The following is a 142,070-nucleotide window of genomic DNA, read 5'->3' as shown; positions in this document are numbered from 1 at the left end:
ATAAAGATCTTACTTGAGGAAGAGGATATACTTGACTGATATCCTACTTTTGTGGAAACGACAATAAAAAGATTTGCAAATGCTATCATAATTAGTTAGAAATTATTGGCATTACAGTAAGGTATAAAAACAAATAGGAACGTGTTTGAACCCAGAAAATGTGGATTCATTATTATTTTGCATAATTATAAATATCAATAAATAATAATTTCATATCATAAATATTTTATTCAAATAAATTACTTATCCATAATTTAAATTGAATATTTTTTTTATGTTTACTAAATTATAAAACTTTTTATAAGGGTGTAGCGCTGAAACTGAATCATTTTTTTTATTAGATGCTTAGAAAATTTAAAGAATGGGCATATTTAAGTTTTATATGGGGGGGAGCGTGGTTTAATTATTTTTTATAAATAATGGGCTGAGGCCAGACGAATAGCCTATAAAAATTATTTATAATTTCATTTTACATTCTTTCCCCATAATTGAATTCCCTTATGACATAACTATTTTATGTATAAATAAATTTCTCGATTTAAAATATACTTATAAAAAAAATCAAAGGAAAACACATTTAAATTAATCAATTTATTAGTCAATAAACGTACACATATTATTCGCGTTTGGCAAAAAATATAGAAAGAAAAAAAAATATATAGATTTAAAAATGGGTAACTCACGAAACGGGGGAAATTTTTAATATTATTATTTTTTAAAAAAAAAATTTTATTAAAAAAATAATAAGTGGGAGATCTTCTGTGGAAATTTTTTGATGTAATAATAATTCAAGTTTCATTACTCAAAAGTTTTAATAGTTAATGGAAGAGGTAAATTAAATATTGTTAATAAAATTAAATATTTTTCCATGTTATAACAATCTTAATGAAAATGGATATAATCATTACTCGGTCAATCATAGCAGAAACTTATAGACCCATGTGATATATCGACCCATACTCAACGTATTGAGCGTTTATGGAAGGATCGTAAGGCAAGCATGCCCAGAAATGGAAGAAAATCTTCCCTAATTTATATATGTGATTATTCCTATTTTCGTAATATTAAAAATGTGTCAAATTTAAATAAGTAAATAAAATTTTTAAATGATATAAATTTATATTGAACTATTTTTGTTTTTCCTTAAAATTATATGTATCTATATTATCATTGTTTATATATTATGTTTATTCAATGATTAATTATCTAGTATTTGATTTAATAGCCCTAAGGATCATCATAGCACATGCCTTTTTAAAGCAAAATATAAATTACCCATTTTTACCCTATTCTAATTTGAATTTGATATCATTCTTTTTTATTTTTTTACAAAATTTAAATCTATCACAACCCCTGATGTTATGCCGAGAATAAGAAAACCCACAATTCAAGAAAATTTAAAATTAAATATGCTGATATTAAAATATCTCATCCTAACAAATATTTCATTTAGAACTATAGAACATAACAGTTTTAAAGAGATGATTCATTATTGTAACAAAGGCTTTAAAATTTGGACGAGACAAACACTAAAGAAAAAACTTTGTACAATATATGGTCTAAAAAAATAATAATTAAAAAATTAACTGATATAAATAGACTAGCAATCACTACAGATTGCTGGTCTAGCTCAGATTCCATAACCTACTGCGCTGTAACTATTCATTACATCAGTAGTGAATGGACACTAACAAATTTATTACTAACCATAGTTTCTTTCCCACATCCCCATACAGGACAGCAAATTTCCGATTTGCTGTTCAATTGTTTTAATGACTTTGAAATAACGGCTAAAATAATATCAATCACATGACAATGCCAAAAATATTGTTAGTGGTGTTAATATGATGAAAGAGGAGTTCAAACTTCTTCACAAAAAAGACTTGTACAACCATCGTTGTCTAGTCCATGTTATAAATTTAATTGTACAAGAAGGACTAGGGTTTTTATCAAATAAATTGGAGATAATTCATACCCTAGTCAACAAGCTTCATACCTCCCCTAAATTAATGAAGGAGTATGTCAAAATAAGTGGAGGTACCAAAATTCCTTTGGACGTTGCTACACGCTGGAACAGCACATATCTAATGATAGCTGTTGTAAATAAGGTATTATTTTTACAAAGTATTAAATTTTATACATTAATATATTTATTTAATACAGAATATCGAAGCAATTGTTGAACTAGGACAAACATCTTTGGGGAAAAATAAGTATTTCATTAATAAGGAATTACACCAATTATTAACCGATCTGGAAATATTTTTGTCTCCTTTTTACAAAATAACTTGTGAAATTAGTTCACAATCCCCAACTATTGGGATGGCGATCTTATTTTTAATATTCACGAAAATTTAATAAACGCTACAAAAAATAATAATGGAATAATATATAATGCAGCATCTAAAATGTTGATTAAATGTGATGACTATTTGGCGAAAATGTATCATTTCGCCAATTATGCCGGGTCTTTTTTAGACCCAAGAATAAAAAAATCCTTAATTCCAAATAATATTGATTTCCAAAAGGATTATTTTGAAGATTTTAAAAATGTATTTAAAACTTATTCAACCTCTGGGACAAGTTATCAATATGTCGATGATGAGAGTAATCCTAATAATCATACATCTGTATCCATTTTGCAGGAATTAATATGACATCTAGAAAGAAAAATGTACTTGGGAGTGCTTTTGTGAGCGAAATAGATGAATATTTAGGGGAACCACTTTGTCCAGAAAATGCTAATATTTTAGATTGGTGGAGAGGAAACCAGACACGATTTCCATGCCTTTCTCAAATGGCGAAGGATTTTCTGGCTCAACAAACTACCTCTGTCCCTATCGAGCGGGTTTTCTCACGAGCTGGAGATACCGTTACGAAAAAAAGAAATCGGATGTCGTCAAAGACGCTAAAACAATGCCTAGCTCTATCGTCTTGGGATAGCGAGATATTTAATTTACAAGACGAATTATTTAAATAATTAATATATATATATCAGAGTTGTTAAAAGATACTTTTTAAATGGATCTAGATACAGATACATCGTCTAAAATAATATTTAGATACAGATATTCTAATCAAAAATCTATCTAGATACAGATACAGATACCACATTTTTATATCTAGATACAGGATCTAGATACTCTAGATACTTGTATCTAGATCCTTTAACAACTCTGATATACATATATATTTGTTATATTATCATATTTAAAATATATTGTCATAATATTTAATAAATAAATTGTATATTCAAGTTTATGGTGTGCATAAGATCTATTTTTATGGGGATTAGGTGTGGAATAACTAAGTAGTTTTTTTCTTTACAATAGTTAAAATTGAAGGAAAATGAAATGTGATAACACTATCCCCTGGTCTATTTTGAACCTTGGCATATTAATATAAAAATACAGAATTTTATTAGATAAGATATCTCGATTATATAAGACTATACTATATTTGTTATGGTGAAAAATTGAATATATATAATTTATATTGCTAAATAATTATAAATTAAGAAGAATTAAATAAAATTTCAGAAAATCTTACTAAAATATTTTTATTGATAAATGGTTTATTTATATAAAAATTAATCTTAATAAACAAATATAGGTTAGGGTACCTTTTCAGGGGCAATTATTTTTGTTTTTTTTTATGTTATTTTTTGTTATTTTTTTATGCGATTTTTTGTTATTTTTTTATGCGATTTTTTTTTTATGTAATTTTTTTATGAAAGCTATTGTTTTTATGTTATTTTTTTATGATTGGTTCATTTTCTTATTGGTTAATTTTTTATTTAAGATATTTTAAAATTAATATATCTTTTTTTATTTAAGATATTTTAAAATAATTTTTTCTAAAATTTAAAATTCGTACAATTATTTAAAGGAAGTGATGGGGGCAAATAAGGGGGAAGGCTAGGGGTAAGGGGTAAAATTATTAGATTATGTACAATGTGGGTAGGTTTGGGGTAAGATTTTTGGCAGACGAAACTTTCCATTTTTAATTTTTTTTTTTGTATAAATCTTTTTTTGGTTCCCTTTTTTTTAGTTCCAATATATATTATATAATTCCTTCCATTTTTTTTAAAATGAATATTTTTGAAGTTGGTGTTTATACTCAAAATGATGAGAAAGCTTATGATTTTTGTCTAAATAATCAATTTATACCGCCTGGAATACAACATACCTGTTGCAATTCCCTAATGCGGGTTGAAAAAAACAATAAGAGTTTACGATATCGATGCAGTAGGTGTCGTAGATCGTATTCAATATGGAAAGGTAATATTAATATATATATATATCATAAATGACGAATTTTTAGATTCCATTTTTGAAGGAATTCATGATGTTGGGAAATTTTTAAGACTAGTGTACTTGTACATAAGTACCAATTCTTTAAAAAATATTAAACAAAATTATTTTTAGGCCGTTATAAAATTTTAACTGCTTCGAAAGAGTTAGATTATGATAAGAAGGCAATTTCAAGATGGTAATCTAAAGTATAATATGGTTTTTTACTTCACTTATATAGGTTTAAAAAATTTCGAAAGGTATGTGGATTCCATATAGCCTCGAATCATTCAAAGATCGGGGGGCCTGGCCACGTTATTGAAATTGATGAAACTCATGTATGGAAGTGTAAATATAACCGTGGTCGGCATTTGACTTCCGAGGCTATATGGATTATTGGTGGTATATGTCGGGAAACAAATGAGATATTTTTAAGTGCCACCACAACAAGAGATCAAGATACCACCTATCGTGTGGTTAAAGATAATGTTATACAAGATTCCACGATAATGACTGACTCGTGGTTAGGGTATGTGAATTTATTTTTTCAATAAAGCAAAAGTGGTGATAAATGTAAATATATTTATCTTAGATATAATCGGCTAGAAAGTTCAAACTATTTCCACTATCGGATCAACCATTCGCAAAATTTTGTTGATCCAAATGACAGATCGATCCACACTCAAAAAGTCGAGAGGCTGTGGCGGGATCTAAAGGCAAATTATAAAAGACATGGGGATGGGATAATATTCATGAATATCTTCTTGAATATAGATATTTTCGAAAATATATATTATTAAATCGTTTTGATGTTTTTATTCATTTTATTAATGATTGTATAAATTTTAATAGTATATTTCAATTTAATGAATAAATTATTTTGATTGTTATGCTTAAATTTTATTTATTTTTGCTTCCTTTAATTATAGTGTTATCACTAAAAAAAAATAAATTCTTTATACAAATTTTAGAAAAAATTATTCATATTAAGTTTGTATAGAAGTAATCATATTAAGTTTGTATAGAAGGAATCATATTAAGTTTATATAGAAGGAATCATATTAAGTTTGTATAGAAGGAATCATATTAAGTTTGTATAGAGGGAATCATATTAAGTTTGTATAGAAGGAATCGTATTAAGTTTGTTTAGAAGAAATCATATTAAGTTTGTATAGAAAGAATCAACCAAAAAAAAATTAAAAATGGAAAGTTTCGTCTACCAAAAATCTTACCCAAACCTACCCGCATTATACATAATCTAATAATTTTACCCCTTATCCCTAGCCTTCCCCCTTATTTGCCCCCATCACTTCCTTTAAATAATTGTACGAATTTTAAATTTTAGAAAAAATTATTTTAAAATATCTTAAAAAAAAAAGATATATTAATTTTAAAATATCTTAAATAAAAAATTAACCAATAAGAAAATGAACCAATCATAAAAAAATAACATAAAAACAATAGTTTTCAAAAAAAAATTACATAAAAAAAATCGCATAAAAAAATAACATTAAAAAATAACAAAAATAATTGCCCCTGAAAAGGTACCCTAACCCAAATATATTATGCAATTTGAAATAAATATTTATTAAATTATTATTTAAAAGATTTCTTTTTAGAGTTAACAACTCTACGTATTACTGATTATTTTCGCTTTAAAATGTTAACTCTAAAGTGTGACTAAAAAAAGGCCGTTTTAATCTGTACTTTCTCACTCTTAAACATTTTAAAAAGATTAATTGATGAGTACTTAATATTTATAAATTTATCATTTGTTAATCACTAACCAAAAACAATTATAAAAATAAAAACTATAACATTACTCATTAAACTGTCTTTATCGGATTTTGAATGGCGATTCAAAATCAATTACATCTAAATTAAAAGGGATTTCCCCAATTCCAGAATATTTTTGAATCATATGATTTTGCGATCCTTATAGATATTTTTTTTTTATCTTTTCTGTCTATATTTAGATATAAAATATTAGTTATATTTTGAAAAATTTTGATATGAATCTGAATCTAATATTAAAAAGTAGCCTTAAGCACGAAGTTAGCCACAAGGACAAGCATTAATTATGAAGCGTAAGTCAATATATATTGCTTAGTTATTGTAATACATACAGGTTAGTGCTTAAAAATATATTAATTTTTTCCCCTTAATTACTCAGAATTACTACTTAAAGTAATTTTTACTGAATTCTCAAAAGTTGCCAAGTAAAAATTTTAATTTTCTCAAAATTGAATTTCTTAGAAAATATAATATATAGCTCAGCATTTTTTACTATATATTTTTATTTTTAAGTGAAGCATGATTATTTGAGTTTTCAAATTAATCATTAATCTATGTCTTCTGGTGGTTTAAATCATGAGAGGGTGGGGGTAAACATTTTTCCAAAAAATATCTAGATAAAGTTATCAAATCCTCTCCATCTTTCCTGATGTCGAAATCTTCAATCGATTTCTGTTTTCGTATAAATATCCCAAGTCGACATATTTCTTTAAAGTATAACTAGGAATTATTAGTCCCTTAATGGGCATGGTGGGCATAGTTTATTCCACTAACTTTAGGTGGGAATTGATTGTTTCTTATAGAAATTACTGCCTTAATTAACTATTAAACATGACGTTTATACTTTTAAAATTAATTTTATCACTTAAAATATTTTGGAGTATTTGACCGTATTTAACCAGGTCAAATACTTCTCCCGTCAATTGACTTAAATTGAACGGTCAATTGACCGATTTGCCAACTGATAAAAAGTATTCAAAAATCATCTTCAAAACCTAGTTTATGGTGTGTACATCCTATCTGTTTTTAATTAATTTTAGACGATTTAAAAAGTTTGGAAATTTGTTTTTATAAGGGCTATGTGTGGAATAAAAGCAGAAGCTAATCTGATCATATAAAACTTAGATTGTTTCAATCTAATACGGGAGACCGGACCGGGGTTATTTTTATCCATAAAAAATAAGTGTTATAAAAATAGACTAAGCAAATTTATCAAAATATAGAATTTTAAAAAATATCATGGTTTGTCAAGTGATTAAATCTATATTTTATTTACTTTTAATTTAATGACCCATAAAAATTCCCTGAAAACTATCAAAAGTCGTAACAATTTCATTAAAATTATTTTATTTATTCCATGACAAATATAAAATTATTCACAAATATTAATAAAATGAATATCAAAAAAGATAACGTTGTTTAACAAATTTATATTAAGTTTTATGATTAAAATATCGTCTAAAGTATATTTGTCATATTTATTTCGTAATGTGGTTACTTCGTAGTGCACTGAAGGATCTTTCCATCGATATATGTGAGCAAAGATCAGCTAGAACTACTCGCTAGAGGGATATTTTGGATAAATGTAAAAATATTTTGATGGGAAGGCAATTTTAGGCTATACATTAATTTGTAATATCCATTATCGAATTAGAGTTAAACAACAAATAAATGCATTTCAGCTTAAAATTAAAGTCGGGCCTACTAGAGTCAACTCCTGAGGTGACTAATGTCAACTCCTGAGCCAGCATATCTAATCTGTTTGAGCCTTAGCCAATTTTTACAACTTTAGGGCAAGAATTAAATCAACATAAATTATCCTCATTTTTCTATGATATATGAATTATAAATATCTAAAAATCGATAAATTCCTATAATAAATTTTTTCCGGTCTTAGAAGGTAATTATTTCGAATTCCATATCAATTATTTAATTAATATGAAATTGAATTACTCGTCCTCTAATTTTTAATTTTGAATATAAGTATACAATTTTAAAAAAAAGACTATTAGGGGAGACCGGGGATAGTGTGTTCCCGGGGTAGGTATTTCCTTCTCAAATAATTTAAAAATTAATAAAGTTTAAGATTTGTAATTTAAGCCAAATATGTATTATAATAAGGTGCTTAAGTAGATCCAAAATTGTTTCGGACAAAATTGCTCATGAAAAATTTTAAATGCAAATTTAAGTTTCAACATACCCAAAGTAACTTTTTTAAATTTTACATTTTCACGAATAACTTTTTTTATAAAAGTTGTTCAGACTTAATATAAATTCTAAATGATAAAAAAATCTCCATTTTATCATATATAAAAATATTGACAATCATTATGTTATTTTAATATTCTAAATTTAATTTTTAAATGATCCTGTGGACCTGGGGAAGGTATTAGCGGGGTGCGTCTTTTCCTTTTACATACATTCATTAAAATATTGGTTCTGATTTTGTAAAATGGTTCGAACATATATTAGAAAAACTAACAAAGAAAATAATGATAATCAAAAGGCAAATATTCTTCAAATGCTGAAATATTAGATACCTTTGACAGTTATAACCATGAATACGAATTTAAGTTATGGGAGGTATATTTATATATTTAAATTAGTATATATTTAAGAAACTAAGCATTAAGAGGTATAATAAATTGTTCAAAAGAAATGAAGATTTTCAAGAGCGATATCTTTACAGATCAGTATTTTCTCCTATTCAAGAAGCTAAATTAACAGATTATTTAATTAAAGGATCAAGATTATTTTCAGGATTATGCCCTAATCAAGTATTTTAATCCTTTGTTATATCATATATCTCGGTAAAATGATTTTTTTTATAATCTTTAATTTATGCCATGGTATTTCTTTAGTTAAATAATAATAAACTTGAGAAAATTTTTTTAAATTATTTACATTATATGTAAATGAAACATCTTTATTAATTTTAAAATACTTTAAAGTAAGAATTTAACTTATACATTAGAATGATATTTATTTAAGTGTGTATGATATATATGTAAATAAAATGATGCTGCCATGTATATATATTAATTTTAAAATGATGCTGCCATGTATTAATATTAATTTTAAAATGATTTATTCAATGTAGCATTATATATATTATATCATGCATTAAATCATATCTTACCTATATATTAAAGATTTAATTATGTGTGTATGATATATATTTAAAATAAAATGATGCTGCCATGTATATTAATTTTAAAATGATTTATTCATTGATTTAGCATTAAATTATATCATGCATTAAAACATATTTTGGTTCTTACCTATACATTAGAGGTTTAATTATGTATGATATATTTTATTATATTAATTATTAAATAAATTCAGAATAAAATTTAAGAATTAGGATTTTAATTAGATTGCCTTAATATATAAATAATTTAATGTCTTATGTTTAAATTTAGGTTAGAGTTTTAGCTTATCAAATGGCCAAGAGGTATAGTTTACAAGTACCAAAATCTTGTGAAATAACTCAATCAGCTGGTGAAGACTGGGTTGGAGCATTTATTAAAAGAAATCCAACCATTTCTTTAAGAACACCAGAGGCTACAAGTATAGCCAGGGCTACCAATTTTAATATGAAAATGGTTGATTTATTTTTTAATTATTTGACTGTCACAAGGGAAAATAACTTTCTACCATGTGATATATATAATATGGATGAAACTGGTTAATTAAAATATAAATGATAGCAAATCTTTAATATTTTCATAGGATTAACAACAGTTCAACGGCCTAATAAAGTTTTTGCAAGGAAAGGCGAAAAACAGGTTGTGGCAATTACTACATCAGAATGTGGTACACTTATGACCTTGGCAATTGCTGTCAATGCTCTAGGAAATTCTATTCCACCTATGTTTATATATCCCAGGAAAAAATTTTATGATCATTATTTAAGAGATGGCCCTGTAGGATGCATTGGCGTGTCTAATGGTTCTGGGTGGATGCTGGCTGAAGATTTTATATATTTTTAAAATCATTTTATAAAATACACTAAGCCCAGTCAAGATAAAAAAGTTTTGCTTATATTAGATAATCATAAATCTCATCAATCTATTGAAGTCATTGAGCTGTGCTCTGACAGTGGTATAGTTCTATTGACTCTCCCTCCCCTCTTCACCTTACAAAAAAATAGCCAGATCTAGGGCTAATAATCTGAAAAAAAAATCAAACCAACAATAAAAAAAGTTTAAATATGAATGCTGGCAAAAAAGAATTTTGTTTAGTGTGCCACAAAAACTATCAAACTCACCACCATAATGAAGATTGGATTGTCATTTATGGGCACATGGATCATGTTGTGATTTTAATCCATTTTTTATATGTAATAAATGTGTTGTATGTTAATATTATATGTTTGTTATGATTTTTATATGAAAAAAATGAATAAAATGCTTAGAAAATGATAGTCTAAAACATGCCCCACAAAAGGATAATACATCCCCCGTCTCTTTTTCATGACTCAAAAATTTTCATTTTTTTTAAATTTAAATTTAAAAAAATATATAATATTTTTTTATTAGATATTAATTTCTACCGTAGATAATTATATAAAGAATAAAATAACATCAAAATTATTTTGATAAATTATTTCTCCTCCTTTTCACAGCCTCTCAATTTTTTATGGACAATATAACCCCGGTCTCCCCTATTGAAATATTCGTCCTCTATGCATAAAATTGAGCAAAACATTAACAATAAATTATTATAAGTTGATTTGGGTTGGTGCTCGGGTCAGTGCTTGAGTCGATGCTCGGGTCGGTGCTCGGGTCTATGGATTTGGTCGACCAATTTGGTTGCTTTGGTTTTGGTTCATTTTTTCGACCAAAAACCCAACTAAAAATCATGCTAATTCGACCCAACCAAGCAATTTAACAACACTAGTTATGATAAATAGAATTTTCTCCGAAATTAAATCATAAATTTTGTTCGGTTGTTTCGCCAATATACCTTGGTAAAAAGGGAAGGTTTTTAATCCACAAATGAAAATTTAAACAAGGAAAGAATATTTATTTTCGAAGTTTGGACTTATTTGAGAATCCTAAATTACATAGGAAGATAAGCATGATAAAGTGATGGGATGATCCCACACATTTTCTAGGATATATTGGACCCTGATTTTAACATTTTAATTATGATATTACTCAGAGCTCGACAAAATATTAAATTATTTTGTTTCCCTTGATATTTATTATTTATATAAAAAATTTTAATACCAAAATATCTTTATATTTTACTTCATCACTTTTGTTATTCCATATCTTTGAAAAGCCATACTTTTTCGATCCAATTCAATAAAATAGGATCTGACTTTTATTCCTAATCAAAACATTTCTGGTCGGTTGATATCAGCAAAAAAACTATTTTTTTTTCTAGTATTGGGTTGGACCTAAAACCATTGGTCGTATGTATGTCCCTAAAATAGAATTTAGCGTATTCTATAAATATATTTCTATGGTACATCCACATTTAATCTATAATTTAATTTAACATGCTTACAATATAATTTATATTTCTACCCCGACTCCGACTATATAGTGATGCAAGTTCGGCTCAAAAATTTTATTTAGTCGTCTATACAGCTAACTCAATATTTTATCCAAAAAAATATTATGCAAGCCTGAAGAATTTTGATAGATGTGGCACAAAGGTTTAGACATATATTAGCGCGAAATCTTGAGGCTTAGGCAATATTTTTCTGAAAATATTGTTTCTAAAAATCGGCTCAAACGAATCATTTAAAAACATTATTCTCAGATATGTTTTTATTCTTGATAAAGAAATAAAATGTTCTTTCATTGGTAGAAGTACTAATGGGTAAGTTCCCAAAATATATAATAATTTTGATAGATTAGGAAAATAGTCTAAAATGTGTTTGAAATTATGGAAAGTATCTATAGCATTTTTTGGAACATTATCAATCATAGTTAATCTTTTATACCATAGTTTTCATTTAGCTAGTAATGTATCCTAGGATATTTTAACATACTCTGCCAAATATTTCATTTTTTCTCTATTAAGATTTGAGATAAATTTAAGAATTCGGGCCTGATTATCAAGAAACTTTCATTTATTTGAGTTATAAAATTATCCAAGAGGGGGATAAAGAAATTTGTTTTATAGTATTCTTCTATTGACCGACCCTATATTAATATTGGAACGATGGGCTTGTCTTTTTCCGAGTCGAGGTAGACAAATAGTAAATTTATATTGCTTTATTTTTAACTCAAAAATGACATAATTTATAAAACACATATCTACATTTGCCCTACCTTAAGTTCCAATATATTGCTCAGTTCTCAATCAAATCTATGTCATTTATTGAAATATTTTATTTTAGATGTAGTAAAAAAAAAGTTTCAAATGATTTGGTAGGAAATTAATAAATAAATGTAAGTTGGAATATATATGCGATAAGAGGTAGGAATGATTATTATAAAATATAAATTAATAATGTAGGAATGATTATTATAAAATATAAATTAATAATCATAAAACTAATAGTTTTGAAAAATATTTTAGCCGGTATCTGAATTTTTCTCTGCCTACGAGCCTAATATTATCTAATTTGGCTTGAGACAGGAACAATCAGCTTACCTAAAGTTGAAAAATATGAATCACAAAAGCAGATTCCCCTCGAGATTCTGGCTTTAACGATTTGGATCTTTACATTCGAGAAAATGATTCATTTTATAAAATAATGAACGCGTTCCCGTTCGCTCAAAACTTTATGAATAAATCTTTTTTTAAAATTTCTCTAATATATAATTTAATATAAATAAATATATATTTTTTAACAAAATATATTAGCCATGTTTAAAAATGAATAGTTTTAAGTGAATATAAATATATTCTAAAATATTAAAGAAAAATTTCTTACTAATTATAACTTTATATAAAATTTAATTATTTATAAAATATATAAATTTATAATACTTTAAATTACGTTAATAGCAATTTCAAATTAGATGTCTGCATTGGGCGGGGTTTCGGCCCACCCGCCCATCTAAGTGGGCGGGCGGATGGGCGGGTAAAAAATTTTTCGGTAATGGGCAGGCGGGCGGGTTAAAAAAAATTTGAAACTATAGGCCGGTGGGTTAAGAAATTTAAACAATGGGCGGGCGGGTTAAGGAAATTTAAAATTTTTGTTCAAAAACAAACTAAAAAAAATAATTGTTCAAATGATCTATAACAATATTTCTTTTTTTATTGAACCAATCGTTTTTTTTAAGTGAAGAACATTTACCTAATATTATGCAATAAACACAACAATAGAACTTTTTTCTTAGAATAAATAAACATTTTTGTCTATTAAAAATTTCCTTTTATGGGAATGTAAAACTTTTCTATGCTTCTTCCGAAAGCGGAATTAGCATTGCTGGAAGATTTTTAGAACAAAGAAGAACGTGTTTGAATCCAGAAAATGTCGATTCATTATTATTTTTGCATTATAATTACATTAATATTAATTTTACTTTTATATTTTTTTCATAAATATTCAATTTGATCAAATAAATTGTCCAAATTTACATTGATTATTTTTATACTTATATTAATTTCCTAAATTATAAACTTTTCGTAGAGGTGTAATACTGAAATATTTTTATTAGATGCTTAAAAAATGACAAAATGACCATAATTAAATTTTATAAGCGGGCTTGGGTTAAAAATTTTTTATAAATAATGAGCGGGCGGGTAAGGAATTTTAGACAAATGGGCGGGGCGGGCGGTTATATATTTTTTTAAAAACTAGGGGCGGGTGGGTTAATTTTTTTTTAAAACATTGGATGGCAAAAACCCGCCCCAGACCTCTATTTTAAATACTCACATTAAAAATAAATACATTTGAAAAGATATTAACTATTTTATATCTATGCCTATAATATATAATATTTAATGATTTTTATATCTATTATAATAATCATACTAATTTAATAAGCCTATGAAATACAACAATCTAAAATAAATTATTAACAGGATACTTATAGTTATATTATATAAAACAATAAATATTACAATCAAGTATCTCTTTAAATTAGAACTTGAAGATTTTGAAACTAATATTATAGTTTTTTGACAGATTTTACATTTGGTAAAGATAGATTTAACTATAGAATATATACTTCTGTAAAGTGTATATTATATTTTAGCCATGGGATTCTGAAAATTCAGATTCAGGTGATGAAATAACAACATCCATTGCTTACACTAATCTATGAAATATAATTAATAATTCAAATTAATAAACTAAGGACAGAAATAGCTGGTTAAAAAAAATTCAAATGAGATAAAGGAAATAGCTAATTTAAAAATAACGTTTTTTTCTTAAAAAATTTGAATTACGTGATACGTGATAAAAGCGTTTTCGCCCTCTGGTTGTGGATACAACAGAGCTACGCTAGGTTTTCATCAAAAATCCATCAAACTGGATAGTTAATTAAGGGGAACAAAATGAGGAGCCCTTCACACCTTTGCGGGCAAGCCGCACGTATTTGTACGCGCAACAGTCTGAGAACTGTTACTTAAACGTATAGGCTAATAAACAAAAAGAATTTGGCAAAACAAAAGCCTATACCCAAGAACTGCAAAAATAATTTAATTACTTTAAGGGTGGGTGGTGGCTAATTTTAAGTTTAACATCTTTAATGTAAGCAGAGTTGTTAAAAGATACTTTTTAAATGGATCTAGATGCAGATACATAGTCTCAAAAGTTATCTAGATACAGATACAGATACAGCGTCTAAAAAGTTATCAAGATACAGATACATTTTTTATTATGCTCTTATAGGTTTGCATAAACCTAAATTAATATTATATTGTGAAAATTCATGAAATGAGCTAAAAAATTTATTGACGCGATATTACATTTATCAGAATATAACTAAAATAATGATTTTAATATAATATATGATTAAATAATTATAAATAATTATTAGATTTCAGTAATAAAACATTTTCAAAATTTTGATCATTTAGGCATCCTCGTTTATCTGTAAAGACATTTTTAGCAACACTAAATAGTCTTTCCACAGGGGCGCTTGAAGGAATTGTAGTGTTATATTTAATAAATAACAATTTTATATCAGGGTATTCTTTAAAAATGCTAAAATCTCTACATTCATTTTTGAAAAAATTATTTAAAATTTGTTGATTATCAAAATTTAAATCATTATTAGAAATTATATCTGCTGTAGGGTACTGAAAAAAATCTGAAATTAAATTATTTGTTTTTTTTGGCAGGTTATTTGCTTGCAGTCAGTTGATGACTTTGATAATTCACCAGCTAATCTTTGTATTAATTGTTTTCTTTTATTAAGATTTTCTTCCATTTGCAACCATGTCCAATCAAGTTTAAAAAAAGGGTGGAGCATGGTTGCTATAATATTATCATCTTCAAATAAGGTCACAATAAACCTAGAATTATTAAATATTTTTAATTTATTATATTAATTTACCTATCCTCAATCCCTTTAAGTAAGGCATCTAAGAGTGGTAAACAGAATCTCAGGTTCATTTCTTTAAAATTCTTTAATTTGATAATAAGTTGTGAAATAGTTGCACAGTAATAAGCTGTGTACATATACTTATCTCCCTGCAAAATATCAAGGGAATTAGCTATTGGCTTCATTAGCTAATTTAAAATAATGCTATATATATAAATATTATTTATAACTTACTAAACAATATTCATGAATAAAATCACATTCATTAGGTAAAAACCTAGGTAGTTTTATTCCATCACATATCTTGTCTACTTTGTCAGATTTATCTTTTATAATTTCTGACATTAATTGTAAGGCATTATAGGTGGAGTTCCATCTAGTTATATTAGGACATATAAAATAACGACCAATATATTCCTTAATAATCTCAGATGAAATAGGAGACTTATTTTGCCTATTCCATAAATTTTGGCATTTAAGTAGTGTTGTGCTATATATCTAATGAAGAAAATATTACTTATTTAATTAAAATTAGTTTTACCCTCTGATATTGTTTACACTGCATGGCTCTATTGGCATCCACAGTGGCTATAAGATTCAATGTGTGACTGGCACAACATTGGTGATGAGGTAAACTAAATGATTCTGATAAATTAGAATCCTGTGCAGTATTATAAAGATTTGATATAGAAATTGGCACAACTGCTTCATCTTCCAGATCATCAATTGATTCACTTGTATTATTTTCAATTGGCTTGAAAACTCTTTAATAAATTAAGTAATCAATCATATATTATGTTTATATTTATTTATAATAAAATAAACCTAAAACATTTTTTAAAATTTTTGGCATTATCTGTAATGGTCTTTGAAATTTTATTTTGAATGCTTTGTATGGTTTATTGATAAACTCGGACATAATATTTAAATTAATGAATATTTATATATATTTTTTATATATAAGTTTTAATATTTTATGTATATATAATTCTTTATTATAATATTAATAAATATTAATATATAATATATATATATATATATTTATTTATTTCATAAGCTCATATGAAATAAAATAAATTTTACAGTCAAATATTTTTATTTATAATAAAAAAGGGGTATATAAAATGTATCTGAAAAAGTATCTAAAAACAGATACAGATAACTTTAAAATAATATCTAGATACAGATACAGATATCTTTCTAAAAAATCTATCTAGATACAGATACAGATACTACATTTTTATATCTAGATACTTGTATCTAGATACTTTAACAACTCTGAATGTAAGCCTTAATAATTACTATCAATAATTGAGAATGTGTTCATAGCAATTGAAATTCGAATTTACTTATGAAAATAAGAAAAAGCTAATGGGTTTACCGCAAATTGTTTAAATAGGTGAAAATTTCAGTGAATAGGGAAAAACTAGTCAGTAATAGGTTTACGACTATCCAGCTACGAACACCACACAACGAAGGTTTTTTTCCCCAGAAAAACAAAATACTCTACTAAGTGATAGATAGATTATATAGCGAAAAAGGTCTTTGATATAGATAAAGATATGAGAGTAAGGAACTATGACGCAGAAATAGGAACCAGCTCCGTAAGTTTTAGGAAATAGAAAAATAATTGTTGACCAGGATTAACAAAAGGCATTATTGCTTGATTGTTATATGATAGTCTATCACTCACGGAAAAATCTACCAACAAACATAATTACAAACCTCGCCCCCCCCCCTGTCGACTGGTTTCTCCATAAATGAAATAACAAGTGGTCAAAAACTATAATATCACAGCAGAAAATCCAAAAATTGCACCTACAACAATATCTCGCTACCTATTTGCCCTCTTTCAATAAGATATGGGAGAGCGGAACTACTGCAGTGGGATGGAACAAATCCTACCTAAGTAACTAACCAAAAAAACTAAGACCACAGAAATTAAAAGGTTACTGAGCTATAACCATCACATCCTGTAGTATGGAAAAAAAAATTTTTGGTTCACTCAAAAAACCACAAGCATATCACCTACACCGAATCTTTTCCCCCAAAAAATACATAAGTCTATACAGGCCAAAAAAAATATACTGGAGCCAAAATTAGTTCAGAAAAATAATCATGCAGAAAAGTAAGTACAAACACTTCACATTTGTAAATTATAGCAGAGCTATTGATAAAGTTAACCATGCAGCTTCGTTGTCAGAAAAAGGGAAGACCCCAACATCTTCCAGATCCAGAAAACCACTAATACATGTTTGGATACTTCGAAATCAATGACGAAGAATATCCCCTACCTCCAAGGTAAAAAAGGAGTAAAACAAGGCTAAACTCTTGCCACTCCTAAATAAAAACATAAAAATAAAAACAAAAGAGAAACAATGGGAACGACCGATGTATTATATGTAAACTCAAATAAGATGTAATATTTTGAAAAAGAAAAAAGTTAAAGACTTTAAATCTAGTTAACTAGCAATAATAAAGAAAAATAATAAAATGAATAAAAAAACAGTTTTCCTCCTTATTTTTCCCAAGAAAACATGTAACCACTTCTAAAACTTATAGTAAGAACGAGGTAAATGTAGTCGCAATGTACTTAGGGAACAACTTAATAATAAAAGTAGATGCAAAGAAGAAGAAAAATAAGAATACAAAGGCGAGTGGAAACTTTTAAACGTATATAAAAAGTATGGAAGATAAGAGAGAAATCGGTATTTTCTAGACTGAGGGCACACCCACAATTCCTATATTATTCTATGGAGGGGACGGACATGTTAGAGAGACCAAAAAAAAATTGGGGAAGAAAAAAAATAAAATAAATAGAAATAGATGACTATAAACAAATAAATGTCTCATAAACAAAAGATATCTTTTACCCCATAAACATTTCGAACTCAAAAACTATGGAAAAATACAAAACATACCCAAAACTAACTATTAAAAAGAGCCGAAGATTAATTCTAGCCCACACAAGAAACACAAATCACAAACTATTTCTCAAATGCCATTAATATATCTTAACTCATATAATGGGAAAGTATAGTAAGTACAACAACACCTAAGACATTGTATATGTAATGTATGTAATTAAAAGTATGGGACAGACCGATTTAAATTAGTACATTAAGTCAATAAGATAAATAAAAGCTAATGTCAGTGAAGCAAGTAATTCACAGAAAAGGTGAAAGACAAAGTCAGGAGGTAAATTGAGAAATGGAGAGATTAAATAACCTGAAATCCAGAAATAATAAAAAAAATTATGGGAGATTTAGGTAGTTTGATTTAATTTTTAGTAATTTCTTTATAGATTTTTTGTTTTTATTTAGCCTTAGGAACTGTTTCAAATTTAAGTTTATATCCATTATGTCCTTCAAGGCTCTGTAGAACCATAATGTCTTATATTTGCAATATGTTTTCCCATTAAAGGAATATAACCAATTAATGGTATCAATAACGAGGCTATTGTTACTATGGTTTCTCAAAATATGGGCAAAGAAAGTAAGACGCTTCTTTTTTAAAGACACGTGAAGTTGGGTATGGTTAGACATCGTCCAAAGGTTTTCATTCGAGATAATATTAGGGTAGAAAATTCCATTTATTATTCTTAGACATTTATTTACAAACGTTTGTAATTTCCTAGTTTCGGTCTTGGTAATCTCCCATGTATCACCGCCATAAAAGAGAATTGGGATGATGGTTGAGTTGAAAATACGGAGTTTTGTGAAAACGGATATCTCTCTAGCTTTTCACAGTTTAAAAAATTAATAAAAAGCCGCCCTAGCATTTTGTATACGGATTTTTAGTTCCTTTTTACAACGACCTTTATTGTCAATGGTTGCACCTAGATATTTAAAGGATTTCACCACCTTAACCAACTTTCCCCCAACCACCAAATTATTCAGAAGAGGCCCCTGAGACGAGGGCATTATCACTGTTTTATCAAAGTTTATATCCAAGCCAACCTTAATACTAAAGGAGTTCAATATAAAGATCAAATTTTGGGTATCTTCCAAACTTTTTGTTATCAATACTATGTCATCAGCATAACATATTACCCTATTTTCCAAGAAGCACGACTGACTGGACCTTAATTCTAAGAGATTCGCAGTAGCCAGCGTATCTACTATGATTTTATTCATGAGTATATTAAACAATAGCGGGGAAAGAACACACCCTTGTTTTACCTTTCTTTGTCCTAAAAGATGGAGAAACCTTATTATTGATTTTTAAGGAGGCAAAAAGACTATTGTAATGTATTTTAAGGATCCTTATAATATTATAGTCAATGCGACATTCGGTTAAAATCTTCCATAGCGCATCATGGTTAACATTATCAAAAGCACGTTTAAAGTAGATTAAAATAAAGTAAAAAGGTAATTTATACTTCTCACATTTCTGCATTATAATCTTTAAAGCTAATATTGGTTCGTTTATATTTCTACTTGGACGGTAAGCACAAATATATTTAGACAAAAGGTTTGGTGTAGAGGAAAGAATGCGGTTTTTTAAAAGAACCATAAAACTTTTTATGCAATAGACGTGAGAGCGATGGCTCTATAATCCTTGAATTTAGATGGATTTGGAATTTTCGGGAAGATAGTCATATTCCAATCCGCCGGCATCATCCCACTAAACCATATCTTGTTAAATAAAGGCAGTAAGAACCAGGGTTTTACAAAAATCTTCAAATAAAAATTTGAAGATTTTTTTCGCCCAAAATTTTGAGGAAAAAATCTTTGAAGATCAATTTTTTGCGAAGATTTTTTCGCTAAAAAAAATTTTGAGCTTGCTCAAAGAAGATTTTTGAGCAAAATAAAAAATATTTTTTGTAAAAAAATCTTCTATAATTTTGAGAAAATATTTTGAGAATTTTATAATAAAATAAAATCTTTTGCAAGGAAATCTTTATTAAAATATTTTTGAAATTTTGATCTTAAAATTTTTTGGTAAATTCTTTAAAAATAAAATTTTTGATATATATTTTTTTTTATTTTATTATGTTAATGAAAATATTTTTTTTGAATAGGTTGTAAATGTGAGAATTGGTCATAATACCGACTGCATTTTTTTTAATATTTGGAATAAGTAATAATGATTATTTTAAAAATGTAATGTCATAATTTTAATGTTTTATATTTAATGTAAACTATAAAAGTGACAATTGTCATAATACTCATCTCAGAACCTTTAAAAATAATTATAATTAAAAAAGGCTAGTTGAGCATGTTTTGAGATGGTTTCAGTGATTGTAAAGCATATAAAGGTGACAATTGTCATAATACTTATTTCACATATGTTTTAATTGGAAATAGAGAAAAATGATTATTTCAAACATGAATTAATATAATGTGTAAACTATAAAAGTGACAATTGTCATAATATTCATAACAGAACCTATAAAAATAATTTTATTTTTAGGTATTAAATAGGCGAGAAAAAATTTTTTGAGCATGTTTCGAGATGGTTTTAATGATTGTAAAAATTGTCACAATCGTTATTTTTGAACTTTTTTAAAGCAAGTAGATAAAAATTTATTAAATATAAAATTAAATGTGGATGTACCATAGAGCAGTGACAATTGTCATAATCGTTATTTTTGAACTTTTTTGAATTTTTTTGAAGCAACAGAGTAAAATAATAAATTGTAAACATGTTAAATTGAAATTTAAATGTGGATGTACCATAGAAAAGTGACAATTGTCATAATCGTTATTTATAATCTTTTTTGAATTTTTTTGAAGCAAAAGGGTAAAATTATATATTGTAAACATGTTAAATAAAAATTTCAGTGAAGATGTACCATAGAAATGTGACAATTATCATAATTGTTATCTTTGAACTTTTTTGAATTTTTTTAAAGCAAATAGGTAAAAATATATATTGTAAACCTGTTAAATTAAAATTTCAGTGAATATGTACCATAGAAAAGTGACAATTGTCATAATCGTTATTTTTAATCTTTTTTGATTTTTTTTGAAGAAATTATATATTGTAAACTTATTAAATTAAAATTTCACTGAAGATCTACCATAGAAAAGTAAAATTGTCTTAATCGTCATTTTTAAATTTTTTTGAACTTACAGGGTAAAATAATAAATTGTAAACTTGTTAAATTTAAATGTGGATGTACCATAGATAAGTGACAATTGTCATAATGGCCATTTTTAATCTTTTTGGAATTTTTTTGAAGCAAAAGGGTAAAATAATAAATTATAAACATGATAAATTAAAATTTAAATGAGGATGTACCATAGAAATGTGACAATTGTCATAAACGTTTATTTTAATCTTTTTTGAATTTTTTTTAAGCAAAAGGGTAAAATTATATATTGTAAACATGTTAAATTAAAATTTCAGTGGATATCTACCATAGAAAAGTGACAATTATCATTTTTAATTTTTTATTTAATTTTTTTGAACTTAAAGGGTAAAATAATAAATTGTACACATGTTAAATTAAAATTTCAGTGAATATGTACCATAGATAAGTGACATATCTAATTCTCAACTCCCTTTTGAAATTATTTTAATATATATATTTTGAAATTATCACATTACTCATAGTCATATCCATTATTTTTAAATTAGGTTAATATGATCTTGTTGGGAAACACTTAAACCTCTGGGCAGATGATAATAGTATCATATATGTTAAATTTTTAGAGCCAACCGGAACGGAGTTGAACTAGAAAGATGCATCAATATAAACATGATATTTTTGGGAACAACAAATTTAAAAATATTTTTTCTTTAATCTTTTAAATCAATTTTAGATCTTAGAAACTACTATTTGGATATATCTAGTAAAATACGCCCCCCTCTGATTATACTATTCATACAAAAAATCTAAATCAGTCAAATATATGAATTTTTATTTATTAAAATTTCAATGTAAACAATAACTTTATAATGAAATAGGTTATATAAATAATTATTTAAAATATCACATTATTTAACAATGTACGATTAAGCTTTATAATTAAAATATCATCAAGTATATCTTTGTCTAATCTTGTCCTTAGAGAGGTTACAGTTAGTGCCAATGCACTAAATGCTCTCTCAACTGAGACCTGGGTGCAAGGAGCAGCAAGAATTATTTGAGATAATTTAAATAATTCTGCATCTTGGTGTTTTCTTGAAACCCAATATTGCAAAATATCTTGTGAGGATGGCAATCTTTTGTTGTATAATAACGATTTTATTTTTAGCTTGATATCGCTATTACATAATTCATAAAATATAGGTCCCTACTTGCAATCACGCTCAATGTAAAGGTCAAGTTTTGTTTTTTTATAATCACTAGTGGAAGGCATAACTAGAGTTGTATTTTCTTCATGAGGGTCAATAGCTTGCAATTGTTTCCAAGTTGCAAATATATGTTCCTAAAATAAAAAGATGTGTATTATAAATTTATTAATTTACCCTGGCCAATATTTTATCTTCTTCCAAAGGATATTTTCCATTTTCATAATGGAATCTAGGATCCATATATATCGCACTACGAAATGCGTCATTTTGAAAAAGATAGCTTTCTCTAATGTTTAAACATTCCAACATACTTTTAGATAAATTATTATCCATTTCCTCCAGCTCCATTTTGCATTCTAGCCGTGAAGCAAAAAAATCACCTATTACAATATTACTTTTTTGTAATTTCATTGTGAATTTGTATAATGGGAAAAGGACTGATGTACCTAATAGGATAATATCCCATAAATCGAAACTAATAAAAGTTTCTGGGTATAATTCACCCATTTTAGTATAAAAGGTTTTATTATCCATTAGATTTTTCATCATTAGATAAGTACTATTCCACCTAGTAACAGTATCTAGCGTGGGTTTCGAAACTTTGTCCATTATAAATAATCTTTTATATTTGTGAGATTTTATCAATTTAATTATAATACGAATTTTCTCTAAGTCTAGTTTTAAATATTTTTTGATAAACATGTTTACAGCAAGTTGTATAGTATGTGCAGAACATCTAATGCAACTTAAGCCAAAGCTTTTGCTTATATCATCTGATATATTTTCCTCGTCAATACCCTCTGGTGTTTCTTCATCAGAATAAACGGAGACATTTTCATCATCAATAAATACATTTTCCTGATAACTTACACTTGTATTAAATAATATCTGGCTTAAATTGTTTTCATTAGAATTAGATAGATCATTATCATTATTTAATTGATCTCTAGCCATAGTGTCAACCATTTTAAGCATATTGGCGCCGTTATCCACAGTAATGCTATATATTTGTTTTAAATCTATCTGGTATTTTTTTAAAATTGTTTGGATTTCTTCTTTTAGGTTTATACCTGTATGAATTTTTATTAGTTCTATCATTCCTAGTGTTCGTACTTGTATCTGGCCATCTTTTATATACTGAACATTAATACCTAATATTGATTTATTATATCTAGTAGCAGTATCAATTTTTAAAGAAATGAGCTTGTTTTTTAATTCATGTATAATTTGAAGTCTAATTTCGGATGCGGTATATTTTATTTTGTCGACCACTGACCGAGTATTTATTTTCATTTGAAGAGAATGACATATAGGGTCTAGTAAAATACGGAAACCCTCATAATTTACTAAATTTATGGGTAAATTATGGACTGTAATCAACCATACTATACATTCAAAAACCTAAAAAATAATTATTTATTCTTTATTTAAATATTAATTACTTTAGATTTATCGATCTTAATTTTTGGGAATTTTTCTTTTGCTGTATTTCTAGCATTGAAGGACGAATCACTATTAGATTCATCTGCTTTCATTATGTTTGGGTGTTGAGAGGTTATGTGTCTTTTAAGATTTGCTAGAAAAATATATTGAAAAATACATTAAATAATTTATTTTACATGGTATTGACTTCATCTTTTTGTCACACATGCTGCACGTCGCTAAATTTTCAGAAGAATCGATTAAAAAATGCTCCTTTAGAATATCTTTAAGATTTTTTTTATTTTGCATTATATATAAAAAAAAAATTTTGTAATTTTTAATTTTAATTTTCTTGTTTTTTCCTTTTATTTTTATTTTCACTTGTTTATTATATTTTGAAATAAAAAATCAGGAATTAATGTTATATAAAATAAAAAAAATGAATAAAATAATTGTTTTATTGAGGCCAAATAAAACCCCCATTTATAAATTTGGATGGGATACATTTATTTAATGTTTTTTTTATTTATATTTATAAAAAATCGAATGTTAAATGAAAATATAAAAAATGCATTTTCTTTTCGTTTTTCCCATTGTCTCTCTCTCCCTCCTTTATTTATTTTTATTTAATGTTTTGCCTTATGAATTAAAGAAAATAAAAATCTCAAAAAAATGAAATTTGCTGGTGCCAGCGAGGCGGCACCAGATTGAAGTATTATATAATTTTTTTTTTATAAAATTGTATTCAAATTTTTTTTTAATTTTCATTGCTGTAATGTAATGGTACCCAAAACCGATACGTTTTCCCCCTTGAAGGAGCGAGTTTGACGGATGGCCTCTTATTCTGTTTATGGCTATTGCAATTTTTTCCTGACTCCAATTGCTATATTTCTTTTGTGGTTTATGATAGGTATCAGAGTTTATTGTAGAAAAATTTATTTGATTGGGTTAAGAATTATTTGTTATACCAAATAAAACTGAATTTGAAATATTTTGAGAATAAGATGGTTCTTCCTGTGAGGAAAAATCTAAAAGATTATATATAATAAACAATATAATGTTAATTGGTACCAACATGTAGATGTAGAAAGATTTAAGAGACCTGGAGATAGTGACTATTTTACTAATTTTGTAATTTTTAATATCTTAAAAAATGGGAATTTTATTTCCTGGGAATTATATTCATAGATTCTTTTTAATGTTTACCTAATAGATTTTAAATAATAAACCAAAGTTAAAATTTTTTAGCCCGCTAATTGTTAAAATTTTGTAACCGATTCGCTCGCACTTTTTAAAATTATTAAGCTAGGCCGCCCATGGACGGGCTTCAGCTAAAAATCTGCTCGTTTCAGCAAATAAATTCTAAAATGATCATAATGATTATGACAATTGTCATTTTTCTATGGTACATCCTCATTTAAATTTTAATTTAACATGTTTACAATATATAATTTTATATTTTTGCTTCAAAATAATTTAAAAAAGATTAAAAATAACGATTATGACAATTGTCACTTTTCTATGGTAGATCTCCACTGAAATTTTAATTTAACATGTTTACAATATATAATTTTACCCTTTTGCTTAAAAAAAATTCAAAAAAGATTAAAATAAACGTTTATGACAATTGTCACATTTCTATGGTACATCCTCATTTAAATTTTAATTTATCATGTTTATAATTTATTATTTTACCCTTTTGCTTCAAAAAAATTCCAAAAAGATTAAAAATGGCCATTATGACAATTGTCACTTATCTATGGTACATCCACATTTAAATTTAACAAGTTTACAATTTATTATTTTACCCTGTAAGTTCAAAAAAATTTAAAAAAGATTAAAAATGACGATTAAGACAATTTTACTTTTCTATGGTAGATCTTCAGTGAAATTTTAATTTAATAAGTTTACAATATATAATTTCTTCAAAAAAAATCAAAAAAGATTAAAAATAACGATTATGACAATTGTCACTTTTCTATGGTACATATTCACTGAAATTTTAATTTAACAGGTTTACAATATATATTTTTACCTATTTGCTTTAAAAAAATTCAAAAAAGTTCAAAGATAACAATTATGATAATTGTCACATTTCTATGGTACATCTTCACTGAAATTTTTATTTAACATGTTTACAATATATAATTTTACCCTTTTGCTTCAAAAAAATTCAAAAAAGATTATAAATAACGATTATGACAATTGTCACTTTTCTATGGTACATCCACATTTAAATTTCAATTTAACATGTTTACAATTTATTATTTTACTCTGTTGCTTCAAAAAAATTCAAAAAAGTTCAAAAATAACGATTATGACAATTGTCACTGCTCTATGGTACATCCACATTTAATTTTATATTTAATAAATTTTTATCTACTTGCTTTAAAAAAGTTTAAAAATAACGATTGTGACAATTTTTACAATCATTAAAACCATCTCGAAACATGCTCAAAAAATTTTTTCTCGCCTATTTAATACCTAAAAATAAAATTATTTTTATAGGTTCTGTTATGAATATTATGACAATTGTCACTTTTATAGTTTACACATTATATTAATTCATGTTTGAAATAATCATTTTTCTCTATTTCCAATTAAAACATATGTGAAATAAGTATTATGACAATTGTCACCTTTATATGCTTTACAATCACTGAAACCATCTCAAAACATGCTCAACTAGCCTTTTTTAATTATAATTATTTTTAAAGGTTCTGAGATGAGTATTATGACAATTGTCACTTTTATAGTTTACATTAAATATAAAACATTAAAATTATGACATTACATTTTTAAAATAATCATTATTACTTATTCCAAATATTAAAAAAAATGCAGTCGGTATTATGACCAATTCTCACATTTACAACCTATTCAAAAAAAATATTTTCATTAACATAATAAAATAAAAAAAAATATATATAAAAAATTTTATTTTTAAAGAATTTACCAAAAAATTTTAAGATCAAAATTTCAAAAATATTTTAATAAAGATTTCCTTACAAAAGATTTTATTTTATTATAAAATTCTCAAAATATTTTCTCAAAATTATAGAAGATTTTTTTACAAAAAATATTTTTTATTTTGCTCAAAAATCTTCTTTGAGCAAGCTCAAAATTTTTTTTAGCGAAAAAATCTTCGCATTTTTTGATCTTCAAAAGAGCAACGATCTGTGAAGATTTTTGAATTTTGAGCAAATGTTAAACCCTGGTAAGAACCAAGAGATCGCTAAGGGAGCTGCTTTCAGATGTTCTCCTGTAATGTTTTCAGTACCCGGAGATTTATTATTCCTAAGCTTCTTAATAGCGGCCACAATTTCAGCCAATGAAAAGTTTGCGTCCAATTGTCCAACACTTTGACTAGTGGATGGGATTAAGGTAGGCTTCCTAGAATCAAAGACTCCCATATAGTGATCCAGCCATAACGCCATTTGTTCATCGGGGTCAGTAATTAACTTATTATTATCTAGCCTTATAGTTGGAAGTGTCTTGAACACTTTGGCTTTACAAAAGTAATTTAGCTTCTTGTAGGCGTCGAAAGTTCTATTCTCCCTCATATCCCTGTCTATCTCAAAGGCTTTTTTAGCAATAAAAATCCTTCTATCTCTCCTTAGGAGTCTATGAATTGAGGTCCATAAGTGACCATCACGCTCTCCTTGTAGCTTGAGTTGAGCTATCATACGAATGGTGTCATCGGATAGCCATTCCTGTTTTGGTGGAGAATTTTTTGATGTTAGGGAGATGGTTGCAGGCATCAAACAGGTTGTTTTTGAAAAACGCCCAACATTCTTCAACAGACTGAGACTCCGATGAGGATAAGAAAGTTGCCTCCCTATCATTTAAGATTAGATCCAGCTGTAGCTTGACTGCAGGACGTTGCAGGTGTGTTGCATTCCTTTTCCAGGAAAGGTATCTAGGCTGGTGGGGTTGGAGAGAAGGACGCCGAGAGTTTCCCCATAAATTTCTTACAGTAATACTAGCTCTGATTAAGTTATGATCAGAAATATTAATATTAGGCATTGCTTTTACATCAATGAACCAGCTATGAATGTTCGAGATGATAAAATCGATCTGAGATTTGGTATTATTTTTTCTGAAGGTTAGGGTGTTAGATTCGTTGTGGGAAAAGAAAGTATTTTCAACCTTGAGGTTTATACTCCTGCACATCTCCAATATCTTCCTACTGTCATCACTGTTTAATTGAGAGAGAGCTGTATTCCCAATTACCCCATCTCTAATAAAGGAGTCATCTTTTCCGATCCTAATATTCAAATCCCCTAGGATTATCAAATTACGACTCCTAGGAAGAGAGTTAACAAATGTTTTCGAGGTCATCAAGGAATGGGAGCCGTTCGTTTCTTCTAGGCGGGACATAAACATTTATTAAGATTGTTTGTCTGAAGCAGGTATTCAGGTATAGCAAACCGCATCTCTCCGAAATGGGCACAAATTTATCCACGCATTTGCATAATCTTTTGCTGATAAAGAAAGCAACCCCCGACCAATTATTGGAAGTGGTGCCAGTACTATACATTACAAAGTTATTAAAGGTAGCCATATTATCTTTTGAGTGGGTCTCCTGTATCGCGATCACATCCATTTTTTCGTCGGCCATGAGTCTTAGAAAAATCGTTAATTTACTCATTAAACCATTAATATTGAGCGAGGACATGAGAAAATTTCCTTTCAAACCACTCGGGTGCACCATATCACTGTGCACACTTGGAAACCGAGTTGACATAAACATTATAATAGAAAAAGATATAAAATTTGAAAGGAAATAAAATACAGCTTGCGCAAAAAAATAAAAGTAAAACTACAAAATTATTAAATTATTATTTTTTATTTCAAGTGAATAAAAATAAATTGAGCGACAAAATTTATGTGAAGGAACTTGTTTATATATACATAATATATAAATCACATATCACTATCCATGATACAATGTTTCTTCCTACCTCAAGAATCAGGCCAACTTTTTATTTTATTTCATTTTATCATATCTTTATTTATAGTTCCTTATCAATCTTACTTATTATCTTCACCATTACTACAATAATAAATATTTTACAAGACACTCAATCAAATACTAATTTGGATCACTATATATCACTATTTTTTTTATCACCTCTACAATCCTTATCAAATTCACAATTTTCTAGTCAGAATTTATAGTCATAATCTATATTTAATTTCTTCATAAATTACAACTAAGAAAATAACATATATATATATGTTCCTTAAACATCTTCAAATCATCAATCACTAAACTCACCTTTATTTTTTCCTTCCTTAACAAGTTTACTTATCACTTTTTTCCTATCTAAATTACCTATTGACAACTATTTCTCAAAACTTAACTAAATAACTATATATAATTTTCTTTTTTTTTATCTTTATAATATAATAATCTATATTATTTTTCCCTAACCTTACTTAATTAATCTTTTCTATTTTTCATTATTATTAAAAAAACAATCTTAACATTAACAATATAACACTCTACATGATATTTCCTAACCTTAAACTAAATCGTCTGCTTCTTTTTCCTTTTTTTCTAACAAATATCAAATCATCTGCTTGACTTGAATTTTTCTCAAAATTTATGTTAAAGATACCTTAAATATAAAAAAAGCATCCAAAACGGACTCTTAAATTAATTAAATAATACTGCTGTTCTCGGGCATAGGCTCTTGTTTTTGACCCACTCTCTTTTTTTTACAAAGCCTATGGACGTCTGCAACATCTTTCGGAATGTTGCGCGTACAATTAGTGCGGCTTGCCCATAAACGTGTAGAGGGCTCCTCATATTTTACTTTGTACCCAAATTAAATTTTGTTTCAATTAGATGGAAATGAGGAAAATCTAGCGCAGCTCTGTTGTATTTTCAACGCTAGAGGGCATAAGCGCTATAGATCACGTATCACGTAAAAATAAATTTTCTAAAATTGAACGAACGTAAAAACGAACATATTCGACATAAAAAAGAACGCGTTCACGTTCAGAATTCGTCAAAAATAAAAGGAACGCCGTTCATCATTTTTTCCAAATAAACGAATTTCATAACATTAGTTTCAAATTGTATTAACACAGTTCCGCATAGTACTAGTGAATGTGAGTGCGGTATTATGAGGAATTCGCCTGAGCGCCCTCTATTTTTTCAATACCGTGTCCCTGCCTAAAGTTTTAGGTCTCAAAGATATCAAATGCCATGCAAATGAAACATTGTACCATAAACAAATACAACATTTTATTTTCTAGCAATAATTTTGTACATTCTTATTTTGTATAAGTTTATGTATATATGTAGCGTCAATGTGTTTTTTCCGGTAATGTATTATTTTTACAATTTTAAATCATTTTTGAGCCCGTTTTTTTAAATTTAAAAATCTGATTTTACCAGAAATATATTCTATCATGTTTGGGATACCTATCTTATGAATTGTAGACAATTTTGCTATTAACCTATGAGTCATTTATAATTTATATAAAAAATATATGGAAAATTTAATATAAATTATATTAAGTTTAAAAGTTCATGGAAAAATTGTCTGAAATTTATAGTGTAGGTATTCCAAACATGACTGCATACATTTCCGGTAAAACCAGATTTTTAAATTTTTAAAAACGCGCTCAAAAAATGATTTAAAGTTGAAAAAATAACATATTGCCGGAAAAAACACATTGACGCTAACACATACATAATTTTACGGTTCCATGTCAATTCAGTGAAACTTTTATCACGAAATTTTTATCGCGAAAATTTTATAGTGAAGTCAATATCGCAAAACATAAATCGCAAAGACAATATAGCGAAAACTATTTCGCGAAATATAACGCGGCATATTATAGTTTTTTTATTTTTATTAAAATAATTTATTTTATTTATATTTAATGTTAATATTTTATTTATCAACAAATAAACATATTATATGATATATCTTTATTTATATTATTATATTATGAAATGAAAAATGGATTTCTTTTATTTGATATTTTTTTAATAAAAAAAATGATATGCTACTTAGAGATCTGCAAAAGTAGGCCCGGCCCGTACCCGGCCCGAAAAAATTAAGGTTCGGGTTGGGTCGGGCCTAATATTTTTTAAAAAAATTCGGGCCGGGTCGGGCCGGGCCTTAAAAAATTTTTTAATATTGGCACATATTTTTTGTAAAATAAAAATATTTAATTTTAAAGAAGCTAGACGCCATATGATGGCATGTATCTTTTATTCTTGGTATAAATATATAATTAAACTTTTTTTTAAGAAACAAGGCGGCAACATTTTTTATTTGTAAAATATAAATATTTAATTTTATTTATTTAGAAAGTAGACGCCATATGTCATATATATTTTATTATGGGTAAAATAATTTAAATGTTTTTTTATAAAACTTAAATTTTAAATATAATTTAAAAATGAATTTAATTTTTTTAAAAAAAACAATTACAAAATGGAACATATATTTGTATGCCCCATTTAGGTAAAAGCAATATATGGGAAAATTTTGAAGACATATTTGATGATAAAAACAAAAAACTTGATTACGTCCAATGTAAAAAATGTAATAGTATATTACAATATAAAAGCACATCTGGAAATTCTCATTTAAGACGTCACAAGTGCGTTAAGAATGACGATTCCTCTATTCCTAAAATAACTAGCAAAAGAAAATAGATCTAAATTCTTCCTTAACTATTAAAAAGAAACTGTGTGATACCTTGATCTATTATTGCGCCAAGGACATGCTTGCCTTTGATTCGATAACTGGAGATGGCTTTACAAAAATGGCTCAAAATTTTATTCAAATTGGCTCCATTTACGGTAATATTGACTGTAGCGAAATTATTCCCCATCCAACTACTTTATCGAGAAATGCTATAGTTATGACTGATCAAATTAGAACAAATTTGGTTAATAAAATAAATGTTCAATTATTTGATAAAAAATGCTCTGCTACAACAGACATGTGGACAGATTCTTTTAAAAAGTTTTCCTATTTAACTGTTTCAATTCATTATATCGAAGGTGAAACCTTATATAAACATGTTTTATTTACGAATAAGTTTAAAGAAGAGAAAAAAACCGCCGCGAACATACATAAGGAAATGCTACAAAATTTTGCTGCAATTGGAATAATTCCCGATCAAGTGAAAAATATAATATTTATATCTGATCAAGGAGCTAATATAATTAAAGCCCTATAAAAATACACCAGATTAAATTGCAGCGCACATCTATTAAATACTGTTCTTCGAAATACCTTTAAGGAACAATCTTTGAAAATTATCGCTCCTAATATATATCAAACCCTTATTTCTGCTAAAAAATTAACCATGTATTTTAAACAAACCGGCATGAATCAATATTTAGACAAAACATTACAACAAGATATCGAAACTAGATGGAATTCAAAATTAAATATGTTGAAATCTATTTATAACCAATATGATGACATCGTCAATTTTTTATCATCCAAGGGAGATATTAATAAAATGGAAAACTTGGAGAAATCTATTTTGAAAAATTTGATTGATATTTTATATCCCTTTGATAAAGCTACTAAAGAACTAGAAGGAGATATTAATCCTACTTTACATAAAGTACTGCTATGCTTTAATAATATTCTTCACGAGGATTTAAAATTCATTTTATCAAAACAATGAAATAAAAGAAATAAAAACCAATTTAAAAAATTTTTTATTATCTAAATTTAAAATCAATATTTTGCATAAAATAGCGACATTTTTATGCCCCAAATATAGAAAATTAAGAATGTTATCATCAATGGAAATATTAGAAGTAGAGAATTCAGTCAAAAATATAATTAATTCTGAAGAATATTGTCCTTCAATTGATATTATAGATTTGGATATTCAAGGCGTTTCTCGAATTGTGGAATCGCCTAAAAGATCTAAAGGTACATTTAAAATTGTTCTATTTATATTATTTTTATATATCAGGCAATGAATATGAAAGATGGGAGGACAATGAGGAAGAATATGAAAAAAAGAAACAGATTAACTTGAAATTTATAAGAATTTAAATATAAAAGAGAATAATGAAAATATAGATCCAGAAAAAGATATATTAAAATGGTGGAATAAAAATGAAATTAGATTACCAAAGATGACAAAATTGGCTAGAAAAATTCTAGCAATTCCTGCAACGACAACTTCAGAGAGAACTTTTTCAAAGACTGGAAGGTTATTAGACGAAAGAAGAAATAGACTGTCACCAGAAAATGTTGATGCTTTGATATTTTTAAATGATAATTATAAATATGAATCTAATATATAGTTGTGTAATTTAACATTATAATTATTGTTTGGTTTATAGGTATTTTTGATAGTATTTTAAAAAAATAATTAAATACTAAATAAATTTTCTGTTTACTAAGATATTTTTTGCAAAAACAAAATCTTAAATATAAAAAATAAACTAAAAGCTAAAAAAAAATATAATTATTACTTTAGGATGAATTAAAAAAAATTCGGGTTCGGGCCGGGCCGGCAAAAGTTTCTAAAAAAAATTCGTGTTCGAGCCGGGCCGGGAAAAATTTTTTAAAAAAAATTTCGGGCCGGGTCGGGCCTAAAAAATTAGGCCCGTGCAGATCACTAATGCTACTATCTATTGTTTGTAATATTATTTTTGTTACAATTTATTATTGATTTTCACACGCCCAAAATTTTAAGCAAAAAATATTATTTGAAGTTCAAAAAGATTTTTAAACATATTTTGATAAAAATTTTAAATATTTCTTGAGGAATTCTTTTGTGAATTTTATTATAAATAAACAATCTTTTAGGTGAAATCTTTTATAGTTTTTTTTATCATTTTTGTAAAATTATCTATTTTTTAAGTATATTAAAAGAAGTGGGTTTTCTAAATAATATTTTTTAAAAATATTTTTATTTAACTTATTTATGTAAATAATCTTTTTAAGGATAATAATTTAATCTGAAAATTTTTATATTCGTTCGTTATTGAAGATGTTCCTTGGAAAAATGACAATTATCATAATCGGTATTTTTAAACATATTAGATTTTTTTTACGGTAAAATATGTATTTTTATAACATGTTAAATTAAAATTTTAATTAAGATGCACCATATAAAAGTGACAATTATCATAATCGTTATTTTTAGTTTTTTAAATTTTTTTGACGTAAATCGGTTAAAATAAGTATTGTTAACATGTATTAATAAAACTTCAGTGAAGATGTACCCTAGATAAGTGACAATTGTTATAATCCTTATTTTTAAAGTTTTTTGAATTTTTTTGATGCAAATGGGTAAAAATATAGATTGTTAACTTGTTATATTAAAATTTCATGAAGATGTACCACAGAAAAGTTATAATTGTAATAATCGTTATTTTTAAACTTTTTTTGACGTATATGGCCAAAATAAGTATTGATAACATGTTTAATAAAAACTTCAGTGAAGATGTACCCAAGATAAGTGACAATTGTCATAATCATTTTTCAAGTTTTTCGAATTTTTTTGACGCAAATGGGCAAAAAATAAATTGCTAACATGTTTAAATAAAACTTCAGGATGTACCCTAAATAAGTGACAATTGTCATAATCGTTATTTTTAAAGTTTTTTGAATTTTTTTGAAGCAAATGGGCAAAAATAGAAATTGCTAACATGTTAAAATAAAATATCAATGAAGATGTACCATAGATAAGTGACAATTGTCATAATTGTTGTTTTTAAAGTTTTTTGAAATTTTTATATGCAAAAGGGTAAAAATATAGATTGTAAAAATGTCCAATTAAAATTTCATGAAGATGTACCAAATAAAAGTGACAATTGTCATAATCGTTATTTTTAAAAGTTTTTAAATTTTTTTGAAGCAAATGGGCTAAAATATAAATTGCTATCATATTAAAATAATGTTTCAGTGAAGATGTACCCTAGATAAGTGACAATAGTCATAATCGTTATTTTCAAAGTTTTTGAATTGTTTGACGCAATTGGACAAAAATATAAATTGTTAACATGTTAAAATAAAATTTCAGTTCAAACAAAAAAACAAATTGATATTTTCATTCTCATAATCGTTGTTCCTTTTATCCTGTTTAAAATTTGATAAAAATATGCAAAGTGATTATTAAAGATAGTTGTAACCTATGTTAAATTCTAAACTTTTAAGATATGGATTCACAATCTTATTCCTTTAATTAATAAATTTTAATTCTACATGATAAAAATGTATAACCTTGCATTCACAGTTTTTCAAATATTTTTGTATACTCGTGGCAAAATAGTGGTGAGTCTGAATTCAGGGTAGGGTTTTTATAAAAATAACTTTAAAACCATATGAATATTATTTAGTAATAGGATACAATCAACATCCTAAAAATTTAATGTTAAGATTTTATTATGATTAAAATGGATTACAATCTGTATTTTAACCCATTTACATCAAAGAACATTAAAAATAACGATTATAAAAATTGTCACTTTTCAATGGTATATTTTCATGAAATTTTAATTTAGCATGTTTACAATCTATATTTTAACCCATTTGCAGCAAAAATATTCAAAAAAACCTTATTAACAACGATTAAGACAATTTTAACTTATCTATGGTACATCTTCACTGAAATTTTATTTTAACATGTAAGCAATTTATATTTTTGCCCATTTGCGTCTAAAAAAATCAAATAATTTAAAAAATAACGATTATGACAATTGTCACCTTTCTATGGTGCATCCTCATGAAATTTTAATTTAACATGTTTACAATCTATATTTTTACCCATTTGAGTCAAAAAATTCAAAAAAGTTTAAAATAATGATTATGACAATTGTCACTTATCTAGGGTACATCTTAACTGAAATTTTATTTTAACATGTTTGCAATACTTATTTTAGCCCATTTACGTCAAAAAAATTTAAAAAGTTATAAAATAACGATTTATGACAATTGTCACTTTTCTATGGTACATCTTCATGAAATTTTAATTTAACATGTTTACAATCTATGTTTTTACCCATTTGCGTCAAAAAAATTCAAAAAACTTTAAAAATAACAATTATGACAATTGTCACTTATATAAGGTACATTTTCATTGAAATTTTATTTTATCATGTTAGCAATACTTATTTTAGCCCATTTACGTCAAAAAATTTTAAAAAGTTATAAAATAACGATTTTGACAATTGTCACTTTTTTATGGTACATCTTCATGAAATTCTGATTTAACAAATTTACAATCTATATTTATACCCATTTGCGTTAAAAAATACAAAAAACTTTAGAAATACCGATTTTGACAATTGTCACTTATCTAGGGTGCATATTCACTGAAGTTTTATTTAAATATGTTATCAATACTTATTTTGGCTCATTTACGTCAAAAAAAGTTTAAAAAGAATGATTATGATAATTGTCACTTATCTAGGGTGCATCTTCACTGAAGTTTAATTTAAACATGCTAGCAATATTTATTCTAACCCTTTTTGGTCAAAAAAATTTAAAAATAACGATTATGACAATTGTCACTTTTCAATGGTACATCTTCATGAGATTTTAATTTAGCATGTTTACAATCTATACTTTTACCCATTTACAATAAAAGAATTCAAAATAAACAACGATTATGACTATTGTAACTTATCTATGGTATATCTTCATTGAAATTTTATTTAAACATGTTAGCAATACTTAGCCCATTTACGTCAAAAAAATTCAAAAAAGTTATAAAATAACGATTATGACAATTGTCACTTTTCTATAGTACATCTTCATGAAATTTTAATTTAACATGTTTACAATCTATATTTTTACCCATTAACGTTAAAAAAATTTAAAAAAGTTTAAAAATAATGATTATAATAATTGTTATTTAACTAGGGTACATCTTCACTGAAGTTTTATTTAAACATACTGGAAATACTTATTCTATCGCATTTTGGTCAAAAAAATTCAAAAAACTTTAAAAATAACGATTATGACAATTGTCACTTTTCAATGGTAGATCTACATGAAATTTTAATTTAGCATGTTTACAATCTATATTTTTACCCATTTGCAACAAAGAAATTCAAAAAACTTTATAAACAACGATTATGACAATTGTCACTTTTCAATGGTAGATCTTCATGAAATTTTAATTAGGCATGTTTACAATCATATTTTTACCCATTTACAACAAAAAACTTTATTAACAACGATTATGACAATTTTAATATATATCTATCTATGGTACATCTTCACTGAAATTTTATTTTAACATATAACAACTTATATTTTTGCAAATTTACGTCAAAAAATTGTAAAAAAACTTTAAAAATAATGATTATGACTATTGTCGCCATATATGGTACATCCTAATTGAAAATATAATTTAACATATGCGTTAAAAAAATCTAATATGTTTAAAAATACCGATTAAGATAATTGCCATATTTCCAAGGAACATCTTCATTGAATTTATAATTTAACATCTTTACATTATAAATTATATTTTTACCCTTTTGAGTCAAAAAATTTCAAAAATTTTAAAAATAACGAATATGACAATTGTCATAGTAAAATATTATCCTTAAAAAAATCATAAAATAACATAAATAAGTTAAATATAAATATTTAAAAAAAAATTATTTAGAAAACCCACCTCTTTTAATATATTTAAGAAATAGATAATTTTACAAAAATGATAAAAAAAACTATAAAAGATTTTACCTAAAAATTGTATATTTATTTATAATAAATTTCACAAAAGAATTTCTCAAAAAGATATATTACAAAGAAGATTTAAAATTTTTATCATAATATGTTCAAAAATCTTTTTGAACTTCAAGAAATATTTTTTACTTAAAATCTTGGGTGTGAAAATCATTAATATATTGTAACAAAAATAATATTATAATAGTAGCATATCATTTTTTCTTAAAAAACATCAAATAATTTAAATAAATGCATTCGCAATATATTTATTGTTTCGCGGTAATGCGCTCGCGATAATGACTTCGCTTAAACATATTCGCGATAAAAAATTCGCTGTAAAATGTTCGCGTAAAATGTTTCGCTAAAATGTATTCGCTCTAATAAATTCGAGGTTAAGGTTTCGCGGAAATAAATTCGCGACAATGGCTTCGCGAAATTGTCTTCGCTATAAATGTTTCGCGGAGATAAATTCACAGAATTGGTTTCGTGATTTTACCTTCGCTATAAAAACTTTTCACAATAAACGACATTCGCGATAAGTTTTGCTAAATTGACCTGATACGTAATTTTACTCCTGATTTTGATAAATTTATAAAATCAAAAAATTATTTGAAATGGTTGAAGATAATTTCACTTTTTGATAAACTAAGAATATAATCGATGGTAAAATGCTTCTTTTAAAAAAATGTCTTTATAAATTGATTAAAAATTTGACCATAACGATGCCTAAATTAGACAGGTTTAACTATATATAGGTTTGGCTTGTTTTTTTTAGTAAAACAATATATTTAGCCATACAGATCTTAGCTACTTAAAAAAATACATAATTTTTTATGGATTGTGGCTTTATAAATATATTTAAATTTATCAATTGAACAATATGTAATTCAAAAAAGCTTTTTATATTAAAATTTATTACATAAATTTTTCATAAACTATTACTGTTTCCAAACTTATATTTGCCTCATTTTATTGTATAAAAATTTAACAGGATTTGTTCCATCCCACTGCAGTAGTTCATAACCTTTGTTGTGTGGTGTTCGTTGCTGGATAGTCATAAACCTATTACTGACTAGTTTTTGCCTATTCACTGGAATTTTCACCTATTTAAACAATTTGCGGTAAACCCATTAGCTTTTTCTTATTTCATGAATAAATTCTAATCTCAATTGATATGAACACATTCTCAATTATTGATAGTAATTATCAAGGCTTACATTAGATGTTTATTAAAATTAGCCACCACCCACCCTTAAAGTAATTAAATTATTTTTGCAGTTCTTGGGTATAGGCTTTTGTTTTGCCCATTTCTTTTTGTTTATTAGCCTATAGACGTTTAAGCAACAGTTCTCGGACTGTTGCGCGTACAAGTACGTGCGGCTTGCCCACAAACGTGTGAAGGGCTCCTCATTTTTCTCCCCTTAATTAACTATCCAGTTTGATGGATTTTTGAGGAAAACCTAGCGTAGCTCTGTTGTATCCACAACCAGAGGGCGAAAACGCTTTTATCACGTATTAAAGTTTCATAAGGTAAGTTTCTTTAAATATATACTCAAATGCAACAAAATTTAGTTTTATATATATTATACCAATTTCAATTTATCAGATGAAATGAAATATCATTTCCAGCAATAAATTATTCTATAAATTTTTTTAAAATAAATTTAGTAGAAAGCTAATAAATTACTATACATTCAAATTTATTTGCAACAAAATTTAATTTTACATATATTCTACAATTTATTAGATAAAATATCAAATACAACAATAAATTTTTCTATAAGATTTTCTAAATAAAATTATCTAATATATAAATGAGTTTATTTTTCAATCATATGATTTAAAATAATCTGGTATTTTTAACCGAATCCCCCAATTCTTTTCCACCATTACCTCATCCTGTCATTGATATTCAGAAATTATATTAATAGGATAAAGATTCAATAGATGTGTAAGTTGGTCAATTAATTATTTAGAAATAATGGCGTATTGAATTTCTATTGGATGAATTTTTATGAAAAACATTTTATTGGTTGAATAGATTTTTATAAAATGTATTTAATTTGACTCCATTTATTATAAATAGTATAAAAGTAAAAATTTTTTATAAATAAAATACACTGTTTTTAAAATTTTAAGTAGATTAAAATATGCCTCCTAAGCCATCTGGAAAAGCTGTCAAAAAGACCTCTAAACCCAAGATAACTAAAGATAAGAAGAGAAGAAAATCTAGGAAAGAATCTTATGGAATATATATTTATAAAGTGCTTAAGCAGGTACATCCTGATACTGGGATATCTAGCAAAGCTATGTCTATCATGAATTCATTTGTGAACGATTTGTTTGAAAGAATTGCTGCAGAAGCTTCTCGTTTGGCCCACTACAACAAACGCTCAACTATATCAAGTAGGGAAATTCAGACTGCCGTAAGACTTCTTTTGCCTGGTGAGTTGGCCAAACATGCTGTAAGTGAAGGAACAAAAGCGGTGACTAAATATACCAGCTCAAAATAAATGCTAACCCTAAAATATATCTGTTATTACAATGTAATTTTATATTTGTTATGGATTTTGATGTATTTCTTTAATATATTTGCCAATAAATAATTTTTTTAATTTGAAATAAATGTATACTAGTTCCTTGTAACATTTTAGACTATAAGATGCATAAGTGTTTAAACACTAAAAAATATAAGATACTTTGATAGCATTTTTAAAGTGTACACATAGTATTTGATTATTGTATTTATACAATAGAATATACTAGTAATAAATATTTCTATAAAAAATCAAGTTAAAACATTTTAAAATACATTTATATAAAGTTTAAATTTTTTGTTAATTAATTTGGAATATATAATAAATATTTTTACTAAAGAGTTATGAGATCATAAGTAATTGATATTTCTTTGACTGCTATCAAAATTGGCATGTTCTATAATCACCCCAGGTGCTAATTTGCTCTGTTTATATTCCATATACTTTAAATACTTTTTCATTAAAACAATACAGGAGCTTATTAATTTATTCTATTAGCATAGATTTCTGTACATCAGACTGAATCTGGATATGTAAACCACAATTTGATATGCTATCTTTCTATTTTTCTACCTTTATTGTGTACCACTGCCAATAATATTTTATAAATATAATTGCATGAAATAATATAAATTGCAATTTTCCTAAGTTATTTGCAAACAATAATAATTTTTTTGTCAACTAATCAAATTGTAACTTAGTGCAATAATGCATAATGAAATTTATCTTACATTGGTTGAACTTGAAACACAATGCTTAAATGCCCACTAAAAATCTTAATATTATCAATATATTGGAAATTTTTTTGTCCATTTAAACAATTCTATATTTTGTATAACCATATAAATTAAATTAGGTAATATTAATGTTAATTTTTGTAATATATAGTTTTTTAAAACTAGAATTCACTTCATGGTCAAAAACGTTAAATATTAATGGGGGGTTCAAAAATTTTGTGAGACTTGACCCCAAATACCCCCTTGCCCTACCGTAATTATTGCAAGTGGCCCCACTAGTTTTTACAATCTCAGATGGCTCAAAAATTATTTTTTTTAAAATCTCAATTTTTTTATTTGAATTTCATATACTAAGTTATTTATTTTTGAAAATAACCTTTTTTTTATTAGCTAAAATTCCAAAAATATTTTTTCGAAATTCTTCAAATGTTTCATGGGGCTTGAGCCCCTGTGCCCCCCTCCAGTCAGGCTACTGGTTACTGCCTTTATTCTACATCCTAAAGTTTGCAAAAACAGAATTATAATACTATCGTCTGGTTTGGTATAAATATAAAGTAAATAACATTGAAATAAAAGTAATTAAAATTATATCGTATATTCATGATAATTTACACATAAATTGAAATTACATGACTCAATTTGGGCAATGGGAACACAAAATAATATTTATATAAAAAATTATATTTCTTTTAATTATTTTTTCTGACCTTTAGATTTATTGGGTTAAAAATACAGGATTCATACTCAATTACGATACAATTAACTAAACTTGATTAAGACAATTATTATTAGGTTAGATGCATTAATTATGTATAAATGTATATAAAAATTTAAGAATAATAACCTAATAGGTTTGCATTTATTTTGCAGGCTCGCAATACTCAATTCGAATGTCAGGAACTGAGATTTGCCCTTTATGATCTTCAAACTCTAATGACAATTTTTTCGAAGTAGTCAAAAATACACTTTCTATTTTTAGGACTAACTGTTCTTAAAAATGCCATTTGCATTGGCCATATCACATAATTGAACGCGAATCTAGGAAAATAATTTCCCGGAAAAAAATTCCCCGGAAAAAAATCCCTAAAATATTTTTTGAGAAAATCGTCAAAAATTCCTGTAAAATTTTTCCAAATGAAAATTTTCAAAATAAAATAGTACTTGTGATTAATATTAAACCTAACAAAAACTTAAATTATTAATTAATACTAATAAATATAATGTATAATGTTATGGACTTATCCCGAACCCAGGTTTAGTGAAAACAAAGCAATATTTATAAAATAAACGAATTGGATACCTAGTCTCTGTCTAAATATTATTATAAGTTAAGTAATGATAATGGCCAGCTCTGATTTTTTATTTTGGCCCGGCATAAATTCATATCATTTTTTGACGGATCTGCTCTGCACTATTTAATTAAATGGAAATGTTTTTTAAAGTCAAATTCCTTCGAGGATTTGTTCACCTTTACACATTTTCATCAACTTTTAGATATTTATTGAAAATCAAATTTTTACTTTAAAAAAAAAATTATTTTTACACAAATTTTAATAATTTTCTTTAGAAATATATTAAAAATTTAAATATCAGTTGGAGATAAGAGGCTTTTCACAATTTACTAACTCTTAAATAGCGCCCTTTTTTGTTTTTATAAGGATAAGCTATTAAATAATATAATTATAAATTCTCTGGCGAAATAGGAAATTTTCAATTCAATCTGATCCCCTCTATTTGATAAAAATTATTTTACTGAAGTATTCTACTTTAAGAATTTAACTGACTGAATACAAAATCAATATAAAACTTGCAAAATTATATTTTTTACTACCCAATTTTAATTAAATACTGCCAAAAGTAATGAAAAATGCTGACCATTCCAGAGGTGATTATCAGCAGTGAGTATTATATTTTTCGAATCTAACAATTATTATTTTGCTTATGAATTTTTTTTCAAATTTACAGAAAAGAAATAATTATAATTTTATTAAATGATATATGGAATAATAAATTATATTATTCAAATGAAACAATTCTAGAACGTATATGTTCTCTAATTGAAGAGAGAAAATTAGGCAAGTCCCTTCTCTCTGCTAAAAAAATCAATACATAAATTTTTTTAAATATTTTGTTTCGTTGCATAACTACGATTTTTTTGGGAGTGTATCTCCCAATACTCCATTGGCCGATTTTGCCCATGTCGACGGCTATTTCCATCATCATTTTTTCGATTAGTTCCCATATCTTAGGTTTTTTGCGGCCTATAATATGCTGAAATCGATTATTCCATCCTTCACATACATTTTTGTTCGATTTTCCCCAGCAATCGTTACGTTGAACACATTCCATGTTTCAGGTGGGAACAATGGCTCTACTTGCCTTTGAGAGTTTCTCCCATATCTCAATTCTCCATTCACATAATTTTTATCAAAATAAATCAATAATTCTTTGTTTTCATCCGATACAATGGTTTTTAAATACTCTATACCTAGTTTGACATCGTGTATAGGTAAGAATGCTAATCCATCAATCGTAGCTGCAAATAAACATAACGTTGGATCATTTCGATATGATGATTCTAACCCCAATTCTTGAATCTTCCTATGAGTGGATTGAGTTAGATGATAAAAACATCCTTGGATGATGATATCTCTACCTAAAAGTTGAAAAAATATAGATTAAAATTATTGTATAGGTTTTATTTAATATTTATGTCTTTATCAATTTTCATTAATTACTAGAGGTGGGTGCGTTTATCCTACACTCTTGAAAAAACCGTTTAAAATATTCCTAAAAACAACAGAAAAAGGAAAATAGAATTTAAAAAAATTTCAAGGTCCACGGTCCAAAATACATTTTAAAATCAAGGTCCTAACACATCTCGATAGTATATAGATGTAATTAAATCGTAAAAAGAAACCTAGAGTATTTTCGACGGCATTGATTGCGGCCTTTTCAAAATCCATATAAATTGTTATCGGATCTATGACTAAATTCCGTTCTTGGGCTTTTTCAAGTAAAATCTTAAAAATTTCTTCATACGTTGTATACGTTTTTCTTTGTAACAAAAAATATGCCGCTGTAATAAACAGTGTTTTAAAGGGTATTCTAATTACATATAGATGCAAAAATAAATGAAGAGCCAATTTAAAATTCCCGTCTATATACCAAGTTTTCGTTTCGGCTTACATTTTAAGCATATAAGGTAAATATAATTATTCGTTCATTAGAATCTCCGCCATTATCATGCAAAAGAAATCTCTCATTCGTGGGAGATCCGGTTGTAGCCCAATCCTCTAATATTAAAAGATATTTTCAATTAAAAAGTTATTTATATACATAAATATGATCTAACCTGAAATGCTTAATTCTTCCAATGTGGGCGGAATAGGTGGAAACCTTTTTATTTTGTGATTTCTAAGTGTCCTCTTGATACTATCTTCATTCGGAAGTCTTTTTCTGGATTCGGAAGACAATTTAGACATTTCTTCTGCGTATATTTGGCAAGTATTTTGATTTGTTTCGGAGGCTTTTCTTTTCATCGTGCTTATAGCATTTTTAATTTGATATTCATGTGGGTTTTATAGAATGAATATGAGGCGTATTTTCCAATGTATAGTCATTTTCATTGTAATATTTCAAAATAACTGGGCATTTTTCAGCATTATATAATGTACATTTGTATCTTTTAAAATTTTTCGTAGTTTTATGATAATTGTTCATGAAAAATTTTAGCATGCTTATTTAACGGAAGAATAAACATAAAAAATTTATTAAAATTATCAAAAATGTTTAAAATAGTAAAAGAAAATTTTATAAAAAGTAATAAAAAAACTAAATGAAAATCGTTTGTTTCAAAATTACATAGAATATACCACCCAAATATATAAATTTATTTATTCTTGAGCATAACTTTCCTTTCAACGTTATAAATAATAATAATATCAGGGAACTAACTGGGATTATGATAACATTTCCGGAGTTGGAAACTTTCAAATAAAAAAAGTTTCTATTTTAAGATTATAGTCCCTCCTGTGTTTTCTTTAATGAATTAAATATATTAAAAATTATAATATTTATAAAAATAAACAAATATTATTTAGAATAAATAGTTAATTTTTTGGTAGCGTTCAATTACTTGAGATAGTCTTTGAATTAAATAAGCTTTTGTAATCAGTGATTAGGATCAATACTTTTTTTGAAAATTTATAATCAGATACAATTTTTAAAATCAATAGTATTAAACATAAAAAATTTCCATGTTATTTTTGTCCGGGATTCAAACTGATATAAACGAACGAAACAGAATAGTGTCATAATATTCATTTTTATGTTATATATATTTTAACCTTAGTGGCATGTTAGAAATACCCCCCCCCCCCCATCTTCATGGTAAATATAATGTGGTCATTACCTGTTTTCATAAATATCTATTCAAATCAGTGGATTATGGAAATAACCTTTCTTTTTCTAGGGAAAAATTTGCTTTCACATTTTTCTTCTCAATTTTAAATTTTAAAACCTCATTCATAATTTTTATATATTTCTATAAAAAATCTATCGTCACAAATCTATACTTTTTTTTATGCTATCTACTAAATTATAAAATATAAAAGCTACCAACCGATTTATCAATTCTCATTTCATTGCCCTTTTGGAATTAAAAAAGAAATACTCTCAACGTTCAGAAAATACTAATATAATTTTTTAGAAAAATTTTCGTTATTTTAGCGGCGGGATTATTTTTTGATATTCGGGAAATTTTTTCCGGTTTTTTTTCCGGTTTTTTTTCCGGGGATTAATTTTCCCCCATATTTAATTTAAAATCTAAAATGGGGAATTTATTTCCGGGGAAATATTTTCCGGGGAATTATTTTCTATGGGAATTTTTTCCTGGGGAATTATTTTCGGGGATTTTTTTTCCGGTTTTTTTTCCGGTTTTTTTTCCGGGGAATTATTTTCCGCTTACCAGGCTAAGCCGTCCATCTAACCCCAAAAGAAATTTGTAGTTTCATCAGTATTAGCTTTCTATACCTGGTTTCTGAATTGATAATTGTAAAATTCGAAACTGTAATTAGAGAAATTTATTCCCAACTGAAATTCGATTACTAATTATTAAGATCCAGAATTGAAGATGACAAATTAATTTATTAAAATATATAGTTAATCAAAATCATTCTAAAATAACATAAATAAACTAAAATGTAAAAAATAAAAAATGAAAATATAAAGTAAAAATTATAAAACTTTCCCTTTCCTTTTTCTTCTATTATTATCTCACTTTTTATACTACTAAAATTTACATTCCATCAATAATTATTTCATATAATTGTTATTTAATTTGCTTACAATTTAAACCTTTTTACCTTTACAATTTAAACATTTCAATTATCTTTACAATTTTATATTCAAATTAACTGTTTATCTTTAAAATCATAAATAACTTTTCTTTTTCAATACACGTATTTGACACCCATTCCCTTAAATCGACTAAATCCATTCTGAACTGCCAATACAGGATAGCTAGCTATACATGATGACTAATTCTAAGACATTGAGTTATTCCCAATCTTTTGCGAAGGCAACTCCTAAATTCTTCTTTTGTCCTATATTGTCTGTTTCAATCGATCATTCTGTAAAAATGCCTTTTATTTCCAATATTCTCAATAATACAAAAATGACTTCTATTTCCAATATTCTTCTTTATTCCATATATCAATACCAAAAGATAAATCATATAAACTAAAGAATAAATCATTCCAATTATCAGTACAAAAAGAAAATCATAGAAAAAACACGGAATGAATGCTTTATATAAGAAAAATCCACACAAACAAATAAATACAAATTGTTTGACAATTCTTATAATATATTTATATTATTTATTTTCCATTTTCAACAGCTGCAACACGCCCACTATTCATACGCCCAGTTCCATCTCTTCGTGGTTCCTATAAAGTTGAAATTTACGATCCTCGTATTCATTTCATCATCGTATCTGTGGCATTGACCCAATATAGTATTTATCAAATCAAATTGTATCGTTCTTTGGCACGCTTGGAACCGTTCATAATATTTATTGAATAATCCCTTTTTGATACTGATTGTTGTATGCTCTTCCTGAAATGTTTTCCCATATATTTACTTGGTAATATATTGAGAATAAACGACATGAACATATTTATATTTGTAATCTAGGAAATAATCCATTAATGTTATAATCTATGCAATAGTCATAGGGGTTATAATTTATGGGTTAAGATTATAACTTATGGGATAAACTTATTGATGCTATAATCTAGGGGATAATCATATGGAGGTTATAATTTATGGGATAGTATTATGGATGCCAAATATAAAATGATTTAATTATATCCACAAAGATAAAATAAATCTTCGAATGTAATTATTTTTAAAAATGATTTCATTCTGAATATACACTCATAATATAAATTTCAAGAAAAATAAACAAAAATATTCCTAATGAACGTTACCGATTTATCAATATATAAGTAGTTTAGCCTACTCATTTATAAAATGCGTTGTCAATTCACCAAAAATGATGTTTCAATATATGACACAATACTTTTTTATTCAAGGGGTCAATAATTTCAATGTACTACACAGAAAGTTTTTTTTAAATTCAAGTATCGTAATAAAAAAAAATATGAAAATAAGCAATGTGTAATATATAAAAAAATGTAATTCCATGTTCCCACTAGAACACACAATTTTATAAATTTTTAAAACTTCATATCTTATCCCCCATCACCTGTTGCATTTAATCAACCAACTTACCACTTTTCGATATCTCTTTAAATAATAGAATGTAATTTCAAATGTACCACAAGTAATATTGTACTCACTAGTGAAGGTCACAGTCCGGTCTTTGGTCTGGACTGGTACGATACCCTCGGACCGGACCGGACCACGGTCCTTAAAAAAGATCGATCCGACCGTGGTCCTAAATAAAAAGACCGGCACAGGACCGGTCTTTTTATTTGTTTAAAAAACATATTTTTTTTAACCTAATTTAATTTGTTTTATTATTTTATTAAATATAAGAGTATTATATAAACAATATAAAATTAATTATGAATAATATAATAATTAATACAAATATTTATTTAAATAAATGCTAATGTCTTTGTTTGTAGAACTTCCTTGGAAGGAAGTAGAAGAGGGACTTAATGGAGGCGGTAGATCTATTCCATTCTTTAACCAAGAGCCCATACACATCAAAGCTTGTATTGTTTTATTTGAAAGCCTATTCCTTTTTTTAGTGACAAGATCTCCTGCTTTCGAAAATATTTGTTCACAGGGGACAGATGTTGCTTGAATTGCTAAAAAATTTCTAGCTGCTAATGAGAGGACTGGAAATCTATATAATAAACTATATTGACTATTTAAAAAATATAAAAGACCTTTCACTATTGGCTTTCCACCATTCTAATATGTCACCCTTTAATGAAAGAGGTTCATTCAAATAGGTGTGAAGTTCTGATATATTTTCTTCAATGATTTCTGCCGATATATAATCCCCTTCTGAATTTCTTTTTTGGGATAAAATTCTTTCTAAAAAACTAAATTCATTGATTTCCTCCTGGCACAAATGTTTGAAAATTAGGATTTAATAAATAAATATTAAAAATATACCTGAGAATCCGTTATTCCTGTATTTTTTTTATTTTCTATTTTCCTTAAATATTTTGAAAATTTGGTCATATACTCAATTCTATTAAGAGTATTAGGCATGTAAACTTGTTTTAATCTCGGATTCAATAATGTTGAGACATATGATTCATAGCAAAATAATTCTTTGAGATATTTCTGCATTTTAACCAGCATGTTATTAAGAATTTCTTTTCTTGTATTGTAATTATCCTTTTTTATATTATTTAAAATTTCATTATTTATATTCTCCATATATAACATAGAAATCCCAACTGTAGGATATTTGGATCCTGATAAATCAAGTGTGGTTTTATAGAAGGGCCTTAGAAAATCTACAGCCTCTTTAAGGTCTTCTTTTTCACACTCAGTAAAGAAAACCCCTTTAAATTATTTGTAATTCAAAAAAAGTACTTCTTCTATAGTATCCATGTTCTAAAAATTAAATATTTTTTAAAAATAATTGGATAAAAATGTAAATACCTCATAAATTGTATTCATCATTAAATAGGAGCTATTCCATCTAATAGGGATATCAGAAGGGATTTTAAATTTTGTAATACCCTTATTTTCATATATTTGTACATATGCTTGATTTATTTTGGGTGATTTATTTATAGAAAAGACTATGTCTCTACACTTTTCTAGGATAGTTGTAATATATGATAAACCTTCCTGAGATATTAGGTTTAGAATATGGGCACAGCATCTAAAGAATTTAAATTTTTGTTCCTTATAAATATTCTGCAAAATATCCATGCTTTTTAGGATGTTATTGGCATTATCAGTAGTACAGGCTAGTATATTCTCCTCCAATTGATATACATCAATTACTTCTTTTATAGCTAAGGATATTTCTTCAGAAGTATGAGGAAATGGGATATGATTTATATCAAGTAAAATATTTTTTAATGTAAAAGAAGAATCAATATAGTGTGCAGTAATGGCTATAAATGAATATTTATATTGCTCCACATATCTGTGGTAAAGTTTATTAAAGAATTATTTTTATTTAAAATATCTTTTAGAGAATTTCTTAGTTTCTCAAAATTAGCTGTATAAAAATTTTTAACTTTGTTTTTTGACCAAATTGTAGCAGTTGAGTTTAAATATCTGATTAAATTATGAAGACCTGAACTTTAATATCTGATTAAATTATGAAGACCTGAACTTTCAAAAGTCTTCATTGGCAGAGAGTCCATTATTACCCATTTTATTATTAATTGGTTCATATGTTCAGTTTGAAATTTATACAATGGTGTTGAAGAAAGTGATTTTGTGCTTGTGGAGGGCATATTAAAATTAAGAGTAGATTGTGTTTTTGAGATATTTCCATTTTCATCATTAGAAGTATATATTTTATGTTTTATCAGATGTCTGCTTAATGTACCTAATTATTTTATTAAGAATAAGGTTAAATTATTTTGACAATGAATTATTTAGACAGTTTCTTAAGAAAAAATAGATATATAAATAATAACCAAAATATTTTAATAGTAATACTGCTTATTTTGATTAATTTATTGCTTAAAAAAAATTATAAACTATTATTTTGTTACATGTTGCTGACGATATGTTAAATTTGGTATTACAGTGAACACATATTCTGTTTTTTATTAGGACTATAAGTAAAATGTTTCTTGGACAAACTTATGGTTTTCATATTGTAAAAAAAAAATTAACAAAATTTAAAATAACTCCTCTAGAAAAATATCATAAAATAAAATATACAAAAAAATTATATTAATTGAATAGTAAAGTAAACTTAAATATTAATAAAAGACCGGTCCGGACCGCGGTCTGGACCGTAAAAAATAAAATGATCTGTGACCACGGTCCTCAACAAAAAAATCGGTCCGAAAATCGATCCGGTCTGGTCCCGGTCTAAGACCGATAGGACCGAACCGTTGACCTTCACTAGTACTCACTTACCAATTCTCGAAAAATCTATAGCAATTTAAACCCGTCTAAATTAGACAAAATAGAGCGCTGAATTTCAATATAAGTTATATAAATCTAAGAAGCATTTATATATCTATTAAAGTTTTAAATATCTTTTCAAAACAATTCATTGCTCAATTGTGCTATAATTTTTTTATTAAATTTATGATATAATGTTATCAATAGTTTTATAATTATATTCTACTTTTATTAAGATAAATAAATAAAAATTACTCATTTTATAAAAAATTATATTTGATATATTATACTATTTAGTAATTTTATGGATCTATTATTAATAATTATAATACATTTCACTTTTCTCTTAAGACTTATCTTTGGCTTATATTCCATTTCTTAAAAAACATTTTTGGTTCACTTTTTTTATATATAAATGCTTTTTTTCAAAAATGTATAAATTATGATGAATAGTTTTATATAAAAATATCAACTTTTACATTCTTTATTTCAAATTATTGTTTAAGATATATGCATACATTTTTGGGGGTCAGGGAGTGGGGAAAGGACTAAGGGGGATATTTTTTATTTTCTTAAAATGATATTCACAAAAAGTGTAAAACTTTTGAAGGGGGAGGGGGTTCCCTTGCCTCCTTTCTGGCTACGCCTATGGACAAACATTAGGCCTTGTCACGAACCGATTAGCAATACGTTTAGCTAACATCTAAACATTTCCCCAGTACTCCACATATAAGCATGATTTTTATAAAAATTTGAGTAAAATGCACAGCTGCTGAGTATTATTATTAGTTAAATTTTTTACTTAAAAATAAAACATACTTGAAGAAGAAATTATTTTTTTAAAACTTTTCCCTTTTTCTTTGGATTTAAAAAAATTATTAAAATTTGGGCATTTTTGTCCAAGAGTATTCTTGCCCGGGTCTTTTTGCCAGGGTCTTTTTGGCCAGGACACTTCTGACAGATTACAATTAAAATATTCTTAAGACAACAAAATATACCGTAATAAATATTAATATTTTTAACTTCCGAAATTTAATTGAAGAAATTAATAATAATAAAATGAAACAGGTCCAAAATGTTATATAAATATTCCACTCAAGCATTTAAAAATATTTAAGAAAAAATCAGAATACTTTTGCTTATAAATTTGACGATGACTGATGTCAAAAGACCAAATACGTAACCAAGGAGGGGGGGTAGACCCCCCCCTCCTGAATCCTTAAAAATTTTCCTTATTCACATCCCCATACCCCCCCCCCCCCCACAATGTATATTATATATTACTATAAATCATATTTGAATGAAAAATAAGTAAAAATTAATATTTTTTTAAGACTATAAATTTCAAATTTTTTGGGGAAAATTATTTTTGTAAAAAAGAAAAGAAAACCCTAAATTATTTTAAATATAAAATAGCCATAGCCCCTACCCAACAAAATCATGACTACGACTAGACGGATTAAAATTATAAAAATTAAGCATTAAACATTGATATTCAGAATTAATGCTTTTAGTCATTTTTTAATAGTAAGGTAGGCTAAAATTTTGTTACTAATATTGCCACTTATACGGCTATGGTAATGCATTTATAGGTATTAATAAAGCACGAAACACTGGCATAGATCTTTGAATTAATGCTTCCAATTGCCGAGCTAGCTTTAACGGAGATGATATAAAGATATTAATTATATTTAAAAAAATAAAGTAATAATAACTGGGAAATCAATTATATTTAATCATAATTGTTTATAAGGGGCCGAAGGCCTAGAAAATATGGTTTTGAGAATAAAGTCCTTAAAAATTACAATACCCCCCCCCCCCCCCCAGAAAATTTGGCGCCAGCTAAAGACTATTAAGAGTTTAGGAAGCGGTGTATTGCTTAAAATTTGGCTAGATGGGAGTTGGGGGATCGGAATATAATGTATTATCAAAATAAATATGCTATATAAAAAATTCCTTTTTTTATATTACGAATAAATTATTTATATTACATATTAAATTTAATGTCATAAACTTAATAACACAGAAAAATATACAAATATGGATATGAATTAAAAGAAATACCATAAATCTTTCATCTTCGTTTTCTTTGCGCTTTATATTTTTTAAAGATTGCAGACGTCGACTGATGATTGTAATCTATTCCAATATCAAAGGTTCATTAATATTTAGGGACATCAAATTGGAATTAGTGACTTTTAATTTAACTCGATTATCTTCTGTGATAAAATTCATAAGATGAAAGCTCCTTTTAAACTCAACAGTATTGATAGATAAAGTATCGATGTAGTTAATGATTTTTTTAAAATTTTCATTAGGAATATTTTTATCGATAACTTATCGAATCAAAACAATTTCATATTGATTTAATTAAAATTTTTGGCAGCATTCTATTCACTTCCTACCAAACCGCACAACTAGGTTTTTAGGCTAATTTTATTTCTGAATAAAGAATATATTACAAAGAATTTCTAAAATAAAACCCTAATTTTACTAAAATTTATTCAAGTCATTTTACCTACGTTTTCAAAGCTACATTAGAACCTACTGCATGTTCTTTCTAGAGAAATAAGAAATTGATCTAGTTTTAATCTTACTAGTTTAAATTTCTAATAATTTACTCTTAAATAAAAGTTTAATTAATGGATCGAGTGATATCTATAAATATAGGTCGATTAGATATTTAAATATTTTGCAACATGTTCCTAATGGTCAACAAATAATGACTCATTGGCAAAAGGACATCGAAGAGGTTGATAAAAATAATCCTAATTTATTATTTCTTTCAAAGTAGATTGATTAATCTTAACAACTATCAACCTACCTACTTGAAAATATTTAAACATAAAGCTTTTAATAAAATTGGGCTATTTCTTGCCTGCAGTTTTGTTAAATCGGCTTAATACTAACAGTAAAAATATATGCTAAGCCCTGAGACAAGATATTTTTTTTTAAGATTGAGTTATCCTAAGTTTAAAACTCAATAGAGGCTAAGTTGATAAGTTTAGCTTAAAAATTCAGGTTAGGCTATCATGAGTCGACAAAATCTACTACTATATGCTGATGGCGAAGTTCACTCCACACCATAAATAAAGCAGAATAGGCGGAGACTTATAAAATTGGTTATAAACCTTTTCATAGAAAATTTATGTTTGAAATATTTACGGGACAATATAATTTGGAAAAGAGGATAAAAGTAAAAAATAAATTAGCAAGGCAAGTGTATCCCCTAGAGTACCCTACTGGTTTTATGTATTCAGCAAGTTAACCATTTTCAAACAGGTTTAGATTTAGCAATTGCATTATTAAAAAATAAACGTTTATACACTTATTCATTATCACTATGATCAAAAGTTAAAATTATTGCATATGTTTTTAACTTTACTATAATTAAAATAAATCTAATAAGAACTTTCTGTTTATATAATTACCTTAATTGTAATAAGAACTTTTCGTTTATATATTTACCTTAATTGTAATAAGAACTGTATTTTTAAATTAAGAGCAAGTTATAGCAGAGATATTAGAGCAAAGGTTGTGTACATGTTTTTAGAAAAGAATATTTTGCTTTGAATTTATGATATCTACAATATGGCTTAAAATATCAAAAAAATTTCTGGGTCTAATTTTTTTGTATCTTTTTCAAATAAAATGGCTTAGAATGAGAACTTTATAAATTTGCAATTTTTTTTATTATTTGACTTCAAATATTGTTTTTAATTCATATACTTTAATATTTTGGGGAAATTGGGCAATATACTTTATAAAAACTAGAGACCTTAATTGAACCTTTTTTTAGGTCCAACCTGATTTGAAAAAATTAATTAATTTTTTCTAGATCTGAGTCTGACAAGTGCCTGAATTTTTTGCAAGGTCAGCCCACTTCAGTTTAATATCATAATTTTAGTTTAGTTTACCAAGGTCTGTTATTTTTAAATTATGAAATAAATTTTTTTAATATGAAAATGAAAATGTTTTTTATAAAGAATTTAAAGAACTTTATCAAGTCAAAGATGCTTTGAAATATAGAGGCCTTTTATATAATAAAAATAGAATATACACATAATGATATATAAGCAAAATAAACTTCTCAAAAATGGTATATTTCTGTGCTCATCTACAAATTTTTCACCAATCTGATATTACTATAAAACAGGGATATGAATCCTTTAACATAAAAAAGAGTCAGATTCAGGAATAAAATTTAAAAAATGAGTACTTAATCACATATTTTTTGTGAAATTATTTTATAACTTAATTTTATGTATATTTTTGAGACCTTCAAACATTAATCTATTAAAAAATCAGCACTGGGCTTAAATATAAGTAAATTTACAAACCCAAGCTGAACCTATTTTTACAAAACTAATGTTTTTTATTTTTTAAATTTGCCGTTTCGATTTACCACTTTTTTTTTGAATAACTAAAAAATTTGAAAATTAATTTATATTTTAAATGTTTTATTTAATTGTACAACTATTATATGATTTATAATAAAATATTACCTACACTACAAAACATAAGCATATCAGGAATTTTGTTAGGGACATTATTAGGTTGGTTTCCCCCATAAATTGTTTTGGAGATCTTTAGGTTTATGTATTGTAGACCTTTGGTTATATTGGATTTTTATAAAAATAGTTTTCACTTTTTTTAATAAAAATGCTTTTTTCTATTTTGAATTATAATCAATATTCAAAAAAGTTATAAACTTTTACTAATTTATCTTTCAAATTGGTAATATAATGTTTGCATTTTTTGTGGTAAGTGTACAAAATTCCCAATATTTTACTTTATAAAATTGATATAATATAATGTAAGCAATGTATTTTTATTATAAATAAAAATTATCATTTATAATATAATATCATTACCTACACTAGTAAATTTACATATATCTCCTAATATTGATATAAATTAACAAGATATTATTGATAAAATGGAAGTATATAAACCAGAAAATGGAGAGATAATAAAAAAAGATTTAAATTTATTTTTCATGAATTTAAAGGAAAAATTATTTTTTGAAAATATTTTTGATACCTAGAACCCTCCACTTTTAAAAAGGGTCCGGGTTTGGGTACAGCCAAAATTCCAGTTTGGGTCCAGGTTTACATCCCTGAAAATAACATAATATATAAATTAAAGCTATATTATGATAAAATGTTTAAAATATGTAAATAATTAAAAAAATGACAAAAATAAAAATTATATTAAGATTTTAAAAAACATATAAGAATAGGGGATGGGGAAGCAAAAATTGAAATCTTAAGAAATTAAAATAGTTGCCTTGGAACACATATATAAAAAATTATTTAAAATAACAAAGGTTGGAAACCAAGGCCTGCCCTAAAATTACTAAAAAAATAAAACTGGATTACACTTGAAAATAAAAAACTGGTTGGGACTTTAAAAAAAGAAGTTTGGGCTAAGCTTAAAGATATGGAACTGATTTAAATCCAGGCCAGACCTAAAAGTTTGAGGTAGAGACCTACATACACTAATTTTTTTAATCAAATTCTCCACCCAATGCAAACATAAAATTTATATTTTTCTGGTCCAACCCCAACCAAGAATTAAATATGAAATTTTTTACCCGATAATTTTTTTTTCCAGTATGTTATCTAAAATATACGAAATTGTAAACTACTTATACATATTTTTTAAATAAATATAATTTTATTTATATGAAAAGATTTATTTTATAATTATGTACTTGGGGAATCAGAATTTTCTCCTTATGGATAAATAATAAATTTTACCATTATTTGAGAATAGTCAAATGAGAGGAATAGATTATCCATATTCATTCTTCCAAGATTTCTATAAATTTTTAGAGAAAAGGCCAAATATATTATGAAAAAAATGGAATAAAAAAATATGATTAGTGAATTATGATATTTATTGATTCTTTTAACAAATTTTCCACATCCAGACGCTATGGGTTTTGCCCACCCACTTCGTATAAAATCTACATTCATCAGAATCATTTAAATGCTTTAAAACTTTCCTAAATACTCTTTTTAAAAAAACCTGCCATCATAGATTCGAATCAATTATGGGGGCAAACCTGATTATCTCACAAACACTGGTGGTATCCACCCCATTGTAATTGGCTATTTATAAGATTATTAGCAAAAATAATTGCCAAGGGTCAATACCCAGGGTTGTGTCTTAACTTATTGAGTATACGTATCAATTAGGATTTAATGTTAAGGTAAAGCAAAATTGCTTCACATGCCATTTGTATTATATCCAAAATTCTACTCCTGACATGACTATTATAAAGTAGACTTTAAAAATGCTTTCAATAACAAATTTCATAAATTATTTTTATCGCAAATTTCCTGTTTATTCAAAATTCCTGACATACTGTAACATTAAAACTCCTTTATTCAGCCCACATCTCATAGATTTTTTTAAAAGGGTCTAGCAGAGGGCACACGTCCTCGTTTATTTTACCTTGGTATTAATTATCTCATCTATTATCCTAAATCTAAATTTGATTTGGATATAAATTTTTATATCTTGATGATGGAACAGTCTTTGATGCTCTTCCTAAAATAATTGTTTTTTAATTTCTTGAAACCAATTTGACTCATTCTTAATAAGTCCAAATCTAAAATCTGTTTCCTCAATAACAATATACAAAACCCTCATCTAGCAGGATTAAATTTTTTATTGAGTACATAAATAATAAAAATTATAAAAATAAGGAAATTGATATAATTAAAAAAAAGTATATTCAAACATGTTTCAAATATTTGATTGAATGCAATAAATATATACTTCATTAACAAATAATAATAATAAAAAATTTGGAATTAACTCTCATCAAAATAACATAATTTTCTGATTCACACATCATATAGGCTTATTTTAATTTATCCATCATCAAATTAAGGAGAATACTAATTCCTTGTCATTCTTGCGAGACATCAGCTAGTAATCATATAAAATGTAAATATTTATTAGATTGTGGGAAAGGATAATTCCTTAAGGTTTTTTTTTATTTACAATGGAAGCCACAAAGCACTCCTTGGTAAATTGTTATCCACAGAGGTTTGAATAAGTTAGCATCTTCTCATGATATGGATCCATTCTTCATGATGATCCTGATTATAAGAAATATATTTGGATACAGGTACAGGTGTTAGGCAATATTTTAATATACCCGGACTAGGCCTAAAAATTATCCCAAAGGACAGAACCACCAAGTTGGATTAAGAAGAAAAAAATACCAAGTTGTGCTGGGATTCAAACCAAAAGCCATCAGATTTGTAAGCGACGTTCTTGCCGATTAGGTTAGAGATGCTTTTTAAAATTAACGATTTTTTAAATATATATTATAAATTGTCGGTTTTTATATATATTATAGATAGATTATATTATATTATAATATAGATAGATAGAATTATAGATAGATATTATTTTTTTATTTCATAATTGAAAGTTTATGTAAAAACATTAAAATAATACATAAAGAGCCAAATCAACCAATATAATTATTTTTAAACATTGGACAGGCAAGTTAAACAAAATTTTTAAGTAAATGAGCAGGCAGATGCACTAAAACTTGCCCATTGCAGACCTCTAGCTAGGATGGCATCGAAAACAGCAGATCATAATGGATTTTACCTCTGCTAAAGAATCCATTTCTAAATGATATGCATCTGCCACTTCCATGCATATACCACCTGATGTATGCAAATGACACAATATTTAAGCCCAATGGGAATTTAGTTAATGACCATCCCTAGCGCCGAACCACCAAGTTGGATTAGAAAAAAAATACCAAGTTGGATTAAGAAAAAAAATATCAAGATGGATTAAGAAAAAAAAAATGTTTGCTGGGATTCGAACCCAATGCCTTCAGATTTGCAAACGAGTCTCTTGCCGATTAGGCCACAGACGCTTTTCAAAATTAACGATTTTTTAAATATATATTATAAATTGGACAGTGTGAAAAGGCTTTTATATATTATTATAGATAGATATGCATCATGTAGTTTTTAGGTTATTTCTTTTTAAATAAATATAATTAGCCCACGACGATAATAATAGAACTTTACGATTTTAAATTATAATAAAAACAAGATCTTTAACAATATTCTCTTTTTAGCTTCAATCTTCTTTCTTTAATTGTACTCCCTACAATAGAGAAATTTCTTTTTAAACTGGTGCTCGAAACCATATATTTTTTTTATATTATTTTGTTTTTATAAACTTAAAACGATTTATTAATTATCTAGCAGCGCACCGATTTTTTCCGGTTTTAGAAGGGTCTAAGTTATAAATTTGTATATTTCGAAATTGCCAAAAGATTAACAGATACCTTTTTAATGCACAATCTTCTTGGAATGTTAATAACACATATGATTATATTATATAAAAATATTTAAAGGAGGAGTTGTACAAATAAAATCAGCCTATTTTTTGGATCGGTTTTTGCCGAATCAGATTTTAAGCAAAATTTTAAATCGTCCGATTGTAACGCTTCCTTAAAATAATTTAGTTTTATAACAAGTTATGATGTTATATTTATATTACAAGATATTTATGAATAAAAATAGCTGCCAATTCTGAAATATATACAATTATGACCACATTTAAATATTGGCAAAAAAATGTCCAATATCTAACTTATTATCAAGCTAAGATTAGAATGTATAATAAATATTATTTAATTTTTCTACAAATTGGTGTTTGTAATATTATCTTATATTTATATAACTAGGGAAAAACTCTTGTGTTTCTTAAGAGCTATCGTAGTCAAATATTAAATTTGAATATATCGTCGGCTAAGTATTATGGTGTTTTATATCCATTTTTTAAAACTTTTTAGGGGAGTCATTTAAAAATTTTTTTATTGTATTTTAAATAGGAGATCACAATAAAATAATGAAAATAATGGATATTACAATACTCAAGAAATGATTTTTCGAAGAAAATTCATTTTATAAAAATGTGGATATAGAACACTATAATACTCAGCTTACGATATATCATTATTATTAATGAGTATATTAATTTTTTATATAAAAATGATCTTGATCCTTTTACATTACTAAATAAATACAGATTTTTTTATTGAAGCATTTATTTCGTTGAATCGCTTCTGAACATGATTTTGTTTTGATTCTATTTTATAATTGAAATTTAAATTGATAACGAAAAATGCAGGAAATTAAAATTTTAAATATCCGGTGCACCCTAAATTGCGAGTATAGATTTTTAAATAAATTAATCAAATATGATTTTAATGCAATTTGATGTTTAATAATAAAAAAAATCTTGTTTAAATTTAAAGTAAGAAAATTTATTTTAAGGATTGAAAGATCGATCAATAGAAGTGAACACGATCCTCGTTTTTTTAAAGGAACAATCATCCAAATAATTTTTTAATTGGGGCATTCAGGATCGTCGATCATTACATGGCGATCCTGTAATAACTCTGATGTTATATTATATATGAGTTATAATAAATAAAATAGAAATCAAATGATTTATTAATAGATAAATATATAGAATTAATAAAGAACTCACAATCGTATTATTAGGTTAATTAATATTTAATAGTATATTTTAAATTACTTACTAAAAAAATGGATGGATATAATGAAATATAATAGTGTAGAAAAATATTTTGATAATATTCATAACCATGTTTACCCAAGGGAACAAATCAAATTGTTAAAATCGGAGGAACGTTGTATACGGTTTATAAATGTGTTTGTGAAAATCGCATTATATATTTTTATTTGACAATGATATTCTAATATTTTAAAAGTGTTATTTTTAACTATATGATATACAATTTTAATTATAAATATTATTGAAAATTTGAATTTTATTATTCATGAAACCAGAAGAAATTTTTTTAAAACTAGATTAAATTTAAATAAAAACTGTTATTTCAATATTTATAATTTGGCTATAATGACATTTTGTTTATTTAATTTTTTAAAATCGCTAAGCTTAAATTATGTTAATTAATTTTAAAAAATTAAAATTCTTTTGCCAAGTAAAATCTTACAATTTTATATGAATATTTTTTTTAGTATCTTCCATGTTCTAACGCAAAATTTGAGACGATAACAAAACTGGTATACTATTATTTGGGATCCTCATTCCTTCTATATCGTTTTACTTATGCTATTAGTCCTACAGCTTCTAAATTGCCTCCACCCCTATTCAAGTTGCCGTTCCAATTTAAAATGTCGCTCACGCCTCACATTCTCCTTAACTACGATCATATTAATATATTTTGTTACTCCCATATTAACGGATATTAGCGGTGGAGACGTGATAGTTTTAGGTATAACGCGTTTTGAAAGGCTGACATTTTTTTGCGGTTCTAAGGACCAAGAGAGCGAGTGCCATTCTCCGAATATACCCACTGAACCGATACCGGTTTTCTCGGATAAGCTTACTTCCCTACGACTCTTTGGCGTGCTAGTCCTGAATAATGAGGAAGAGGGGAAGGGTATGTTTACTTTAAATTCGAATTTCAATTTCTCCTTGAGGATATCGTTCGCCGCTGGTGTTTCTCTGGCATCAGGTGCATCTTGCGACGAGCACAGGGTTACGCCCCCTTTCATTTCCACTTATATCACATTCTTTTCGTCGTCTTTGGTTGTGAAGGTTGGTAAATTTTGTAAAATAATAAATAAATAAAAACAAGTTCTAAAAAAAATCTCAAATTTACTATTTTATCATATATAATTATAATATTGATTAGTCAAAGTTTTTTTATAAGGGCCAATAAAAATAAGCATTACAGTTATTTTTTAGAGTATGCTTTGTCAGGAAATTCTTTTATTAATAATCTAACTGGTATTAAAATAAATTGTATAATTCTAAATATTTTTTTTACTTAATAGTATAATTTGTTTTAAAAATAAATTGTATTGACTTAAAATCCGTTGTTTGATGTTTTTATTTAATTTTTCCTTGATAGAGCATCCTTGGATTTGAATCGTTAAGAGGATTTGTTAAACTAACATTGAAGTAAGAATTGTTATCATAATATTAAAAATTAGATCTCGAAATTTTTTTTAATTGATAAAATTAATTTTTTAATTATTATTCTGAGGTATATTAAGAATGTAAATTCATTTATAAAATTATGTTTTAATTTATTATGATAAAATTAATTATTTATATATTAAAATTTTTAATAGAGGAATAAATTTTAAAATATTAATATAGTGCCTATTATATAATATTAAAATAAAGTTATCAAATTATAATTTTAATTTCTTGATTTATTTTAAGATTCTAGCAAAGTGTGTTTGAGCATTGTAAAGCTTTTTTAAAATATATAAAATATATCCTGAAGGCAAACCAGACTAAATCGAATGTTAAAAATACGAACGTCTCGATTGGAGTTAAAGTTTTGCCATTTGTAGCAGCCATAGATGTCACGCTCCCTTTAATTAGCCCTCCCTTGGGAGATAAAAAACTTCCGTTTGAAAATTTTTATCAGCTATGCGTCAAAAAAAGATTCGAAGTTGCCACTTCTAGTAACAACCTCCCTTTCAATTCATCAGATAGTCCAGTTATTAGATGGACATTTTCTGAACCCTATCCATGGCTTAGATTAATGGCCTTCAAGTCTCGTTCCCGCTACCTCCTGCCTTACATCAGCCTGCAAATATCCCTCATAGTTGCCATGTTCCTGATATCGGGCTTGTTCAGCGGGCTCACTATAGGTTTGTTAATTTTTATTCAAAAATATAATCAAATAAAGCAAAATGTTACTTGATTTTTCTCCAAGTAGGGAAAAGTTTAAGAAAATATTTAATTAAAAAAATTAAAAGGTGTTAAACAAAAATAAATCAAAAAAGCCAATCATATTAAGAATTCATGCACATTAAGTTAAGTTAGTGAAGAGTTCAAATAAATTATTCAAAATTTAAAAATTATTAATTATTCTATTTTTTATTCTAAATTATTAATAAAAAATAAAATGTTTTTTTTTAAAGTTTGTTTTTGTTTAAAACTCTATCTTTAGGTCTGCTGTCATTGGATCCCACCGAGTTGACTTTAATCCAAAAAAGCGGTACCCCTAAGGAAAGGGCATATTCTCGCATAATAGCCCCCCTACGCAAGCGGGGTAACTTTCTCTTGTGTTCCCTCGTACTTGGAAACGTACTTGTCAACAGTACCTTAACTATTTTGCTAGAAAACCTTTCCTCGGGCAAGATAGCCGTAATAGTCTCCACATTTGGTAATTTAATATATAAAATCTTGTTTTATCATTTGAAACTAACACAGTTTTTAAAAAAAAATTGGAACATAAAGTTTAAGAAAAATAATTATGTTCTTTTTTATTCTACTATATTAGATTTACTTAATTAAATAAAGAAATAATTGCACCAAAAAAATTTTTTTTTTAAAATTCACTTAAATATCCCTTTTTATTTTTTAAAACAAATTATCAATTACTTAAATATGGAACTTATAGATGGCGATAATAATTTTTACATATATATTTACCTAATAATTTATATAATTTAATTATCGTTGTGGATAAAATTCACTTTAGATTTAATAAATTTCAATTATTATTATTACAGAGTATTTATAAATTTGCATTAACTATATTACGCAATATTAACGAATGTAATTAATAAATAGTAAATCAACTCTAAGATAACATAGTCACTCAGTCATTTGTAATATTAAAGTGGATACTCTAAATTTAATTTACATTAAAAAGGGCTTATTTGTGTAGCTTACGCATCGAATCAAATAAATGCATTATTTTTATTCTATTATTGAATAATTGTTTAGACCGATTTTTTTAATGGTATTTTGACCAATATATACAACATTTTATAAGAATTTTTAATAGCTCTGCAACTGGTTTCACGCTGTCAAGGTAATAAAGGGGAGGGAATATTAAAAAATATTAAATTAAGGGACTGACTGGCGACGCTACGGCCTCGTGGGAATTTTTTTTATAGCGGCCTCATTTTATGAGGGTTTCGCTCCCATATCACCCATTTTGCGGGCCTTTGGCCAGGTTCTCTTAAATGGCTCCTTCAAATTACATGATTTATATTACTTCTTATTTCTGAAAATAAGTTCAAACGATTTACATTTTTATTTAAAAAAAAAGTAATAGTATGATACGATAATCGTATATTTTATTTTAAAAAATAGCACATCTAGAATCATATTTCATTGTACATATATATTTATATTTAGATTTACAACGATATTGCACTATACAAATCTTACATCACATGTTAAATATAAAATAATACATACTCAACATATAAAATCAATTAATTATACATATAAAATTATTTCAATTATACAATATTGCACAGAGAATAAAATTGCTGTATAAAATCAGACACCGATCATATTGTAAATAGAATAAATAAGATTTAAATAAAAGAATTAATAATATATAATCTTTGCGTTAATAAATCTTTCATTAACTTTGAACCTTTCCGCAAATAAATAAGAATATCTTCTAGTTCAATCTGTGCTAGTTCTCGTTCAACTGACATCATTAAAAACGCTTCTACTTGATCTTTGGGTCCATACCGGACTTTTGGCTTTTACTAGGTGTGAAAATAAAAAAAAATTTAAATAAAAAATTCCGATAGGCAAATTAAATATTGAATACATATGATAAATTTTAACTAATTTCTTTTTGCTAATTATTTTAATAACGATTATTGCGAAAAAATTGATTCAAATCAGATATTAATTGAAAATAATTGTGTTATTTCATATTCATAAAATAAGGAATCGAATATAAATAATTCGTTTTTGACCTATTGTTTCATATTAGAACTAAATATGCTTCGTGATATAATTAAATTATTTATTGGAATGGATTTTTTTAAAGCTGTACTGTACCGAATCGGCGCCGATATTAGACTTTTAGAAAAATATTGAATCGGCCGATATTTTTTAAAAATTTAATCGTGACCGATTTTATGCATATTTTTATTTTTATGCACAGTTATTATTTATTTTTGAACTAATTTCCCTTTCTCATATCTTCATAACTCCCATTAAAAAAAGTTTGTAATGTTTTTCCAATTTTAACGATATAAGAAATAAAGTATATAAAATAATATAAAAAAATTACCCAAATTTATTTTTATATATTTTTTATTTGTCTATAGTTTATTCCATTGTTTTTATTAATGAAAATTTAAATTTAATTAAATAACTATATCAATATTTAATTTCCGATCGATTCTCCTGATTATTTGAGGGTTAACTATAAAGTTTTTAACTTTGGCAAACTTTGCACCTAAGTATTTGGCGCAACTAAAGAAAGAAAGAAAGAAAGTTGTTAAACAACTCGATTTGAGTTTTAAAAACAGATAACTCAATATTCCAAACATTTGTGCCATTTATAATCAAAATCTTCAGATATGTGTAATTTTTTTCTGAATAAAATATTGAGTTTTTTTTTATTATCACATTAACTTGAAACTCTTATTTTTATAAAGAAAAATATCCAATATTATAATTTTAAATATTTTATATTTTAATATTTATTTCGTTTTACTAGTGCTGTAAAAGTTACTTCAAAAAATAAACGCGTAATTCGTTACGTCCAAAAAAAGGAACGCATTATTGTTACTCGTTATCTTGTGAAAAAAGGAAAGCGCGTTAATGGCTGTTCAACAAGTAACTGGATACTCGTTACTTGAAAAATTAAATATTATATACAAAAATTTCATATATATAATATAAATAAAATTATACAAAAATAATAAATTATAAGATGAAATATTTTTAAAATAATATTTTTTCCTATATATAATATAAATAAAGTTATATAAAAATAATATATTATAAGATATGATTATTTATATAATAATTTAATTTTTATTTTTAACAACAATTAGTTTTCAAAATATTGATCAGATAAATAAGAGAGTGCTTAACACATTTTTCGCTATGCTAAACACACGTTTAACTGGCGCAGCGGATGGGAGGGTTGTATTATATTTAATAAATAAAAATTTTAATTGGAAATATTTATTAAAAATGAAAGAATAATTCTTATTTTGAATTAAGCTTAATAAATCATCTTCAAAAGAATCTTCATTCAGTCAGATCTTCATCAAAAAATTTTTTCATCTATATCAGAAAATAATCTGGTATGTGTGTTGTTTTCTAAAGGAATCAAAATCTGCTTTTTCTTTGTTAAGATATTTTCTCAAACTGGAAGTAAGTTCAAGCTTTCTACCTTCGTTAACGTATTATCTATTTCTAATCTAATTTAAGTACCGGGTGAATTATTGCTGATAGTTTTGTTCGAATCTATTGAAAATAAATGTGATCAAAATATATATTATAAATAATATTTAAACTGTATACCTTTTATCTATGTCTTACAGGATTACATTAATAAGAGGCTTACAAAATTTGAAATTATTTAAAGCAAATTTTTAAAGTTTTAAAATATTATAATAGTTTTCGTGGGAGTGAGATATCCCAAATGTTCTGAAACAAAAAAGTCGTAGCAACAGGTTCCATTATATAAAATCATATATTACATATCCTGTTTTTTAAATAACACTAACCATACAATATCTATATGAACGATTTGTCATTATGTGAAAATCTCTGCAATTCGAATTTATCACAAGATTTGTCAAATTGGTTATTATCCTTAATAAGACTATTAATTTTACGGAATTATAAAAAGAGTTCCATCTTGTTATAACCGGTTTAATCAGATATCTTCCCATTTTTTCCTTAAAATGGCTGCACAGTTTCGAGACTGCCTATGTTTTTTCCACAATTAGGGAAATATTTGACTTGGGACACAAATTAACAAAGTGCAGACTTTGTACCTTTAATTTTTTTATTGGTTTAAAAATGTTTCATATTGAGGCCAAGGCAGGTTAAATCATCTTCACCTGAAGAAATATGTACAATTGACAATATTTTTTATAAAATAAAATATAATATTAGGGAATATAAATTAACATATCTTGATTGATTCAATTTAGATTAACAATCCTGACTGAAAATTTAGCAACAAAAATTTTAAATAAAAATAAAGGAATTTGATGGTTGATCTGACTTAAAAAATCGACTTAAATTATTATAAATTTAAAAAATAAATAAAAATAATTTTATAATTCAATGAAATTTGTTTTTTCCATATTTTTTTAAAAAAAAATTTAAGTAATGTTTTGCGTTACCGTTAAAAAAAGAAATGAGTTGTTGATACTTACTCGACCTCTAGAAGAAGGTAACGAATGCGTTATTTTTTTGACATTACTTTATAGCACTAGTTTTTACTTTTTATCAAATAAAGATACATAAGTTGTTATACAGAAAATTTAATATGAATTATATATAGTGTGCTAGCATATTATATTTATTTGTATTAAGTCAAAAATAGATTGAAAATTCTGATCATCATTAAAAAAATATGTAACTATATGTATTATCTCTAAGGGCTACAACTTAATAAGATAAGACATTATTTACTATATATCTTATAAATAAAAACTTTTTTTTTGATTTTTAACAGCCGGGATAAGTGAATATTCTGTATAAAACGCTTTAGGAAAAATTACACAGATTTTTATTATTCTATCATCTTATATTATAGAAAATAATGACAAAAAATTAATGTAAATATTGGATCGGTGAAAAAATTGCAGTCCTTATTTTTAGAAAAGCCATAAAATTTTATTTAAATTTGATGATTTGAGAAAAAAATGGTATATCATTAAAAAAATATGTTAGGTATAACTATATTCGGTGAAATTCTTCCTCAAGCCATTTGTACTCGTTATGGTTTAGCCATTGGAGCCCGAACTGTATGGCTCACGCGTATTATTATGGGTCTAACGTCACCGGTGTCTTATCCTGTGAGCCGTTGCTTAGATGCAGTTCTGGGCGAAGAAATCGGTTCGGTTTATGATCGTCAACGTTTGTTAGAGCTAGTCAAGATGATGGCTGCCACTCCTTGCAACTCAGTTCAGTCGGATATCAGTAACGGATCCGTCATCAATAAGGCTAACCCACCAATTTTTAATCGTAAAAAAGGAGGAAGCCTTGTCGATGCATCAACAAAGAATTCTTCTCTTTCTCCTCATAAACGAGCCAGCTTAAAGCCTCCCAAAAATAATCGTAGTTCCAATAAAAATAAACCTAATTCGAAAAGCACTAGATTCAAAAGTGAAGGGGATTTGGCCGCCCTGCGAAAAGATGAGGCCGATATTATTGCCGGTGCTCTAGCCATGAATTCTAAAAAAGTGGGAGAAATTATGACCCCCTTAGAACGAGTCTTTGCCATTCCTTACTCTTCAATCTTAGATTTCGAAACCTTAGCTTCGATTGTAGCTTCGGGTTATACTCGAATACCGGTTTATAACGAACCGGACAAATCTAACATATTGGGACTTTTGAATTTCAAGGACCTAGCCTTCGTGGATCCCGACGATCGTATCCCTCTATCAACGGTTCTGAAGTTTTACAAGCATTTTGTTACGTACGTCTATGAGGATACGCTACTCACTTCCATATTGGACGAATTCAAGAAAGGTACTTTTCTGGCTGACACCTCTATCAAATAAAAAAAATAGCTCCATGGGCTGAACCGGAAAAGTCGTATAAAAATATTAACGAACCTAACCAGTCTCTTTTTCCATATACTTTGTAGTTTATTTGAATTTATTATGAGGATCGTTTATTATGAATGTCTTTTATATTAATTAATACTTTATTAGGTAAATCCCACATGGCTTTTGTGAGAAGAGTTATAATAGAGGAAGACAAGGATCCTTGGTACAGAATCGTTGGTCTTGTAACGCTTGAAGATGTTATTGAAGAAATTATCCAATCCGAAATTTGGGATGAAACAGATAATCTTGGTATATATTTAGCTGAATTTAATTTGTACCCCCCCCCTCCCCCCATATCTTTAAGATTATTTAAACCTTAATTCTAAATAATTAGAAATATCATTTATGCTATAGAAGTTTGCGAGTGGAAACTTATTTTTACCCTTGAGAAAAGATTAAACGAATTACTTGTTTTGCACAAATGAACGCGTTACCATGTGCAAAAAGGAACGCGTTACTTGTTAGCGCTTAGTGCTCAACACTCGCTGTGCTAAAAACAAACTGGTGCAGTGAATGGAAGGGTAATATTATATTTAATAAATTAAAGTTTTAATTGGGGGAATTTATTAAAATATTAAAACAACCATGTTTATTTTAAAAAAATATATCAACTTCTAGAATTTTCATTCAAATCCTCATCATATTTTTTTTATATCTTATCAGAAATTTGAATTCATATTTTTATTATCACATGTCTTTTTAGATTTGAGCTGATGGGCATTAAGGTTGAAATATTTGAATTGGGGCACTATATACCATAAAGGTAACGTGGGGGGAATCCCTCTGGGAAATTTGCCTATTTTCGAAAATTTACAAGCCAATAAACACTTCCCTATACTCCTCCCCCCTTCCACAGTCTCCCCCAAAAATATATACAATATATTACTATAAATAAGGATTTGAAATATAAATTAGTAAAAGTTAATAACTTTTACAAATAACGACTACAATTCAAAATTTTTAGAAAAAAAACATTTTTAGAAAAAATGAAAACACAAAATTACTTTTCTAAATTCTAACATAGCCAAAGACCTACATTAAGTGTACATAAAGACCTCCAATAAAATTATGGGAGAAACTCCCATATAATAGTGCTTCCCCGCTCCCCAACAAAATCCTGGTTACGTCTATGCAATCTACACAGTATAGAGTGCCCTTAGTTTTCTTTATTGATGTAAAAATTTTTTGATTCTGATACCAGACCAATGTCGTTCCATTTCCTCAAAAAATATTTCTTCGACGTTACTTTACAGCACCACTAGACAATTTAATCAAATATAAAATTAAAACAGTTTACAATAGTCATTATATAAATATAATGTTTTTAAATGTTAAGATCCAATCAACTAATTAATAGTTTAAGAAATATATAAGATATATATATCAGTAACTCTAACCATTTTTAGCTTGTGTTAAACATAATTTTGTATTGCCAAATTTTCCAGGCCACTATGTTCTTCTCGATTTTAAATTTGTACTGCAAAGTATCCACCATCTAAAGTTTCCTGACTGCGATTGATGGAATTTTTTAACTGCTAGAGTTGTTAAAAGATGCTTTTTAAATATATCTAGATATAAATACATAGCCTAAAAAGTTTCAAGATGCATTTTTTTATAATCTTGGAAGATGTACATGTGCATAATGTCAAAATTGAAAATCTTTTGTTAAAACTCAAATTTTGAAGTGATAAACATTTTTTTATTCGACTTGATATTTTATTTATCAAATAATTATCAAATATTATTTAATTGTAAAACATTTCAAAGTTTAACTGTTTATTCTTCAACACATTTTTAGCCACACTAAAAGTATTTTGTGCTATACTATATGAATAAAATTTTTATATTAGGGTAATCTTCAAATATAGTAAAATCCTGATATCATTTTTTTAAAAATACCTCAAAGTTTGATGGGTGTCAAAATTTGTATCCTTATTCTTTATTTTTCGGTCATTCATTGTAAGATATCCTTTGTCTTGGATTTTTAATTGTGAAGAAATAAACTCGGAGTGAATTTTTATAACTTGGGATTGAATATTTTTAATATAACAAAATAAAATTGTACAAAAATGAGATATTGGAGGGTGTAAGATTCTGTACGTGAAATGTCCATTGATTATAAAATCTTATAATACATCATAGGTTGGAACATGAACCCGGAACCCTTGACATATAAATATAGAAAAAATAACAAGCCTTACATTTTTCAGATTAAATAGCTCGAGCCATCAAAAAATTTATACTTAGGGCTGCACATATCTACAGTTTTTTCACCGATCCAATATTTATTTCAAACAACATAGATAACGATAAGTTACATTGATTTTTTAATTTATATAATATAAGATAATAGAATATTAAAAATATATATATAAATTTTTATCTGGTTCTTAAAAATCTCGAAGCTTTAAAATTCTAAAAATATGTTTTATCTTTAAATTTGTAGAAAGGTTTGTATTTAAAAGATATATAATAAATAATGTCGTGTATACATTTAATTTCATATTATTTTTTTTAATGATAATTAGAATTTTACTTAAATTAAGAGACATAATCGTAATAGGGAACCATGAACCACACGACAGTGGTCCAAATTACAACGAGCTCATCAACCGACTTCCAAATAGTTGAGAGAGTCCATCAAGGTTCGGTTCTCAGCCCACTACTGTCCATAACAGTGATGAATGTCATATCACAGAATAATTCCAAGGAATTTGATATTTGCAGATGATATTGCAATACTTGCTGAAACAAAGGATGAAATGAAGATAATTGACGAGTTGGATAAATATTCTAGAAAAGCATCGGTTAAAAGTTAGCAAAAAAACAGAGTATTTGGTAATAGATGGAGATGAAACAGACAACATTGACATAAATGAATGGCAGATGTTGGCATTTGAAAATTTTAAATATTTGGGCTTCATTTTTTAAAGTATAGCACAATCGAAAGAGAAATTAAAAAATAAAATGAATTAAGGATGGCTAAGATGGAGAAATTTATCAGGGTTCTTTGACAAAAGTATTCCTCACAAATTAAAAGGGAAGATATGTAGTTTCATAATACAATAAACTATCCTATATAGTTCAAAAACATGGCCAAGCAAAGAATTAGACGAGAGAAATTTACCGACAATGGAGATGAGAATTCAGAGAATGATAGCATTAAGAAATACAAAATATATACCCATTAAAATAAAGATTATGGTGAACAAACCAATGTTAAGAGTTTAAAAATAATGGATGAACGAAAGAAAGGCCTAAACTCCAATGGATTCACAAAGTTAAAGCAAATATCACTAAATATAAATTAAAAAAAATGGATTGTAGTAGTATATAAACAATATAAAATGGAAAGAGATATTGAAAGCTAAAAAGGAAAAAAAAAATGCTCACAGTCACACTATATGTTCATTATAAATTTTTTGTATAACAAAATATGTATCTTATTTGAATAAAAAGTAAAAACAAATTAAATATCAATTAATAAAATAAAATAACAACTTGAAGCTAAAATATTTATCTTTATTAATTAGTGGAATTTAAATTCGCATAATTTTTATTTACTGTAATTTATTTTTTAATAAAAACAATGGAATAAACAATAGGCAAATAAAAATACACAAAATTTTGGGTAATTTTCTTTTACATTGGGTTTATTTTATTAATATACTTTACTTCTTCTATCGTTAATAAAATGTAAAAAAAACTTTAAACATTTTTAGGCCGCATTCATAGTGGGATCCGATCCGACACGATTTAACAGCTGATCGATTTTTAAATCGGTTTATGAGAATGAGAATCAATTTTTCTTTATTAAAACGAATATTTAGGTTATTATTATGTATAGAATTAAAGATAAAATTAATATTATTTAAAAAAAATTGATCTCATAAACAGATTTTAAAAATCAATCAGCTGTTAAATCGTGTCGGATAGGATCCCACTATGTATGCGGCCTTGCGCCTTCCTTCACACTTTTTTTTATGGGGGTTATGATTTATTACGAGAAAGGAAATAAAAATCTACATAAAATCGTTATCGGTTAAATTTTTAAAACAACCGATTCAATATTTTGCTAAATCCCAGTAGAGCATGCAATGCATCATCATAACAGAAGTTTTGTTCTTACGTTAGCTTTTTTATATTTTGCTATTATATAACCAGATCTGATGAAAAACATTTCCATATTTTTAATTTATTTGAAAATAAAATTATTTGACTTGCAAAAAATTGTTAAAATAACATATTTATCAATATTTACAAGTTAAATAATTTTATTCACAAACGAATTAAAAAAATATGGAAATGTTTTTCATTAAATCTGCACAACACTGTATATGAATCCAATAAATTTTTGTTTAATAACATGTTACTTCAAACTAATTCATGAGAATTTTTAATTTAGTAACGAAATAACAAAAAAAATGATTTTTTTATATTTATATAATCTTTAATTTTATAAAATTATATTGTTAGTCTTGGGCAGCTCTGACGCGTATCAGGTCAATTTAAAGAATTTTTTTTGTAGCGAAGGTATTATCGCGATACCAATTCCACGAAACATTTATAGCGTAGACAATTTCGCGAAGCCATTATCGCGAATTTATTTCCTCAAAACCTTAACCGCGAATACATTTTATCAACCCTTTACAACGAATATGTTTGCCCGAAGTCATTATCGCAAGCGCATTACCGGGAAACAATAAATATATTGCGAATGCATTTATTTAAGGCTACGTCCAAAATGTTTTGAAAAAATCCTTAAAATTTTAAAATTTTCGCAAATTAATAACAAAACACTTTGGAAACATTTAAGTTTTAAAAAAATTAAAATATTCAAAATGCATGATATGATTCAATTATTAATTATTTATTAAAAGATATGTTAATATTTAATGTATTTATTACTTTATATTACCTTTCAGTTATTAAACTTTGTATGAACCTATTATTTGATAATGGTTATATCCAGGCACGTACACAGCGGGTATATCAAATTTTTTTTTATATAATAAATACATATATGTTTTAAACAATATCAGTATTTAATAAACAGTTGGAAAACCAATAATAACTTTATTTGAAAGATAATTTTTCCATAAAATATATATAAATTATTATATTTGAGTTATATAATAAAATTGTAATAGAAATAATATAATATCTTTTAAAAGTAGGAATGGGAATATTTTTATTAATAACTCTAGGTTTTTCATTTTCTTTGTTGGCATTATCTTGATCTAGTTATTATTCAATAATAAATATCAAATAATAGTAATATAATGTACAAAAATTATAATATCATCAAAAGAATCAATAGACATATTTTGCCCAATATTTATATTATTAAGTGGGTTAGCAATTTCATTAAGGTATGATGCAGCCTAATAAAATATATTTGGTAATATCAATATAACCATATATATTGTTCAACATATACCTTTTAAATTAAGTTATAATATAATTTTTATTTTTATAGGTGAAAGAATATAATTTATTAAATTTGGCCTTTACAGCTAAAAATTTCTTTTTCACTAGATCATCATAATTCAAATTATGTTTTTCCTATTATTTCCTTCCAAATTTTCCTATTTTCTACAGAATCTTTGAATTTTAAGTCATTTTTGCACCAGAGGTTCCTGTGCACTCTTATGCTTTCAAAATTATATTCTGACATTAAAAAATATATTAATATAAGAGGCTATAATCGTTTGGGTTAGTAAATTTATAAAAATTAACAGCATTAAAAATTGCACTTACTAATTTTTTTATAAAAATTTCACAAAAAAATAAATTTTGAATAAATTTTTATTCGAATTTTTTTATTTTTTTAAAAAATAAATATTTATAAATACAGAAAAATGAAATTTGACACCATTTATTTTTAAATTAAAAATTGCTTATGTTATTTTTTTTCTTCAAAATTTATTTTTATGTTGGACGCAGCCTAAAGGAAACAACATATTATTATTTGATGTTTTTTTAATAAAAAAAAATGATATGCTACTATTTTAATTAGTGATCTGCATCGGGCCTAATTTTTCAAGCCCGGCCCGGCCCGAACCCGAATTTTTTTAAAAAAATTAACCGACCCAGCCCGGCCAGAATTTATTTAAATATAGAAATTAATCTTTATAATAGCTCAAAATAAAAGACATGTTATATGTCGTTTAGTTTCAATAAATAAAATCAAATATTTTTATTTTGCAAAAAAAAATCAATATAAAATTGATAAATTTAGATATATTTAAAAAAAATTCCAAGGTTCGACCCGACCCGGCCCGAATTTTTTTTTTAAATATTGGGCCCGGCCCGAACCCGATTATTTTAAATAGAATTAGGCCCGAGCCCGGCCCAAAGCCCGTTCGGGCCCGGTCTAACTTTGCAGATATCTAATTTTAATATTATTTTTTGCAATATATTAGAGATTTTCACGCCCAAAATTTTAAGCAAAAAATATTTTTTGAAATTCAAAAAGATTTTTGAACATATTTTGATTTGATAAAAATTTTAAATCTTCTTTGTAAATAAATCTTTTTTGAAGAATTCTTTTGTGAATTTTATTATAAATAAACAATCTTTTAGGTGAAATCTTTAATTGTTTTTTTTAACATTTTTGTAAAATTATATATTTTTAAGTATATTAAAAGAGGTGGTTTTCTAAATAATTTTTTTAAGAAATATTTATATTAAACTTTTTTATCTTATTTTATATGATCTTTTTATAAACATCAGAACGATTTTCTGCAAAAAGAGAGTTTATTTTGAATGTGCAATATTATCCTAGGCATTTTGATAAAAATAATAGTAAAGGTATTTCTGAAAAGGCCTTGGAAAAAGTGACACAACAAATATATTGAATGTTAAATTACGTAATGAATTGTGTTCATTTGCCTGTGAATTCAAAGATTTAATAGCAGAATTAAATTAAACGGACGATGATATCGTATGAGCAGGTGAGGAGTCTAATGAAAAAGTAGAATAAGATAATAACTCAGAATGTGAATTGTGATAATAAATGTAACAATTGTTTAATATGCCTGTATGAAATTCTTAAAAGATACAATATGCACACAAGTGCATACACTAATTTATTTTTCACATGAATACATTTCTTTATCATTTACTCAAGTTAATTGCGAGAGAACATTTAGTAAATTTTAAAAAATAGACTGAGAAATAATATAGACGAAGAAAAATTAGAATCGTTTTTAATGTTAGTTGTATGAGCAGCCTGAAAAATGGAAAATTTTTTTTTTTTTAAATTTTTAAATATATTATAAATAATAATAGATATACACATTTAATTATTTTTATACTTATTTTTGGTTTGCAGCTATTTCACACCACCCAAAAAAGGAGTTATTTATTCAAACGTATCATGATATTGACTCAAAAAATCAAAAAAAAAACTAAAAAGATTTTGTCACCAGATTCATCGAAAGACAAGAGTCGGTGAAACTCTTTATTGAAATATATGATGTTGTCTTTGCAGCACTAGAATTTTATATATCAAGCAAGGAAAAAGATTCAGCAGATGCCGAAAATTTTTTGCAGGCTATTATTAAGCTACAGTTTTTAATTTCAATTCAATGTGTTTATTTTTTATTTAATTATACATATGATTTTAGCAAAATGCTACAAAAAATTGATTTGGATTTAAGGGAGATTATGAATAGAGCAAAGGATATTGTTGAAATATTAACAAATATCAGAGAGAATGTGGATGATAAATTTCATGAAATATATGAAAAAGTAAAGGAGATTGCTAATATGTTTGGAATTGAAATTTTTAAACCTAGAGTAGTCTCTAGACAATCCAATCGATCAAATATTGATGCATCTACGATTGAGGATTTTTATAAAATAAACATTTTTATTCCCCTTATTGATACATTTTTATTTCAATTAAAAGTAAGATTTATTAGTCATAATTATATTTTAAAAAGCTTTTATTTTCTTTTGCCGGTTGAGTCTAAACTGTTGATTACACTTGAAACACGAGAGGATATTAAAAAAATCTCAGAGTTTTATGCTGATGATTTAGTAGGTTCATATGATAAGTTACTTTGTGATGTCGAATTTTGGTATAAAAATCTTGACAGAATAGGGTATTCTTTGAGATCAAAAAATGCTCTGCAGGGCCTTTCCATGTGTAATTTCATTTTAGATTCCCTGCCTAAATATCAAAACATTATTAATTATTTTAGCTACCTTGCCAATTAGTACCTGCACTAATGAAAGGTCTTTTTCAACTTTAAAAAGTTTAAAAACCTATTTAAGAAACACAACCGGTGAAAAACGTTTAAATGAATTAGCCCTATTGAATATTTATAAGGAGATTATTTTAGATAAAAATTTGATTCTAGATGAATTAGCAAAATTTTAGAGAAAAAGATCTCTCTTTTTAAATTCAAATCAAAAAATAGCAATAAAATTTTATTAGTTTATTATATAATCAATTTTTTTTTGTAAAAAACGTATTATTTATAAGATAATATCATCATATTTTTATACCATTATTTGCATAAGAATTACACATATTTTATATAATTGTAAAAAATTACTTTTTTTAAATAGTCTTTATACATTATAATTTTTAATATTAAAATTTGTATTATATAAAATATCAACATTTTGAAAATATTTTAATTAATAAAAATATATACATGATTAAATAAAGGAATGTAAAATATATAATAAAATACCCTAAAATTTTGTTATATGAAAATATAAAACAATTTTAACAAATCCCAAAATATAAGCAATTAAGTGTTCAAAAAAATGGGAGGTTTGGGAGGCGAAGCCCCCCCCCCCAATTCTTAAACCCCCCTCCCCCTTCTATGATAAAATGCTACGCCACTGTGTATGAGAACTTTTAGTGGAGATTGAACTAAAAGATATTCTTCTTTATTTGCGCAAAGGTTCAAAATGAGATTTATCAACGTAAAAATTATATATTAACTTAATTCTTTTATTTAAAAATCATGTAATACATATAAAAAAAAACTTTAAAAAATAAATAAATATTGTTATTTTAAATTTTTTTAGATGGTATTTAAAAAAAAAATAGGAACGCTTTTGAACACAAAAAATTTGGATTCATTTTGCATGATAATAACAAATAATATTAGTAAATAATAAAAAAATTTTTTTATATTATCATAAATATTTTGATCATAATTTAAATCGAATATTTTTTTATGCTTACTAAATTATGAAATTTTTAGTAAGGGTGTAGCGTTGAGTTCAGACTGAACCATTTATTAAAATAAGAATAACTTACTGGTGCCATCGAGGCGCTATAATCATTGAAATTTAAGAATAAATATATAATACATTTTAAATTGAAATAATTTAAAGAACCAAAAAATCTTGCTATTGTTACAAATTTTAAATAACAATGGGAGAGAGAGACGGGGGAGGGTCATTTATTTTCTATTTTAATCTTTATTTTTCGGATCTTTTTTCAATTTTTTTCTTCTGAATTTTCATTTAATTTTTTTAGTATAACCTAGCAATAATTAATTTTGATAAATAAATTTATAAGTGAGTGCTCATGGCATATTATATTAATATGGGTGGAAATTTTATGTCCCCAAAAAATTTTCTGCAATTATATATCAGTACCCCCCCCCCCAACACAAAATCTTACGAAAAAATATTCTAAATAATATTATATAAATGTCAAGAAAGGGATTTATTCCCTGATCCATTATATATATACATGGATTTCGAAAAATTTGCTATGAGTGAGGTTAAAACTCATTAATATGATCATTAATATGTTAAATTATTTATATTTGTTTTTTCAATTAGGGGATCATATTATAATCAGAGGATGATTTACCATTTGTGTCAAAGTACCCAACAGCTAGGTCTGGAAAGCCAATACAGAACCGATGAAGTCCTAAGCTTCTTTTGTGGCATGAGGGACGGCTTAGCATTTGTTCCTTTATATGATATGGGCAATGCAATGGCATTCCTGAGATCAGTTACTCCGACCAATGGTAAAGATATTCTTTAATATTTCGATAAAAATTACATCAATGGAGTCAAGGCAGGTCACAAGAAGCAATTCTCAATCCCAGACACGTCGAATTGGGCCTTGATTTCCTCCAGAAACTTGGAACGTGAATGAGAGCATTCTATCTGATGAAGAACCCACAAATAATCAATGCGAAGGTTGGGATCATCATTTTTCATATCTGGTTGGGAAACGCCCATCAATTTGGGTATTGATTAATAAAATGAAATGCGAGGTTGCTGCCGATGAAACCAAACTTGAACGATGGCGTGTAGGTAGTTGGACACCAAAACAAAAGCGCAGAGTTATAATACCCAGATTCGGTTAAAGAAACTTAGCGAGGAATACGTGATAGGGTGCAAAGCCTTCCAGATTAGATTTTATGAGGGCGATTTTCACTTTTATTTGATGTCAACCGATATAATTATTATTCTAAATTATTAAATTTGTATATACATAATGATTTTTCAATTAAATAAACAGATATTATTGCAAATTTTGTTAAATTTAGTCTACTTAATATAGTAATTAAGGATAGATATTGTATTTATTACTATAGCAAATAATTTTTACGAAAATTAGTAATACATGGGTTATTTTACTGGGGTATTTTTTTGTCCCAGTACCAATTTTAACATCAGCATTTTTTATGGAGGGTATATGAGTAATCTTTAAGTAATCGATATTTTATTATATGAAATTAAAAATAATATTGACATAGGGGAAATGTGCCATGACTTTATTTTTGCCTTTTTGAAAAAAATTATTAAAAGAGGAAAAGATTTGTTTTGACTTTTAAAGAAAACATGGCACGTCTGATCAATTGCGAGAAAAATTTTTTTTGAGGAAGAATTATGAAAATCGATTTTGCGAAAAAAGGTTTAATTAATCCCCCTCCTCCTCAAATTTATTCTTAAATACTTTATATAAATAATAACAAATTTAGTATCGTTTTGTAATATTTTTTAAAGAAAATACATGTTCGCATTTTTTAGGCGTGGCAATTAAGTGTGTGAACCCCTGGTCTTTTCCAGAGGCTCGTGATCAGAGCTGGTTTAGTCAATTTTTAGACCCAAACCACAGGTCTGGGAGTTACACAACTAACCAATTAACAAAACTTAATCTTTTTTTTTATTTAAATAGTTTTCAAATCAAGAAATTTATTTATACGTGTAGATTTAAAAATCAATTACTTTCAAATTTAAATGGTTATGTAATTAAAAAGTGTGCTCTCCTCCTCGCCTAATAAGATAAACGGGCGTAGGCTAAAAATCACCTCGTTTTAACAAAAAATTTTAAAAATAACGATTATGACAATTGTCACTTTTCTGTGGTATCTTCACTAAAATTTTAATTTAACATGTTTACAATATATATATTTACCAGTTTTCTTTTAAAAAATTCAAAAAAGTTCAAAAATAACGATTATGACAATTGTCACTTTTCTATGGTATATCTTCACTGAAATTTTAATTTAACATTTTTACATTATATATTTTTACCGATTTACTTTAAAAAAATTCAAAAAAGTTAAAAAATAACGATTATGACAATTGTCACTTTCTATGGTATATCTTCACTGAAATTTTAATTTAACATATTTACAATATATATTTTTACCTATTTACTTAAAAAAAATTCAAAAATGTTAAAAAATAACGATTATGATGACAAATGCCACTTTCCTACATTTTGATGAAATTTAAATTTGACATTTTTACAATATATTTTAACCCAATTGGGGTCAAAAAATTTTAAAAAACTTTAAAAATAACAATTATGACAATTGTCACTTTTATATGCTACATTTTCATGAAATTTTAATTTAACATGTTTACAATATATATTTTTACCCATTTACTTTAAAAATATTCAAAAATAACGATTATGACAATTGTCACTTTCTATGGTACATCTTCACTGAAATTTTAATTTAACATATTTACAATATATATTTTTACCTATTTACTTTAAAAAAGTTCAAAAATAACGATTATGACAATTGTCACTTTTCTATGGTATATCTTCACTGAAATTTTAATTTAACATTTTTACAATATATATTTTTACCGATTTATTTTAAAAAAATTCAAAAAAGTTCAAAAATAACGATTATGACAATTGTCACTTTTCTATGGTATATCTTCACTGAAATTTTAATTTAACATTTTTACAATATATATTTTTATCGATTTACTTTAAAAAAATTAAAAAATAACGATTATGACAATTGTCACTTTCTATGGTACATCTTCACTGAAATTTTAATTTAACATATTTACAATATATATTTTTACCTATTACTTTAAAAAAATTCAAAATAACGATTATGACATTTGTCACTTTCTATGGTACATCTTCACTGAAATTTTAATTTACATGTTTACAATATATATCTTTACCCATTTGCTTTAAAAAAATTCAAAAAACTTTAAAAATAACGATTATGACAATTGTCACAATGGTACATCTTCACTGAATTTTTAATTAAACGTATTTACAGCCTATATTTTTACTTATTTGCGTCAAAAAATTTTAAAAAACTTTAGAAATATCGATTATGACAATTGTCACTTATCTAGGGGAAATCTTCACTGAAATTTTAATTTAACATATTTACAATCTATATTTTACCCATTAGCGTCAAAAATAAACTAATATGTTAAATACAGATTATGATATTTGTCATTTTTACAAAGGAACATCATCATTGAATTTATAATTTAACATATTTATAATATAATTATATTTTTACCTTTTTGTACCAAAAATTTCAAAAATGTTAAAATATCATGACAATTGTCACTTTAAAATATTATAAGACGATCATGTAAAATAACATAAAAATTTAATATAAATATTTATAAATTATTTAAACTAGTTCTTTTAATATACTAAAAAAAATAGATAATTTTACAAAAAAAAAATAAACCCATTAAAGATTTCAATTAAAAGATTAATAATTCACAAAAAAATTAATTAAAAAAGAAGATTTTAAATTCTTATCAATTCAAATTTTGCTTAAAATTTTTGCATGAAAACCACAAATTATTGTAACAAAAATAATATTTTTAATACCTATTCGAAATATTCGTCCTCTAGTCGACTTAAGTTTACGACTCAAGTGGAAAACTCATGTTCTCGACTCAAGTCGACTTGAGTTCTCGACTTCAGTGAGTCGACTAACGAAACTCGACTTTTTAACAACACTACGTGCAACCATTTTTAAGCAAAAAAAGGGATATCTGATTAAACTGGTTATAACAAGATGAAACTCTTTACATAGTTATAATAAGTAGAATGGCCACAAATTTGACGAATCTTATGATAAATCCAAATTACAGAGATTTTCAGATATTGACAAGTCGTTCATAGATGAATATTGTATGGCTATTTATATATGATTTTATAGGTTATAGAACTGGTTCTTACGGCTCTTTCAATTTCAAAGAGAGAAGAAAAATGCATTTGGGAAATCTCACTCCCACGATAACTATTATAACATTTTAAAAAATGGCTTTAAATAATTCCATTTTGTAAGCTACTTATTAATGCAATTCTGCAAGACAAAGATAAAAGGTACACCGTTGAAGTATTGTTCAAAAATTATATTTTAATAATATTTTATTCCAACTGAATATATATTGTCAGCAATAACTCACCCGCTATTTAAATCAGATTGACTTTCGTAAAGCTGGATGTCAGCGAAGGAAGGATTGAACTTATTTCCTATTTGAGAAAAGATCAAAGAAAAGGCAGACTTTATTCCTTTAAAAAACAACACACGTACAAATTATTTAATAAAGATATAAAATAAATTGAATGAGGATCTAATAAAGATTCTTTTGACGATGAACTAAACTTTTTTCAAAATAAATATTATTCTTTAATTTTTAATAGATTCCCAATTAAATTTTTATTTATCCAAAATAATACAACCCTCCAATCCTTTGCGCCAGTTGAACGTGTGTTCACAGCGATAGCTATATTGAGCACTAAACACTCTTGTTTAATGATCAAAATTTTAAAATCAAATTGTTAAAAATAAATAAAAAATATCTTATCTTATAAATACTATTTTTAAATTATTTTATTAAAAATTATTATAAAAAGATATCTTGCATAATATTTATATAATATTTAATTTTTTAAGTAACGAATAACCCATTACTTTTTTGTATAGCAAATAACAGGCGTTACTTTTTCACAAGATAGCGAGTAACGCGTTTCTATTTTCAGACGTATCGAGTAATGAGTTTTTTTGAAGCACCGTTTACAGCACCATTCTCTATTATGTCAGATGAATAAGGATATTTATATTATGTTTAAGTTGCCAGTAAATTTTACACAATCCATTATCGAGTTTAATATCATAGGAAAATGTGATTACATGATTCAAAATTCTATTGTTTTGATATTTTTTTTGTAATGATGAATGATTTTGGAATTAGATAATAGATATTTATAACAATTTAAGAGTTTTTTTTTAATTTTTAATTTTTATTTACATTTTAATATAGTCATGTAATATGATTTAATTTCAAGATCAAGTTGTTATTATATTATATTATAATTTGTAATATTATATATATATTACATTATCATTTTAAAAGCTAAAATTAAAAAAAAACTTTATTAGTGCCATAACAAATAATTTTAAGTATCTTGTCCACTGAGGAACGTTAAAAATATGTTATGGATGCCAATATAAATACCTTACTATATATAATAATTTTTTAGAACTTTGCAATCTTAATTTAAACCCATTTTCTTTTTTCCCTATATTTGATTTTTTTAGATAAAATTGACAACAAAGGTAGCCACGTGAGAAAGCGCGAGCATGATTTTGATCTATTTTGGAGGCCGGATGATCCTAATAAAGATGCAAATTATTCCAGCCTTCTCACACCCCAGATGTCTTTAGTAGCTTACCAATACTTGAAAGCCAGTCAGTATTTTTTCTTCTTTTATTTCACGTTTTCAAATTATAAATTTTTTTAAAATATTTTTTATCTCGCAGAATAATTTTGACATCTGTGACTCTGATTTCTAGTTTTCAAACCTTTATGCCATTTATGAGCAAAATCTTAAGACCTGTGTAATATTTTTATGGATAAAATATTGATTTAGTCATTTTTAAAAATTGGTTCAAAACGAGCTGTTTAATGACATTATCATTCAACATCCAATTATTTGTATGCTGGTTGGCTTGCGCAATTTTTTTTATCAAGGCTTGCTCAAAAAATGGGTCAACATAAAATATTTTAGGCAGGCTGACGGCACTGGGGAGTCATATGTCATACTCATAGTGCCATCGAATTTCGATTATCAATTTTTTACTTTTGAATATGCTTTGGTATGAAAGTATGAACAAGGATCATTTTATGTTTTAAAAGTATAATATTTAGTTATTATTGATAAAACCGATATTAAAAAAACGATATTTATAATTAAATGACTAAAATAAATGGCTGAAAGAGGTGACAAAGGTAACTAAATAAAGATACTTTGTCGGGTGGTAGAATCCTTCATTAGGATATCCATTATCTGAAGTAGATATCTGCAAAGCTCGGCACTAAACTAAAAAAATTATAACGTGCCGGGCCGGAATATGCCGGGCCGGAATATGCACACATAAAAAAATCTGGTTAGGCTGGATAATTTGTACATGAAAAGCCAGACTCGTATTTTATGTAAAATTTTAATCAGCCAGCCGGGGCAATAAAATTTTGGCTTATTTTTTTGAATTTCAAGCGAATATTTTGATTATTACTACTTGAAAAAAAATTACAATATGTTTATATTTTAAGAACTGTCTAACTAAAATACCGTGTCTATAAATAATATAGTAAATTCACAAAGAACACAAAAATTGAACAGGCCGGCCCAAACATTTAGTAAAATTTTAACTGACCGGGTATTTATGCAAAAATTCTTAACGAGCTGGGGGATGGGTGCAGATTTTCAATTTGTAGTTATTTATTTTCCCGGGGCTTTTTTAATTAAAAAAATAGTTAAAGAAGATTCACAAAGTCTTGATGACTTTAGGCATCAAATTTATGTTCTTTAGGTATGGACTAAATAAAGTGGAAGTTTTATTGTTTGGTTTATTATTTTAATGTAAAAAAAACTGAAAATTGAGATCTTGTGCTGAAATTTAAATTTATTATTTTTACAATTAAATACTCTTAGTCATTTGTTACACCTGTCTTATGAATGACCACTGTCCATTTCTTATTATATTATATATATTAATATTATTTCTACAACTCATACCACATGTCCATCTCGGGCACACTTCACACATTTTAAATCTTGTCATTTCACATTCACGTGAAATGTGTCCTGGTTGACCGCATGTGAGGCATAATATCTGTCTCACAAACATATTGTTCCTTACCTTTTCTTCTTCATTACCTATTTTTCTCATCTCTTCTATCTTCTTTCTTTCTATTTATATATATCCAGTATTTCTACCTATATTTAACCTTATAGTAAATCTCAGAAACATACATAACATTATCAAAAAACCAATTCTTAACAAAAAACTCAACACATCAATTTGTGTTGAATATATCTTCCTTATAATGTACTTAATAAATATCTAATTATAATTATTTTAATTTTTCTTAAATAATGTAATAAAATAATAAATATTTTCTCTTTTTTCTTACCGTTTTCCTTTTATAATATATATTGGAATTAGACTGAATGTAGAAGACCCTGGTTGTTATTTTTTCTTTCAAAAAAAATCTTTATATCCACTTTTGACACCACTGTAATATATGAAATATGACACGAGTTGCCAATAATGAATTTTAAGTTTATAAAAAATTAAATAAATTCGACTAAGTAATTTCCCTGAAAAATGATTATAATAAGAATTTTATTTTCCTGAATTTACTAAATACTTCAATCTCAATAAAAAAATTGTGATAGGGTATTAATTTTATTGTAAGATGTGCTGGAAGGTTTTATAAACAAAACTAGTATCTTCAACGAGGAAACATTTAAAAGCAATTTATCAAACAAATTTAATATCAATGTGTAGCACAATTCTTAATTTCTAAAATTTAGTTTGAATCAAAGCTGTATCTATAATGGCTTTTGAGCTAGAAGAGTTTATGTGAAAGTTGATTTTCTGGCTCAGTCCAAACCTGATTTATTTCAACTGGCCATAAAATATTATTCAAGAATTATATTATAAATTAAAAATCACAATAAATAATTATATTAAAATTTCTTTTTATCATCAGACTCATCTAGTTAATGTATTTTAAAAATTATTATTTAGATGTTATACTTGCTTAAAATTAACCACTCATAAACTTGCTTAAAATTAACCACTCATCTATTTATAGATTTAAATTTTATCAAAACATGCCAAAAAAATACTTATTTCTATCCTTTCACATTTTAATTTATAAAAAGTTAAAGGGTGGTGCCTGGTAAGTTGGCAAACATGGCCATCCACTTATCCCCTTCATAATTTTTTATTCTAACTATTACTATTATAAGTTTAGACTGACCTTAGCCAGATCAAAAACGTCACCTACTTATATATGATTTTTTTGAAATAAATAATAATACTATTGAAATCCTTTAGTTGCATTTTTTTAAATCTAAAAATACTCAAATAAATATTTTTGATTTTTCTTATTTAAAAAATATGTATATTAAATTTAATACTGCATTGCATACTAGTGTTGAACGATTATTTAATCATAGCTAATACTTCTGATCGTTGCTTTAGAAGTGGGGATGACCACATGGAAATGTTATTATTATTAAGATACAATAAAAAATAAATTACATATATTTGAAAATTTAGTCATATTTTTTATTTGTGAAAATAGAGATCCGTAAATATTTTTAAAAATTCGAAAGTAGCGTAAGAAGTAGCTTACTTAGCGCACTACTTTTTTGAAAGCGGTAGCCATAGTGCGCTACTTTTGAAAGTAGCTTTTAATAACACCGTACATAACCATGATCACAACAATATCCATTATCAACAACAGCCTAAATCATTAATAAATAGGAACTTGATGTTGTTAAACGGCTCGATTTAGCCGATTTTAAATTAGATTTTAGCCAAATTAATATTACGCAAGCCTCGAGATTTTGTTAATTAATGTTCAAACCTTTCTGCTATCCATGAGCAAAATCTCCAGGCTTGCGTAATATTTTTGGTAGTTTCTGTTTCTTCCGAAACTCGTAATAAAAAGTGTGTAAATATTTGCACTATATACCACGCAATGATTATTTAAAAAATTTAGCTGATAAAATATATAAATGAATGTTTTTTAAAATTTATTTAATAAAAATAAAATATGAATAAATTATAATTTTTGATTTTAAATTTGTAGATGAAATTGGGATATAATATCATATCAGGAACGCGAGAATCTCATTTTTTTAAAGTTCTAGTCGGTTCTGTGGTTCAATAAAATAAATAAATAAACAACGAATTTAAAGTTCCAGTCCCTGATATAATAAATTTTAGTTATATCAAATTTTTAAAAAGACATAGATGCCTTCGGCGATACCTTAGTGTCAGGGCCGGTACTAAGAAAACTGATAAGACGCCCAAGCGTTGTAATGAACTTTCCCCAACGCAATTTCGATATAAGAAAAATTAGTGATGCCCCTATTCATCTCGATAATATTGGCCATTCGACTTCACCAACAACCGATATAAATCTAATTAAATCAGCGGATGGAAATGTTTTACACTCCGAAGAACATAAAGATATAGGAAAAGTCATCGCTACACTAGATAATAATCAAATAGAATTAAATCCGGGTAGGTAAGATTTTAATAAATTAGTATAATAGCTCAAAATTTTGTTTTGCTTTTGGTTGTTAAAAAGTGGTTTTTGAGCATGTATTTTGATAATCACTAGCGGACAAAATTTTTTTAAAAACGGGCAGGCGGGCGAGTAAAAAAAATTTTTAAACTATGGGCGGGCAGGTTAAGTAAATAATAAAAAATTGTTCTTATGAACTATTTTGGATATTAAAAATTAAAATGTCCTTTTTTGGTATCATAAAAACTTTTTTTTAAAAATGAATAAACTTTTTTTATATAGTATTTAAATTTTCTTTGGTGGAAACGACAAGAAAGAGATTTGCCAAAGCAGTGGCTTATCCAGGATTTTCCTATAGGGGGGAAATTTCTTTGGGGCCTTTGCCCCCAAACCCCCTTTGTCTGGCCCTCGGCCAGCTTTTCCTCTACCTTCGGCCGGGTCATATCTTTGAGCTATTTTTTAAATTATTCATAATTTAATTAATATTTTTAGCTTTTATTTACTAATTCGCTCTTATTAATATTTAAAAAAGAAATAAAGGTTATAACCTAATTTTTATTTTAAGTTAGGTATATTATAAATAAATTTTTTTTTAAAATATAAAATTGAAATAAAGTTTAGTGTCAATTTTTTTTTTATAAAATTGGCTTAAAAACTAGTTTCAACTTAGATTCTCATATAATATAAATAGATTTTTTTATTGAAAATACTAATTGTAATGTGTATATGACTAGAAAATTTTTTAAAGAACAAGTTTTTATAACTTATTATCAAATACAATATTATACAAAAATTTATTAAATACTAGAATTATAATGCGATTTTTAATTTTCGTGGGATATTTGCCAATTCATCAAGAATTTCGTTTGTCGTTAAAATCAAATCTTTGTGGATATTTAACAGAGCTAACCCATTTAGCCGAGATTCGGAAGTAGTATTTTGTAAATAAGTTTTTAACCTTCTCAATTCGAAAATTGTTCTCTCATTCGTATATGTTCTAAATAAACAATGCAAGAATATTAAATAACTTCAAAATATTGGGAAATTAAGCCAAGGTTTCCTTAAACTGATTGAGCGCATCAATAGCATGCTCAGGTAAAATAATAAACTATTGATACCACAATTCGAATTCACTGATTAAATTGATTTCAGTATCAATATCATAGGAATAAAATTTTGCTAAATATTTAATTTTACCAATAATGAAGATTACCAAAGACTTGTTTATCTAAAAACCATACTTTATTTGCGATAAAAAAGTATCTAAGAATGGGATGAAATTGGATATTTTATAATATTCTATAAGATTTAGTTTTTGATTCAACGTCTATATATATTATGAAATATTCATCTACATTCATTCTTCCTGTATATTTTCCTCCAATAACTTGAATCAAATCGAAATTTGGTTTTTGTAAATTTCTAAATAGTATTGAGCTATAGGAAAATAATTTATTAATGCAACTAGCAGTAAGGATAAACTGCTTGATATTGAAAAATTTTGACGGGGCGGGGGGGGGGGCTAAAATTTTTATTAGCTTAAAATGATATTTAGGAAAATAGTCAAATTTGCGAAGGGGGGTTAAATTTATTTTTTTCCCTCCCATTGGTTACGCGCCTGTGCCAAAGCTATCAAGATTAGCAAGAAAAATATTGGCAATTCTTGCAATTCTCAACGAGAATTCAGCTGGAAGGTTTTTAGAACAAAGAAGAACGTGTTTGAATCCAGAAAATGTCGATTCATTATTATTTTTGCATTTTAATTACATATAATATCAATTTTATATTTATATTTTTTTCATAAATATTTTATTTGATCAAATAAATTATCCATAATTTAAATTGAATACTAAATTATAAAACTTTTTATAGAAGTATGATGCTGAAATTTTTTTTATTAGATGTTTAAAAATTGAAAGAATGGCCATAATTAAAATATATAATAGCAGGCTTGGGTTAAAATTTTTTTATAAATAATGGGTAAGCTGGTAAAAGATTTTAGACTAATGGGCAGGCGGGTAAGGAATTTTAGACTAATGGGCAGGCGGGCGGTATATTTTTTGAAAACTATGGACGGGCTGGGGGGACTGTTTAAATTTTTTTAAATTGAGTGGGCGGGCTTATGGTCCAAAAATTCACCCAATGCAGACATAATCACTTCTATAGCTGTTTTTTTTAACTTTTACTTTTTGAGAGGATAATGTATTAAGATCAAAGGTACGCGGATATCATTTTTTTACCTATATCTCGATACTTTAAGGTTACGGCCTATACTTATAAGTAACTACCTAGTATATAATGTTTATATGTTAAATGCGGTTTACATCATATGATTCAGGCATAGGTCCTAATCCTGTTTCCTCCAAATTTTAGTTATTTAAATCAGGGACCCGGAATAAAAGCATTATTTCTTACCTTTTCTGCCCTCGTTTCGGTCAAAATATATTCCGTTTTACGTTTTAGAACGTTACGGAATGATTAATTAATACTAGAACTCTCTAAGTTACTCTCAAAAAATTGACATCGTTATATTTCACTTTATCAGAAGGTATAGGACAGTTGCATACATTATCGCTTTATCAAAAGTAAAAATGAAAAAATTAGCTTTGGACATAATAAAAAAATATATAATAAATTATAACTCCAGGATTGTGCCGAGAAATTTTAAGTAAATTTAAATATATCAATTAACTAGTAAAATCTTGTGATGAACTTTTTAACATTCATTTTGCATAAAATACTTTCAATTTTCTTTTTTGAAACAATTTAGGCAAACCAAAATTGTTTAAAAAATGAGGAAATTTTTTAAATTTGGACAGGGCCCTAAAATGATTAAAATTTTTAAAATCCGAGTCGTATAAATAAATACATACTTCTTTTAAATCCAGACCTGACGTGGCTTATGAATAAAATTAAATTCGGGTCAAGCCTAAATCGATCTTCGCATGTCTTTAATAAATATATTATTTAAAGAAAAATATATATTATATTTTCAATCTAAAACTTATTACTTAAGAAAAATAATGCATTGTTTCAGGTATAAAATCAAACTAATTTTAAATAAATTTATTTGGAAACAAAATACGACTTTTTGGATAGTCGAAAATTGAAAGCGTCGTCTTCTTTATAAAATATATCACATGCGAATTAAAAAAACAGATTAAGATAATATAAAAATATATCTAAATTTATACCTTTTATGAATACTTTTAAAAATAAACTGAACCTATTATAATAACTTAATTTAAATTCAAATTTCTAAATTTTAACCTAAAGTAAAATCAAGCTCCTACATTCTAAACGATTTGAAATATTCGTCATGTCTTTCTTTGCTGGGTAACGTGTCCCCCTGCCACAAATATTTCGAGTCTAGTCTTAAAAATGTCGAAGAACACAATTTGTTAGGTAGCCACGACAATTTTATAAAGATCGCCAATATTGGGAATGCCCTATATACGAAAGGTTTGTTCATTAACCCCTCATTCCCAGTTAGTGCGAATTTACGGCGAAGAATACAAAAATGCAGATATTTTATATATTCTCCACGAGCGCTAACTGTAAATGAGATAGGTAATATGTCTCTTAATTTTATATTGCGATTCTCACGCACATTTTTAATTTTTTTTATAAATGGGAATAACTCCTCTATTATAACAAATATTTTACATCTGTAAAAATAATTTATAGCAATATAATAGATTCTTATGATAAATTTAAAATTTTAACACTATTAAAATTGAAAAATCATTCCAACAAGCCCCAATATTTGGGTTTGCGAAGCCACTTAGATCAAAGGCCTTTGGACTTTATTAGCATTTTTTTTAGTTATAACCAAAAGCTTCAAAAGGTAAGATGAGAGATCTTGATCTAGTCAGCTATAGCTTAACCAACTAAAAGCTAACAAAAACTATGGCGAAATAACTGCTGTTTAAATTACCTGGAACTAAAAGTTTAACCATATTAAATCTTTTTGGATTTAGTCGATTTTTTAAAAAAAAACCATGAAGCTCTATCTAGCCAAGCCTTTTATGATTTCATTCACCTATTCGTGATATGATAGAAAATAACTAGTTATACATGATAGATAATTATCTAAATAATATCATTGGTGGAATTATTTTTACCATGATCATTTTTATTTTAAGTATGAACTAAATGAAGAAATTTGAATTAATTTTTTTTTAATTTGCCAACAGGGAAGCCGGCCGATTATTTTATCATGATATTAGAAGGACGAGTCAGAGTTTACGCCGGAAGCGAGAACATATGTTTCGATACAGGGCCATTCAGTTATTTCGGATTACAAGCATTGACTTTAAATGATGGTAATAAAATAATCATTGTTTAATTTTTTTAACCTTTTCTTTCTATTAATTAATTTCAAACCATTATTTATAAAAAAAACCTTAAACCCCTGAGCCTGAAAATAACTATTTAATTTCAAAATATGTTTTAAATTTTTGAATTATCAAAGGTTTAATAATAATTGATATTTTAACGGTGGTAGGATTTAAAAAATTATAATATAGGTATCAGGAGTTAAAATTGTTTGCCTGCTATATTAATTCTTCAAGTGAAATTTTGTTTTATCAGGCTACTTCCAAAACTGATTAATATTTCGTAAGCAAATACATGAGTTACAAAATATTACAAAGGATTCAAAATTATATAAAAGATTCAAAATTAATTGAAATTTGGCTGTAATATGGCCAATTAAATTAATGGTGATAAAATATTCACGCAAGTTTATCAAAATTCCGTAAAAATATTTCTAAATTAAATTGTAAAAATAATTTTTAATATACTATATTAAACTAAACTTATTCAATCAATTTTTTTTTTTCTCTTTAGCTTTCACCTTTTCTGCTGGTAAGCTCCTTCAATATCTCTCCACTTTATGTTATTTATAATATCTCTTTTATTTAATTTATACTTCTTCATATTGGCTCTAACTTTATGGCCCCATTGAAGTTTTGGCCTTCCTCTTTTACGTTTGCCCATCACTTCCAAACTCTCAACCTTATTTCTATGTAGTTCATAGACCTTCTCATTGTGTACATACCACCTAAGTCTGCTTACCATTATCTTAGTCTTAATGGGCACTACCTTTAAACTTCCTAGTATTCTTGTACTTCGCACCTTATCCTTTCTTGTTACCCCAGTAATCATCCTCAGCATTCTCATCTCCATAGTTTGTAGACTTCTCTCGTCTGATTCTTTGGTTGGCCATGTTTTCGAACTATATAGAATAGTTGGTTGTACTATGGAACTGTAAATTTTTCCTTTCAATTTGTTTGGGATTTTACTCTTTATCTCTTTCTCTATTGTGCCGTTTGAATTGCCGATATCTATCAATGCTCTCTGTTTCATCTCCTCCTATCACCATATACTCCTTCTTTTCTCTATTTACTTTTAGTCCGTGCTTTTCTAGGATATTCATCCAACTCACTAATCTTTCTCTCATTTCATCCTTAAATTCGGCAAGTATCACAATATCATATTCCGCGGGTTGGTTTATGGTATAGACTGTGCTAATACATCTATTACTGTTATGAAGAGACGTGGGCTGAGAGCCGACCCTTGATGAACTACCTCGGCTATTGTGAAGCCTGTTGAAGTACCTGTTGTGCTACGGACCATTGTTGTATGGCCCATATACATATGTATTATTCTTATATATTTTTCGGGAACCTTTTTGTGGCCTAACGCCCACCAGATAAGTTTTCTTGGGACTCTATCGAAGGCCATTTCTAGATCGAGAAAGTCCATGTGTAGTTTTTTGTTCTTTTACCTGTATTTTTCACTCATTTGCCTTATTGCGTGGATTGCATCAATTGGTGATCTTCCAAGCATAAATTCAAACTGAGTCTCTCCTATTTAACCTTTTTTTATAATTTTTTCGTAGAGTTTACCCCTGTAATTTTGACAATTGTGTGGATCTTTTTTGAAGATACTTTATTTTTGAAGAATCTCTTCATTTCCTAGTATTTTATTGTACAGATTTGTGAGGAGATGTATTCCATCATCTCCTAGTGCTTTAAGGCTTTCTATTGGAATATCATCTGGACCCCTAGCTTTGTTGTTTTTCATATACTTAAAGCATGTGATTATTTCTTGTTCTGTTATTGGAAGGTTTTGACATGGGGAGTGTTCATCTAGATGTAGTATGTTGAGAAGCTCCTGAAAATATTCTTTCCATCTATTCATTATTTCTTTTTCCTTTATTATTAATTTCCCATCTTTATTTTTGATTACTTTAGGAGCTCCGTTTAAATCTCTAGAATTCTTTTCTCGCTGTTTGGCTAATCTGTATATTTTATTTTAGCTTTGGACCTAGCCACCGCCTGTAATTTGTCTTGTCATCTGGGTTTTTGGATTTGTACCATATTGTATATAGGGCTTTTTTCTCCTGTATAATGGTTTGTTGTACCTCTTCATTCCACCACCGTTCTTTGTATGATTTGTTGCCTCCCCTTGTCAAGCCTAATGTCGATTTGGCAGTTTCTATTAATCTGGATGAAAGTTCTGTCCACATTTTTTCACTGACTTGTGAGGAATCTATTGTTTCAATGTTTGCATTGATTGCAAAGGCATCTGTCATTGATTTTAATCTACCCCATTTGATGCATGGTTCAAGTTTTATCTAGTTTTGAGTGGATTTATATGTGATGTGTAAATCCATGACTAGTAGCTTGTGTTGCGCGGCAATATCTTCTCCTGGGATGACTTTGCAGTCTATTACATCCTTTAATCTTCTGCGAGAGATCATGTAATCTATCTGGGTTTTCATTGTACCACTTTTATATGTTATTAAATAACTGTCCTTTTTCTTATAGTAGGTGATTAAGGCAAGGTCGAAGGCTTGCACAAATTTCAGTACATGCTCTCCTTCATCATTTCTTTCTCCATATCCAAAACCACCATGATGCCTTTTGTAGCTGTCTCTTGCTTTTCCCACATGCGCATTTAAGTCTCCACCTATTATGACTAGGTCATCCTTAGGGATTTCCATTACAGCTTCATCAAGGATAACTCTAAAGTCATCTTTCTCTTCTTCTTTGCAACCCGTTTAAGGAGCATATACCAAACGGATGTGTAGATTGACCAATGCAGAGTTTTATTTTCATTAGTCTATCAGAGATCCTTTTGACTTCTACCACTGAGGAGGTTAGGTATTGACTGAGGATGATGCCGACACTGTTTCTGTTGCTAACATTCCATTATAATACAATTTATACCCATCTCCAATCATTAAAGTCTTCTGACCTTTCCATTTCGTCTCTTGTATGCACGCTATATCAACTTTTCTCTTGTTCAACGTTGATGCCAATTCTCTCGTTTTACCTTTAAATGTCCCAATATTCAAACTTGCTAATCTTGTCTTCTTTGCTTTGACCTTTATTTTACTTTTCACAGGATGGAGTTCTACACCCTGCGCTTCGCTTGGAGGGAACGCCCTAGCTTTCATATTAAATATTTTCATTTGTTTCCTTCATTTTTGTTTATTGGACAAGTATCCTTAGCACCCGGCTGTCCAAGCCTGTCGGTGACCGGGGTGCCATCTCTAAGCTCCGAAATTCGTCTAACCATATGTCTTTACACATCAATCATCGAAGAAAAACCTGAAAATTTTTATGTTCCTTACCAGGATTGAACCTGGGACCTTCTGTTTCCAAGCATACGTCATAACTCACTAGGCTACCCCGGCGATAAGCTTATTCAATCAAATACGAATGGAATAATTTACCATTTAAAATAAGTGAGAGACGCAGCGAAAAGGTTTAATTTAACTTTTATTATAAAATAACATAAGTTATAATATTTTTAAACAACTCAAAATAAAAAGATCTTTTCGATATATATACATACTAATAATGAGCAAAATTGAATATGGTTAGGATAAAATTTTACAAAAAAAGTTAAATAAAATATAAGTTAAAAAGCGAAGTTTGAAGAAAAATAATTGTTCGTTAAAATATTTAATTTGAATAACGAAATAAAAAGAAAATATAATTATTTTTTTTATAAACTAGTTTAAAAATATATTTACATTTGATCATTTCAAACACCATTCATATTCATACCACTTAATTTAGTTAACCATATCTCGGCAAAAATATTTGTTAATTTTGCAATTTTTAGAAAACGGAATAAATCCAAATTTTAGCAAAATTTTTTTATAACCTAATCCTCAAAATCTTTCATATAGATGGCTTAAAGGTTTGGTCTTCCTTTTTTTAAATTTCACGGTTTATATAATATTTTTTGGTTAAGATCTTGATTTATTTCGTTTTTTTTAAATTGGCTAAATCAAAGTTTCTGACAACACTAATTTTTTATATTGATAATCCCAGAAAAATTATAACAACAATTAATAATGGTTTGAGTGAACTATTTTGACTGGCATATTTTTTGATAATTATTATTTTTATTATCATTGATATCGACCGAATTTTTTCTATTCTTCTCGAATTATCTGAAAAATTATATATCAAATTACTAATCCTTCATTATTTTTAAGATACTTTCCTTTTCTATACATTAATCGTTTTTTTTCCTAAGATCAACTCTTAAATAATAAATCCAAGAAATCAACTCGTTTTGTTGACGATCCTCACTCTCTATATTCAAGCCACAGGAATAACGAGGAAGATCATTATCACAAAAGTAAAAAAATTCTATCTCCAGAGAATCATCATTTCATTCCCGATTTCACTGTCATTCCCCTATACGAATCAAATCAGGTAGGCTCGGGACCTGCATCTAACAGGCTCATTTATCTCAAAATAAGAACGGACCATTACAGGGCCGTCTGTAAAGCTACTGCCATAGAGCGAGAAATGTGTAAGGCCGTTAAAAATATTAAAGATACTAATTCGAATGACGAGCATTTGAAAGTTAAAGTTATAGACGAACTAATTAATAAAAATGATAAAGGATTTGTTGATGATCTAAAAGGCCGGCAAGATATTATACTTCTCAGTGGTCCTGATGGAGGAAGACACAAAGAGGAAAATTGTATCGAAGAGAAGATAGAAAATCTGTATAGTAATAAAGGTTTCTATTAAGTTTATATATAGTGAATTCCACGACAAATCAACAAATCGTGATTTTTGGCGTGATCCCCTCAGATAGTTTTTGTTGAAATGCTGTATATTAATAGTACTTTAATTAAGAAAGATATAAAATTTTAGATTTCAGGTTCACTCAGGTTCCGAAATATGGGCCCTCAAAATGGTATATTTTAATATCTCTGGGGTTTTTGAGCTAGCATATTCATTCAAATATATTTTATTAATATAGCTCTTTAATTTTGTATAAAAATAATTAGCCAAAGAAAATAAGGTAAATAACAGAAGTTAAAAACTGGAAATACATATTAAAGGAAATCTGTACTTTTTACACTGCTTTTTTTTATATGTAAGTAGATCTTAGATAGGCACATATTTAAACAATTGAATTAAGATTCTACCGGTTTTATAGTTATGATTATGTAAAAGGACAAAAACGCCCCAAGTCAATTTCACTCTCACTACCGCATCTTATCCTATATAACTTTTAAATTACTATATTCAAAGTCAAATATTGGCAAGATTATTCAGCACTCTATAATGAATTTTATTAAAAATATTTATTTTATTTATATAAATTATTATTGTAAGAGCAATATTTAATATTTATTTCATAACACCAAAACTGAAAGAGATTTGAAACAAACCAATAGCTATAAAAAAATCATTGCACAAGAATATTTTAAGAAATATTTTAATCATAAAATGAATAATTTTATTTTAGGACTAAAAAATTAAATTTTTTTAGTAATTCTTATATCTTATTCCTTTTATAATGTTGTGCATAAATTTATACTTGTTTTAATTATTTTGCCCAAATAATTTAAAATCATAAAAATACGTATTAAATAATGTATTTTTACAAGAATAGAGATAATTTTTTCAAAAAATTATATTTTCACATATGGAGGGGTAGATTCCACTCCTGCCTCTCTCCCTTCTATAGTTGCGCCACTGTATTTTGATCTAAAAATAATTAAAGAATTGATTTTAGGATTTAGACAAGTTTATTTCATCTAAAATACTGACATTTGGCTTGACTCCTTAATTTTTTAAAATTTCTTGTTTTTTAAAGTTATTTTTATATTTGGAGAAAGAAAGAATGGGAAATAAGATTAATTATTTTTATAGGTTACGGGTTTGTTCATGTTAATATTTTATTTACGATACTACAGCGGGCCGTAGGGAGGTGAATCGATCCTCAGAATCCTAATGTGTACCTTAAAAAAATTTAAGTATTTTTAAATCAATTATTATTTGAGAGCAGGTTTGAAAAAAATTATAAATAATGCCATTGACCATAGGGAAGCAATGAAGAATTATTTTGTCAAAATTTGATGCCTTTAACTTTAATAATTAAAAAAATTTTAGGATAAAAAAACTAGGAAGTGTGAAATTGGGCCATTTTTGTTCCTTTACATAATCATAACTTAAAAACCTATAGAATTCCCATCCCAATTTTTTATATATATATGTACCTTGATTAAGATTTGCTAATATAAAAAAAACGATCGGAAAAAGAGTATCGATTTTGACAATTTATTATTTTATATTAAATGAAAAGCTATTATTAAGTCACTAGAATATATTTATTCTAGTCCTCAATGATTAGCCAAGATTTATGCAAGAGAGAGGGGATCCTATTGCACAGTCTTTGACTGTGTTCCGCTTATGTATATCTCCGTTAAAGTTAGCTGAACAATTTGAAGCACAAGGAAATTTCTAAAATTACTATCAAGATTCAAAGAACGAAATATATATAAAAAATTATTATTATAAAAAATCAACTGTTTATCATTTTAAAATAAGAGACTATATCTATGGCTTAGTTATGATTAGGAATGTGAACCCTCCTTCTAAAATAATAGGTTTGGTTTCAGTGAAATACCTCTGAACCCGGTTGGAGTTCAGGTGGTCCAGGGTTCGGAGACCAGAAAAATAACGACTTATAATTAGTTAAAATAATAGAAACATCATTTTTTAAAAAAAATTTATTTTAGTTTTGCCATAAAAATAATTTATCATCATAATTATAATATATTCGTAATTTTGTACTTATCTTTGTCTTACTATCAATTTAATAATCCACAAACAACAATATTCTAAAATAGATATTATTATATTATATCAACATTTATAAAAAAACTTAAAATCTACTTTGCTGGGTAAAATTTAAATATTTTTAAGAAAAATGGCCTACTCTTAAACATAACAAAAATGATTCCTCGAAAAATTGTTCAAAAAATGTTCTTTTATAAATTAATATTTTTTTTTAATAAAAAACAATTGTTTTTAAATAGGAAATCTTTTATAAATGAAAATCTTAAATTACATGTTTTATATATATTATTTTTAACATATAATTTAATAAATAAAATGAAAGTTTAAATTAAAAAAAATATTGACAACGATTACAATAGATGATTTTTTACCCTCAAGTACTAATGTTCAGCTATTAGTAAAGTGATACTAGTTATAAGTATGTTTCACTAAAAAGTAAATAGTCGATTGAGAAATGTTTCGTTTATCAATTTTTGGTAACTAACGGTATCTCGGGGAAATTTTCGATATTATTGTTTTTTTTTAAATATTTTTTTTATTAATTTTTATTTATTTTTTTTATTAATAAATAAAAAAATTGATAATACTAGATATTCATAATATACTAGAGAATTAAGATTTTTTCTTGAAATTTTTAATTATTTAAAATTCATTCTAAAAATTTTCAATTTAATTAAAAATTTTGAATCAAATACTAAATATTTAAGATAAAAATATAATCATAATATACTAGAGAATTAAGATTTTTTCTTGAAATTTTCAATCAAATTCTAGATAAATAACCAATTTATTTGAATAAACACTGATAATATAGTTATATATATAATTTTTTTTCTTAAAATTTTCAATCAAATTCTAGATAATTAACCAATTTATTTCAATAAACAATGATAATATAGATATATATAATTTTAAGGAAAAACAAAAATAGTTTTATACATATTTATATCATTTAAAAATTTAATTAATTTATTTAAATTGGACATATTTTTAATTTTGCGAAAATAACTGTATTGACATATATACAAATGAGTTGAAGATTTTTTTCCATTTCTGGGTATGCCTGCCTTAAGATCCATCCATAAACGCTCAATGCGTTGAGTATGGGTTGATATATCATTAGGGTCTACAAAATTTTGACTGTGATTCACTGAGTAATGGTCATAGCCATTTTCATTTAGATTGTTATAACTTAACAAATATTAAATTTTAAGATTTATCAATATTTAAATTACCCCTTCCATTTGTCCGTCATTATAGTTGAATCAGTATGGACATGTTTGCTGATTATACCTAGAAGGGTATCTTTATTTCTTTTTTCTGTATGAGAAATAAAAAAATTCCCATCATTTCTTGAAATTCCTCCTACAACCCAAATGGCATTAGATTTTAGAATCCTCCCTGTGTTATTTTTCCTTTTAAAAATATGGGATTCATCTATTTCAATCACATGCCCAGGTCCCCCTATTTTGTCAAAATTAATTGCCTGTGTATGGCAGCAAATCTTTCTAAATATAGCATACCTAAAAAATACTTATTGACAAATTTTACAAATATATACCATTTTCCAATGGTACATTGTGCTAACTCTATTAAAGGAAGGCTGTCGGATATTGACGTCAAGGACACAAAAAGATATATTAGATGTATAAATTTGTTAACAGGGATATTAACATTTTCAAATATAGAGCCTAATTAATAAAATAAATTTAAAAAATAATATATTGTTAAACCCTTCCATATAGAATTGCTGCTTGTACATATTTTGCATCTTACTCTATAAGATGCTGCATTTCTCTCCATTATCATATTATTATTACAACACATGTGATTATCTAGAAGTTCGTGGTCTTTTAAAAAAGCTATGGTTCTTGTATAACAATTTATGATATCGGTAAAAATAAGATATTCCATTATAATATTATAATTATGGTCTTTTAAAAAAGCTATAATTAAAAATAACAACAATAAATAAAAAATAAATTTATAAAAAAAGATGAAAAATTTCCCCGAGATACCGTTAGTTACCCAATTTTTTTATGTGAAAATTTGATAATAAAATGAAATATGCCTGTAGTGTTATTCCTAGATTTTTAAAATTTTCACACATTTTTTAAAATAGAAGAAATTTTAGAGATTATTTTATAGAATTATAAAATTAAGGAGACGGTTTTATCAATTTAAAATAAATGAAAGTAATTTTCGTCTAGATATCAATATAAAATTATTATAAAAACAAAATTTTACCCAATCCTCTTTTCTTTGAGTAGGAATTTAACCCCAACCGCCCCTTTCCCTTTTTACACTATACTGCTAGCTTTACAACATCCATAAATATTTGAATTGAAATTTGATAAATTTTCACTTTGACCATAAATACACTATCAATATACAATTTTTTAACAAAATCAGAGGGAGGTCCTCTTATATCTTCTTGGAATTAACCATATATATTTATACCGGTTAATCATTTCGGAAATTCACAAATGCACATATAGATTTTTTTACTCACATAAGTGTCCCTTTTTCAAAAACATAGTGTTAATCTTTTTTTTTTGAACACTCGATGTGATCTCTTTTTATATATATATACTACATTATTATCATTCATTGAATTCATATAGAAACATCAAATAATCAAGAACCTCCTGATACCTACACCCTTGTCAGCCCCCACGTTTCAAAGGGCGGTATTCAATATTGAATCCGACGCGTTGCGTCTTTTGGTGCAAAAATTAAATTTAGAACTAGATTGTATAGTGATTGCTTTTTCGCCACTTCCCTCCAATACTTTAAATTTGATAAATGTTAACTAAACCCCATTCGGCTCACATATTGTGATGCGATTAATCGGATCTCATAATCGATATCATAAGCAAATTCATATTATATTTGAAATATTATATTAGGGTTTTTTAAATGAATTTATTTATTTATTATGAATGTTTTTTTTACAAATTGGGTTATAATTTTCTTAACTGGTGGTAATGATTCTGAGAATTGACCAAATACAATGCTCAATTTTATACTTTAGTAATTTTTTTAATTAAAGCAGTATTCAAATTACAAGACAGTATTATTACTTAGTTGCTGTTAGCAACCCTGATTTAATTTTGTTTAAATATTACCTAAAATATACTTCTTTCTTTTTAACACTATAATTTATAAATTTTATAAAATGTTGTATCGTATAATTAAATATATATTTTTTTTTATATAAAATCTCACATTGAGCAATTTTTTTTAAATTTTATATATTTTTTAGTTTAATCATAATATATCCTTTTTATAAGTTATAATAAAAAACATACAGAAAAATTACATTGATCAATTAAATACAAATATTATTTTAGTAATATCATTTGACAAATAGCTTTTAAATATTTATTTAATAAGAAAATATGGAAAAAGAATATTTCGATAGGCTAGAATTGGAAATGTTTGATGCAAACAAGGTTGTCAGTGTACGATTCGGCATTGATTTTCATTATTGCTTACACAATTTTGAGTCTACTTTCTCACACCTCACTCTTTTCTTACTTTATCTCACGTTTTAATATAAAAAATATTTAATTTTGTTTTCAAGTGTTTTAACAAAATGGTAGTATCCAAAGATATAACTGAATTTAATGTAATATTTTCTAGTAGTATAGGAATTTGCATATCATGTTTTCTCACTTTTTTATTTCACTTTTCTCACTTTATTTCACGTGTTTATATTAAAATTTAATTTTTTTTCCGTGATTAAAAAATGGTATTCTTTATTTAGTCCAAAGTGAAAACTGTATCAGGCGCGTAACCAATGGGGGGAAAAAGGGGGAAATTCCCCCCCCCATCGCAAATTTGACTATTTTTATAAATATCATTTTAAGCTAATAAAAATTTTACCCCCCCCCCCCACCAATCAAAATTTTACAAATATTTGAATATCAATTTTCCAACATATTATTCAAAAATATTAATAAAATGGAAAAATATTTAGTCAAAGAGATTGAAATCAAACGAAAATTTATAAATAAGGCTGAGCATGAAAAAAAGTAATGTGTAGTCAGCAGCGATATCATTATTGAATTCAATTGATCAATCAGAGTTTATCATTGCTGCTAGTTGCATCAATAAATTATTTTTAGCTCACTACTTTGTAGAAATTTACAAAAACCAAATTTAGATTTGGTTCAGGTTATTGATTTTGCGGAAAATATACATGAACAGGTAGATACAATAAGAATGAATGTAGATACATATTTTCATAATATTTATCTAGACGTTGAATCGAAGGCTAAATTTTATGATATAACACTAATTAAACTTCGTCTAGCACCTAGGCCATTATTGAGATGAAAATAAATATTGGGTAAACTGAAGAATATTATAAAATATCCATTTTCATCCCATTCTTAGATACTTTTTTATCGCAAATAAAAGTACGGGTTTTAGATAAAAAACAAGTCTTTAGCAATCTTCAAGTTTTATTACCCAAAGATCCTTCTTCATTTTCTAATGCCACTATTGGTAAAATTAAATATTTAGAAAAATTTTATTCCTATGAGATTGATACTGAAATAAATTTAATCAGTGAATTCGAATTGTGGTATAAATATTTATACGTTAAGCTATTTTACCTGAGCATGCTATTGATGCGCTCAATCAGTGTAAAGAAACCTTGGCTCAATTTCCTAATATTTCGAAGTTGTTTTATATTCTTGCATGTTTGCCTATTACAACACTTTACGAATGAAAGGACTTTTTCCAACTTGAGAAGGTTGAAAACATATTTACGAAGTACTGAATCTCGGCTAAATGGGTTAGCTCTGTTAAATATACACAGAGATTTGGTTCCAACGACAAACGAAATAATTAAAAATCTTGTATTTGATAAGAAGTTAAAAAAACTTGTTAATTTAATTATTTTCTAGTCAATATTTTAAACACACTACTATTAGTATTTTCAATAAAAAAATTATATTCTACTTATATTGTATGAGAATTTAAGCTGAGGCTAGTTTTTAAAGCAAATTTTATAAAAAAAATGACATTACACTTTATATTAACTTTACATTTAAAAAAACCTTTACATTTGAAAAAACTTTATTAAATATAATATACGTAACTTGAAATAATAAAAAAGAGGCTTGTAATATCCTATCCATAAGCACGAATTAGTAAATAATAGTTAAAAATAGAAATATAATTATTATTAAATTATGAATAATTTAATAGAATAGCTAAATAAGACCCGGCCGAAGGCCGGGGGAAAGCTGGCCGAAGGCCAGGTAAAAGGGGTTTGGAGGCGAAGCCCCCCCAAAAAATTTTCCCCCCCTATAAGAAAATCCTGGATACGCTACTGAACTGTATTGTATAATTAATGTAATATTAGCAGAGTTGTTAAAGGATAAAAATGTGGTATCTGTATCTAGATAGATTTTTGAATAAAATATCGGTATCTAGATATTATTTTAGACGATGTATCTGTATCTAGATCCATTTAAAAAGTATCTTTTAACAATTCTGAATATTAGTTACTAGAATTATAAGAATTTGCATAGAGGGCCTGGGGAAGAGCACTATGCAATCCTTTAGAAGTTTATCAACCTGTGGATTAAATCTTTCGTGTTTCACTTGTAAGGACTGAGTCATAAATCAGTGACGTGTTCAAGTAGAATGGTGCAGTCCCCAACGTGGATGACCATTAGACATAATAGATGGTAGCACCCGCCCCGGATAATCATGGCAGTCTCATGTCGGGTGACAAAGGGCCAATGATGAAAATGACGGAAAAGGAAGGGGTTGAGGTGATTACTCAACACAAATAACAAAGGGACGAATTTGCGAATGGTTTTGAGGAGACAGGAGTTGGTAGGCTCAAAATGGCACTTAGGGTATTGTACCCAGTGAGGATCTTCAAACGACCTAGACAATTTTAAATGAGAGGGAGGAGATGTTAATTAACGGACCTTCGTAAAAATATTTTTTGTATTTTGTTGAGTACTTAATTTTTTTTAAATATATTTAATTAAATAAAAAAAAATATATTCATTAGTATATTATATATATATATGTGTATTAATTTTATATATATATGTGAGCAAATTATGTAAAGGGGTGAATTTGGCCTCTGGGAAGAAGGAAGGCGTTACAGTTGGGTTTTTATTCGGATTGTAAGGAAATATTTGTTTACGAATAAAAAAAAATCGATTTTTATATTTTTTTATATATGTATAAAGAATGTATATTGGGATATTATTATTACAGTTTTTTTATTGTTATATTTTTAATCGCGAAATTGATATTAGTTGAAATTATTGTATGATATATAAAATAAAATAAATTACCTTGCGTCTCATTCTATCTTATAAGTAACTTGACTTGATAATAACATTATATATTAAAACACTTAATTAAAAGACAAGAATAAACTTTATTTGTATTTCAACATTATAAGCGTAATAATTGTTCCCCATTTTTCTTACAATCCTTTTTTATTTTTTCTTAAAACTTTTTTGAAATTGTTTTTCTAGATTAAAATCGATAATTATTTCCATTCCTCCTTTCCCTCTATTTCAAAAATTAGATTATTATTATTATATTTTATAATATTAATAGGCTTATACTAAACAAATTACGGTTGTTGCTTCTTTCGGGTGTAATATTTTATTTAAATTTATGTTATTTTTTTAATATTTATTTATCACTTTCGTAATCGCCGGGGTCGCCTAGTGGGTTATGATGTATTGGAAACAGAAGGTTCCTGGTGCAATCCTGACAAGGAACCGTAAAATATTTTCAGGTTTTTCTTCGTTGACGGATGTGTTAAGACATATGGTAAGATTAATTTCGGAGCTTAGAGATGACATCCCGGTCACCGATAGGCTTGGACAGCCGGGTGCTAAGGATATTGTCTAATAAACAAATGAAGGATACAAACGAAAATATGAATATGAAAGCTAGGGTGTTCCCTCCGAGCGACTAGCAGGGTGTAGACCACAAAAACCCAGATAGATAACATGCTTATCTGTCGCAGAAGATAAGATATGTAATAAACTGCAAAGTCATCCCAGGAGAAGATATTGCTGCGCAATACAAGTTAATAGTCATGGATTTACACTTCTCAAATAAATTCACTCAAATAAAGATAAAACTTGAACCATGCATCAAAAGGGGTAGATTAAATGTTTGCAATCAATTCCAACATTGAAACAATAGATTCCTCACAAGTCAGTGAAAAAATGGAGACAGACCTTTCATCCATAATAGACACTGCCTAATCAACACTAGGCTTGACAAGAGGAGGCAACAAATCATACAAAGAACTATGGTGGTGGAATGAAGAGGTACAAAGCACTTTACAGGAGAAAAAAGCCCTATACTAATCCAAAACCCAGATGACAAGACAAGATACAAAAAATCCAAGAGAATAACTACAAAGGCGGTGGCTAGGACCAAAGCTATGGCGATGACATGTATGAAGAACTACATACTAAAGAAGAGCAAAATAAAGTATACAGATTAGCCAAACAGCGAGAAAAGAATTCTAGTGATATAAACTGAGCTCCGAAAGTAATCAAAAATAAAGATGGGAAATTGATAATAAAGGAAAAAGAAATAATGAATATTTTCAGGAGGTTCTCAACTTTAATCTCCATACACTACATCTAGATGAACACTTCCCATGTCAAAACCTTATACAACCAATAACAGAACAAGATAATCACATGACTCAAGCATATGAAAAACATCAAAGCTAGGGGTTCAAATGATATTCCAATAGAAGGCCTTAGCACTAAGAGATGATGGAATAATTTCCTAATAACATACTGAGAAACGAAGAGACTTCTCAAAATTTGAGGCAGAGCTACCAGTTCCGATCTTCAAAAATAAAGGGGATCCACACAATTGTCAAAATTACAGGGGCATAACTAATGTCACACTGTCTTAAACTTTACGAAAAAATCATAGAAACAAGGTTAAGAGACATAATCGAAATTTTCATTTCCTTTTATCATATGTCCTAAATACTTTATTTCTCTTTAGCTCTTAAACCATTTTCTAATATTATGTCTAGCACTTTAATTAATCTATTCCTTCAAATAAAGCAGCCATAGTTCTTTGAAATATTGGAGCAGATACTTTCAACCCAAATGGTAAACGACAAAATGCAAACAACCCTCTATGTTTTGTAATTGTTAACATTCTACTTGTATTCTCATTCACCTTAATTTGTAAATATGCATTAGAAAAATCTATCTTCGAAAAAAATGTCACTCCTTATAGATTTTTCAATAGATGTTCTATTCTCGGTAAAGGATACCTTACTATGATAATCCAAGGATTTAACGATATTCTATAATCTATGCATAACCTTAAGCTATTATGGAACGGTGTCGCACAGTCTCTAGGCACTATTAGTCGTATTACATCTTCTTTTAACCATTTTTTCTTATCAATTTCTTCTATCCAAGAAAACGGTAATTTTCTTAAACCACAAAAATTAGCCTGGTAGTTTTCTAATAACTTTATATCTAATTCAACATTTTTTAGATTACCTAATTCTTCTTTAAAAACTTCCTTGTACTGATCTAAAATAATGCATATTTCCTGTTATAATTTCCTTTCAACAGTCTCTTCCTGTTCTACCTTATTTTCAATTATCTGTCTGTTGATTTCCACTGGAGTTACCTCTATTAACTTTATATCTTTTAATACATTATTCTCTTCTATCTTGTCTCTATATCTAATCAAAATTTCTAGAGTTCGATTTCTAAGTTTATCGAGAACTAAATCTTGTTTATCTTCTATCCTAGGTAACTTAATTTTATCAAAATCATTCTTTATTATTTCGCTATTTACCTCATTAATTTCAGAAACTGTTTCAAAAAAAATCCACCAATTATAAACAGGACCTATCGTCTTTATGTCACACCAACCTAAAATTGGCTCAATCTTTAGGCCGCATTCACAGTGGTATCCGATCCGACACGATTTAACAGCTGATCGATATTTAAATCGGTTTATGAGAATCTATTTTTCTTTATTAAAACCAATATTTCTTAGGTTATTATCATGGATAGAATTTAAGATAAAATTAATATTTTTTAATAAAAATTGATCTAATAAACAGATTTTAAAAATCAATCAGCTGTTAAATCGTGTCGGATCGGATCCCACTTTGAATGCGGCCTTAACGTAGTTATCCATAAAGTTATATTTTTATTAATTCCAGGCAACCTTATCCTATAATAACCCAAAATTTTTACAATCATCTCATTTTTTGATTCTTATTTTTTTTTACAACAAATTCTTCTTCTGGTCAAAATCTATTAAACTCAATATCATAAAAACCATATTTCTGCTTCCTCAATTTTTATCTTAATTCTGGGGCATCTATTTTTCTTTAAAAAATCTTCTAATTCAATCTTTCGCACATTTTCACAAATCGAATTATTTGTTCTATATATTTCAAAATTTCTACTTTCTATCTCTCGTTTTATCTTACTTCTATTATTATCACATGATTTATAATTAACAAAATTTAAAAATTTATTATTATCAAAAAAAATTATCATTAAAATTAAAATTTCTTTCTCCTAGTCAATTCTTACACCTTTGTGTCCTTCTTGACAAAATATATTACACCTCACTATAAAATTGTTCACTCGACATTTTTTGCTACATGGTCATTCTTGCCACATCTCGCGCACTTTAAATCTTTGGTTAATTTACACTGTTGCGATATGTGACCCGGCTGACTACAACTATAGCACCTTATTTGTTGGTAATTATATGAGTCTTATCTTCCACTCTTATTAAATTTTTCAATTTTTATAGCCGTATTTCTTCCTATTGTTATACCTTACAAAAACTAAAATCATCAACACAAGAACTATTAACAATATGTTTTCTATTAACAAATTCCACATACTTATCTATGTAATATACATTACAATGTACTTAACAAAAATTTAATTTTAAAAAGTTTAATTATTCTAACGAAATTAATTGAATAAAGAAATACTATCAAAATTATTAATAATATATAGAATAAATATATCATGAATTAATCGTTTTTTTATTTTTACCTTCAATTTCCTTATGAACCCGGTTCAATTTTATTTTGAATTTTCCTAACTCCGACACTACTTTTAAAGGTTGTGTCTGTTAGAGTAAGAAATACTATGTTGAGATTTTTTTTTCCTTTTTAGCTTTCACCTTTTCAGGTTCCTTCCTTTCTCCACATTACTCATGCTTTTTATTTTTTATCTAATTTGTATTTCTGATCGATTCCATTTGGATCACCCACCTGAGTATCGCTATCAAAGCCAAGGTATCTAGTATCTTGATCTCGCATCAAAGTATTTATATTGACAGATATCCCACCAAAGTATTTCTCACACAGAAGTATCAAATTGACAGATATCCCACCGGAGTATTCTTATCGATTCCATTTCTCCCGCCGGAGTATCAATCCTGATGGATCTCCCACCGGAGTATTTTATCAAGTCCATTGTATCTTGATAGACATTGAGCTTGAACGGCCGCCGAGGTCCCTATTATCCTAGCACTGGCCACGAAATCGTAATCATCCTTTAATGACCCACGAGTTTTGCTGGCCGTCTTGTTTGGTTTATTGGACAAGTATCCTAGCACCCGGCTGTCCAAGCCTGTCGGTCACCGGAGTGGTATTTCTTAACTCAGAAATTTATCATATCATATGTATATACACATCCATCATCGAAGAAAAACTCGAAAATTTTTAGTTCCTTACCAGGATTGAACCTGGGACCTTCTGTTTCCAAACCTACATCATACACCACTGAAAAAAATGATGAATGTTAAAAACAAAACAATTAAGATAAACCTTGTTACAAAAATAATTGTGAAAAATAATTTTATATAAATCATTTATATACTTTTTTATCAACCAATTATTCAAATTTTATAATCATTTTTTTTAATATTCAATTCGTCTGTAAATAAAAATAAGTTTCTAAAATATGAATCTCCTGAAAACATTTCAACATAGATTTGCATGTCTACAACAGAACTATTTCAAAATTTTAAATTAAGTTCAAACCAGAGTAGCAGAAAATTATGTTATTCTTGAGAGTAGATATAATAGCATGGTCATATTTTTATAATAGTATACAAAAATCCTAGAATTTCGAATTTAAAAATATTTAAATGCCCAAACCAAAGTGGTTAAAATTTTAATATTTTCCTCGTGAAGGATATAATATTAGCAAGCCGATTCAAAATAAATTCGAGCCGACTCTGAAGCCGACTAACCGACTTTGAAGCAAACTCATGCGACTCATTGAGCCGTTTAACTTGAAAAAAGTTTTAAAACTCTGTCTCGAGTTCTGAATCGTAAAAAAATGATTTTTTAAAAACAATAATTTCAACTGTAAACAAAAACTTATATACTTTTTTTTAAACAATTGTGATACTTTTTTATTTATATAATTAAATTAACAGTAACATAAAAAATAAATAACATATAAAATAATGGATAATAGTTTTAAAAAGATATAATGCTAGAGATAAACATCTTAAAGAGATTGGATAAAAATTAAAAAAATTATATAATTTTTTAAATTACATTATTTAATATATAGTTATAGAAATACCTATATGAATCTGTTTAAACCGGCTTAAAAAGGTTTGGTTAGCTCTTTTAAAATTTTTTAACAAGAGGTTCAGATTCATTAATGAATATTAAATTATATAGTTTTGGTTAGATACTCTGCCTTTAAGTGATTAACAGCAGTAGCAATTTTCATAACATCGGACACCGCTAATTCGAAACGGTTATTTAGACAATGCCAGACTATAATTGTTGGATATTGTGTACAAGGTCGCGTTGCCACCAGATTTATTCTCAGTCATGACACTAGCATCATCGCTAACAAAATAAATCCAAAATTCTTCAGAAAACTCAACGGATTTAAGAAGATCCAGCAAGGTATGAACAATCTACTCAGCATCATTGATTCCAGTTTATTTAGGTCTATAAATATAAAAGTAGGATTATCATTATAAGAGGACTTAAATTTATTTTATTATATAACCAAGGTCAGTTTGATTAACAACGTGGTCTTTTCGCTGATCTTGCTACGCTTATAAAAATATATATAATTTTTTTTATCTTTCTTAAATACGACTAGTCTTACATTTCCATATTAGAGAGAAAATCTTATTATGAGAATACAAAATACATATAATATTTTTTATATTTTGCTCAAATTAATAAAAAAAAATGCCTATATTGTTTTTTGAAAACAAACATTTAAAACGGGCATTTATTTTAAAAAATAATTCATAACATAGAACTTATAAAATGTGAGCTGAATATCTATAAAATTATTTGAAAAAATTCTCAATAATATTCTTATTGTGCATCAATAGTGTCGCATAAAAACATATTATAAAGTAATCGATAAAGTCTTAAAATAATTAATATTTAATAAGTATCTTTATCTTTGTTTTTATAATTATTGAACGTCATTGCTAAGCATGGATTTATATATTCCTTCAATTTAACAGTTAATTTATATTTTTTATCATTCATTTTAAAAATATTTATAAAAAGTAATTCGTCAATATTAGCACATGCTATTTACTTTTTTAAATTAATATTTTTTATATCAATGACATATTTCCTTTTAGTTTTTTTAAGATGACATAATGATGGTCTTAAAAATTTATTAGTAACTTTTAAACTTACTTCAGTATAGAAATCACAACTTATTTTTAATCAGAAATAAGATTACATATATTTTTTTATTTAAAAAATTTATTTATTTCGAATATTTTGTTATATATTTTTATCAGATTATTTTATGCAAATAGATTAATTTACAATTTTTTAATATAATTTTGTAGATATACCGCTTACTTTTAATCACTAATTATAAGTTTAGCATAATTTTTTTTTAAATATATGCTAGTTTTAAACGACAATTTGCTCGAAAGAATGGTAAAAATAGTAGTATAATATAATAACATTTTTTAATTATGATTTTCGATTTGAAGGAGAAACAAATTTAAAAAATGTGGTTCACGTATTTTGTGCTATCATATTAAGAGTCTCTGTTCAAAAATAACAACAAATATTTTATATATAAAATAATGTTTATTTCATGATACAAATTTTTGAAAATCGTAGTAAAGGATTGAATGAATTAATTTAAATTTAAACAAAAGTTAAATAATTAATAAAATGAATGATCGAATAGACTACAACTTTATTTTATGTATCAAAAAGAAAAAATCATATTGATGTTTTTTGAAAAAAAGAATAATATTATATACTATATATGTATATCAAATCTGCATAGTTAAAAATATATATAAAACATTATTTTCTCATATACAACAATAAAAATACAAAAAATTTATTCATAGTTTTCACAAATATTTATAATGTATGAATACTACAAATATTTAATAATTTAATTTGAATCTCCAAACAAAATAGTTAATCGTCACCATGAATGTAACAGAATATTTAATAACATTTAATATCTAAAAAAAACTTATCGCAACATAAATATTAATAATATGTTAAAATACCATTATAAAAAAACTAAAAGGAGCGTGCCCCCTATTTTTTACTCAAAATATTATAATATGAATAATTTAATATTAATATATTTGTTGATATGACCGATTAATGCTAACCTTTAAATTGTTTTTTTATGTTTATATAAATTGATTTTTTTTATAAATTGTGTAGATTGATTTTTTTATATAAATTATTATATTAATATTAAAATTAAAATTGTTATATAAGCCTGATTTTTTAGTTTTATGATAGATGTAAAATTTTAAAATAAATTAAATAAAATTAAATTCGTAATATGATTTATTCTAAATTAAATTCGTAACATTCATCTATTTTTAGAAAACTTTATGGTGGCAGATCCGCTACATATTCGAGGAAATCGTAAATAAATAAATAAATATGAAACAGATTCCCAATAATAATGTTAATATAAATATTGAGTTTCCAATATACTCAGGCAATGGCGATCTTTTTTTGAGTAGATTAGAAAACATTTTCAAGGACACTCAGATCTCGGACATCGAAAAAGCAGGTTCATTTACAAGTAGACGACTACCAGATGAGGTATATATCAAGCTCAAATCGATATGTTCACCTACCGACTTCATCAATCCATCGATATTGATTGAAAAATTCAGGTTATTACACCCAAGGAAATCTACAAGTTCTAACTTATTATTATTTAACGCAGCTGTACAAGGTAAAAACGAAAGTTACATCAATTGTGTAAGTAGATTATGCATTTTAAAAATGAATGTTTGCTAAGTGATAGTAGAGTTATTGAAAAAGTAAAAATTTCATCAATCAGCAAAAATATTAGGCAGAAAATTACGTTAAAAGAAAACATTACATTAGCAGAAGTTCTTACTTTAAGAGATGATATTGCTAAAGTTGAAAATATTTCTTTAAACGAAAAAACAGAAGATGATACAACCGTGAAGCATGTAGAAAGGCAAAGAGGCAGGAAAACAGAAGAAAATAAACAATTGGTGAGATATGGAGACCACGACGAACGACAAAATTTACAATCTAATTACGATAACAGACAACGATGGACAACAAGAAACCATGACTTTCAAAGAAATATTTATCTACGAAATAATTATAACCCCAGATATCAAGGAAATAATTACAACCCTAGATATCAGAATTATAACGCGAATTATTACAACAACGTCAGAGCAAACTATCCAGTATCATACAATAATCCTTCGAGATTTGATAATAGAGCTAGTAATAATAACAATAACTATAATAATAATAGATTTAAACAGACATTATAACGATTCAAGATTTAGTCAAAGATATAACGATAATCATTATATTGGAAATCAAGGAAGAAATCAAGTATGCAATTGTAAATATCATAACAACGACAATAATCATTCACGATATACAAATAAAGTAAACACTGTAAATATAGAAGAAATAAAAGAAGATGATAATGACAAACTAGAAAGAAAAAATATAATTTATACAATTTAGACATAAACAATATGGATACCGATAATAATTACACAGCTAACGATGCTTATAAGGTCACAGTATATTTGAACGACATGCCTATTTTGATGCAGATTGATACCGGCTTGAGGTATAGTATTCTACCGATTCATATCGCGAAAAAGATTGGAGTAAAAATCTTAAATAAATCAGATATTAAATTAACTGGATATGATGGAAACACAATAAATGTATTAGGAACTACCAAAGTCAAGGCAAAATTCGAGGACAAAAGTCAAATCTTAACTACTTATGTAGTCCAGAGTGATAAGATTGCACTGTTAGGAAGGACCTGGATAACAGTTTTTGGGAATATACTAGATAAATTTTTGAATATGGTCGAGGATGATTATGATAATACTATACAAGAATTAATCGAGCAATGCAATTTTAAACTTAACAAAAAACCAATGCTACGCAGCTATGTCAAATTACGTTTAAAACACGATGCCACACCGAAAATCATACCGCCAAGGCGTATACCATATTCTAGAGTTGATTTGATAACAAAAAAACTTCAAAAGTGGATAAACGATAATATTATTGAACCTGTTGAAGATGTTAGATGGGCTAGTCCTCTCACTCCCGTTTATAAGAGCGATGGCTCACTTAGGCTCTGTGCCGACTTCAAAAATACTATTAACCCTGCTTTACAAGATTTCAAGTACCCTATACCACGTATAAATGATTTAATCGCTAAATTATCTAAAGGTAAAAATTTTACCAAGATAGATTTTAAAAACGCATTTCTCCAAATACCCATACACAAGGAATCAAGAGATTTTCTTACGATATCGACACTTAAGGTTTATTATAGGTTTAAGAGACTGCCGTTTGGTTTAAAAACTTCGTAGGCAATATTCCAACAAACTATGGATAACATTTTCAGAGATTTAAAAGATGTTATATTTTTCATTGACGACTTGTTAATTACAGGTGATAACGATGAGATACATTTGGAGAACATTAAAAAAGTATTCGAAAAGATCATCAAGTATGGATTAACCCCTAATTTCAACAAAAGTTTATTCCTGCATGATAAAATACGCTTTTCTTTTTGGGACATGATATAGACAAACATGGTATACATCCCAACGATGATAAGATAAAAGCTATTTCTAACATGGCGGAAACGAAGACAAAAGATGAATTGACAACTTTTTTGGGGATGGCGAGCTATTATCGAAAATTTTTATGTAATTTTGCGGACATAGCTGATCCTTTATACGAAATGGTTAATAAAGACAAATGGTTTTGGGATAATACACATCAAGAAAGCTTCGACGACCTATAAAATCTGATAATTCTCCGCCTACGTTAAATTTTTATAATCCGGATCTACCAATAGGCATTGCAACTGATGCTTCAAAGAAACGTCTAGGCGCAGTCTTATTCATATTGAAGGTGATGGTAAAGAGAAACCCATTGCTTTCGCGTCAAGAGCTTTATTGAAATCAGAGTTTAATTACACTAATATAGAGAGGGAAGCTTTATCTGTTATATAAGCGGTAAAAAAGTTTCAAGAATATTTAATTGGTACGAGATTTACAATAATCACAGATCACAAGCCACTCGTTTATATATTTACGAAGGGACTTAAGGATAACTCATCCATATCAGTGCGACTTCAAAAATGGAGTTTGGCTATGGGAGCCTATGACTTTACGATAATTCATAGACCCGGGAAACGAAATGTAGTATCGGATTGTTTGTCAAGATTACCCCAAATGAACACAGAAGAAATGATACAAGAGATAGATGATAAAAAAATTGATGACAAATTTTGGGATTTACCAATAAATTTTAAAAGAATAGTTCAAGAAACTAGTATTGATATCGAATTAATGGAGGTAATTAACAATATAAAGTATAATGAACAGATAAAGAATAAAATATATAAAAATATGGAAATGGAACTGAGCTTAATTAAAGATTGTCTTTTTAAAGAGAATAGGAGCATTATACCAAAAAATATGAGAAAGGAGATATTACAGGAATTACACAAAGGGCATCTTGGTGCTGGGAAAACGAAATTGTTGGCGAGAGATTAATTGTGGTGGCCAGGTCTAAGCGCTGAAATAGATCAGGAGGTGAGAAACTGTGATACGTGTAATAAATATGCGGACAATCCTCATAATGTACAAAATCCATGGGAAACAGCTGTAAAAGTGTTCGAACGCGTGCACATCGACTTTGCACAGTTTGAAGGTAGCAATTTCTTGGTGTGTGTTGTCGCATTTATCAAATTCCCTATCATTAGAAGAATGAGAGATATAACTACTGAGTCTACAATTAAAGAATTATTAAAAATAATCAGTTTGTTTGGTATCCCCGATATGATAGTCAGCGATAATAGTACGAATTTTACAAGTAGCTTGTTTAAAAAATTTTGTAGTGATCATGGAATTGATCACATTTTCACCGCGCCTTACCACCAACAGTCCAATGGTCAGTGTGAGCGAATGATAAGATCAATGAAAATGCATGAAAAGGAATATGGAAAGTAATAAGAAAATAGTCTTAGATATATCTTTAGAAAAGTTTTTATTTAATTATCGCAACACACCAAACGAGACACAACAAGACACCAAGCGAAGTGATGTTCAACAGAACCATAATAACCACATGGGATTTAATAAAACCGCAAGAAGATAAAGTAAACGAATTTAATCGCAATTTATCGTCAAATAGAAACATCATGAATGATGACAAAGTATGGTATAAAACCTTCAAGGGTAATATGTGGGACAAAGGCACGATAAAACGTAAAAATGGGAATTTAACATTTGAAGTTGAAACAGGAGACAAAATTATTAGAAGACATTTAGACCAAATTAAAAAAAAAGGTTTACGAGTAGCGCACCTCTTGATGAAACGACACATGTGAAAACAAATGCAATAAATTTTACTGTAAGAAATGATGATCCAAATTTAGGAGTACAAGAACAGAGTCTTGTTAGTTAAAGATCTAGCAGGAATATAATTTTGCCCAAAAAATTCGATAATTATATAATGAAATAAAGACTATAAATATATGTATATATAAAATATATTTTTCTTTTAAATAAACTTTCAATAGCAAAAGTTAATGATGACAATAAAACTATCAAGAAACGTTGACTACAAGATAAGATTCACATGCAAGAAAAACCTGAGTGGAGATCATTTTTTTAAAGGGTGGAATGTTGATATGACCGATTAATACTAACCTTTAAATTGTTTTTTTTATGTTTATATAAATTGATTTTTTTTTATAAATTGTGTAGATTGATTTTTTTATATAAATTATTATATAATATGAAAATTGTTATATAAGCCTGATTTTTCAGTTTTATGATAGATGTAAAATTTTAAAATTAAATTCGTAACTTTGATTTATTCTAAATTAAATAAAATAAACTCTTAATATTCATCTATTTTTAGAAAACTTTAATATTTAAAAAAAATTAATTAATATATTTGATATCGGAATATTTTTTTGAATTAGGAGGTTATATTTATAGTATTAAATATTATATAAATTTGGGTAATAATAAAATTACAATGTATTTAATTTTTATATGTATATAATTATGAAAATTAAAACTAAATTTTTATTTTGGAAGTTTTGTTTATTTGAATTCTCATTTAACATCTTACATATTTAAAACGTAAAATGCAGCTTTACATACGCGGAAATAAGCTGTTTACACTGAAAGCTCAGAAAGATGATAATGTTAAAGCAATAAAAGTAAATTAATATTAATAACATTTGTCTTTATTTTTTTATATATAAATAATAATAATAGGAAAAAATATTTGAATCACAAGGAGTGGAAATTTCTTCTCAAATACTATCTTATCATGGGAAACCCTTATATGATAATTTATCACTTGAAAATTATAATATGAGTGATAATTCTACATTAGATTTTTCCATCAAAATCCTTGGAGGTAACTTTCTAAAAATTATGATGAGAATGTCTCGTTCGTATGATTATACTGATTTTACTAATCATCTGAATTGCGAATTGTACCAATTAATAAATTATTATATTTAGGGAAAGTTCATGGTTCATTAGCACGAGCTGGTAAAGTAAAAGGCCAAACTCCAAAAGTAGAAAAACAAGAGAAGAAAAAGGCTAAAACTGGAAGAGCTAAAAGAAGAATTCAATATAATAGACGTTTTGTCAATGTTGTTGCAGATGGTAGAATGAAGAAGAAAGGACCAAATTCAAATTCTTAAATTCTTATTAAAAATAAAATGTTATAAAGGGTTATGTTTAATAGTTTTATTTTTATATCAAATTAGTTGTTAGTTAAATTTTATAATTAACTTTCTAAATGGTTTGCCTAACTTAGCTAATTAACAATGCTAAATGACACCAGGCACTTTATATAAAAATAAATCCTTGTAAATTATTTTAAAAGTAAATTGAATAATAATTATTCATGCAACTTCACTGAGAAAGATTTGATAAAGAATATATGAAATCTTCCAATTATTATAATATCTATGGTAAAGTATTTATTTCAGATTTTGTCATAAAAATAATGACACATCCACTACATAATTACTAGTTGCTTGGTGAATTACATAGTGATGGGCTGCAGTTATGACCTCACTTTCTGTGCGTGCCATTGGTGGTAGTTGGTAATGTGTTAGTGTTTTATATCGGTGCCCTATGATTATGAAAACTGATGATGGCAATGTCCTGCCATTTTATTTCAATTAACTTACCTTGAGGGAGTCAGTTTTTGTTTAACCAATAAAAGATCCCCTGGTTTCATGCTATCCATCCACTGTTTCTTTTTCACTACAATATCCACCCTTTCATTTCTATTTTATATTGAGATTTGCACTACTAGAAATATCCCTTGTAATCTCAGTTATGTGCTCCATTTATTTTATAACTTGTTTTATTGTATATTAAGTATGGGCATACCAATTAAGGTTTGCAAAATTCATTATTTTAAAAAATTTTATTTTTTTAATTTAAAATTGTTTGGCCTGTCAAAATCAAACATTTATAGAATCCTCCATCTTTCTCTTAGAGGTTAGTATTATTTATGGAAATATGTTTTAATTTATCTTCTTTTTAAGGACAAATCAATTGTTTATAACAAATATATTTGACAGTCAAATATATTTATAGTAATTTAATTATTATCTGACCATCCTTTATATCAACATTATACTTTCACTGACATTTCTTTTCCTATCTTTGCCAAAATATGTTTTAAATTTAAATGTGGCTAATTTTATACATTGATGTCAATCTTTTATATATCTTGGTAAAATTTAAAGTTACATCTAACCTATTTAATAAAATATGTTTTCTCTGTGAAGTTGGTGAAACAACTTGAGAATCAAATTTTGAAATTTATGTCAATATTTAAATGGATCTTCAAACCAGACACCAGTAATTAAGTGAATTATTTTTTAATCTATTGGTATTTTATGAATAGCACAATTATTTGATTCAAAATTATTTATAATGGAATTATTCGATCAATTACCTACCTTATACAACTTTATTAGAAAAATTTAGAAATTTATAATGAATACAAAGTTAAATCTGTTATATAACAATAGCTTAGTCTTGGATAAAATAAACAAAATATCCCATCAATATGTGAGGTTGAATATCTTAATGAATTAAGAATTGCTTTAGTAAGAGCCCATTAGAATGGTGGAGATTGTATGTAGATCATTAGCCCTTGTTCTTGAAAATGGGAATACATTTCTATTCAGGGATCTTTGGTTTCATCTTAGTTGTTATTTTCAGTAGGGACAAGTATGATAATGAAGAATAGAATGTCTATGAAGGAAGAAACCATTAGAAAAACTTAATGCTTGAACTAATTATTGTTAAATTCACATCTAATTATATTTTGATGTTTATAAAATGAGATAATTGTGCATTTTTAGAATATTAGATTGAAGAAATAAGAATAATGTATAAAAAAGAATAAAATTCGTTGCTTTTGACCCCAATTATTTGGTTAACATTATGAAATCATTGATTTTATTTTGTTTGTTATTTTCTGTAAATTTTGATACACTAATTACAATTAATTTTAGAAACTTTAAAAATGTCATTTTAAAAAAATATAATTATTTAGCCTAAGGAAATTTTTTGAATCAAATAATGATTTTATTATTCGATTCGTTATTTTGTAGGCGTACTATTAAGTAGCCCTGTAATTCATCTTCAAACTGGATACCGGCGGAATTAACCGTTCATGAGTTATTAAAAATAGAAATATTTTGCCATGCCAAAATTCGAAATTGATTTCTACTAAACAGCAGAATATTTAGTGCCTTGATTGATTTTCCATATTCTTTAAACGGAATATCAAAGAAATTAACCGGAGGTGAGTTATGAGCAAAATAAGAAAAGTGTTTGAAGCTAGAAAAGCCAAAATATTGTGTAGCCCTTTAAAATATAATTTTAAAACACCATTATTTAGAGCTTAATTTGTAAAATTGTGTACAAACTATTTAAATCACAATTTTAAAAAAATCATTTAAATGACCATTTTAATCAAATAGATTTTGAAAAAACCGCTCTTTGGAATCTCCAGTTTCTACATTTTTTTTTTTTTGATTAATTCGAAAGTTTCATCCCCATTGCTTTTTAGAACTGTTATTAAGGAAGCCTACTGGTTTGAGTGTGTGGTATGTTAGCCTATTTGAAAGTTTGTAGTATGATGTTGATTGCTTTGTGACATGTATGGCGTCCGTGAAAATATTTTAATTTTATTTTCAACTTTTATTTATTTTAAAACAATTGTTTTTTATTAAAAATATATAAATTTTATAAAAAACATTTTTTTATCATAATTGTAGAATCATTTTAGTCTGCCATTTTTAATAGAAATTTACCCACTAAGCTAATTTTAAAAGTTTTTTTATAAATGATGATAAAATATAATATCTATTTTATGATATTGTTTGTGGATTCTTAAATAGAAAGAGTAGTACAAAATCACTTGGTAAAATAGTTTTAAAAAAGATGCAAGTTACAAATTATCAAATATAATCTTGATTACATAAATGTAATGCTGTAAACGAAACGCGTTACCGTTACTCATTACAACTAAAAAAAGGAACGCGCCTTACCGACTTTTCAAAAAAGTAACGGGCTACTCGTTACTTAAAAAAATTAAATATATACAAAAATATTTATTTTTTTTCGACATAATATATTATAAGATTACATCTTTATGTAACAATTTTTTATTTATTTTTAGCATCAATTGATTTCAAAATTTTGATCAGACAAACAAGAGCGCTTAGTGCTCAACAGAGCTGGTATAATGGGATGTTATATATAGTATTTTAATAATAAATAAAATCTATAATGAAATTCTCTTTAAAATTTTGTTATTGGATAAATCTTGGCTATGCCACTCTTTCATATATATTTATTATTTAAACAAAGTTTTTTTAAATCACTATTTTTTATTCTTTAAATTTATTAACAATTATAGTCAAACCAGTGACGAAGCGTCCATAGAAGCAAGGGAAGCATTGCTTCCCTTGAAATTTTTCTTACAAAATTCTTAAATAAACTTAATATAATCTATATACTATGCTAAATAAAGTAAACTGACTTCGTTAAAAAAATTAATATAATTTTTATAACGTTAAAAAGATGAATATTATTTTTGTAACGTTAAAAAGATTAATATTATTTTTACTATATTAAGAAATATTATTTTTACTACGTTAAAAAATTTACTATTATTTTTACTACATTAAAAAATTTACTATTATATTTACTACGTTAAAAAAATATACAAGAGGGAAGCAAATTTAATATTGCTTATTTTTTTTAATAAATAAAGAGAGAAAATCATTGTATAATTTTACTATTAAAAAATAAGCATTGGGGAAGCAAATAAAAAAATGCTTATTTTTTTAAATAAATAAAAGAGAAAGAAATTTTTTTATATAATATTTTTTTCCTTACTTTTTTTAAATAAAAAATTTTTTCGTTTTTAAAATTTAATGTTTAATAATTGTAATTGTATTATTGAAAATTTATTAACATTATCATTTAGCTCAAGAAATTTTGATGCGAAAAAATTGATTATTGAAAAAGGAAGACTAAAACCAATTTTACAAAACTTAAAAAAGTAATCAAAACTTGCATCCGTAATTTTTGTATCGATAAATAATATGAATGGCTCACTGGATATGACTTTTTTAATTCTCTATATTGTTGGTCATGCCTATTATTCCCAAAGGAAAAATATGTTTGGAATGATAAAGGATTTTCGGTTATGAGTAATTTTTCAAAGGCAGTTAAATGGAATGAAGAATCAACCGCTCATTTGCAGGATTCAATTATAAACATCTGGCCAAAATCATATTAAAAATATGATAGATTTGATGCGCAAAATATCAATTGAACAGCATAATTCGAAAGTCAAATCAAATAGGAAAATATTGATCAACTCTATTCGTTTTCTTGGAATTCAGGAGCTCGCATTCCGTGGTGATGATGAATTTTCTATATTGAATTAATATGCTGGCGGAAAAAAATTTACTATTGAAATATCACTTAGAAAATAGTATAGTTTTTTATTGGACTATCAAGCGATATTCAAAATGATTTAATAAATTCCATTTCATATGTCTTATACCAAAAAATTTTAAATGAATTAGAAGAAACGGAATTTATATCAATAATATTAGATGAAACAACAGATATCAATAATAAATCTCAACTGGCTGTAGTTCTTCGATATGTTTTTAAATAACACTTTGTATGAAACAAAATATTTATTAAATTTAAACGACACTTATTCTCAATTTTTCGACTTACACAAGTTGGAAACCGAATTAAAGGTAGTGTTTCGGGACGATGAATTTAGAAAGAAAAAGAATGTTAATGAAATACTCCAATTTTTAATATGCACCGATTTGATGAAAAGTTTTAAAGAGTTTTCTAAATTATGCAAATTCATCTTAACTTTGGCTTCAACAATAGCAAGTGCAGAACGGAGTTTTTCATCTTTAAAAAGAATCAATCAATTGCAGAAAACAGAATGAGCCAAAATCGATTATCAAATCTATCTTTGATTTCGATTGAAAAAAATTATTAAAAAATTTAAAATCTAGCGATAACTTTTATAATGCAGTACTTGATCATTTTACTCAAAAACAAAGACGAACCTATTTATAAATCTTAATGTTTTTATGGTTTGAGTTTGACTAAAATATAAAAATTAAAAATTATTTTTGATTGCTTCCCTAGTAGTAAACTTGACGCTTCGTCACTGAGTCAAACCAATAGCAATACTAAAACAAGAAATAGAAGATATAAAAAACTCAATATAATACTTTGAACCAACACCAATATTTTGTTAATTTTGGGTTTTTAATGTTGGTTTCCAGCTCAATACTGTAGTATAATTTAATTGCTTATATTTATGGCTGTGCCGATCCACATATTTTCACCGATCCGATCCGATATTGCTCCAAAACTGATGCGATACTGATACCGATCCGATATTTATATTGTTTTTCACCACCACCCTTTGAACCAAATGTAATTAAAAAATCAATATTTTTTATGCAAAAAAATCAAATTATGCATTTAATTTAATCTTTTTTATTTCTTCAAATAAGACTATAATTTAAAATTCACTATAAAGGGTTCGCGATAAATGTTTCGCTAAAACGAGTTCGTGTTAAAGGTTTTGCTAAGATGTATTCGCCCTAGCGGTTATTCGCGGAAATAAATCCGCTATAATGAGTTTGCGATATTGTCTTTGCTATAAATTTTTCGCGAATAAAAATTTTCTGAAGTTTTAGCTCCATATACATAATTTTTTATACAATTTTGTATGTTTTTATTATAAAAATTATTATTTAATATTTTGTAATTTTATTTAAGATTTATTATAAAAATGTTTTTCTAATATCATTAGAGCTTTCCGTCCATCACTGGAACTGAGATTAGGTAAAATTTGGAATAGGGTATTCTTTATAATTAATTGGTATTTGATTGCCCTCAATATCATTTATAATATTGTGTAATAAGCGTTAACCTTGTATAGTATTGGTAATATTAGTTTTTGAGGATTTATATAAGAAGTGTCTAAATTTGTCACTCATAATGCCAAAACATCTCTCTCCTGATACTCTTGCTATAGATAATTTTTTATTAAAATATGATTTACTATCTGATGAAAAGAATGAATACTGGGCCATTCCACGTCAAATCGATCACGATTCGACCGACCTCTTTTAAAATTGTTAAAAATTTCTGGAATTATTTAGATAGGTAAAAGAGTGAGAAAGCCGTTTATTTTAGTTCGCTAGCACACCTGGTTCTCGAGATATAGGGGCTCAAAGGTACAAAAAAGAGCCACTTTGGAATCTGTAAAATTTTTAAAATGCTTATATCTCAAAAACTATTTATAGTAAAAAATATCATAATATATCATTTAGTAGGTAAAAAAATTCTCTAATGGGCTAACAAAGAATAATAAATATTGGCGCCATTATAGGCTTTTAATATCTGGTTTGCCTAAATTGCTTTACCTGTATTTTTAAGCAAAATAGTGAGTTTGTTTTCGAATTTTTTTTATTGTTTTTTATTTAGACACCTTTGGTAAATATATATACAATATCAAAACCTTGGCGACGCTATCGACTCCAAAAATTGACAAAAAAAATAGATAGCGCTTTATGAAATTACGGATTATGGTTAAAATTTTGCTGCTAACTTATCAATAACCAGATATTTTCACTTTTTATATTAAAAAATTTTGATTTTCTATTAAATATACTAATTAACTGAGGAGCAGAGAGGGCATATGCCCATTAGACACTTAATAATGTAACAAATTTCCAATAATAAATATCTTTCATATAATTTTTTTAATTTTTAAGGTATCTACAATTTCATCGAATTTTTCATCATTTGATGAAGAAAGAGAATGGTATAATTTCAGTCGTTAAAACTTTTTTTTACTCTAGATATTTTTTTCTTCGAATATTTCTTTTCACATAAGCGTTTTCTTTTAATGAGAGATTCCCCATTTGATTGTAGGGTTATATTAATGTTATCAATAGCCTCTTGATTAATTAAATGAAGGGGAGAATCAATATCTAAATTGTCATTTGAAGTATAAGGAATGTTTGATAATTTTTATCGCCATGAAGAGCATATTAACATATCTAAATTGAATGGTAAATTTTTTTGGGTCATCCAGGGTAGAATCTTTCTTAGATTCTCGCGATAATAAGCATGTCTCTGTAGATTAAATGGGTTGCAACATTTTAATATTTGGTACGTCCATCTGTGATATAGAATAAAATTTTAATTGATCTGCACCTAGAATACATGTTTTTGCACTCTCCAAATCCAGATTGTTATTGGTAGACAGACGATAAAATTAATCTGAACGGACAGGTTAAAATTATTTCTCAGAAAGAGAGATCGTTTTAAACAATTTATTTTGTAAAATATAATCGAATATATGCTAATATTTTTACTGCAGCTGTTATATATTATCGAGCTAATAAGTCATTCGCTCGCTATAGTAGCAAAGTAGAGATGTAAAAATGTAAAACATTTTAATGATAGTGTGAGTGGAGGTGGGGGGCAGAACTGGAAAATTTTATCACAATTCTTATAAACGTATCAATATTTTTATTTTCCTTAAGAATAATATTTTTCAACCATTAGCACCATCTACTTTTTTCTTCAATTTTTGGTAAAAATGTATATTATGAAAAAGTCGATAGCGTCGCCAAGGTTTTGACATCGTATATATATTTATAAAAGGTGTCTAAATAAAAAGCAAAAAAAAAATTCGAAAACAAACTCACTATTTTGCTTAAAAATACAGGTAAAGCAATTTAGGTAAACCGGATGTTAAAAGTCTATAATGGCGCCAATATTTATTATTCTTTGTTAGCCCATTAGAGAATTTCTTTACCTACAAAATGTTATATTATAATTTTTTTTACTATAAATAGTTTTTGAGATATAAGCATTTTAAAAATTTTACAGATTCCAATGTGGCTCTTTTTTGTACCTTTGAGCCCCTATATCTCAAGAACCAAGTGTGCTAGAGAGCTAAAATAAACGGCTTGCTCATCTTTTTACCTATCTAAATAATTCCAGAAATTTTTAACAATTTTAAAAGGGGTCGGCCGAAAAAGTGTCTTTTTTGATCGATTTGACATGGAATGGCCTACTAGCAAATATTTTTAAATATAATAATCTCTAGAATTAATATATATAATATAAATAATAGTGCTTTTTTCTACATTTGTACTATCTTCAAATATAGATAGTAAATCATTCATATCAAACATTTTTAAAATTAATGGATGATTCGGGACATGTTTATCTTTTAACACTCACGATAGTTGTGCATTTCGTATAACTTTTGGGTAATTTTTTTTTAAATTTAGAAAATAGCCAAAAAAAAGAAAAGAAAAAAAGTGGTTTAAAAAAAGTCATGAATCTTTATATAATTTAAAATTGTAACGTAATATTTCAAAGCATATTTTTTGTATATATTGTTATCGATTCCTTATTTGTTTAAATATTCATTTAACATGCTTATATAAGCTTCTAGCTATTCGTGGCCTGATTTATTTATTGCCAATAAACGAAGGTTAGCTCATTAGTAGATAATCGAAGGAGCACTTCAGCATCTTAATCCTTTTTTAAATAAGAGAGTGGATAAATGGCGCTAAAGGATGTGTTAGCAGATAACAGAACATTGTTTAACATGATGTCCACAAAAAATTTAATTAATTTGAGAATTTGATTTTTGTTTCTGGTAATGTTTTGTAATCAGCTATTTTGGTGATATTATAGGTTAACTATATTCTCCAATTTCGATTAAAATTGTTCATACATTACAAGTATAGATAAAAATAAATAGGCTCCAGATGATCTGAAGTAGAATTGCATTTGTGAATATTAAATATTTATTTGATATAATAAAACGTCTGGTGGGAAGATAAATACTGGAGAATATATTATAATAAAGAGTAATAGGATTGTGTTATAAAAATGTTTGAATATTTGTAGATCTACCCATTGGTGACTCAAGAAGAGTAAAAAGATCAATAATTGGGGAAGAAAAATTTGTATTTGAGTGTATTTCGCATTTTATTTTTATAATTTAAGGATGAATTTGGTTGTTAAATATTAAAATAATAAAATCTATAACTTTAATTATTTCACCGATGACCCTATAATGCGGCATCATCAAAATATCAAACATTGAGGTCTAGATTACAGCAGAGGCACCACTAGTCTTTATAATCTCAGGTGGGTCAACTCGCCCTCCATACTCCCTATATTGCTGGCCTTCAGCCGGGTTTTATATTAATATAACTTTTTTAATTGAAATTTGCAAACTCAGAACAATTACTCAATATCATCTTTTGTCATTTATTAAGCATACAAATAATAAAAGTAAAACAATACAAATATAAAATATTTATCCATTTATTACAATATTAAATATTTTCGATTGCGTAGATAAAAAATTTTTTGTCTAAAGAATTACAAGTGATAAAAAAAGGTTAACCTCAATTGATAATAGTTTTTAAAAATCACACAGGGCGATATAATTCTTGGCAACCTACATCGACAAAATTCCATGACTAATAAGGAAAAATTTGTAGGCCTAACCAAATAAATAATTCTTAAAGAGGTTAACAAAAATAGTGTTGTTAAGGTAACTAGTTATATTTTAAAAATTGTAACTAGTAACTGTAACGAGTTATATTTTTACCAATATAACTGCTAAAAGTAACTAGTTACTTTTAAAAATATGTATGTATAAATCTAAATAATATATTCAAATAATTCATTTTATTTTTATTTTTAATATTATGCGATAAATTAATTTTAAAATTAAATTATTTTTTTTTAAATTGTGTAAAAGTGACAGTTTGGAATTAGAAACCTTGAATTTTGTAATCAAATTCAAGTAATAAATAAACCTATTTTTTAATATTATATTTCTTTACAAATTTAGTACCAAATATTTCATATTATTTTCCTTCAAGTTTCTGGCAATATTTATACTCTGAATAAGTAATATATTTTTTTCTAAATTTTACATATTCATTTTTGCCTAATAAATTCTAAAATAAGAAATAAATTTTCTAATACTTTCCATTATTTACATAAAAATTGCAGTATAAGATTGCTATATCAAAATGTCAACGTTTGTGGAATACACAAAACAAATCTGGACCATCAGCTGAGTTAATTAAAAAGAGAATACATTCTCAGCTGCCATATTCAATTGTAACAAGATGGGGTTCTTTTTATACATCTTTATCTAAAATATTATCACTTATAAATAAAATGCCTTTGGATTTCGATTTATTATGTGATGAATTAGAATTGTGTAGATTTACATCACAAGATCGTGATTTTATTAAAGAATATTGCAGTGTAAATTTAAATTAATGTCTTATAAATAATTTACAATTAAAAATATTAGATTATGCAACCAGTAGCCAAAGCTATTGATATACTAGAAGACGACAAATATATGTATCTAGGTTATTATTTTTTTGGATAATGTTTTACACGTATTTATTGATAAATAAACCAAAAATGAACATTTTCCTATTAATATTACTACCAAATTTAGTCGATCGAATATTTAATAAGTGGTCGGTTTTGAGCTCCGCATTCGGTCAAATCATAATATTTTCAAAATATTTTTTAGGATGATGCATAATACGGTCTTATACTAGTGTTGTTAATGGGCTAAGTCGAGTCGACTTAGCCTAAAATCTAGTCAAGTTTTTAACGAAGATCCATATTTATTCATAATTATATTTATCAGAAGATTTCATATTTATAAAAATAGTTGAATCTTCTCCATTCTTTGTTCTTCCCAGCTGACATCTTCTCCAATTAATCCAATATCTTCACTCCAAATAGGAAAACAAAGGACTCTTTTTTAACAACAACCCATGTGATGATCCCGTTTTCCCTCCATCCACCAGGAAAACTAAAATCCCCTGTCAGAAAATAACTGACATTTGATGTATTAAATTAAATTAATTTCTTCTTTTTTTCAACAGCTACAACACGCCCACCTTTCACAAGCCCAGCGTCCCTCTCTCTGTGGTGGTGTTGTATCGAATCACCTCTTTGAATTGTATCGAATCACCTCTTTGAATTGTATCGAATCACCTCTTTAAATTGTATCAAATCACCTCTTTGAATTGTATCGGGACACCTTGACGTTCAGGGAATTTATCGAATCGACTTCCCTTATAATGATTTATAATATAATATCTCCGATACATTTCAATATATAAGCGCGAAAACACATATTATCAATAATGACATGTACATTGGGGTATCTGCATTTATAATCTATGGAACCTTAATATGGACAATGTAATATCCGCAAAACATAATAATTCATTCATTTTAAGACATTTGAGAAATAGGATCTAAAATATACATCATTTGGGTATGATTAATGGTAATTAGGAAATATTGATTTTACATATATGTTGAGTTATTCTAATTCTTATTTTTTTGTAATCTAATTTTTTATTATTTTTTGTAATAACTTTATTATATGTACGGCGTAACCTTATTTTTATAACTTTCGGCGTAACCTTACTTTTTATATTTTATAATATTTTTACTTTTTTGTTTTTCGTTTGTATTCTAATTTAGATTTATAAAAATGTATATAAACGATGTATGAAATGGAATAGATAGTAATAATAAAGTTAAATATAAATAAACACGTTTTTTACTTTTATGCACATTTTCATGTTATTTTGCATGGTGCTCCGGGTCCATTATAGGAAAAAAATTCTCACCAGATGGATAAAATAATGTTTTTCTTTTTTTAAAAAAAATAATAATAAAATTTTTTTTTCTCCCTATATATAGACGAAGATTGAAAAGTAAATTCATTTTTTTACATTATGTTCTCGTTCAAGATCATTAATATTCCCCACCATATTTCAATCTATGACATCCTTTTCGACATAACTTTCAATTGTGACGTTAATTTTTCTAGAATAAATGGTACGGAGGACGTGTTGTTTGAATTCATGAATATAAGAGACGTGATTTGTTGTTTTGAATTACTTAATGGGAAACATTATATTTATAGCGATAATGGTTTCATTGAATTAGTCTGTATATTTATCAAAACATGAATAGTTATATTAAAATTTGAATTGATAAAATAATAAATGTGATAATTGCTTATATATGTGTCTTATTAATTAAACATGGAAATAAAACAAGAGTTTTTACAGAAGATCCCTAAGTTAGTGGGTCCTCTTACCGAAATTTATTTAGACAGAATATTAAATTATTTTTCGACCAGTACATTATCGGACACTATTAAAATAAATACTTTGCTTAATAATTTATCAGACGAAGTTTTTGACGACATTAAGGCAATTTGTTCTGATACCGATATTTTAGATCTTAAAATTGTGATTAAAAAATTAACTTACCTTTTACCAGCGCTAGATTTAAATACTTTAATTAATAAATTTAATTTTCTTCAACAAAACTCATCAGAGAGTTTTATGCTGTGGAACATTAGAGTATGGAAACTTCATAAAAAATGTAAATTTTTGGACGATAGTAGATTAAAAGAAAAACTACGCACTTCTACTTTAAATGATAAGATTATATACAAATTCTCCAAAAACTTTGACTTGACGTTAAATCAGATGGTTGAATTAGGGGTGAAACTGGACTCTAGTAATATTAAGTCTGAGGATAATGATATAAGTTATATAAATAATGATAAAAAGTCCGATAAAGATAAAAATTTTTGCAGTAGAAATGATAATAATTTTAGAAATAATTTTAGAAATAATTATGATAATAGATATAGAAATGGGAATTACAATAATAATTTTAGATACAATTATGGTAATAATAATTCGCGATACCACGATAATTATAATAATTATAACTACAACAATTATCGCTATAATAATAATCATCAATCGAATTATGGTAGAAATAATACATGGTATGATAATAATCAAAGAAAACAAATCCAATACGGTGACGGAAATCGTAACAATTACCAATCTTATTATAACAATTCAAATAATTATAGAGGTAATGATAATTATCAGAGAAAGCAAATACAATATAACAACAACTCAAATAATTATAGAGGTAATGATAATAATCAGAGAAAGCAAATACAATATAACAACAACTCAAATAATTATAGAGGTGGCGACGAAAATAATAGAAAGCAAATACAATACAACAATGATTACAACATGAATATTGAAGAAATTATTGAAGAGAAAGTTGACTCTACAAAGAACAAAGATGATAATTTTAATGTCAACAATTTATCTGGTGACGTGATTAATGACAAAGATAACGCATTTATGACTACTTTAAAAGTGAACGATATTGTTACTTGTATGCAGATTGACACTGGTTCCAAACACACTATTATACCTCATGGTCTTGCTAAAAAACTTGGTATTAGAGATCTTAAGAAATCCGAGCTACAACTCACCGCTTATGACGGGAATTTAATCAAAATCATCGGCAACACCCAAGTTAAAGTAACTTATGAAGGTATCTCAAAATATTTACAAGCGGTAATCGTCGAATCAAGTAAAAATGCCTTGTTGGGACGTACATGGATCAATGCTTTCAAAAATATTTTAAATAAATTTATAGCAAATATTAACACTAATTATGAAGATGAAATAAAAAAATTGATTAAAGAGTGTGAATCGAAATTAACTAATGGGCCAATCAACAAAGCAAGTGTCAAGTTACATTTAAGAAGTGATGCCCAACCTAAAATTATACCGCCTAGACGTATCCCTTATTCAAAAATTGATCTTGTTAGTAATGAACTTAAAAAAATGGATACAAGATAAAATAATTGAGCCGGCGAATGATGTCCGATGGGCAAGTCCTGTTACCGCTGTCTACAAAGATGATGGGAGCATTAGGCTTTGTGCTGATTTTAAGGACACTGTAAACCCAGCTCTAGAAGATTTTAGATACCCTCTACCACGAATCAATGATCTAATTGCTAAACTTTCAGAAGGAAAGAACGAAGATTGACTTTAAAAATTCTTTCTTACAGATACCAATTGATAAAAGTTGCAGAAATATTTTAACCATATCTACGCATAAGGGATATTACCAATTTACTAGACTACCTTTTGGGCTTAAGACCTCATCTGCAATTTTTCAACAGATCATGGATCAAATCTTCGGTGATATGGATGACGTCAAATTTTATATTGATGATTTACTTATAACTGGAAAAAACGATGAAGCCCACCTTAACAACATAAAAAAAGTGTTTGATAGAATATCATCGTTTGGGCTAATACCTAACTTCAATAAAAGTGTGTTCTTTAAAAACAAAGTGAGGTTCCTGGGTCATGATATTGACGCTAAGGGGATTCATGCTAATCACGACAAAATTGAAGCAATAATTAATATGCCAGAACCAAAATCAGCTGCTGAATTATCAACATTTCTGGGAATGGCTGTCTACTATAGAAAATTTTTGAACAATTTTGCGGAAATTGCCGATCCTCTTTACAAGATTGTCAACAAAGAAAAAGGGGCTTGGAACCTTGAACACTCTAAAAGTTTTAATGACATTAAGAAGTTAATTAGTCTTCCACCTGCTTTGACATATTTTAACCCTGAATTACCTATAGGGATAGCCACTGACACATCAAAATGTGGTTTAGGAGCTGTACTATTTCATATTGAAAAAGATGGTAAAGAAAAACCTATAGCTTTCGCGTCGAGAACTTTATTAAAATCTGAAATGAACTATACCAATATTGAGCATGAGGCTCTCGCCATTATGTTCGCTATAAGAAGGTTCCAGGAATACTTAATCGGCACAAAATTTACCATTATTACTGACCATAAACTTCTAGTTCACATCTTTACCAAGGGTCTTAAGGATAATAGCACCATGTCGTTAAGACTCCAAAAGTGGAATATTACATTTGGAGGATATGATTTTAATATAAAGTATAAAGCCGGTAAATATAATGTTGTTCCTGATTGTCTCTCGAGATTACCACAAGAATGTCGTGATGAAACTATTGAAAATGTAACCATAATAAATGAATATGAGGATTTACCTATTAACTTTGATCAAATTCGTGATGAAACTTTGAAAGATATAGAATTAAGACAAGTCATAAGTGATATTAATAACAACAGGCCTATTGTGAATAATATTTATAAAAACATTGAATTGGAATTAAGTATAATTAAGGATTGTCTTTACAAAAGCAATAAAATCATAATTCCGTCTTCTATGAGAAAAAATATACTACATTCATTACATGAAGGTCACTTGGGAGCAGGAAAAATCAAATCCTTAGCCAAAGATTACATGTGGTGGCCTGGTATAAATAATGACATAGTAATGGAAGTGAAAAGTTGTGACGATTGTAACATATATCATGATAATCCTATAAAGATACAAAAACCATGGGCTTCGGCAACCAAACCGTTTGAAAGGATACACATAGATTATGCGGGTCCGTTTTTCACAAAAAATTGATTGATAATAGTCGATGCCTACAGCAAATTTCCAATTATTATTCCTGTTAAAAATATTACGACTGATGTTACTTTAAAAGAAATCTTTAAAACTATTTCGCTATATAGAATACCTGAAACTATAGTAACGATTTTGAAAAATTTTGCAACAATTTCGGTATCAAACATGTGCTCACATCTGTGTATCACCAGCAATCCAATGGCCAGGTAGAACGCATGGTGAGAACGTTCAAAACACATATGAAAAGGAATATTATGGTTGACCTAGATATCGCACTTGGCAAATTTTTATTTAATTACAGAAATACGCGTAATGATACTACAGGAGTTACACCATCTCAGAAAATGTTTAATCGAGATATTCGAATTAAATGGGACTTATTAAAACCGTTGGAGGAGAAGGGGAATAAAATAAACTTTACTTTACCACGTAATAGAACCTTTAACGTAGGAGATTTTGTTTGGTACAAAGTACAAGGTGATGATAAATGGTGCAAAGGTATGATCACACATAAAGAAAGTGACATGATGTTCCAAATTAAGACAAAGAAAGGTATTTTGAGGAGACATTTATATCAAATAAGAATTAGAAACTGTTTTAACACAATTGTTAACTATGACTCTAAGGATTCTTTTAAGGAGGGAAGTGTGGACAAAAATGTAAAAATTATTGATAATAACAAAATAACACCTATTTCTAGACCTGTGCGAATAAAAAAAAACCTGTTTATTTAAAAGACTATATAACTTAAGATATAAAATAAATATTAAATTGCATAAAGTAAATTAAATATTAAAACGCTTATATTAAAACGCAAAGAATTAAAACGCTTAAAATATTATATAACAATCTTATTGATTTATCATTCTTCATTTATTCTTATATCCAATATGATGAACTATTATTTCTCATTATTCGCAACTTATCTATGATAATAATAACAACTGAGTACTATCAAACAAGCTATGATTAATGGAGACAAATTACGATAAGGATATCAAGCTTGCGATATAAACAAACCAACGATTGGGACAAGCCAACGTTATGATGATTTGTGATACAACTTGATTACCAAAACGATAAACCACTTGGACAACAAACTCTCTATTACATCTCCGATGAAATTATCAGAAGAGGGAGAATGTTGAGTTATTCTAATTATTATTTTTTTGTAATCTAATTTTTTATTATTTTTTGTAATAACTTTATTAATATGTACGGCGTAACCTTATTTTTATAACTTTCGGCGTAACCTTACTTTTTATATTTTATAATATTTTTACTTTTTTGTTTTTCGTTTGTATTCTAATTTAGATTTATAAAAATGTATATAAACGATGTATGAAATGGAATAGATAGTAATAATAAACTTAAATATAAATAAACACGTTTTTTACTTTTATGCACATTCTCATGTTATTTTGCAATATAATACTGTAATGTGAACAAATGGTTTATAATGTAATTTCAACACATGTAATTTTCCTTCGGTCATGTGAAAAAAACTACAAAATAGATAGAAAAAATCCATTTTTAGGTATTAAAAATAATTGCGAAAATTTGCCGAACAAAGATTTAACAAAATTACCAGGGATATGTATAAATTTAATATTTTATAAGGAGGAATAATATATAATACGTAGACAATAAAATACTTTTCATCTAGGAATTACTCAGTATCTTAGTAAAAATATACCATTTCTATCTAACCCTGCCATCACAATTAGCACAAATTCACAGAAATGTAGAATGCAAAGTAACAAAAATTGAGAATATAATGGGCTATATGATATATATGTAAAGAATTTTTAATATACCTTCACAATATAAAATAATTTGAGTCTTTTCTTTAAAAAAAATGTTCATAAAATAAATAGTAAAATGTGATGTGCTATAAAATTATTACAAAGATAAAAAAAATGTAATATGCAGTATAAATTTGTATAAAAAAAAATTACACAAAAAAAACTTTCTCCAGTATGCAAACTAAACAATATTTCCACCTCAAGGCATACCCATCAACATGGCCGACCTTATCTGTAAAAATATTTTCCCTTCACATCATTGCATACCATAAAAATAATAATAATTGCAAATAAAACTTTTTATAAAATTTTATAATTTAAAAAAAAATATATATATATATTAAATATAAAGATTTCATAATTTGAAAAAAAAAATCTTACACATCATCTAATATATCATATAAATCCATACCCAATTTATATATATATCAAATGCAGGTACTAAATCAAAATAACTATCCACCTATAACATTATAGATATTATTCTGACTTCATCATACTTCAATTCCTTTAAATTATCATTCATAATTAAATATATCATATGTGTATCCACATTACACCCTATTTCATAAAAATGGTTAATTACTTCAAAATAAACAACATTAACTCACCCTCAATAGATCCCTTAACAACATATCAACCTTAATTGAAACTAAATTACACATACAATATATTAACATTAATTAATAATAAATTATCCCACACATGTCCATCCCTTTAAAAACCCAAAATGCATAATTATATAACACATACTTATTACAAAAGTCCATTTCCATATATATTTATCATTCACCAAATACTTCATCCGTTTAATTCCAATTAAACCACCAATATATCACATATTATGTAACCTACTCACCCTTACACTTTATTTCAAATGTAGTTCAGTTTATGAAACTACCTTACTGACCATATTAATAATATATAAACCTTTATTTCAAATGTAGTTCAATTTATGAAACTAACTTACTCACCATATTAATAATATATAAATCTTTATTTCAAATGTAGTTCAATTTATGAAACTACCTTACTGACCATATTAATAATATATAAACCTTTATTTCAAATGTAGTTCAATTTATGAAACTACCTTACTCACCATATTAATAATATATAAACCTTTATTCCAAATGTAGTTCAATTTATGAAACTACCTTACTGACCACATTAATAATATACAAACATTAATAGAAATGAACTATTTATCATAATATTTCTTATTCCTTAACCTAGCCTAAAAATATACAAACATAGCTATCATTTTTATAAATTAATTTATATCTTTAACATGAAATATTTACTGGTCTTACCTTTCTTATCCTTTACATTGCATTGAGTTCCGCATTAATCCCTAAGTAAATCCTGAGGTCATCGGCAACATTAACGAAGATCCATATTTATTCATAATTATATTTATCAGAAGATTTCATATTTATAAAAATAGTTGAATCTTCTCCATTCTTTGTTCTTCCCAGCTGACATCTTCTCCAATTAATCCAATATCTTCACTCCAAATAGCAAAACAAAGGACTTTTTTTAACAACAACCATGTGATGATCCCGTTTTCCCTCCATCCACCAGGAAAACTAAAATCCCCTGTCAGAAAATAACTGACATTTGATATATTAAATTAAATTTAGGGGTTATATTGTCCATAAAAAATTGAAGTGCTATAAAAAATAGATGAAGCAATTTTTCCAAAATGTTTAAACGTAGTTTTATTCTTTACATATATCTCTATGGTATAAATAAAAAAATTTATATAAAAATATTAATTCTAATTAAATAAATAGAAATAAATTGTCAAATATGTTAAATTTATTAGGTTCATCTATATTATATATATTAGCCGGAAGAATTTATTATCACTTAAAACTGTCATATAATTTACAAAAAATAAGTCATTCATCTTATAATGTCATTCGTGGCTTAAGAAAAACTAGTGGCTTTTAATGTTTTGATAAATTTGGTTGAATTTTTCTTATTCAAGATAATCCCTGCTTAAAAATGGCTAATAGGTACCCCGCCAAAACCAAAACCTGCCCCATGTCTTTACAATTAATTAAAATTTAATTTGAAGATATTAAATTACCACAAATATTGTCAATATTTTTATATATGATAGAATGGAGATTTTTTTATCATTTAGAAATAATATTAAGTCTTAAAAATTTTTATAAAAAAAGTTATTAGTGAAATGGTAAAATTTTAAAAGTTACTTTGGTGTGTTAAAATTTAAATTTGCATTTAAAATTTTTCATTAGCAATTTTGTCCGAAACATTTTTAGACCTACTTAAGCACCTTATTAAAATACATATTTGGTTTAAATTTCAAATCCCAAAGTTTATTCATTTTTAAATTATTTGAGAAGGAAATACCTACCCCGGGAAAACACTATCCCCGGTCTCCTCTATATATTTTTAATATTTCTAATATTAATATCTAATTTTTCCCCATACTTTTTTTTAATTTAAAATTATATTTCCAGATTAGAAACTTTAATTATTTCCATTCCCCCTTCCAGATATATATATATGTATATTATATATAGCAACACTAAAATTACAAACAAGAGTATAAATTTAATTTTTATTTCAACATATAAGCGTAATATAAAGTTGTATGTTATAATAACGATAATGAATATTCTATAAAAACGAATAAAATTATATCCAAAAATTATCCGTTAATGTTAAAATTTAAACGAAGAAATAAAATATAAATTTTTTAGAAATAAAATGCAAATATAATTTTTAATTTTAAATAAGAAAAAAAATTTTATAATAAAAAAAACTAGATGGGAAAAAATTAGTTATTAATAAATATTAAAAATAAATATAATATATTTTTAAAAAAATCCATCATTAAAAAAATAAGGGATTGATTTTATATTTTTGATGACTTAGTTTTCTTTTATTTTTTTAAATCCATCTGGGAAAAATTTTTTTTATAGCTTAACAAACATTTGATTTTTTTTTAAAGTGATGTTTTAAAATATAGAGTACCATATCAAAGATAATATACAGTGTTGTGATGATTTAATGAAACATATTGACGATTAAATTAAAACGCAGCCATATAAATAAAAGTCTTTTTCTTGCATAAATAATGAAAATAACACATTTGCAATTTATAAAAAAATTTAAAAATAACAAAATATTAAACTACTATAAAAACCAGGTCAACATATCTTCAGGTTTTTTTATTATCAAGATTATAAAAGTCGTGGGGTATTATTTACCCCTCCTTTGTAGGGAAGGGTATTGGAAAAATTTTTGAATGAGTTAAAAAGTTCTAAATCGCAAAAACAAAAATTGATAAAAATTGGGAATCTCGCTTATATCTCCTAGAAAATTTTTTAAATACCAGGGGAGACTTGTATTTAACTTAAAAATTTTAAAAAAATCGCTAAAAATGGAGGAAATATCCTCCATCCCCATGTTCCCAGTTTGATACCCAAATTTGGAGAAAAAATCAATTTCTTTTTGGGCAAAGCTTAAGGTCAAATTATGATAATTTTTTAACTTATTTTTCATTGTTTATATTATTTTCTATTAAAGTTACCTTTCTTATATTAGTTTCGAGAATGACTTGTGAAACCTTTATTTTATTTATATAAAAGATCAAAAAATATAAAATTTTCTATTCGTATTGCATTGCACATAATATAACGAAAAAATATATCTACATTATATAATAATCTTGTGTAATTATCTATTAAATTAATTGTTCAAAGGAATAGATCGGATTCCCTCTTCGATATATCGTATCGTATGTGAATAGAAGGCTGTGAAATCATAATTAGTGAAATTTAGCAAAAAGCTAGTAATTGACTCGATTTTATGGATTCCGTTATTTGGTTTGGGATATATAGAGCGATATTCAAAACGCCAAAAAAATTTTTTATGGGGTTTAGTTGAGGGGAATAAGGTGAAAGATATACTATATTTTGATAATTTTGTGATGTGATATAAAACAAGAAAAAATCTTGTTCTTCTTTATTTTAAATTAGAGAGGGTGTAGTTCCACTCATGATAAAACACATCTAAGTTACAAGGTTTGTTGATATACTTGAGAACGGCATAATTATATGGAGGGCGGGCCTACATATAATTCATATGCCCATGACCTACGTGCTAGATAAGATAATCATAATGTATTTTTAATATTACATAATAGCCCTTTAATATTATATAATTTACTTTATTGAAAATAAGCCTAAATGGCTCTATAAAATAAAAATTGATCTTTTTTTACTTTAAATTTTTTTGACATACACTCTACCTAATATTTGTAGAAATTCCTAGAGTGGACCAACAGTTATTACACTTTAAATAAAAGTAAGAGAGATTGGGCTTAGTCGAACCGATTTTTACAAAATTGGCTATAACCCCTGTTTTTTTAGATAATATAAATAATATATGAATAGACGCTTAAAACTATGCTCTATAAAGATGCCTTATGAAATATTTTAAGAATATAATCATTTTTTTTAAATTTTATTTTTGTAAAAGTGAAAATTTTGTACAACAAGCCCCAGCGGGGTGAGAAACCACTTCAAGAGGCTTCCTTAACCATTAGTTTTTAGGCCATAATAAATTGAAATGTTTAGAATAGTTTTATCGTTTTATTGTTCAAAATATAATTGAAGCTAATCATATATAAAAATTGAATCTTAATTTTGGTTAATTTAATGATTTGGATAAAAAAAAATAAGGATCTTAAGAAGAGATTATGATTTCCTATTATAAATCCTAAATACCAATCATAAACAGCCTGAAATTGCCTATTCAAGAGAAATTTTATTTCTTAAATAAAATTTTTAATAATTAATTATAAAGATTTTTTGTCTATAGATGTAAACTAATAAAAATTATATTAGGATAAAATTTTAACCTTCTGGTGTATTTAATTTTAAAATGAGATTAACTGGATTGCCAAACCCCGGGGTTTACCTAACCCTAGTTTCCTCTAGTATGTATTAAATCTTATATTATACCGAATATAAAGTATTTTATTTTTTAGTGGGCTATAACTTGAATAATAGCATAAAAACTAAAATCCGATTATTTTTCGTTTAAATTTACTAGGAAGAATTTAAAAGTATATCAATTTAATGTAATGATATCATATTTAAAAATTGTACCGGGCCCGAAAATTTAAAAAACATTATACCCAGCCCGAACCAACATTATATAAAAATATTAGTGTTGTTAAACGTCTCGATTTGAGCCGATTTTTAAAAACGGCTAACTCAACATTATAACGAGGAAAATATTGCCTAAGCGTCGAGATTTCCCTAAAAGATGTTCAATCCTATGTGCCAGTGCCATCTATGAGCAAAATCTTTAGGCTTGCATAATATTTTTCTGGATAAAATATTGAGTTAGCCGTTTTTAAAAATCGGCTCAAATTAAGCCGTTTAATAGCACTAGAAAATATACCCGGGTCAGGTGGTGTTTTACAGATCCCTAATGGGAATACAATTTTTTATGCTACCCTATACTTTGTAAATGGTTCCAGATTCATCGTCTAAAAATGGATATAAATATAAATACATCTGTGATGCAAAATATCCCCATTTGAGCTTATTTTTAAAAATGGTCAACTAAATATTTTCCAAAAAAATTACCTAGCTTGAGATTTCTAGTTATGAGCAAAATCTTCAGGCTTGCATAATATTTTTGATGGATAAAATACTGAGTTAACCATATTTATAATTACTAAATACATCTTTTAAAAACGTATCTACATACCGATACATCAACTATTGAATATCAATACAAAAACTGACTTAAAAAATTTATTGAGCTGATATCGCATCTATTTACGAATATATATAATTAAGATAAATGATTGTTAGATTTTAATGCTCTGAGCCCATAATTTGGTTGTAAATTTTACGACCTAAGCAAATTAACACTATACATAAATCATTTTGAATTTTAAAATATTTAAATTCTCGAACCATAGTGGTTAAATTTTTTAAATATTTTATCGTGGAGTAAATAATAATAGCAGGCGGATTCAAAATAAATTTTTTCCGACTGATTTGAAATGAGTTTTGCGACTCCAACTTGAGTTCAGAGTCGTAAAAACTTGACTATTTAACAACACTACTTTTTGGTGACATTCTAAAATCTGATATATAAAGATTTATGCAATTTAAATTTTCATATTGCTTAATAGCATCTTGTAAATCTTTATAGGATAAAAATATATCTCCTTCTTTCATATTTAAAAGAAGAGTTTTTAAATATATTAAAATAGTTTATAAATTTGTATATATCAACAATTTACCTTTGGTATGAACTATTTTTGAGTCAACTAAATATTGGGAAATAGGTAAGGTATTTATATGGTAGTACTTTTTGGTGACATTCTAAAATCTGATATATAAAGATTTATGTATTTTAATTCATATTGCTTTATAGTTTACTAAATTTCGTTCACGATATTATTTACACATCCATTTTATTATAAATACAAATTTTAAATAATTCGTTAAATTTTCGTAACTTTTTTATCGATTCGGAAAATGCGTATTAATAAGGAAAAATATAACTTTTATTTCTTGCTAATACGCCATTTGGCGTAAGTCTATCATCTCCCATAACCCTTATGAAGTGAAGATGGTAAAATGTGTTATAAAATTGAATGAATGTTAAGGTTGTTACATGATTACTATTGGACCGATTACCCTATAATAATTTTTATTGGACAAATTTTTTTTAAAAGAACACTATTGGCTAAATTTGATTGACGTTTTTTGAGGATTATTATAATAGATATTGGTAGTAGTGAATATGATTTTAGACGCATTTTTTAAAAATAAAATATATGATTATCGTATAATTAGACCTGTGCGCCGATGTCTCAATTGACGGCGGCGGTTTTTTCAAATTTTTTTATCGGCGTTCGGCGGCGCGCCGATTTCGCCGCCGCCTACTAAATTGTCGGCGGCGGCGGCGCGATATTTTTTTTTTATAAATTTAATTTATAAATCAGTGTATTACATTTTTTTATAATTTGGCGCTCTTTTCTAACACATTGTTAACATAGTTTATTTCTTAAATTATTTCCTGTCTCACTTCAATTTAAATTCATGTATTTTCTCATTCTCAGAAATAGACTAAGGAATTGCATTTTCACTCAGATCAGAGTCACATAAACAACATGATTTTTATTATAACAAATATATATTTGGAATGCAAGCAAAATATTAAGTAAGAAATATAATAAATCAGAATTCAGATTTAGCTAAA

At 26.5% G+C, this 142,070-nt stretch overlaps 5 protein-coding genes and 1 long non-coding RNA gene across 18 annotated transcripts; 5 read left to right on the top strand and 1 right to left on the bottom strand.

Annotated features, from left to right (window-relative positions):
- The first annotated feature begins 4,405 nt into the window (after nt 1-4,405).
- LOC135925009 (uncharacterized) lies at nt 4,406-5,023 on the top strand. Its single transcript, XR_010571493.1, has 3 exons — nt 4,406-4,491; nt 4,534-4,821; nt 4,885-5,023. It is a non-coding gene; the product is annotated as an uncharacterized LOC135925009 (long non-coding RNA).
- Nucleotides 5,024-22,437: 17,414 nt separating this feature from the next.
- On the bottom strand, nt 22,438-24,494 carry LOC135924760 (uncharacterized). The gene is made up of 4 exons (XM_065459867.1): nt 24,412-24,494; nt 24,235-24,368; nt 22,967-24,193; nt 22,438-22,926 (listed from the first exon to the last, which is right to left on the bottom strand). Exons 1-4 carry the CDS (start codon nt 24,440-24,442, stop codon nt 22,792-22,794), a joined length of 1,527 nt encoding a protein of 508 aa, XP_065315939.1. The 5' UTR covers nt 24,443-24,494; the 3' UTR covers nt 22,438-22,791.
- A 15,380-nt stretch (nt 24,495-39,874) lies between these two features.
- On the top strand, nt 39,875-40,551 carry LOC135925046 (late histone H2B.L4). Of its 2 annotated transcripts, none has more exons than XM_065460196.1 (2): nt 39,875-39,998; nt 40,045-40,551. In XM_065460196.1, the coding sequence occupies exon 2, from the start codon at nt 40,056-40,058 to the stop codon at nt 40,416-40,418; it is 363 nt and encodes a 120-aa protein (XP_065316268.1). In that variant the 5' UTR covers nt 39,875-39,998; nt 40,045-40,055; the 3' UTR covers nt 40,419-40,551. The 2 variants fall into 2 exon arrangements, with proteins under 2 accessions (XP_065316268.1, XP_065316269.1); XM_065460197.1 differs by having other exon boundaries at nt 39,881-39,998; nt 40,048-40,551.
- Nucleotides 40,552-54,104: 13,553 nt separating this feature from the next.
- Nucleotides 54,105-116,601, top strand: LOC135925105 (uncharacterized). 12 transcript variants are annotated; one of them, XM_065460283.1, is made up of 12 exons: nt 54,105-54,123; nt 60,832-61,414; nt 62,112-62,484; nt 62,787-63,002; nt 67,520-68,320; nt 68,506-68,649; nt 83,226-83,375; nt 86,952-87,230; nt 90,511-90,804; nt 91,431-91,559; nt 95,797-96,291; nt 100,991-101,368. In XM_065460283.1, the coding sequence occupies exons 2-12, from the start codon at nt 60,923-60,925 to the stop codon at nt 101,068-101,070; spliced, it is 3,453 nt and encodes a 1,150-aa protein (XP_065316355.1). In that variant the 5' UTR covers nt 54,105-54,123; nt 60,832-60,922; the 3' UTR covers nt 101,071-101,368. The 12 variants fall into 12 exon arrangements, 11 of the variants coding, with proteins under 11 accessions (XP_065316355.1, XP_065316356.1, XP_065316359.1 ...); XM_065460284.1 differs by lacking the exon at nt 54,105-54,123 and adding an exon at nt 58,060-58,074; XM_065460287.1 differs by lacking the exon at nt 54,105-54,123 and having other exon boundaries at nt 60,801-61,414; nt 95,797-95,901; nt 96,172-96,291; nt 100,991-101,369.
- Nucleotides 116,602-117,027: 426 nt separating this feature from the next.
- Nucleotides 117,028-117,807, top strand: LOC135923981 (ubiquitin-like FUBI-ribosomal protein eS30 fusion protein). The gene is made up of 3 exons (XM_065459019.1): nt 117,028-117,160; nt 117,219-117,363; nt 117,471-117,807. Exons 1-3 carry the CDS (start codon nt 117,086-117,088, stop codon nt 117,653-117,655), a joined length of 405 nt encoding a protein of 134 aa, XP_065315091.1. The 5' UTR covers nt 117,028-117,085; the 3' UTR covers nt 117,656-117,807.
- An 11,878-nt stretch (nt 117,808-129,685) lies between these two features.
- LOC135924296 (putative uncharacterized protein DDB_G0282499) lies at nt 129,686-131,329 on the top strand. The gene is made up of 2 exons (XM_065459351.1): nt 129,686-130,221; nt 130,333-131,329. Exons 1-2 carry the CDS (start codon nt 129,686-129,688, stop codon nt 131,327-131,329), a joined length of 1,533 nt encoding a protein of 510 aa, XP_065315423.1.
- Nucleotides 131,330-142,070: the final 10,741 nt, after the last annotated feature.

This window comes from Gordionus sp. m RMFG-2023, chromosome 2 (assembly GCF_954871325.1).
Source record: "Gordionus sp. m RMFG-2023 chromosome 2, tfGorSpeb1-WG-v2, whole genome shotgun sequence".
Classification (NCBI taxonomy): domain Eukaryota; kingdom Metazoa; phylum Nematomorpha; class Gordioida; order Chordodea; family Parachordodidae; genus Gordionus; species Gordionus sp. m RMFG-2023.
Note: the sequence above shows the minus strand (reverse complement) of the source record. Positions and strands in the feature narration are given on the sequence as shown.

Excerpts from the sequence above, each read along its gene's own strand:
- LOC135925046 (XM_065460196.1), top strand. The coding sequence starts at position 40,056 with ATGCCTCCTAAGCCATCTGGAAAAGCTGTCAAAAAGACCTCTAAACCC.
- LOC135924296 (XM_065459351.1), top strand. The coding sequence starts at position 129,686 with ATGGAAATAAAACAAGAGTTTTTACAGAAGATCCCTAAGTTAGTGGGT. Across the intron at positions 130,222-130,332 it reads TATATAAATAATGATAAAAA|ATACAATTATGGTAATAATA; the intron begins GTCCGATAAAGA and ends TAATAATTTTAG.
- LOC135924760 (XM_065459867.1), bottom strand. The coding sequence starts at position 24,442 with ATGTGTGACAAAAAGATGAAGTCAATACCAT. Across the intron at positions 24,369-24,411 it reads AAAGATGAAGTCAATACCAT|CAAATCTTAAAAGACACATA; the intron begins GTAAAATAAATT and ends ATATTTTTCTAG. Across the intron at positions 22,927-22,966 it reads AAGATAAAATATTGGCCAGG|GAACATATATTTGCAACTTG; the intron begins GTAAATTAATAA and ends TTTTTATTTTAG.
- LOC135923981 (XM_065459019.1), top strand. The coding sequence starts at position 117,086 with ATGCAGCTTTACATACGCGGAAATAAGCTGTTTACACTGAAAGCTCAG. Across the intron at positions 117,161-117,218 it reads ATAATGTTAAAGCAATAAAA|GAAAAAATATTTGAATCACA; the intron begins GTAAATTAATAT and ends TAATAATAATAG. Across the intron at positions 117,364-117,470 it reads TTCCATCAAAATCCTTGGAG|GGAAAGTTCATGGTTCATTA; the intron begins GTAACTTTCTAA and ends TATTATATTTAG.
- LOC135925105 (XM_065460283.1), top strand. The coding sequence starts at position 60,923 with ATGCTATTAGTCCTACAGCTTCTAAATTGCCTCCACCCCTATTCAAGT. Across the intron at positions 83,376-86,951 it reads TTACCAATACTTGAAAGCCA|ACATAGATGCCTTCGGCGAT; the intron begins GTCAGTATTTTT and ends ATTTTTAAAAAG. Across the intron at positions 90,805-91,430 it reads GCTAACTGTAAATGAGATAG|GGAAGCCGGCCGATTATTTT; the intron begins GTAATATGTCTC and ends ATTTGCCAACAG.